Source organism: Chenopodium album, chromosome 23 (assembly GCF_948465745.1).
Source record: "Chenopodium album chromosome 23, dcCheAlbu1.1, whole genome shotgun sequence".
Classification (NCBI taxonomy): domain Eukaryota; kingdom Viridiplantae; phylum Streptophyta; class Magnoliopsida; order Caryophyllales; family Amaranthaceae; genus Chenopodium; species Chenopodium album.
In genome coordinates this window covers 7,831,513-7,975,691 of record NC_137856.1, presented here as the reverse complement: position 1 = coordinate 7,975,691, position 144,179 = coordinate 7,831,513, and the positions used below count along the sequence as shown (strand labels likewise).

The following is a 144,179-nucleotide window of genomic DNA, read 5'->3' as shown; positions in this document are numbered from 1 at the left end:
AAAGACTTCACATGTTGAGTTAGCATTAGTTTAGGGACTGCACTTCTTTTTTTCCAAAAGATTAGGGACCTCCTGTATGCTTACATGGACATTTTCAATTGCAAAAAAAAAAATGGTAGTTTAATTTTAGGTTAGGGGCTCTGCATTTAATTCTGAAGGATTGTAACAGCAAAAATAACCAAATTCCAAAATAGCTAAAAAAAACTATCGTTACACACAAAAGTGACTATATATATTGTTGCTAGTAGCCATTAAAACCATCAAAACAGTAAGCGAAAATTCTTCCAAAAGGGAAAAAAAAAAAAACCACAACAACTGCTGCAGTGAAGAAGGAAGCTCCTGCCAAGATACCTGCAATAAAATTAGTAATTAAGGTAATTAGGAGTTGATCAAAATTAGAAACTGAAAAGAGACAAGGGTTCAGGTGGCTATAAGTATGAATTTTGGGGTGTACTTCTTGTAATAGCAATAGTTTGGTGTTGGTATTTGTTTAAGAAAGTAGGCAAGTAATGTAATCATATGTAGTGAAAGTAAAACCAACAAGAGTATATAACTAAGGCCCTGTTCTTTTCACCTTAACAAAATAATATTAAGTAAAAATAATTTTAGTTCAGTAAAAAAAAGTTCAGTTCAGTAAAATTAATTTCAGTTCAGTAAAATTCAGTTTTCTTACAGAAGATTATAATGGAAAATCAGTAAAATAATTTCAGTTCTGTAAAAATAATTTAATTTCAGTAAAAATAATTCGAGTTCAATAAAATTAAGTTCAGTTCAGTAAAAAATAAGTTCAGTTCAATAAAAATAATTTCAGTTCAGCAAAATTAAGGTGTATCAAACAGGGCCTAAATCGAGATTAATTTCTAAGAAGTCAAGATCGATAGGCGTACCTTGAGCAGATGTAAGTTTCGCCATCTTCACTCTCTTCTGCTCCGAACATTCACCAAATTCCTATGGAGTAATTGAGTTTGAAGATGAAGTGTGGGTTTTTTTGGTAACCAGTACTATACTGCTCGTATATTATCATTATATATTTTTTTTCACACCTAAAATGATAGAAGGTCCCCTAAACTTACTCCTTCATTAATTAAATGCCAACTCATACCCACAAGATCCTTAAACTTGGATTAAATTTTATTTATTTTGCCACATGGGCATTGTAGTCCCTAAACTATGCTGACTCAACATTTTTTTTCACCGGAAAAGTCAGATAAGGGTGGCAGAGGGACTAATTTGCTTCATTAGAAAGATGAGGGACCAAAATGCTACAAATACTATAGTTGAGGGATCGTATTTATACTTAACTCCAACCTCCTTATCTAAGATTAATTAAATACGGAGTAAGTAAAGTTAGAAAAAACCAACATCGTTTTCGATGCTTGCGCCTTGCACGTTGTGGAAGTTTCAGATTTGCTTTCTATTTTTGAACTCTACGGAGTATAGGCTGCGCGGACTTGTATGCATAACCAATTTTAAAGTGATTGTTGCTACTAAAGCAAACGTAGCACTCTCCTCGATTAATAAGAGAAATTCCAATGGCAAGCTATAATTGTCAAATTAGCTTATCATGCCAATTAGGCCTTGTTCTTTTGAGCTTCTGGGTAGAACAGATTTCAGCTGAGCAGTGCAGGATACAGTAGAGCAGAGCAGACACTACTAGAAAACACCCTATTTCCGACGGAATATTTCCGTCGGTGAAGGCTTCAATTCCGTCGCAAATCATGTTTCCGACGGAATTCCGTCGTAATGTTTCGTCGGAAAAGCCTTCGTAGGAAATCAGCAAGTTTTCGACGAAAATTCCGTCAGAAACACATTTCCGACGAATTTTCCGACGGAATGTAAGTCCTTGCAAAAAAAATTGACTTTTGTTCTAGATCCGTCGCAAATCTGCGACGAACATAATCCGTCGTTGCTAAGTCTTTGCGACGGAAAATTTCGTCGGAAGATCAAGTATTTCCGACGGAATATTCAGTCGCACCAGGTGAAGTTTTGCGAGGGAATTTTATCTGTCGGAAATTTCCGACAGATTATTCCGTCGGAAATTTCCGACGAATTAATTTCCCTCGCAAAAATCCCCTTTTGCGACGGAATTGTAGTCCCATAATTCCGTCGCAAAATAAGTTTTCCGACGAACTTATTTTGCAAATGTCCGTCGGAAATTTGTGAAAACAACGCATCAATTTAGATTATTTTCTGCCATAAATTAATATTAGAAACCTATTCCTGCACCTAATTCCTGTTTACAAAATTTATCGAATATCGAAAATATTTTTATATATATTTCCACAAAAGCCGCAGTAAAACATAATAATATTCAGTTATTTCCAAAAGAGCGGAAACATAATCAAAAGCTATACAAATAAACTTTACATGTCCGTACTAAATGAGACTACATGTCCATACTACTATAAACAAAAGCTAGGCTACATAATGGTCGGGGTACCCTGACCTGCTCCTCCATTACCCGGGTCATCTCTGGGGTCTCGATGCTGAGGCTGAAAGGTAGAACATGAGTCGTTGCTAGAGAATCGACTCATAAACTCATCCCACCGCTCCTTGTTTTTCCTCTCTATTTCATCCACTTCACTTTGAATTCGGAGTTTCATCTCAATTTCCATTTCACTTCTGATTTCATCGCGAAGAGCCTGAACCCTATGCTTGAAATTAGGGACCAATTTCACCTACACACAGCCAATTATGGGCAAAAGGCTTTCTAGTTTGCCTATTCTCTACATTTCTAGGATTATGAACTCATTCTTTCTCAAATTACTTCACATTTACATAGTTGTAGGTGATCATGGCTTCAAATGACATTAAATGAGGTATTTGCTAAGTATAGGAGCCATTTTACTCAAAATAGAGCCAAATAAGGGCAAAAGGCTTTCTAGTTTTCCTATTCTCTACATTTCTAGGATTATGAACCCATTCTTTCTCAAATTACTTCACATTTACATAGTTATAGGTGATCATGGCTTCAAATGACATTAAATGAGGTATTTGCTAAGTATAGGAGCCATTTTACTCAAAATAGAGCCAAATAAGGGCAAAAGGCCTTCTAGTTTGCCTATTCTCTACATTTCTAGGATTATGAACCCATTCTTTCTCAAATTACTTCACATTTACATAGTTATAGGTGATCATGGCTTCAAATGACATTAAATGAGGTATTTGCTAAGTATAGGAGCCATTTTACTCAAAATAGAGCCAAATAAGGGCAAAAGGCCTTCTAGTTTGCCTATTCTCTACATTTCTAGGATTATGAACCCATTCTTTCTCAAATTACTTCACATTTACATAGTTATAGGTGATCATGGCTTCAAATGACATTAAATGAGGTATTTGCTAAGTATAGGAGCCATTTTACTCAAAATAGAGCCAAATAAGGGCAAAAGGCCTTCTAGTTTGCCTATTCTCTACATTTCTAGGATTATGAACTAATTCTTTCTCAAATTACTTCACATTTACATAGTTATAGGTGATCATGGCTTCAAATGACATTAAATGAGGTATTTTCGGACCGAGAACGAGCAACGAAAGGAACATGAATTGCCTTTTCATACACATCGACAGAGGCAAGTTATAAGGGGTCAAAATGACAGGCCAACAAGAATACTGTCCCCCAAACTTACCATGAGGAGCAAAACCATCTGTACACAAGCCAAGTCGAACATTACGAGGCTCATTGGCAAAATCTGGAAAGCAACTATCAAGATGTTTCCAAGCTTCAGTATCACTAGGGTGCGCCATCCTGCCTTGAACCCGAGGATTGTTCGAATGCCATGTCATTTCCTTCGCAACATTCTTGGTTGCATAGAGCCTTTGCAACCTGGGTGTGATCGGGAAATAAAATAGAACATTCAGAGGCACTAAGCTACCCTTAGAAGTCTTCTTGTATCGATCGCTACCACACACCCTACATGTGGTTAACAGCACATCATCCTTCCAAAACAGCATACATCCTTTCGGGCATGCATGAATCTTTTCATGAGGCAACTCCAACCCCTTCACAATATTTTTCACCTCATAGAATGTGTCTGCCATATGGTTGTTGCCAGGAATCGCTTCATTCACCAAAGAAGCAAACCCGTCAACACATCTGTGGGGAAAATTATACTCACACTTAAGACTAGTAATTCTAGCAGCCATCTCCAACACAGACATTGAACTCCCTTCGTATAATGATTGTTCGGAATTCTTCAACAAATCCAGAAATTGCTTAGCTTGTGCATTAGGCTCCTCCTCTTCAGAAACACTCGCCTCTTCCGAATGCCCTCGGTCTTCATCTTCATTATGACCAAAAGCATCGAAGACCATTTCACGATATTCATTCACCTCTCGTTCAGGAACTTCTGGAAACCCTTCCCCATGACACATCCACTCATAGTAATTAGGAACAAAACCGTTCCGGTACAAATGAAGTTTAACCGTTTCCGAGTCCCAAAGCTTTTTGTTCTTACATTTAAAACATGGACACCTAACTTCATTGGGGTTGCTACTTTCGGGAAGATCTTCCACGTATTTAAGGAATTCATCTACCCCTTTCACAAAGGCCGGATTAACAGATTGTCCAACTTTCCTTTCATACATCCAGCTTCGTTCAGTTCGTTTCATGATTACAACTTCTACACAACTCACCCAAATGTTTAATCACATTAGTCACAAAATGTGTTGAATATTCATTACCCATCAAAGTGTCATGGGAATGCAAATAATATGTTATTCTCCTTTAAATTAACTACAATCACTAGGCGAAAAAAAGAGTTGGCCACCGGTTCAAAACCCCCCTTTGCCACCGGTGGCCAGTGGGGGGGTGGCAAAACCTAGGATAAAAGGCCACCGGTTCAAAACCGGTGGCAAAATCTAGTATTGCCACCGGTTAACCGGTGGCAAAAAACAATTCCCGCTTTATTTTTTTTTTGTATTAAATATAAATGCCACCGGTTAACCGGTGGCAATGTACATGTTATATAATTTTTTTTTTTTTTTTTTTTTTTTTTTGCTTTTTTCAAAAAGAAATATAATAGAACAATTAAATCAAAAAAGAATTAGAACATCAAAATACAAATCAAACAATATCGATGAATGTAATCGAAAATTTATAATATATAATAAAAAAAAATTACAATATAGATCGACCAATAAAATCGATCAGTATTTCCTAAAAAAAAATAAACTGAACAATTACAACATATAAAAAAATTACAACATAAATAAAAAAAAAATACTACAACATCAAAATTCTAGCTTGTATCTTGATTCTTCGGCTTGATTCTTCAATTTTAGATCTAAATCAATATACCTGATCCAAAAAAAAAAAAAAATCGATTAAAATAATTAAGATGCGAAAAAAAAAAACAAAAACCAAGAACAACTGCATGTACCCTTTATAATCGAATAAAATCAAATCCAGAAAAAAAAAACCAAAAAAATTAAAAACAAAAACCCAAGAACAAAAAAAACAAACCAGAAATTAAAAATAAAAAAAACCCAGAAAATCAAATCAATTCAAAATCGAAAAAAACCCAGAAATTAAAATCGATTCAAAATCGAAAAAAACCCAGAAATTAAAATCGATTCAAAATCAAATCGATTCAAAATAAAAAAAAAAACCCAGAAATTAAAAAAAAAAAAAAAAAACGAATCAAAATCAATTAAACCCATCAATTCCTAATAATATTACAACAATCAAACCCAAAAAAATCAAGACATTTAACAAAAATAATTAAACCCATAAACCCTAACCTTGAATAATTAAACCCAAAAATAATTAAACCCAAAAATAATTAAACCCATAAACCCTAACCTTGAATAATCAAGACATGCATGCACTGAGCGAGGCGGCCGTGGTGGCGGTAGGTGAGACGAGACAACGGAGAGGAGAGGGAAGGAGAGACGAGGGTGAGGAGAGAGAAGGAGAGACGAGGGTGAGGAGAGAGAAGGAGAGACGAGGGAGAGGAGAGGAGAGAGAAGGAGAGACGAGTGAGTTCGGAGTAGTGGTGTGTGGTGGTGGTGGTGGTGGTGAGACGTGAGGAGAGTGAGTTCGGAGGAGAGAGAAGGAGAGGAGAGAGAAGGAGGAGAGGGGATAGTGAAGGAGAGAGGCTGAGGGAGAGAGAAATTAGGGTTAGGGGTTTATAAAGGGGGGGTTTGTTTTTTTTTTTTATTCTTTTTTTAACTAAGCCCGGTTTTTTTTTTTAAAACTCATTATTGCCACCGGTGGCCTTTCCAATTTTTGCCACGGGTTTGGTTGAACCGGTGGCAATTGTTCTTTGCCTCATCCCGCCACTTAATTAAGCCACCGGTTTTCAAAAACCGGTGGCCAATGAGCGTTGCCTTTTTCAATTTTTCTACTAGTGAATAAACTAAATGGCAATTAATATTTTTTTATCAAAAGAAACTAAACTAATGCTTATTATAAACCAAATAAACTAACATACATAATTAAATAAGCTTTTTAATAAAGTAACATATTATTTTTTCCAAAGTAAACTTAACTATGACAAAATGTTAACATTATAAATTAACATATATCAAACTTAATTTAACTAAGTTAACATTTTTTTCATAATAAACAAAGCTAATGCCCATTTTTAACCAAATAACCTAACATACATAATTAAAATAAACTAAACTAGCAAAAATGTTAACATTATAAATAATTAACATGTATAATTAAACTAGATTTAACTAAGTTAATAACCATTTTCAAAATAAACAAAACTAATGCCTATTTTTAACCAAATAAACTAATCTAACATATTTCTATATACAATTAAATTTATACATTCACTAACATGTCATTAAACTCTAGATCTACCCTTTTTATTAACAATTACACCAAAATAAACCACACTTACAACAAATAAATTTAATTGACTAATGTTAACATTATAAATAATTAACATTATAAATAATTAACATGTAATGTGAGATTCAATTAATTAAATTGTTTAACATAATAAAAAAAACAAAAAAAAAAATAATAATAGAGAAGCTTACCTAAGGTGCGATGGCAGAGAAGCTTCAGCGGGCGATGGCGGAGGCAGAGAAGCCTCAGGGGACGGTGGCGGTGGCGGTGGCTGGAGAAGCCTCGGGGTTAGGTTGTTCGAAAATTATAAAAAAAAAAAACCAATTGCGGCACTTACCTGAGGTGCGAACCGACGGTGGATGAAGGGGAGGAAAACAAGGCGTCAGGCGGAGGCTGGAGATAGTTAGGGTTAGGATCTTCAAAAATTAAAAAAAAAAACAAATTTCGGCACTTACCTGAGGTGCGCACCGACGAAGGAGGAAGGGGAGAAAAATAGACCGTGGTGGCGGTGGCGGTGGCGGTGGCAGTGGCTGGAGAAAAATCGAGTTAGGGTGAAAATTAAAAACAAAAAAAAAAAATACGAGAAAAGGACGGCACTTACCTGAGGGCGCACCGACGGCGGACGGACGGGAGAAAAGGACGCGGTGGCGGTGGCGGTCCTTTTCTCTTTCTCCCTTCTCTTCCCCTTTCTTTCTCTCTCTTCTCTTCCCCTTTCTTTCTCTCTCTTCCCTTCTGTTCTGTTGGTAAAGCACGGGTGAACAAATTTTGGTGTTTAATAATTTCCAACGGAATTAAATTTCCTCGGAAATTTTGAATTGCGACGGAAAATTCCGTCGGAAACCAATTTCCTACGGAATTTTCCGTCGGAATTCAAACTTTCCGAGGAAATTTAATTCCATCGGAAAATGTACGACGGATTTTCCGACGAAATTTTTCGAGGAAGACATTTCCGTCGTAAATTTCCAACCTTCCGACGGAATTTATGGTCCGTCGGAGGGATTCCGTCGGAAATAAGGTGTTTTCTAGTAGTGAGAGCAGGGCTAAGCTTTCACACAATGCAGAGCAGAACAGATCAGAGCAGGAAAGGGAAGAACAGAGCAGATTTCAGCAGAGCAGAGCAGCTCTAAAAGACAGGGTCTAAGGATTGCAAAGTTATTCTTCCTTATAGCTAATTAATACCATAATGGTTAAGTTACATGTCATTTAGTTTTTTCAACTATATTTTTAAAATAATTAATACTTTGTTTTATATTAGAGAAAATTAATTTCTAAGCTAATTATCTTAATTATTGAATTATCCTCCAATGGTTTGGCTATTAGCTTAAAAATTATTAATATATTGCAAGCTACTCCTCAAAAGCAACCACCGGAGTTGCTCTAATGTTCTATTTTGAATTTTGATGTAATTTCTTCAATTTTTAAAAAAGATTGTTGCTACTCTAAGTAACAAAACCATACGTAAACCATAAAAATTCAATTCAAATATTGACTCACGTGAACACAATAGTTTAGCATGACCCAAATTTTAAACTAGACTCGAACCGACGACCCGACCTCATTGAATTCAATCCGAACATCCAAATTGATACCTCTAGTTTTTTTTTTTTTTTTTTTTTTTTTTTTTTTTTTTTTTTTTTGGAAAACGATACCTCTAGTTTTTACCCCCTCCATATTTTATTACTTGCTCCAGTTTTATTTTGCGGCCGTATTTTGTTACTTACTCCATTACCCTTTTTGGAAACTTTTAACAATATTATATTATTTTTTTCCTTACTGTTTCCCTCATATTATATTTTAACATTTTTCATATACATTTTCCTCCCCGTTTATATTTACTTGCTTTTAAAGATTTTTTAAACACATACCTTGAATCTTGTCAGAACGGTAATTTGCGGACGGCAAGAGGCGGGTGGGTTGGAGGTGTTGAATCCATCTTGAGAGAATAGGAGAAGAATTGAGAAGACAAAAGGGAGGTGAGAAGAGAGAGAAGACTGAGAGGATGGAGGGGGAAGGGGGAGATGAGAAGAGCGAGAAAGAAATGATGGAAAATGTGAGGAGAGAAGAATGGGCGGTGGCTGTTGGCGGCTGGGAAAGGAGGGATGATTAGGGTTACGATTTTTTAGTTTAAATTTTTAAGGATAGTTTTCGACGGATTTTTTTGCTAAAAATCCATCAGAAATTAAATTTTCGATGGAATTTATATTTGTCGAAAAATACATATTTTTGATAGATTTAATTCCGTCGAATATTTTCGAGGGTTTTGTTGGAAATCATGTATTTTTCGATGGATTTAATTTTGTCGGAAATTAATAAGGGATATTCCCATCAAAAATCCGATACCGATGGAATGAACTTTATTTCTTATGGATTCATGGTCCGTCGAAAATATTCGTCGAACTTATCTCTCAGAAATTTGATAAAGTCGTCGGAACTTTCAAATCCATCATATTTTACATATATTCCGTCGAATCTAAGCCTTCGTAAAAAACTAGCCTTGCTTTGACCGATGTAGTATTATATTTTAGTCAATTAAATTTGCTAAACTTTTTGACAGTCAAAGTGTAATACTTAAAAAAAAACGGGGAAAGTATCTTAAGCTCTATTTGCATTTTCAAACTCTTAGTTTTACGCTCAAATATCATACAGTTATTTACCACATCGTTACGCTACATATCTATTACATATTATTAAAGGAGAAATTGAAAAGGACACTTGACAGCATTGCGCTTAAAATATTATTCTTATTATAAAAAAAACGATTATATCTAAATTAGAACATTATTATGTTTTACATAAAATTTAAACTAAACTTTCTAAAATATTAAATTGTTCATTATAATTTATTTTTTTTTTAAACAAGTCTAATGGACACTAAATTTCATTAATTAAAGTCATACGACATCTACAATTGATAAGTAACGATAATGAAAACAGATTTAACAAAATCAAACAAAAATTAATCGGAGAAGTGCTAAGAACTACATAGATATAACAATTCAACATATTCTCGGTTTGTTGTCTCATACAACTTTTGGAGTGGATCCGTTGACGCTTCAATATTTTGTGAGAAAGAAATTTCTTGTGATGATTTTGCAACCCGAATTCAAGGAATAATCAATCGTAGCCTCGTAAAATTGGAGACCCTATCAAACGCAAATAACACCTTGTCTTTCAAAGGAGTACAAAAAACCTTTTCTTTCGAAGGAGATCGAAAAAACCTTGTCTTTCGAAGGAGATAAACCCTTTCTTTCGAAGGAGACATTATTATAAATTATAAAAATTCTAGCGTAGTCGTCAACTACGGACGACTACGGATGACTACGGTCGACTACGATAAGATATTAAATCTCAACCGTTAATTTATTATTTGTCTAATCCCAGTCGTCCAATTTGACACCTCAAAAATACAGTCATCAAGTCTTGTTTGGATAAAAAAAATTTGTTCAAACGCATATTTTTTTTTTTCTTTTATAAAATTGAGTAAAAAGATAAATATTTTATCCTCAACCTATATTATAATCAACCTTAAATAACCTTCAAATGATTTTCAACATCATGTTCAACCTATGTCATCTAAAACCATCATTGCCTGTTCTTCTATTCATTATAATTTAATCCTGGTTCTATTTAAATAAATTAAATTATTATATTTAATTTATTTCACAGATTATAATCAATTTATTTATTAGTATTATCGTTTAAAAATCACTTATTATATATTATGATTTCGTGTTAACATTTGATCAATCATATGATTTCGAGATTAATACGTCATTGTTGAATGTTAAGACTTAATTTTCTATTTTATATTTATTTAATGATTTTGAGATTAAGTTCTAAATTAGTTGTATTATTTTGTGTTTAAATTTGATTATTAGTTGTATAAATTCATGAGCATTTTCTGCCATTGTTGAATATTGAAGCTATGAGCATGATTAAGGTTGATTGTTGAAGATAAATAAAAGTTAAACAATTTTTTTTTTAAGAGAAATAAAATGAGATTTTTAACTAAAACTAACAGATGTGTATCCGTGATTTTAGCTAATTCTAAACAAGCTTAAAATAAAATCTTAATATGAAGAAGGAATCTTTTGTATATAAATATAATGTCATCCTACAAATATGTTAATTAAACATTTGTTTAATATTTTTATTAAAAATAAATAATTTTCATCAACAATAAAAAAAATGAGGGGGGGGGGGGGGGGCGTACAGGACCACAAGTACAAGATTTTTTTTTTTTTTTTTTTTTTTTTTTTTTTTTTGCATATGTATAATTTTTTTTGACGGGATTGTTATAACTATACAAGACTACCTAGTACGCCAGTAGGCTATTACTCACTCTGTCCCTTTATTTTTGCCCTATTGCCATTTTTAGGATCAAACTTTAATCATAAATTATCGTTAATGCCCATTTACACCATTTATGACGACATCATTTCCCTTAACCCACGTTTAACTTTTGATTAACCAATTAAACAAACTAAAAAATAAATAAATAAAATACCCCCTAACCCATGTTTCCCAAATATAATTTAGGTATACCCAAATTGGGAAACATTATTGTATGTTCGTGATTTATGTTTTAGATAAGGATCTAAAATTGGTCTTTCAATTTTAACAAGAGTCGTGATAAGCTAATAACACCTTGGTTAGGGCCTGTTCACTTCAGCTTAATTTCAATTCAGCTCCAATTAATTCAGTTAAGTTAAGTTCAGCTCCTAATTTCCTTTTCACAAAAATTATTCATTTCAGCTCTATTCAGTTCAGCTCCAATCAAGTTCAACTCAATTTAGTAAATGTGAACAGACCCTTAGATGGAGTGCCAATAAACCTATTCAAGAGTACTAAAATCAAATGTATTTATTTATTTGAAATAACCTTAAACTTCTGTATTTTAAAAAATAAAAATTTGAACCACTTCGTTTTAAGTATGCCCAAATATAACTTAGGTATACCCAATGGGAAACATTTTATACACCGACACCGTAATCAATATCTAGGTCAAGTCTTATCTTTGTCGATCATTCTAATTAACTAAAAAAAATTGTTTGGATATGCCCAAAATTAAGTTTTGGATATGCCCAAAATAAAATTTTGGGCCTGCCCAAAATTAGATTGGGGATATCAAAAAGCGAAATTTATGTATGTATGCTTTATTGGGGTTGAGAGTTTTTTTCTATGCCAGAGAATCCTTCGTTGTGAATAATAGCACTAACAATATAATCGAAATTGCTAAAATTCTTGCATGTATGAATTTCGATAGTTATCTTTCGATTAAATTATTAAAAACAAACTAATCTTTAGCGTTTTTATTTTGCGACTCTATCTAATCAATGACTCTATTACATCATGGTCCTTGTTTAGATTAAGAAACCCCCTTATCTTAAATTTATTTAGGAATCAAGAAAACATATACTTGAATGTATGTAGTACACTATTAGGTATGTAACAAAGAACACAACTAGGCAGTCCCGAACGACTACTATTAGTCCATAAATACAACGTTAAAGATATGTTTGCTTTTGTCGGAGGACTATTATTGAAGTTCATATACACGCAAGAATCCTACCAATTTTGTCTTAAAGATAGTTCTATTGTTTGTAAAAGATAAACCTTTCGTAGAAAAAAACTCACAACCCCTAAAGCACACATTAAGCTTGCTTTTAGGTATCCCCCAATTTAATTTTGTGTGTACCTAAAATTCGAATCTCATTAATCAGGATGATTGACAAAGATAAGACATGGTTAAAATAGATACTTGAATGTACGTTGTACGTAACAATATTGAACACAACTATGCGGTCCCAAATGACTACTAGTTAGTCCCAAAATAAAACGCTAAATATCAGTTTGCCTTTAATCGAAGGATGATTATCAAAATTCATACACACAAGAATCCTAGGAAATTCGATTATAATTAGTCCTATTGCTCCCCACAAAGGATTCACTACTAGAAATAGGCTTAATTCCGACGGATTGGTTCCGACGGACACCTAATTCCGTCGGAAACATAGGAAATTCCGACGGATTTTTATTCCGTCGGACATTTACGACGGATTTTAAAGATCCGTCGGATTTCCGTCGGAAATTTCCGACGGATTTCAATTCCGTCGGAATATATAAGCTTTCCGACGGAAAATTCCGTCGGAAATGTAATTTTCCGACGGAATTGAAATCCGTCGGAAATTTCTGACGGAATATTCCGTCGGAATATATTTTAAAAAAAAAAAAACACAAACCCTAAAATCAGCCCCCTTTTATTTCACCCTTAGCCGTTTTGTTTTCACTTCCCCCTTTTCATTCTCTCTCCTTTCTTTTGCTGCTTCTCTCTCTACAATGGCTTCCTCTAATTCTCCCCCTTCTTTCTCACTCACGAGCTCACCTTCACCTTCTTCTCCCTCCTCCACCTTCACCTTCTTCTCTCTCCCCTTTCGTCACCTCCGTTCGCCTTCTCTCCGAAAATGGCCAGTCGTATTTTTGATTTTATACGGTTTTTAAGGTTAAATTCGACAATCAAAACTCTAGATCTAGAGTTTTGATTGTCGAATTAAGCCTTATTAACCAAAATTTGGTGAAATTCGAAGCTAATTTCATAATTAAAGGTATGCTTTGATGTTTTTAATGTTCTTTCTTTTGTTTGTTTTTTTTTTTTTTTTGGTGGTTCGATCTGGTGGCTCGTTGGTGGTTCTGGTGGCTCGTTGGTGGTGGGTGCCGCCAACGCTAAGGGTTAGGGCTAGGGTTTGGGTGGTGAGAGAAGGTTCGTTTAGGTTTGGGTCAGGTGTTTGGGTGTTTTAGGTCGGGTATGGGTTTTGGGGGTTTGGATCTGGGTTTGGGTCTGGGTAAGTCGGGTCTGGGTTAGGGGTTTGGGTGTGGGTAAGTCGGGTCTGGGTTAGGGGTTTGGGTGTGGGTTTGTGGTGTGGGTTAATTTAGTGGGTGGCGATGGTGGTGGGTTGTAGTGGCGGTGGTGGCGGGTTCTAGGGGCGGTGGTGGCAGAAGGTTGGTTTGGTTGGGGTTCTAGGGGCGGTGGTGGCAGAAGGTTGGTTTGGTTGGGGTTCTAGGGGCGGTGGTGGCAGAAGGTTGGTTTGGTTGGGGTTCTAGGGGCGGTGGTGGCAGAAGGTTAATTTAGTGGGTGGTTGGAGGTGGTGATACGCCGTGCCGGTGGTGGCACGGCGTATTTTTTTTAATTTCCCGAAAATTGTTTCCGACGGAATTTCCGTCGGAAATTTCCGACGGAATTGCGCAGGTACCAGAAACTGTCTTCCGACAAAAAATTCCGTCGGAAACTCCGTCGGAAAAGTGTTTCCGACGGAATTTTCGTCGGAAAAGGTGGTTTTTCCTACAAAGGCTTTTCCGACAACCTTTTCCGACGGAATTCCGTCGGAAACACCTTTTCCGACGGATTTCAAGGTGTTTGCAACGGAATTTTTCCGTCGGAAATGGGCCTTTTTCTAGTAGTGATTACTCATGCGTAGAAAACAACTCTCAACCCCTACAGAGCATGCATACATAAATTTCGCTTTTAGATTTCCCTACTTTAATTTTACGCGTACCCAAAAGTTGATATTATATGTTAATCAGAAGGATTGACTAAGATAGGACTTGATTAAAACATGATTCACCGGGAATATACAAATAAAATGTTTTCTAATTTGGGTATACCTAAGTTATATTTTTAGGCATACCTAAAACAAAGTGGTTCAGTTCCTCTTTTTACAAATACAAGATATTATGATAATTACGTACGTCGGTTTTTAGCACTCTCGGCCTCTCAGGGTTCAAGTCTTGTTACAAGTATTTATAGTTGTCAAATCTTATACATGTTGTGGAGGTAACATGACATCTTAATGTTTAAAGGTGTGACACGAGGTACATATTGCTGACATGCCATATTATAGTGCTTAAAAAAGTGACATGTGACACATATTTTGTTTTAGGAACGCTTTTTAATATAAACTAAAGTATAATTAAAATTAATATATTGTTTAATACAAAGTCTTTTTCCAAGTCTTATGCATTCCGAAACTTGTAAATTTAAGTTAAAAAATGCATGAGGTATAATCTGTATTATTATTGCCCAATGTCTTAAGTCGTCGAGAACTTCTTTTTTTTTTTTTTTTGAAAGATAAGTCGTCGAGAACTTCTAGATCTGCTTCAACAATGCAACCACCTCCTTCTCTAGCTAATGCCCTAAGTGAAGAAAAAGAGAAAGGAAGGAAGCCATTTTATTATTATTATTATTATTATTATTATTATTATTATTATTATTATTATTATTATTATTATTATTATTATTATTATTATTATTATTATTATTATTATTATTATTATTATTATTATTATTCATTTTATATATTCCCATTTACTATTCATACTTCCTCCGTTCTTTATTACTTGACCCGCTTTGACTTTTACATTATTCACCACCTCTCCTTTGACTGTCTTTTGTGAATAATATGTAAGGAAAAATATATTCATAAATGATCTTTTTGGATTCGTCTCAATAAGTACTATCATAATATATAACTTTTATAATTTTTACTTATGGAGAATTTAAATTATTGATCGTTAAAGTTTTGCATTGGCAAACATGACAAAAGAAACAGGTCAAGTAAAAAAGAACAGAGGAAGTATACTATGAAGTGGTAAGTTAAAAATGGGTTTCTATATATTTTAACTTGTTACATAGGAGAGAGAAGTCATTTATAAACATTGGTATTATTATATATAGAGATTTGTGTGAGCTATGTGGTGACGTAAGAAGTGATAAAAGTGAAAATTTTGTATCGTAATAAAAGGAATACAAGGTAAGAGGGAAGATAAATAAAATGAACATAGCAAAACGGATTAAAAGAAGATGAAATAGAATGGAGGGAGTTATATGTAATCCCGATTAAGAATATTTGATGGTTATTACAGTCAAATAAGGCAGTCCCAATCAAGTATTATAGAGTCCCAATAAAAAATAATTGAAGGTTATTTAAATCAATTAGGCAGTCCTAATTAAGCATTATAGAGTCCCAATAAAAAATAATTGAAGGTTATTACAATCAAATTACGCAAGCCTAATTAAGTATTACAGAGTCCAATAAAAAAAATACACATCTACTTTTACGCTTTTATAAAATATAATACAACAACCGTCTAATTTTTTTACAGGTTTACATGATGTATTTGTATATCTTAATATATGTGAAATTGGTAAAAATAAAATTAAAAAAAAGATAAAAAAAAAAAAGAAGACCAAATATATATATATATATAACTTTATATTTTTAAATTAAAATGTTAAATATACAAATTTATTGGCAAAAAAAAAAAATCTTTTTAATATGTTATACGAGTAATATTGTTAGTAAAAAATAATTAGAATAGTGTTAGTCAAATAAATCACCATATAATGTTGAGATATTTTAACAAATCATTTTTGGCAAAGATAATTAAGATATGTTTGCTATTGAAAAAAAAAAGAATTAAAGATATATATATTTTTTTTTGAGGGAATTTTAAAGATATATTTAGTAAAATATATCACCATTATTTAAGGAAAATAACTTCTACATCTGTTTTGTAAAGAGCATTAAAAAAAAAAAAAAAAAAAATTGTATGTATTTCATTGTTGATCATGCACAAATTTATAGTAATACAATTGTACCGATCAAGAGCTACAAATTAGGAGAATAAAGTCAAAGATATAATTAAAGGAATGTGTTTGATATTTATTGAAATCAATCACTGAAGTTAAAAAAAATGATTGATATGCTAGAAGGAAAAGATTGACTTGGTTAAGTCAATCCTTATCATGTTTCATTTCTTTCCGTTTCCGTTTTTTTCACAAAAAAAAATTAAATTTTTTTTTTTTTTTTTTTTTTTTTTCACTGTCGTTAATTTTTTACCACAAATTTACTGAGATATTCAAACATCATCAATGGTGATAAAAAAATTAAAAATCGAAAACATCTCTTTAGATCACAAAACCAATATACATATGAATTAATAGCAAATAATTAATTTGATATAATATCATTTTAAATGGATGTATAATTGCTAAATATTCAACTTAAAATGATCTTTCAAAATATCAAAGCTTATCAATGGAGATACAATACGTTAATGCATATATACTATATGGTTTGGTAATTTTTGACCCATAATTGTGATAAAACATTAATCTTATTGATATGATATATAATTTGGTTATTTTTTGATGTGTATTGGATTAATAATGAAGATTGGAGGTTGAAGGTGAAGTGCTCCATTAAAAAATCAAAGATGCAGTGCGCCATTGAAGATGGATGAAGCTATTAAAATGGAGATGAAGCTTTTAAAATGGGATGAAAATGTACATATTTTTTTTAAAATTTATTTTGGACGGCTTACTTCAATTTTATAATGTTGAATGTTTGTTTATAATTATAATAGTATAATTCGAAAAAAAAAAAATTACCCTATAAAAGTAATAAATCAAACAACACTTAGATGACTCGTCGCTGACTAGACGCTGACTTGCCATGACTTAAATGATGTGTAATATAGATTTTTTTAATTTTTTAAAAATGTAATATTTGAAGGCTAAGATTAAGTTATAAACAATATCAACGGTTCAGATTCAGTCTCTTATTGTAGTTGACCATAGTCGTCTGTAGTCGTCCGTAGTCGACAACTACGCTAGAATCATCGTATAAATTAAGAATTAAGAAACTTAAAAGAAACAACAATTGAGGCTTTCCACCGGTGAAATCCGATGGAAGCCCTTTTAAATTTACAATGGAGGCTAAAGTTTAGGAGAGAGAAAGGAGGCTAGCAACTCTATTTTCATTATAACTAGATGAAGCCCGTGCGATGCACAATGTGTTTATTTTTTAAAAAATATTTTTTTTTTGTATTTATGTGCTAAAATTTGTTACATATTTAGATAAAATTCGTAATATTAAAAGATAATATATAATATTTAAATAATTTAAATAATTTAAACTTAAAAAATCTCCTTTATCAATTTTGCTTACAAGACATTTGAATTATTTAATTCTAAAAGAAAATAATAATCTCTTATTTAATTGGCTACAACAAAAATTTAAAATCCTACATAGCATTCTAAGAAAATTAAACCCTACGTGGCTCTTCTAAAATTTGGGAAAAACTCCCCTTTATATATATATATATACTAGTTTTGTACCCGTGCAGTGTGATGCTCTGGTTATTTATTGAATTTTAAGATAAATTTTTAAAATGTTTCATTGATACAAAATTAGTATGGAATTGATGTGTTTTTGTGTATGTTGCAGACATGTAATGACTAATAATAATATTGGTGAAAATGTTCAATTAAATATATTTTTTTAAAAAAAGCAAAGTAAGCATGAAATATAAGAAAATTCTAAAAATTAGCAAAAATAAATTAAATAAAAAATTGTTCTAAGCCCAATGGGTTGACCCGAACCCAAAACCTTTAGCTAAGGTTGAATATTTCTTGACCCGTAACTTGAAAGGACCCTGTCCGAAATGACTCGTGACCCAACTTGATTGACAGATCTACACACAGTAATAAAATTATATTAGATTGTGAAGTATATTAGTTTAATTGATTAGAATATATTATAAATGGATGTGGTACATATTGAACTACTTCATTCACTCCAAAAAATATTATGATAACTTATGAGAGTTATAATCTAATTATATTTTTGAATAAAATTATAATTCAATTTGTACATATGAAATATTGGTACTTTATCGAAAATAAAACTATAAAATAACAATTTTATCCTAAAATCCTATCCATATTTGATTGAAAATAGAATTCTAAACTAACTTTTTTATCCTACAAATTGAATTCTATATAACTCTATCTTACGTGGCGCGACACTTGGCGAAAAGTTAGAATGTCAAGTGTCGTTGTCTCATCACCTGGCTAAAAGTTTAGCTTTATATATTAGTTATATGATATTAGATTATTATATGTGGTTATTTTTTAATATACTTCATACTCATGTATTGTACGGGAATTAACCTAATCGTTCTTACTAGACAAAAATACTAGTTTTAGAATTAAAAAGTATATGATATTAGATTATTAAATGTGGTTATTTTTTGAATATACTTCATACTCATGTATTGTACGGGAATTAACCTAATCGTTCTTACTAGAAAAAAATACTAGTTTTAGAATTAAAAAGTGGGATTTTAATTAGGAATTAGTGTGTTAAGCTTTATGTTATAAAATATAGGCTTAGATCTTGGGTGATATATAAAAGCCCAGTTTTATTTTGTAATTAGATTAAGTCTCGTGCCATGCACGTACGGTTATTTCACTAAATTTAATCAATAAAAGAAACAAATTTGTATTAAAAATAGCATAGATTAAATACATCTATGTATAACATATTTATTATCTTCTTATTTGCATATAAAATAAAATGAAAGATGAAATATAACGAAAGAGTCAGTTAGACAAATGAGTATATTAAAACTACACCTACATGTTAGACCATATGGGTGTTTTAAAAATTCAATGATAAATAAGTATAAAATTTTCTTTTTATTAATTAAAAAAGTATTTTAAATTGTGTATTACGCTTAATGGGCAGGATGGAAAACCCCGTTTTGATATTTAGTCAATTTTTTCCCTAAATTATGATACTATATGAAAGTATTGGAGATACAAATACAAAGAATTTAATCAAATTATCTTATATGATTACATGTATTGATAAATTAACTAGGTTAGAACCCGTGCGATGCATTGTATAAAACCTTTTTTTTAATTTGTACATTTTACAAATAAATTGCTATTATATATGAAAACAAATTAGAATTACGTATATATTGTAATTTTAAAATTTTTATTTTCATCAAAATTATGATACAATATCTGTTCAACGTTGTCTAATTCATAGTTCAATATTGGAGGTCATTTATTAGTGTGCTATTTAAAATTGTTTCAATTTCCTACGATAAATTGATAGGTTTAAGTTTTAGCTTTCAATATTTAAATATATGTAATGTTGAAAGAAAAAAAAAAAAAGATGACATCATCATTGCATTTAGGCGGAATTTTTTTTATTGAGAAAGCGACACGTGGGCAATGGTGACGTCATCAACTTCTAGTTTAGTAATAGTTAATAGAAGTGTTTATGATGTTATGCTATGTTGCTAAAATCCCTTCATATTTTTATTAGGCTATTCGTATCAGTAATTTGTGTAGTGCAAATCAATTATTTAATAGATTCATCATTTTAAGTTATATCAAACATTTGAATGAAAATAATTATAAAGTATCAAAGATTTGTCATACATAGTAATTATATTTATGAAAAACGAAGTAATAACTAAAAGGAATATATTTACTATAAAAGATACGTATAAAATATTTGAAATAATAATATTATGATAGGTATATAATACTAAACTTTTCAAAGATTACCAAAAACAAAAGAGATTTTTTGGAGGGAAAAAACTACACCAGGAATTGACACATGTCATTCTTAGTGTCTATTTTAGTATTATACTAGTTTAGTACCGTACCGTGCGTTGCACGATGGTGATAAATAATAAATAATTCATAATTCTTTTATACCTTTTGTTGTTCATAAATTTTAAAATGACTTGGCTCGCTTTTTTATTAATAAAAAAAAGTTTGTTTTATGGAGTATATATATACATATACACACATATATATAATAACATTTACATAATCCTTATTTTTTTTTATAAAATTGTTATTATCTAATGCTACATCTTAATATTTACTATGCCACAAAAAATGTACTAAATTGATGGTTAGACAAATTATATTTAATGTTGCATTCTTATATGTTTAGAGTGAAAGCTAAAGAAACAATATCTATATCTTTTAAATATTGTTTTGTTGGGAATATCCAAAAGTAGTATGGTGTATACAACAATTTTGATGCCAAAATCAAGTTTCCAATTTTTATTTTCATACCTACTTGGTCCTAGTTTATAGCAAATAAAATGAAAGAGCAAAGTAAAAATATTTTTAAAATGATGACATCATACGTGAATTTAGAGGGAAAATTTTTAATAAAAATTTGACACTTTAGAGGATTAATGACATCAACATTTCTGTTTTAGTAATATTTAACTAGTTTTTTGCCCGAGCAGCGCTCGGATATTCAAAAGGAAAAAAAATACAAACGGTACGAAATATCTATTTGTATTTATCAAATCAGCATAGATTAAATACATTGATGTAGAGTACTCATCTCTAATTTTAGTTTGCTATCATGTTATGAATTTGAAATTGAGTGAAAATAATCCTTTTTTTTAGTAGAAAACGAATAGTACATAGATTCAAGGGAATATATATATTGAATTTTAAAGATTAACGATTAAATTATTTATTTATTTAAGTTGTTATTATTGTTCTATTTTTTTAGGTTGTTTATTAGGTTGTATATTCTTTTTCTTTTAATTTTTTAAATTATTATTAGCTATCTTATTTTGAAAAAAAAAAAGAAAAAAAAAAAAGATTTTTGGCGGGAAATTTTTTAATGTGAACGAGACATGTGTACTTTGGGGATAATGCTGGTGATTATTTTAGTATATAACTAGATTAGTACTGTGCGTTGCACGGTGATGATAAGTAATTTTTCCTAATTTATATTATATGAAATAAGTAATTTATAAACTTTAATCATGACTATATGTTTTTCATTTAACGGTATTTTACATTTTTATTGTTCTTTTCTTATGCCCTGTTCTCTTCACCTTACAAAAATAATATTCAGTAAAAATAATTTCAGTTCCGTAAAATTAATTTCAGTTCAGTAAAAATAATTTCAGTTCAGTAAAAATAAGTTCAGTTCAGTAAAATTCAGTTTTCTTAAAGAAGAATTATAATAGAAAATCAGTAAAAAAATAATTTCAATTCAGTAAAAATAATTTAAGTTCAGTAAAAATAATTTCAGTTCAGTAAAATTAATTTCAGTTCAGTAAAAATAAGTTCAGTTCAGTAAAAATAATTTCAGTTCAGCAAAATTAAGGTGAATCAAATAGGGTCTTACTCTTAATTTGTTTATTCCATAATGAAATTAAAAAAAAATCAATGATGACATCTACCAATACTATATACTAAAGTAATCACCAAAAATATTCTAGAATTACACGTGTCACGTTTACAATAAAAAATTTCTCTCCAAAAACTTTTTAATATTTTTTTAATTATTTTCCTTAGAAAATAAAAGGATAATTGATGAAAAAAATAAACAACCTTTTTCAAAAAAAAAAAAAATTAATATATAGCCTAAGTAATAGAACATTAACAACAAATTTAAATAAATAAAATATTAAAATTATACACGTACAATCTATAAACGAATACAAACTTATAATAATATATAAATATAATGTTATTCCTGTGAATATCCGAGCGTTGCTCGGGCAAAGAACTAGTAAATAAACTAAAACAACAACCGCTGACATCATCACTTTTTAAAATTGTACACATGTCAAGTTGTTTTTAAAATTTTTCCCGCCTAAATCAATAGCTGACTTCATATTTTTATTTATTTTTTTACCTTAAATTATAATAACATTTTTGTAAAACAATTATTTTTATTATTATATTGTATTATATTATACTCCATATTTTGTATTATGAATTTATGAGTGACTATCTGGCTTCAAAATATAATTACTCTCGGTTATAGGGTACCCCGTAATGCATAGTTTGCTTAAGTTTTTACTCTTCTTCAAAATTAAGATCTAAATATCATTGCAAATGGCAATTAATAATTATCTTTCTATAATTTATCTCATATGAGGGACATATATAAAATAAGGGTAATGATATATATATATATATATATATATATATATATATATATATATATATATATATATATATATATATATATATATATATATATATATATATATAAAACACCCTTAAGGATATATATAAGCATTAAATATACCCTTGAAAATTGTATAAAATTATGAATTTATGACAAAAATACGCACAAATCAATGTAATTAGTGCGTTTTTGTCATGATTTATGAAATTTAAACAATTTTTTAGAGTATATTATTTAATGCTTATATATAGCTCTTAGGGCTAAGTAATTATGTATAACATCTTCCATAAAATATAGGAATATTTGACAATTACCACCTTCTGTTATGTCCATTTTAGCAATTACCACCTTCTATTTTTTTTTTTTTTTGAAAATTACCACCTACTATTTTCAAAAACATCAAAGGTAACCACCTTCTTGCCTCCCAACTACCATGTGACGTCATTTTGGGCTCATTCTTTCCCTTTCCTCCCTATTTCCCTCATATTTCTCCTTCCTTACTCGATTCTCATCCCCCCCCCTCACTTTTTTCCCCCTAACAATCAAAAACACTTCAATTCACTCCTCCAAATCCAAATTGACGAACAATTATTGGTGGTTTGGGGGAAAAAAGTGAAAGGGGATATGAGAATCCAAATAGGAATGAGAAATGTGAGAGAAATAGGGAGGGATAGGAAAGAATGAGCCCAAAATGACGTCACCTGGTAGTTGGGGGGCAAGAAGGTGGTAACTTTTGATTTTTTTGAAAATAGAAGGTGGTAATTTTCAAAAAGAAAAAATAGAATGTGGTAATTGCTAAAATGGACATAACAGAAGGTGGTAATTGTCAAAATTACCTAAAATATACTTCCTCCGTTTTCTTTTACTTGCAACATACCTTTTAAGCACGCAGTTTTAGGAGATAATTAGTGAGGGTAAACGGGCGATTTTATCAATATAATTTTTACCCGAAAATTAGAATAGGGTTCGTTAAGTGTTATTTGTAAAAATTATAATGAAAAATTTGTCCGTTTTCGTTACATAAATCCGACCTCAAAACACGTGTCACAAGGCTGTGTTGCAAGTAAAAGAAAACGGAGGAAGTATATTTATTTCAATGAATTTTTTTTATGTCGTGCATTGCACGGAGCTTATCTAATTATACATTAAATAGGCGGGAAAATGTTTAATGAGGAAGCGACACATGAGATAAGGAGGGGGCTAATGATGTAAGCAACGTTTTATTTTAGTACTAGTATTTGGGCCCGGGCGATGCCCCGACTCATTAAATTTTTTCCTGTAAATAATATGTTATATACATTAATATTTGTCTCAAAAGGTAACATGAAATATTCTATAACTTAGTGGTAAGATGCTCAACTTTAGAAATAGAGATTGTATGTTCAAATCTTGAGGAGAACACTTTTTTTTATTTATAATTGCATGACATGCAATGGAAAATATACGGAAGGTAGAGCCACGTGGCGTTAAGAGGGTGACATGGCATAATAAGAAGTTGAGTAGATGATGTGGCGTAATGTAGGGGGCTACGTGGCACATAGACTTTCTTAGGAACGCCTTTTAATATATTAGTATAGATTAGTTAATAGGATATTGATGATAGATATTGACACTCCGTAGGTTATATTACTTATGTAAGAACCCTAATTATGTTCTAAACTTTTTTCAGCTTATGTTCTAATTTTTTTTCAACTTATGTTCTAAACTTTTTCCTATATTCGAAAAATTTTCTTACTTATGTTCCAAAATTTTTCTAATGTTCTAAATTGGATTTTAGATTATGTTCTGAATTTGTTCCTATGTTCTAAATTATTTTTTTCAGCTTATGTTCTAAATTTTTTTTTCTATGTTCTAAATTATTTTTTCAGCTTATGTTCTAATTAAAGTTTTTCCTATTTTCTAAATTTTTTCTACTTATGTTCCAAAAATTTTTAATGTTCTAAATTGTTTTTAGATTATGTTCTAAATTTGTTCATATGTTCTAAATTATTTTTTTCAGCTTATGTTCTAAATTTTTTTTTTCTATGTTCTAAATTATTTTTTCAGCTTATGTTCTAAAGTTTTTCCTATATTCTAAATTTTTTCTACTTATGTTCCAAAAATTTTTTATGTTCTAAATTGTTTTTAGATTATGTTCTAAATTTGTTCCTATGTTCTAAATTATTTTTTCAGCTCATGTTCTAAATATTTTGTATGTTCTAAATTATTTTTTTCAGATTATGTTATTAATTTTAACCTATGCTACGACAATTATTTTTTTCAACTTATGTTCTAAATTATTTTTCTTATGTTCTAACCTTTTTGGTTGTTTATGTTCTAAATTTTTGCTATTTTTTAAATTATTTTTCTTATGTTCTAAAATTTTCTGCTTATGTTCTAAATTTTTTCTACTTATGTTCTAAAATTTTTTACTATGTTCTAAATTTTTTTTTTCTATGTTCTAAATATGAAATTATCAAAATTACAGAAATGCCATTACTAAAAGATCATTTTAGATGGTTAGATCAAAACTAATAAAGGGTTGAAATTGGTTCTTATATAAGTTTGAGTTCTTATATAGAGGAGGGTTCTTACATGAGCCTTCCTCTATATATGTATATAACATGAGCCTTCCTCTATATATGTATATATATATATATATATATATATATATATATATATATATATATATATATATATATATATATACATATATATATATAATATATATATATATATATACATATATATATAAGAACCCTCCTCTATATAAGAACTCAAACTTATATAAGAACCAATTTCAACCCTTTATTAGTTTTGATCTAACCATCTAAAATGATCTTTTAGTAATGGTATTTCTGTAAATTTTGAAGAGTTTATATTTAGAACATATAAAAAATTTTAGAACATAGGAAAAATTTTAGAACATAAGCTGAAAAAATTTAGAACATAAGCAGAAAAAAAAGTTAGAACATAGAAAAAAAATTTACAATATAAGCCAAAAATTTAGAACATAAGTAAACAAAAATTTAGAACATAAGAAAAATAATTTAGAACATAAGTTGAAAACAAAATTTGATTTATTTTCATGTTTTACTATTAAGTTATTATGGTTTACTTTCGAAAGTTTTTTTTTTATAAAAATAACCTATGTAGGAATCGAACCTACATTCTCTATGCATTTGCATAGTGCTCTACCAATTGAAGTAATAGGCTTTAGCTTCTTCTTCTTTTTTTTTTTTTTATTTTTTATTTTTTTATTTTTTTTTAACTTACTTACTTACACCTTTTTATATGTTCTAAATTATTTTCCTACCATCCAAACTTTTTCATCCATTACTTTAAATTTTTCTGTCTATGCTCCGAATTTTTTTTTGTATATTTCTGAAAAATTTCACCCCTATGTTCTTAATTTTTTCTATCTATAATCTTAAAATTTCCACTTCTAAATTTTTTTATCCTATGTTCTAAATTTTTTTCCTATGCTCTAAATTTTTTCACCCTATGTTCTAAAATTTTTCACCTTATGTTCTAAAATTTTCATCCTATGTTCTAAACTTTTTTCCTATGTTCTAAATTTTTTCACCCTATATTCTAAACTTTTTTCCTATGCTTCTAAACTTTTTTCCTGTGTTCTAAATTTTTTCACCCTATGTTCTAAACTTTTTCCCTATATACTAAAATTTTCACCCTATGTTCTAATTTTTTTTTCTAAACTTTTTCCTTATGTTCTAAATTTTATTTCCTAAGTACTAAATTTTTTCGTCCTATGTTCTAAACTTTTATCCTATGTTCTAAATTTTTCTCTCATGTTCTAAACTATGTTTCCTATGTCCTAAACCATTTCTTATGTTCTAAATTTTTCTGTTTATGTTCCAAAGTCGTATGTTCTAATTTCTTTTGTTTTTTCTTATGTTCTAACTTTTTTTATCCTATGCTCTAACTTTTTTCTTCTTATATTCTAAAATTTTCTATCTATGTTCTAAATATCTCCTTTTTTTTTTCAGCTTATGCTCTAAATTTTTTCTACCATTGTTCTAAGATTTTTTTTTCTACATTCTAATTTTCCATCCTATTCTTCCCATGTTCTAAAGTGCATCTAATCTAATTAAATCAAAAATCAAAATATATTAATCAACATTCCACTACAGTTATTAAAATTCCCATGCTAGTACTTGAAATTAGCAATAATATACAAACATCAACTATGATAGTTGAGGAAGGCATCCAACCAAAGCTTACATGTCGTTCGATTAGGTTCAATGTGTTAAATTTGAGCCATTTCATCAACCAACCAGAAGCAAGCATAGTAACACAATTCCAACTTTTGAAGCTTCTTTTTATTACCCAGATATTTCAAACCGAATTCTATCACAATAACCATTCTAACAAAATAGCAAACATTAGCCTACACACAATCCAATTAAAGGCATGTCAAGCAAACTTCTATTATCTTATTCATTCTAACCTTGCAATAATTCGAACTATATATACGTTGTACAAAAAATTAGCCAAAAATCGCCTAAAAATCATCAAATTCTTGGAAAACTTTGGAGTATAAGTTAGAACATAAAGCATAAAACTTACAAAATTGGTTCAAAATTGTCTATATGTAAAGACCAAAAAATTTAGCAATATTTAAATGAAAATAAGCAAATATATACGTAAAATTGAATAGGTTGAACAACTACTCCAAACACAAATCCCTAACATTAAATTAACAATAAAAATGATAAATTCAATAACACAAATAACCAATATGTATAATTCAGATTTAGACCAACTCAATGACGAAATTTAAGGTGAAAAAAACAAATTCTAAAACATCAAATAATTTATTGAATAATTGAACACAAACAACAAATATATTGAATTGGAACAACGAAAATAACAAATTCAAACAAAACATGAACAAAAGCAATGAACATCCAAAGAATTAAAAAAACGAACTCGATCAAATCTGACGAATTGCATCAATCTAGGTCTTTGCGAAAAAAATGTAGTCAAACCGCTCAATTATACTTGTTAATCTTAACAGTGATCGTTGATTTTGACCTCAAATTTGGGTAAAGTATTGAATTAAAGCTTGTATTTGGTCGTTAATGGTGGTATTGTAAAGAGTTTTTGGGTTTTAGGAGAGAGAAAGTGCAGTGAATGTGTAGGAAGTATTCATGGGTAAGAAGAGAATGTTCTAATTTTTTGGGTTTGCTGGTTTAGTAATAGAGGTGGCGGTTTCATATTTACAAAACTGCCATTACTTCTCCTCTTTTAATCTGATCCGTTCAAATCAATCTAATCCTACGATTGAGAATGGTTCTTATATAACTAGGGTTCTTATATATGAAGGGTTCTTACCGGATCCCTCCCCTACATATATATATGTATATGTATATATATATATATATATATATATATATATATATATATATATATATATATATATATATATATATATATAATTTTTCTTTTTTGAAGAATTGTATTACTTGTATTTATATTATATATTTATATACGTAGTATAACTCACATTATATACTAATACAAGTCAAGGAGAAATAGAATATAGGCATTAGGCAACAAGCCAACAAGCAAACAATGTTTTGACTATGAGGTAACCTGAAAGTCTAAAGTCTAAACACGTGTATGGATTGCGGAGAAAATTGTAGCCCACAAAGAACGCGGAATACCGTTTTACGAATAGTACGAAAATCTATTTTTTATGCTTCAATCGTCTGATTCGTTTGCAGGCTTATTTAATTTTAACATTTTACTACTCCGTAGTATATTACCGATTCACCGTACGCGCTGGGCGTTTGGTTAGAGTGTCGTCGTGAATTGGAGGCTGACACTGGACTAATCTGGGTTAGATGTGTCAATTCGGATAACCGGATGAAGTTTGGGTCGGGATTGTTCGGATCGGATATGTTCGGATCAAAATTATCTTTTTAACTCGGATCGGGTCAAATTCGGGTCATGGTCTATCAAGTCTGGTCGGATATGGGTCGAGTCAACTCCAGATCGGTTCACTTTCGGTTCGGGTAAATTTGGATCGGGTTTCAAACGGGTTTAACCGGATAACTTCGGGTCGGAAGAATTTGGGCCGGGTTGATTTCGGTTCGGATGAATTCGATTTGGTCAAGTTCGGTTTGATTAAGATAAGGTTGATCAGTTGATTCATTAAATGGTCAGTTTCGATTCAATTCCTTTTTGTGTTTGACTGGATTTTGGTCGAGCAGACCAAATTCATATTCAAATAAGGTTATTTTTAATTTAGAGATATTATTGAGTTTTTACCTCATTATTGGTTCAATATGATTATTAATTACGAAGCACGAAGTTTTAGTTTTCTCATTAGATCAAGTTATGTATAATAATTATCTTAAAGGAAAATTGAGATTGAATAATTATCGATAACTTATCATACCTATATAAGTGAAACCGAGCTAGTGATATATTGACGACTAATAGTTACATATGGTGATATATACAAAAAAAAAAAAAAAAGTCAATTTTTTAAGGTTATTACAAGGTTACAACTCTTCGTCGATTGTACAATCTTACGAGGTTATGAGTTCTGTACTATAATTTAATTTATTACTAATTCAATTTGTATAAGATATTTGTTAGAGTTGTTAGAATTACTTTATTACTAATTCAATTTTTATATTAAAAACTTGACATTATACATATTGATAGTTAATTGTTACTATGTACATTCTTTTATTTGAGCATAAATTATTGCATATGTATGTAATGTGTATATAATCGTACGATGTATAATGTCTATAATTCTAGGATAATGCACAGTTGTAGAGGAAGTAGTAATGAAGGATTATTATGTATTTGTAAATACATAACAATGATTAAAATATTCTAAAAACACATGGTAGAGAGAATAAAAAGGAGAGAGATAGGAAGAGAGAGCTCTTTATGTGGACCCCGCCTACTTTTTGGTCTAATTGTCTCACGTGATGGGTTTGTAATAAACTTAAGACTCTAGACTATTTCTTGGTAGTAAAAAGTTAAATTATTAATTATTTGTAAATATATAGTATAAGAACTTGAATAAAAAGTCAATAATCAAGTATGGTCAGGTTAAATTCGGATTGGGCAAAAATCAAATCGAGTTAAAATCGGGTCGAATTAATATCAGTTCGGGTCAAAATAGATCAGATCTGATCGGTTATTTGTCGGGTCAATTTCAGATCGGATTGAGCTCAGGTCGGGTCAAATCGGTTCGGTTTGATTTCAGGTCGGGTCAAATCGGATTCAGGTTGAGTTCAGGTCGGATCAAATCGGTGCTGGGTTAAGTTCAGATCGGTTCAAGTTCAGATTCGGGTTGAGTTCAGTTCGGTTACAGATCGGGTTTGGGTCTTGAATTTTTCAGATCAAATTGGATCAGTTACAGTTCGAAACGGATAATTTTTTTCGGGTCGGTTCAGGTTGACACCTCTAATCCGGGTTCGGGAGGGTGCGCTGGGTCACGGGCTGGGTTGGAGAGAATAATGGATGTGTCAAGGTTGAGGGTCTATTCTCTTTAGCTTCATTTCATTTCAGTTCAGTTCCTAATTTCCTTCTCTCATAACACAATCACTACTAGATACAGTCAAATTAGGACGGAAATTTTCCGCCAGAAACACCCTGTTTTCCGGAAAACCTGTTTTCGACGGAATTTCCATCGAAACTAGTTGTCGCAATATAGTTTGTTGGAAAAACGCACTTTTCCGTTGGAAATTCCGTCAATACCACTTTTCTGACGGAAATCAGTCCGTCTGAAAAGGTTTTTGGGCCTGGGAAAGTACGTCGAAAAATTCCAACGCACTGTATTCCGCCGGAAAATACCGACGAAAATTCCGTCGAAAAAATGCTTAAGAAAAACAAAAAAGAAAAGCCTGCCCCCACCATCAGTCCCACTACACCAGCCCAGCTAACCCGTACCACAACCGCACAACACCAACCCCACACCAGCCCACCTAACCCGTACCACCGCCGCATAGCACTCGCTCACCGAAGCCTCCACCAGAACCCTAAAAGATCAGACTCTCCACCTAACCCAAGCCCACCCAGACCAAACCTCCTAGATCTACAACCCTAACCCTTACAAATTCGGACGAACCCCCCAAACTAAGGAAACCACCCCACCACCCACCTAAAAACCACCACTGTGGCCACCGAAAACCATCGTCACACCAAAAATTAACAAAAAAATTTAAAGAAAAAAACATTAAAATCCTTAACCATTACCCACAAAATCCAAAATCCTTAACCTTGAAATTGGGTTTAAGAGGCTAAATTCGACCATAAAACTCAATTTGACCGAAACCCTTTGTTTTAAGCATGAAAAGAGAGAGAAAGGGCGAAAAAGATGAAAATTGTTGTTGATGTTGATTATGGTGTTGTTGATGTCGGTATTGCTGGTGTTGTTCGTTGTTGATGTCGGTGGTTAGTGTTGGCGGTTGTAGAAACTCATTTGTGTCTCCCCAAAACCAAACCCAGTGATGAATACCTTTCACGTCGAATCATAATCGAATGAAGTGAAAGTGTGAAAAGTCTAGTGATGCGGTTAGTTTTATTAAAATCCTTCTTTCTGTTTTCGAAAACCCACTCTATTTTATGAAAATAGCCAATCCAGTTTAATTTGGTCCATGATAAGGGTCCAATAATAGTTTAGTTGGATGGGGCTTGAAAAAAACTTTCCAACGATATATTATAAGCCCAATTCCGACGAATAATGAGGAAGTTATGGCCAAAATTCTAAACTGGGCCCAAACCGGATTTTACCTTCGACCCAATGATCATGTGGAGGGTGCAAAGGTTTAATCCTATTCCTAAACTAATTAGGATTGATTAGAATCTTCTATAAGTTTCTAAAATATCTTAATTATCCTTTTTTGAAAAGATAGGATTAAGGAATTTGATTTAAATATAAAACTTTCATTTTTTTTATAAAAACTTTCCTTTTTTAAAGTCCTAATTAGTTTCGAATTTAAACATGTTCAAAGACAGTCAGATATTATTTTTATGCCACATATTTTTTATGAAAATTTTATATGGTTGGATAGATCTTGAAATTATCTTTCCAATGATATATTATAATATTAATTCCGAGCTATAACGAAAAAGATATGAAAGGAATACGAAACTCTATCCAAAACTGACACCGTCCTACTATTTCGGTCATATCTTTTTATATACAAAATATTTTAATCTGATTTTGATTGGGTTAGAAAGTAGACTTCAAGAACTTTCCAACGACATATTATATGTCTCATTTGGACTTTCTGGATCAAAATATATGATAAAAACAAAATTTGCAAAAACTGCTGTCTACGAGTTTTATTTCGATTCGAATTTGGATTCTTTTCTTAATTCTTCGACCCTCTTTTTTTCTATAAATAGAGGTCATATCTCCCCTTTTTCAATCATCCACAGCCATCAACTCTCATCAAGTCTTACTTGATTTCTTCTCTCTCTTTCTAAACCAACCTCTTTTAAACACAATACCGTATTCGCAAGACTTAGAAACATCTAGCCAAGTTTGAAGTTGCCTTCGCCCTAGACGTGCAAGGTTGCTAGTTTCTGAGGATTTAGTCCAAATCTAGTTTAAACTTTATTTAACTTTATTCTCTAATAATTCTTTGATTTAATTCTTTATTATTTCATTGAAGTTTACTAACGCGTGTATTTTGTTATTAGAAAGAGGTACGAGGCATCAAATTATGTAATCTTATTGCTTTATTCTTGTAGAAAGCATGCTTATATTATTTTAATTCCTAGTATCATGTTAGGATGTTATTTATTGATTTCTAGAATCATGTTTAGGGTGCCTTTTATAGTTTCTAATATCATATTAGTACCATGTTAGGTTTAAAGCTTTGATCTTTATTGTTTAGTGACATGCTAGGATTTGTTATTAATCTTGTTAGTATCATGTCTAAGATCTTGCTATTATTATTAAGCTTTTATTATTAACATGAATTTCATTATTATTATGATTATGATTATGTTGCTTGATATTATTTATATGTATTATTATTGCTTGATCACAACCTTTTATGCATGTTTAAAGGGAATTTGTACTTGAGATCACGCTTAATAAGATAATTAATAATTTGGTTTAGGCTAATATGATTTTAATTCAAGTGATCGCCAATAATAGTTTTATTTGTGCATTAATATTCAACCAACATAGCTAAACAGGTTTAGGGTTAATTTAATGATTGCATGTTAGTCAAAAAGCGCACATGAATACGAGTAAAATAAAGTATAGGCCTATTTTATAGGGCGAGTCCTTTCTTTTGTAGATTGGATTCATACCCTCATCCCCGAACCCTATTTGGTTCAAGAGCTTATGGAGTTGACGATCTCATGGATCGTTAAGGGGTGTAACCTTCACCTCGTGATTGGTTTACAAGTTCTTAAAACTTGATGGCGACTCTTTTGCTCTCTTTTCTTTCCCTTTGGACGCCACCATACTTAAGTGTATGATCACAGTGGGGTTCAAGTTTGGGGTTATAGTGCTAAAAATATTCCCTACAGCGGTGGTGGTGGGAGATTTGAGGTGGTCGAAAGAGGGGAAAGTAGAGTAGAGGAGAGAAGGAGCAGGAGAACGAAAGAGAAAGAAGAAGAGAACGAGAGAGAAAGAAGAAGGAGAACGAGATAGAGAATGACCAGGAGATTCAGAGAGAGCAGGAGTGAGAACGAAGAACGCAAGAGAAGGAGAAGAGAGAGAAGAGGAAAGACAAAGAGAAGGAGACAGAGGGAGAAGAGGCGGAAATAGAATATGGGTGTTAGGGTTTCTAGGGGTTTATGGTTTTTTTTTTAAAAAAAATTATATTCCGACGGACTAAAAATCCGTCGGAAAAAGTAATTTTCTACGGAAATATTCGTCGGAACACACATATATTTCGATAAATTTTTATTCCGTCGAAAATTTCCGACGGATTTAATTTGTAGAATTCGTTGGATTTATCCGACGGAATTAAAATCCGTTGAAAATTTTGATTTTGTCGACGGAATATTGTGTCTGTTGGAAGTAGTCCGTCGCTATTTCCCTGTTTTCTAGTAGTGAATTTATTTTTGTTCACTTTAGTTCAGTTCAGCTCCAATCAGTTCAATTCAGCTTAGTTTAGTAAAGACCCTGAATTTCGTAGGCTAGGTGGGTTGCAGACTTGCAAGTGGGTTGTGGGTAGGTCAAGCTGGATTGGATGGGTCAAGGCAAGTTCATTAATTAGTGGGTTTGGATAGTGGGTCAACTGGGTCAGGGGGTTCAATAAGTTTAGTGTTTTTTTTATGCAAATAAATTTAGTTGGTCATGTGGGTCAGCTAGGTGAGTAGGTTGGGTAGGTCATATCCTAGTTTTTAAGCGTTTTTTATTTTGTTTTTTTTTTGGAAAAAAAATTTGATATTAATATTCCCAATTTTGCTCCATTTTCTTTTAGTAATCTCAACTTTGGATCATTTTGGAATAATTTTATCTTTGGGGTCTATTTTCTTTCTTCAATCCCAAACTTGTCAACAAAAGTCAATGCCCTCCTATATCAGATTACTTGACACGTGTCAAACCCTGATTGGACCAAAAATATTTTTTCTTATAAAAATACAAAAACCACCAGTCCCTTCCCTTCCCCATCGACCCACCTTAACCTCTACCCCCAATGCCCAGCCCGCCGCCCCCTCCCTTTCCGGCACGCCGGCTCTCTGGCATCTGTTTACATCGTCAATATCATTAGGCAACCGCAACAATTGCAATAAAAGAATTCCACAACATAAAATTCCATATTTGTCATCTTCGTCGGTCAATTTCCCCGTCTTCGATGCCGCCTTAGCAACCGCAAGACTAACTACTTGAACCTCAACAACCTCACCCTCAATCACCTCAGCGTATTCCTTGATTCTCACCCCAATAGCACGACGGAACGCTTTGACATCTCAAGTGAAAAGATTTAATATATAGTAACATGATAGCAACTTTAGGGGTTTACGATTGTGAGGGAGGCCGGAATAGGAGAGAAGGAGGGAGGTGGGGTGGATGGTTGCATCACCAGCGTGGGGGGGGGGGGGAGGAAGGAAATGGACGCATGAGAAGAAAGGAGTGACTGAGGTTGGCTGGTGTCAAGCGATGGGTGGCCAATTGATTAGGGGGTGGGGGTTGGCTTGGTAGTTTTTATGTCTTGTTCTACGTATCCTTATATCACAAGTAAAAAAAATCAAAACTTATATAACTTTTATTTTGTACTTGTTTTGGATTTTTTTTTCTGGAGGGGGAGGGGGGCGAGCTGAGTGGGCTTGAGTATCTTTATGACACAAAAAATTATTTTGTTATTAATTATCATTTGAAAATAATAAGTTGTCTACGTATTTTAAAGGAATCATAATCTACTTACTTCCTTATTTTCTCCAATTACGTCTTTAATACCTACGACGAAAGGCCAAATGATATTAGGAATCGCGTAGTTGTATTTGCATTGTAACATGTCGGGCCGGGTTGCTACAAAAAAAATTTTGACATTTATTTATGGTATTACAATCATAATAAAAAAAATTTAATCGATAAAAACCTGTATCAGACGGGGGAGGTCAACTTCTAGATCCAGTAGCTCGCCCATTACGTTTAACATGCTCGAAAAACAAAATATGTCGGAATATACATTTTTAAAAGTATAATCCCCAAATTTCTTTAAACACTAAGAATACCCTATTTCTCTCTCTGCCTCTTCCCATCTTCTTTCTCTCTTAGGTCTTCTCCTCTTTCTCTCTTTGCTTTTCTATTTCTCTATCTTCCTCTTCTCCTTATCGTTCTCTCACCTCCTTCTGCCTGTTTCCCGAAAAAGTATGGCGGAAAAATAATCGTCCGAAATTTCCGACGAAATTTTCCGGGCTGGAAATCTCTTCCGATGACTTAATACCGTTGGAAATTTCGTCAAAAAAGTGTTTCCATAAAATGTCAAATTTCCTACAAAAGTTTTTACGACAGAATTGTCGACAAATTTCCATCATAAACCTATTTTCGACAGAATTTTTCCGTCGGAAAACAACTATTTTCTAGTAGTCCCCCATAGGTAGACGTAGAACACACCCACAAAGTCGATGGACAACCACACTCAACCCCCGCATCCCCGTCATCTCACCAAGAACAATAGACAAACAATAGTGGGATTGTAGGAGTTTATAGGTACTATTATGCGGAACACATGAATCATATTTATAAAGCACCTAATCCGGAGATCATTGCATATCACATAAAGAACAAGTAATTATATCTTTGAAGCGTGATTCCACGTACGATCGAGCAAGAACAATGGGAAGCATGATTCCTTTACTTGGTCCACGGGCACAAGTTAAATCCCCTCTAATGTTAGTTAGTCGTGATTGAACGCTTTAATCAACCTTCAACGGAGAAGAGAGACACGAACTAACTATGAACCACCACGACGAACACCGTGAGCCAACACGAGGGGGCGCCGAACGTACGGATGTGAGGGGAGAGGGGAGAGGGTTTTGGGACTTGGTTGCTTGTTTCACAATTTACTATATATAAGTTCATTGATATATTCAACCCTAGGCATGGATCTTATTAGATCATATCTCTAAATAAGAGTTCATGCCAAGCCCAAACACCTTATCTTAAACAAACTACTCTAGCCCGGCCAACTCTCTACATGGTATGTCATAATCTCATGAGACCCATTAAATATGGGCCTCTTACTTGTATAACCCAATACCCTTGTTGTGTGACCTCATAGGATCCATTCTATTGGGCTTTGATCTATTTAACTAGACCAAAGATCATTTGTCATATCTAGCACCAAACAATGACGACCCAAAAGAACGAACTTATTATCTCCATAACAGTGATCCATAATATATCTAATAATTGCACTTATCAAAGACATAATTCCTTCAGGCAGGGGTATGGGAGGTAGACCTTGCTGAAGCAGCTGCTATTCGATATGGCTTGCAGGTGGCTAGAAGATTGGGGTACAACAATGTGTGGATTGAAAGTGATTCTCTCAATGTCACTAAAAGATCAATAGCAATGCAACATGCCGCTCTTCTCTCTACTTGTTGATTGATGATATTTATAAGCTTTTATTGTCTTTTGATAGTTTTGTAGTTTCGCATGTGAAACGTGTAGGGAATACGGTGGCTCATTTGATCGCTAGATGGGATACTCGTGAAAACAATAAATTAGTTTGTATGGGTTTTTTTTCCCCAAAGTATTTTAACTTTGGTGGAAAGTGATTTAATATAAAGGCCTGTTCTCATTGACTGAACTCAGCTGAACTGAACTCAACTGAAATTAATATTTTATAAGAGAAGGAAATTAGGAGCTGAATTGAACTGAACTGAATTTCAATGTAAGAGAACAGGCCCTAAGTCCGCCCTAACGTTTCCTAAAAAAAAAAAAAAAAAAAAAAAAAAAACGTTACTTGAGATCCCCATTGAAACGGCTTCTGAGTTTTCTCTTCTCCATTGAAGCAGCTTCTGTCTGAGGTACGATTTTTTTTGTTTGTAATCATCAATTGTCAATTTCCCAATCTAGGGTTTAATTTCACCCTATAGTTGATTTAATTTCCTTTGAACTCAATTTAGGGTTCTTCTTTGATGGATTGTTAAACTATTATTTATAATTACCGAATTTATGAACTGTTATAACGATTGATTTTATTGCTAGAGTTTTGCTATTTGCAAATTACAATTTACGTTAATATACTTCAATTTTACATGATTTTTTCTACCCTAATTTGATAATATAGTCATATTTGGTTGCTAATGTACTGCATTATCGAAGCCTAATCGAACATAGTCGAATTTATTTGAGGGTAATCGAGCCCGAGCCAAGTTTGAGGCTTGTCGAGTTCGAGCCGAGCCTACGCCTGTATAGGCTCAGCTAGAAGGTTTAGTATCCGTAATGAACCCTGGTCCCTAGGCGGGTGCGCCCGTGGATGCAGATGTTTTCCAACTCTTTTGCCATAGTTTAAAATTCAGGAATTTTGCTATAACAAGTTGTTTGTAGTTTTTATTTATCCTAATTGAGGGGATTATATGGTGATATATTGAATGTGATATGTAGAGGGATGGAGGAACAATTCATATTGAGAGTCCCGCCTTCCATTGCTGAACGAATCGAACAACTTTTGAATGAAGATCCTTCTTCCTCTGAGGATAAGTCGTTGGATTTGTCTTTCACAGGTGCGATCATACACATCCTCTCTGACATACTTTTATAAATGTTATGTGTAGGGCTAACTATGGTCTGGCAAAGGTTTATGATGATATATAAATTAAAAGGAGAACTAATGAAGATGTATTGTATTGATACTTACTGCATCATACACATCTTGTTCAGACCATACCACTTGTGCGTTGTTTTAATATCAGCCTCTCTTTTTAGAATTCTATGGAAATCCTATATAATGCCCTTCAAAACTCTGATATCTGGATGTCATTCTTACTTCTTGGTTAATGCTCTCCGAAACTTATCGTTGGTCCTACATCTTTCAGAGGATGGAAGGAGTGGTACTTTTATGATTGGAGATGAACGATTTCCTGCATCTCTGCTGGATCTCCCATGTGTCACTGAGTCGTACAAAACTTATGATGATAGCGTGCTGATCAAAACTGCGGACATTGGTCAAGTAAAGTTAATTTAGTGAACACCATGTTTTTTAGCTGAGTATGTGATTTTCATCCAATTTTGACCATTGCTGCTGGATCAGATGATCTTGGTGAGAGAAGGGAATGACAATCCGCCTGATACTGTGGAGTATAGACATGGCCTTACCCCTCCAATGAGGGATGCTCGACGTCGGAGATTTCGTAGAGAGCCAGATCTAAATGTAAGCTACTTCCTGACTTTTCATTTGTTAACCCTTTTGCATCAGCCTTTGGGTTAACTAATGTGGGTATGATTAAGTTGGAGAGGCTTTGTCTTTTCCCCATCATTACTAATCAGCTAGATTATTGGATTGGTCTTCACTGGATGTAAGTCTCAGGTTTATACTTTGTTTTGCAGCCAGAGGTTGTTCAGCGTGTGGAGAATGATCTTTGCAACATTATGCGAAGCAGAGATATCCTTTTTTTACATCATAAATCTCATGTGGTAACACAGCTTTTTCTACAAGTATTTTTTATTAGAGGACTGTGAATCTTGCCTGTTTAGCTAGGAGTGAATGATCCAATTGTGGATACTTTCACTAATGTTTTCTATTTTATTGTCTCTGGGGTTGCCAACATGTCATTTGCTCATTTCTGCACGGGGTACACATACTTTTATTTGGACTTCTTGCGTAGTGTTCTCTAGTTGAGAAGTGATGTTTACTTTGGATTAAATACATTTGCATGTTGCTCATTTTCTAGGTTGTACTCACTATTTGAACATCTACCAGTGAGGGGTGATTGATTAAATAGGAATGGAATTTTTCACTTGGGTAACTTAGTCTCCGTGGTTTGTAACTTCCCAGTAAGTGCTGTGTTACACTATAGTTGCCAACTTGCCATGGTCATTTGTGAACACTTTCACAATCCTCCATTATTCTCCCTCTTTGTTGCATGACCCTTCTTATATTTCTAACTATTCGATAAAAGGTTTTGAAGGTCAAATCTGTTAGTTGGAGGTAGAAGGGTAATGGTTTTGAGATTGTTTCCCTTCATTAACCAAGTCCTGGATTTCAGATATACTGACATACTGTGCGTCTGTGCTGTGATCCATCAATTAGCTGTATTGTTGTTTTACCTTGACTGTAGTAAACGTCCTGAAGCATCTGTCCAGGATGAAGATGCTGATGAAAATGTACGCAATGCTAGCAAGAAACCTGCTCCTACTCCTCAAACCAAGCCTGATACACCAGATCCTGCTAACAATGCTGGCGAGGCTGAAGGAAGTGACTCGGATGAGTCTGATGAGTCGAGTTAGTGAAAATCTTCGTAAGTTGCAAGCTTGCAGGTTCTTAGATTGTTTGGCACTTTGGCTACTCTCCCGCCCACCAAATATTTAGATTTTCTGTACTGTTGTATATACTCAGTATACTGTAAGTTATAAGTGAGCCAAATGTATGTTCATGATTCTCTCTATCTATTGTATGGATATTATGGCTAAATTTCAGTTTTTAATATTTTTATAATTCTTCCCCCAAAAAAAAAAAAAAAAAAAAAATTCCATAATATTTCTGATTTACATTTTACTTGGGTCGATTTGTGCATATATGGGATTGAAAAGCTGGATTTCGCTGTAGATAGTTTACCCTGCTGACACATCGAAGAAGAGAGCACACGTTGACATCAATCAATAACAGGTAAGGGAGAATTTCTCGGACTTTGGTAATGTTTCCCTCATGTAAGAGAGGGAGACATAAAGAGAGAACGTCCAGTTTGTTGTCAACTTTTAAAGTTTGGGGGTTACATCTATCATCTATGTTCGTGAGCCAATCTGTAGTCAATTATTTTTTTTCGTTGTTGTTGTTAAGTATTCCTTCCGTCCCTTATTTTTTTCCCCGTGGCAACTTTTATAATTTTGACCATTAATTCTTATTAATAAGTGAAATATATTCATGTGAGATCTTGTTAGAATTATCTCATAGTATTTTGTTTTATTTTTATTTTTTTGAAACCTAGTATATTTTATTAATATCAAGTTTTTATAATTTTACGCATATAGAAATTGAGATATATTAGTTTAAACATGTGTCTTAGAGATCGTAAAAAGTCAAATGGGGCAAAAAATAAGGGGACAGGGATTCACTTTCTTGCAATTCACTGACCTAAACCACATAGCATCATTCCGTCTAGCATTGGTCTTGGTCTTCATTTTCTTTTGATAAACAAGAGCAAAGATCCACCTTCTGCTGAACACACCTTGTATATCTTCTAATGATCCAATCTTGTCGTTAATTACATAATTATTCTTTAATTGGCAGCTCTAATCCCCAACCAGCTACAAAAATTAGCCATTGACACTAAAAGAACAGAAGAGATTACTCATCAGCAAGAGCACACAACAAAAAGGAACTGTATATCTCTAGTTTCATCCAGGCAATAAAAGGATGTTTGGGAATGTTATATACTCCGTCTGTTCCAAACCCAAGTACACCATGGGACTTTAAAAACCTTTGTGCAACCCTTTATTGCCCGTTTTTAGGGCCTATTCACATTTCACCCTGCCTATATTATACGTATACAATATCTATCCCTAATACTGTATAGTGTATATAACATCACTTGATCCAAATCCATGGTCACCTCACTTGACTGTCACACGTTCACACCCCGATACTGTATATAACATTAAAGATCAAAGATAGATAATGCGGAAAAGCATAAAACTTGTCAAAGAATAAATTACACCACAGTTTAACAGAGGGGGAAAAAAATGAAAATTCCAGGTACTTATTTAAAATTGCCAAATTAAAAATTAATAAAAGTGATTCTTATAGTACATGCAGTCTGTATGTGGCTTGCTGGTGTTGCAGCACCTTATTCATAGTATCATATTTGCTATCTATACACCATACACCGGCTTCCCTTCATCTGAAAGCGAGCTAAAGTTGTTCTCTCATTAGTCAATAAATTAACTATACGTATAAATTGTACACAAAAAGCTGAACAAAATCCAATAATCTTGGTAATTTTATAGAGTTTGCCGCACAGTAACACATAACATCCAGCATACCAAGTATACTTAACAAGCAACCATATTCGGAATCCAATTAACTCTTAGCTCTTACACAAGGTATAGAGCAACAAATCTTATATTCACAAAACGCATCTACACAATTTTGTGGTTAGGCAAGACAGCATTGTACAGATGCCTTGATGAAAAGATAGTATCTAATTGTCCCCCTGCCTCAACATGCGCAAGATGGTAAGGAACAAGTTCAGGATGTCAAGGTAGAGTGTAACAGATGCCCAAATGTACTCGTCATAAGTGAATCGTTTAATCAAGTTATCAGTGTCATAAACGATGTAACCTGAGAAGACTATGGCACTAAGTCCACCATAGATGGCAGTAGATGTAGACCCAAATGGGAAGAATGCCTACAAAGACATGGAAAGTTGCATAACCATTAGCCAAGTATAAAGCCTAACAAATTAAATCTGTCCTCTGTAATATACAACAAGCAATACCTGGAGAAGTCCAGCAAAAACGATGCCAACAAGGCTTGCAAACAAGACAGGTCCCAGGAAGCTGAAATCCTTGCCCCTTTTAGCAGCCCAGAAGGTGTAACCAGTTAGGGAACAAACAACAGCAGCCGTCAAAACCAACGCTTGAATCACAATTCTTCCTGCATGTGTCCCATAAGCATCAGTCAAAACACTCAGTCACATAAAACAGAAACTAATGAAAGTCACACATACCTTCAGTATTTGCACACGCTACTCCAATAGTAAGACTCAAGCAAACAGTAAACAGTCCAAGGAATATAAAGTTCTGAGGATGCTTTTGCTGGTAATGATATAGCGGCCACAACACTGCACAAAACCACAAAAGATAATGGTGAAAAATATAAATTTACCAAATAGTAATTGATGGTTTTGATCATAGTTTACAGCAAAACATTCAAAGCTCAAAATCCAAACAAATTGACATGCTAACCGGAAGAAAAAAAAAAAAGTCTGTATACTTTTTAAGAAGAGTCCCGCAATAGGTAATACGAAGTACATATCTTATATTATCTCTAGAGCAAACAAAATAAAGACAGGAGCTGGAGAAGGCATAAGAAGTATTATTATGCTCTAGATACTCTCACTTCGCACTGTGAGAGGGGAGGGGGGAGGGAATCATCAAATCATGCCTCTGCAGAAGCATAGGCGCATAGCAACAGAAGACAGTCAAATATGCAATGCAAAGAACATTTAAAAACCAGGATGACAACTGATAGACAATGAATGACAACTGATAGAACACAACTAAAAGACTACAATGAAATCTAGTCAGCAAAACAGAGACAGAGTAAAACCCATTACACACACTTGAAGACAAATGTAAACAAAATATTCACCATACAAGTAATAAAAGCAAATACCAGTGGGCACACCTCAAATTCAAAATAAGTGCAACAAACAAATCCTACTCAGCTCTGCCAAAACAGAAGTAATCTACGGTCCTAGACCTTCTAGTGTTCCCTGAACAATAAGCAAAAAAACATGCTTCATAGAAGTATGTATTTCCGTTACTCTACTTAAACAACTAATCTTTATGTTTCAAAAGGATACTTCAGTGATGATTATTGGTTAAACGAGCAAGCTATAAAATCCTGTCTACATGAGATAGCTTAAGCAGACCGAGTACCCTCTTCTCTAAAATTGAGATAAAGAATATCATCCTTGTAACTATGACAAATAAAGGGGATCTAACATAGCTGTGGACCTTGAATCAGAGAACTTGACCTGTAGGTCATCTCTCTCCAAAAGGACTTGTAGAAAAAGAAAAATGGACGGATATAAAAAATCTGTTTCAAATAGCACTTCCACCTCCTCCCATATCAGATTATCAAGTAGCTGTTGTTAGGTTATTGAAGCATACAAAAAGTTCACTTTATTTTAAAGATTGGCGAAATATGAGTAATCTGTTTCAATCAGCGCCCAAATACTCATTCTATTTTATGACATACTGCCAGCCTTATGGCCCTCTCACCTTCCTGGTTCAAGGATTCATCGAACATTTTAATGAAGTCTTCCAATTCATTAACCAATGCCTCATACTTCAGGTCATCTCTTTCTTCCTGATACCCACCCCTACCCATGCTGATATTATACCTATACAGTATTGAGTATTGACATTCTAATCTGTCTAGATAGACAAAATTCCTAAATCTAACATACAAAGAGTCTGTCCCTTATCGCCTCTTTCTTCCTGATACACACCTTAATCAATAATCATAATGAAATTTAACTCCCTATTGAAATCCCTAATCAAATCTACCAAGACAAACATAAATTTTAAAGATTTCAAAAACTGCACTACACCCACCTAATCCCAATTTCATCTCTACATCTCCAATTCAACACCAATTAAAACAATCAACAATTTCGTTAACAGCAATTTCATCACAGATTCCAATCCTTCCACTCAATCAACAATCAATCAAATAACCCAATTTAAACTAATAATCAAATAACCCAAATCAAACTAATAATCAAATAACCCAATTCAAACTAATAACCAAATATCCCAAATCAAACTAATTATCAAATTACCCAAATCAAACTAATAATCAAATCCAACAAATCAGCATACAAACAACACAAAATCAAAACACCCAAATAAAAAAAATCAATCAAATCTTACAAGAAACCCCAGAAAGAAGACTTACAGACAAAGGGCATGAAAGTGAAGAAGAGAAGAACAGCAGAATTCCCACGAAGAGTTTCATTGATGGGAGGATAGAGGACGGTGAGAAGAGAAACAAGAGTAGTCAAGACGAGCTGAGCAGAAAGGATGCCGTAAACCTTGCGAATGAAACCCCAACGCAATTGAGTTTCGCCATATCCTAAACCTGGGTAAAGGGTTCCTTCTTCGATGTCACCCTTAACTTCTAAGCCTGAATACATTTTTTATTTTTTCCCAAATTTCTCTTCAGATCTCTGTTTCTGGCTAATTCTCTTCCCAGCACGGTGCTGTAAATAGCACATGGAAAAAATACGAAGTTAATGCATTTGTGGGGCCCGGATGTATTTCAAGTAGTATCTTTATACGAAGTTAATGTATTTGGGTATTGTCAACTCCGTTGTATCAACAGTGTTCCGTTGAAGACTATAATCACGAAATGAAAGGCTAATTCAACACATTCTGCGCTCTTCCTCGCATTCATCAATGTCTTCTTCTTTTGCAATCTTCTCCCTGTTCAGTCTTGTCGTCGGACCTCAATTGTGATGAACAATTCCTAGCTTCCCAAATCAGGTATGTTTTATCAATTTAATCGTGAGTTGGTATTTGTTTGGGGAATTTTAATCTTGATAAGCACTTTTTTTCTTGACATTTAGGGTTACAAATCTAATTTTGGCGTTTGAAGGTGAAGTGGAGACATTGATTGCTTGAGCTGAAGCTGATTTTTGGGTCAATTTTGTTCGAGTATGCGTGGTGAATCTGCGATTGTATGATTGGCTCAGTCGATTAAGGTTGTTGAATCTTTGATTTGTTAGTCCCATTAAATGAGTGTTTGTTGCTAAATTGTTGCTATATTAGTGTTTTCTTGCCAATTTGTTTGTTTTTTTTGTAAAAGTTTTGAAGCTTACATAATTGATATTAGTGTTTTCTTGCCAATTTGTTTGTGCTCTTGCCAATTTGTTTGTTGTTGTACTGGTTTGGTTATGTTGTTGTAGAAATGTGTATTTTTGTTTGGGATAATGTTTGAAATTCATTTTTATGTTGTAGTTATTGATCTGATTTTGGGTAGCGATCGAATAATGTGATTTGTGAGTTAGTGTAGTTAGATTTCTAATTTATTTGGTTAATTATCTGTTTATTTGGAAATGCTTGCTTGTATTTGTGGAATATGCCTGTGTATGTGTTAATTTGCCTTGAAATATAGGTGTAAATGTCAGGAGAAGTTGAGGGTTGTTTGTTGGGTGAAAAAGGAGTGGATGAGGAAGATGAGTTGCTGTTTATTGGTGATGATGAGGAAGTGGGTGAAGATGAAGCTGAAATGGCTGTGGATTATGTAGAGGAGGAGGGGAGTGGGGAAAATGGAGGATATTGCACTCCAGATGAGAAGGAGTGCAAGTCTATGGTGAACATGGACTGTGTAACCGTGGAAGCTCCTCAGGTCGGTATGATTTTCGATACCTGGCAAGAAGCAGATTTGTATTACAATGCGTATGGCAAGCAGCAAGGGTTTGGGGTTGTGCTTGCACAAAGTGCCTATAAAGTTGTGGGAGGAGTTAAGGTTAAGCGTGCAACAACGTGGAAATGCGATTGTTACGGTAAACCAGATATTAGGAGGAAAGTTGGCGGGAAAAGATTGGCAAGGGAGTTAGAAGGGGAGCCCGTAGCAACGAAGAAGAGCAAAAAATGTGGGTGTCTTGCGAAGGTATATGCTGGTTTGCTGGAGAATGGGAAATGGGAGTTGAAGAAGGTGGAGTTGGAGCATACGAACCATAATCCAACCCCGTCAAAGGCGTTGCTAGTTCCAAAGTATAGAATGGCAGAATTGGAGAGGATGCCGCATGTTAGGAAAAGGTTAAAATTTGCTGATGATGTTGGGATTAGCACTTCAACTATGCATAACCTTATGGCTAGTGAGAGGAATGGCCTACAGAATATGCGTTTCACTAAGAAGGATTTACATAATTTAAGGTCGAGGGAGAAGAAGCTGAAATTTAAAGATGGTGATGCGAATGCGATGATGAAGTACTTTGAAATGATGCAGACTAACAACAAGAATTTCTTTCACATGCAGCGGTTGGATAAGCACGGTGTTCTTCAAGATGTTTTGTGGCTCGATGCTAGAAGCCGAGCTGCTTATGAAGATTTTGGGGATGTTGTTTGTTTTGATACGACATTTCTGTTGAATAAATATGATTTGCCCTTTGCAAATTTTGTTGGTGTTAATCATCACGGTCAGACTATCTTGCTTGGTTGTGCTCTAATTTCCCGTGAAAACACTGAAACCTTCAAGTTAGGTGATCTCTTACTTTGTTTTAATTTTGCATTTCGTAACTGTGTTTCCTTTCAGCATCATTATTGAGATAGAGATAATATAATAATACTATAGAAGACAGAACCACACCCCAAAAGATGATTATTCATATCGTTTCTGTTTTCATATTTTTTAGATGATTCTTCATTTACTAATTCATGACACTGACCATAGAATGACAGATGAGATTGCATCATCCACCACACTTTGACTATCAAAATTGTATAACAAAGTTTCATAAACCATAGAGCATATTTGATGTAGGTTTAAATTGAATCAAATCAGAGTTTGTTTTGATATAGTTTGATATAGGGTTAAATGAATCTCCTACTTTTCATCTTATTATTTACAATGGAGCACAGAAACTATTACATCTATAACCCCTGTAGTTCTAGTATTATAGAATTATTGCATCATTTTCTCAATAAAAGGACCTAAATCACAGTTTCAAAACATTTCCCTTTTATAATATCCTATTCAAGTCAAATGCTGGTGTTCCTTTACTTAGCTTGTATGATGGTTGTAAATTTTGACAGAGATTCTTCTTTTGTTTTGTTGTGTACTACATGTTAGGTGGGTGTTTTCTACTTGGATTGCTGCTGTAGGGGGGACCCCTCCGATGGCTATCTTGACTGATCAAGATCCAGCCATGCACAAGGCGTTAAAGGAGGTTATGCCACAGACACGGCATAGATGGTGCATCTGGCATATCACTGAAAAATTTGGCAGCAAGTTAGGCAAGTGTAAAGGGTATTCTGAGTTCAAAGATGAGCTGAAGAATATCATTTACGATAGTTTAAGTATGCAAGAGTTCGAATTGAGGTGGACGGAGTTTATAGCTACGCATAAGTTAGAGAGTAACTTGTGGTTGGCTGTTTTGTATTCGGAGAGGGAGATGTGGATTCCGGCAGCAATGAAGCACATGTTTTGGGCTGGAATGAAGACCACTCATAGGTCGGAGAGCATCCATAATTTTTTCGATGAGTTTTTTGATAAGCACACTGGTCTATGTGACTTTGCTGAGAGATATATTAGGGCTATGGAACACCGCATTGATGCAGAACGGTTGGCTGATGGGAATTCTGCGATGTATCTTCGTACCCTACTTACTGATTTTAAGATAGAAGAGACATTTAGGAATGTGTATACGGATGCGAAATTCGTGGAGGTGCAGCGGGAGTGTAAGAGGTTGATGTACTGTAATTGCAGCAGCATCAAGGAGATTGAAGAGGGGTTGTATGAGCAACTTATCAAAGACAGAGTGTATATTTACAGTGACATTGACAAGAAGGAGAAACCGATTAATCGGTGGCGAGTCTACCGAGTATTATACAACAGCAAAACACAAGAAGTTGAATGTGAATGCAGGTTGTTTCAGTGCAATGGTATTCTTTGCAGGCACTGTATTAATGCCCTTGAGTCCCAACAAATCCCTGATGTTCCGAAGAAATACACTCTGGATAGATGGCGGAAAGATATTTACCGCAAGCATACTAGAGTACAAGTCGCGTACCATGACCTGTCTAAGACCGAGGAAGTGCTTAGGTATGATAAAATGATGGTTGCATTTGAGCCAATCTCATGTCTTGCAAGTGAGAATGATGAGGCATTGAAACTGGTTCTTGATGGGCTTCAACATTTAGAAATGCAGATTAAGAAGGTAGTGAAACCAGCTCCGCCTATGAGCAGTGTTGGTGAGGCCATGACTAACAGCACGCCACATGGTGTAAACAAGGCACCTCAATTATGTACTCCTTCCTCTGTTGGCAGGAGTATTGTTGTAGGTGCACACTTAGCCAACAGTGGTGAAGATGATCATGCAGGAGTGAGTTTAGAGCTACCAGTTGATGGGGGCATCAAGGATCCGCCAACAAACCGGGGGCCTGGTTGTGTCAGGGCTACAAGGTTTATGACGACGTACGAGGAAGTTTGTCGTCAAAAGGAGGAAAAAAGAAAGAAATTTGCAGAGAAACAACGGCGAAAGGAGCGAGCCAAAAAAAAGCAGGAAGATGCATCTTGTGACGATCACGAGATGATTGATACCGGTGTGGCAAGGCAGATTGACTTTGATCACAGCTTAAGTCAAAGTTTGCAGGTATGGTTCTGACGTATGGTTCAAGAGTTTCGCTTAGCCTCACGAGAAAGAATTCCTTGTGTTTGCTGTTCAAGTATATGTTATTTATAAATTTGATGTATTTTATTTAACGGAAATTTCACCATATACCACTGAGTTTAAGCATAATTCACCGTATACCACTAAAAACTTTCTAATACACCATATACCACTCAGTTACTGTATATTAACACAAAATGCCCTTTTTGCTAACTGCCGTTAGTCTGCCGTTTGGGGGACTTTACCATTATGCCCTTATTCATCTAACTGGCGCCATTGATAGGGTTGACTCCCCTAAACATAATTTTTGTTGTTTGAAAAAATTGACCCCCCATTTCCCCTTTCTGTTGAAGCGTCTCTCTGTTCTTCTATATTAAAATCGAACCCCAAAATCAATCAAAAAGCTTCAAACTTTCATCGATCCAAGGTCGACGTTGCCAGTAGGATTTCAATTTGGGGCTTGTGATTGTAAAAAGAATGAACTTGGTGAATTTTGAGAGAGAGGAAGCTGTTCTTGACTAAATTTTGGTCGTAATTCGCACCTGGGCTCGATCAAGCTTTCTGAAGGTAAAATTATCCTTTTCAATTTGTTTTTCGAGGCCTGATTTTGCTGTTTTTTTGCGAAATTGAGTTAGGGTTAGGGTTTGTTAGACATTGATTATGTGAGTGTGGTTGTTATGTTATTATGTGCGAATGATGTGTTGCATGCGATTTTTTTGGAGTGTGTTGTTAAGTATGATGTGTTTTATGCAAATTGTTTGGTGTGTGTTGTTAATTTTTGTTGTGTATTATTCATGAATAGGATGAGTGCACTTTGGCTGTTAGTTCGTTCGCCAGGTGGTAGTTTTGATGTTAGGGTAGATGATACTGATAAGACGAATTTGATGGAGTTATTTGAGTATATGTTTGAGGATTCAGTGAAGCAGAATGTTTTCCTCCCTAAGTTCTTCACTTTGTTTGTGAGTAAACCTAGAACTAATCGTAAGCTAGAGTTAGTGGATGATGGGGCAATGTTGAAAATGTGGGAGTGGAATGAAGGGAAGGATGAAATAGAAGTGTTCATAGAAGAGACACAAAACCCATCTGCTGTATTTCAGTCTGCAGAAGCTAGTTGGGCTAGAACTTTGAAGATTAGGGCTGACCAAATTAGGCAGAAGGAGGAAGAGAGAAGGAGAAATGCAGAGGCTGAAGAAGTTGAGGAGGAGCTTAATGCTCAAGGACCATATACTGTTGCTGTAGAGGTCCCTGTTGTGAATGCAGAAGATGATGTGCTTGAATATGTGAGGGTATTCCACACTACAGCAGCTGATGAGTCATTTCCAGGAGATTCTCAGCCTCAACCTTCACAAAATGAACCATGTCAACCCTCAAATGAAAAAAATAAGACACCATCACCACCCAAAAAAAATCCTAGAAGGAAAAAAGTAACTCCAAGGAAGAAAAAAACCCAACCTTCACGATCTACTCAACCAACTCACCCTCCATCTCCACCACCAAATGTTTCTCAAGAGCACCCTTCTCCACCACCAACACCAACACACCATGCTTCCCCAAATAACCCACACATGCATAAATCACCACCCCCACCCAGGCAACCTACACCACCCCCACCCAGGCAACCTACACCACCTCCCCCACCCTCACCCAGGCAACCTACACCACCCCCACCATCACCACCTCAACCAAATACAACTGCATCAAGGCAACCAACCCAAACTAGGGGTGCTTCTAGTTCTGCAGGAAAGCCTAAAGAACAAACAAGGGTTAAACCAGCTGAATGGAGGGTGCCTAGAAGCACAGCAAAGAAGTATGGTGTTGAGGTTGGGAAAAACAAAAGAGGAGGGAGGGAAATCCATACTAGGAGCAAAAATCCTATGCCTGTTCAAGAAACTGACAGTCAGTCTGATCCATGGCCCTCTGATGATAGTGATGATGATGACTATGAATTTTCTGAAGATGAGGGTGATATGGAGATGGACTTGAACCTTGATGATGACTACATTGTGGAAGAGGATGACCTAGCTGATAACATACCAGAGAAGACATTTGAAGATTACCTAGATGGATCTCATGCTCTGGACAAGATGTACAGAAATGGCAAGGTTTGGGCTAACTTACCATTTGGGTCAATTCAGCTAGAACCTTGGTTAATCTTTGAAAACAAAACACAATTTCATGAGGTATTCAGAGATTTTTGCATACAAGAAGGCTTTGCAGTGTCAGTTGACTATGCTGATAATCACAGATACACAGCTAGGTGTCTGATCAGTGACTGCAATTGGAGGATTCATGCAGAAGTTCTTGTTGATAAGGTGAGCTGGGCAATTAAGAAGCTAGAAGGTGAACAAAGAACTTGTGGGAGGCTAGAAGAGAACCCCATGGTCTCTTCTGCATGGCTCTGTAGACAGTTGAGGCAAGACTTAGAGGCAAACCCAGAGACTCCAGTTGAATCATTACAAAGAATGTGCTTGGAAAGGTTTAGGATCCAAGTGAAGCTGAGATTGTTTTATAAAGTGAAGTGTTTAGCCAGGGAGCAAATTCATGGTGGTTTTGCAGAGTCTTATGCAATTTTACCAAAATATGCAGAGATGATTAAAGCCACAAATCCTGGCTCATATGCTCTGATCACATGAACTGACAATGGGGTTGCTGGTACCAAATTCAAGGCATGTTTCTTCTCTTTTGCAGCTCAGGTGAGAGGTTTCTTGAGTGGTTGCAGACCCATTATAGGGATAGATGGTGCACATCTAAGTGGGTACTACAAAGGAATTATGCTCACTGCAGTAGGCATTGATGGTTACAATGAAATTTTTGTAATAGCTTATGGATTGGTGGATACAGAGAGCATAGACAGCTGGTCTTATTTCTTCAGAAATCTAAGGCACTTATTTGCCCAGAATGGTTGCCAGAAGGAAGACTGGACTTTTATAAGTGACAGAATGAGGGTTAGTGTCTTGCTTTTTTTTTTATAATTCAACTTTGCTTCTCTTTTGTGAATGACCACTAACCAAGTGTTTAATCTTCCCTGAAGGGAGTTGAACCAGCCCTTTTTGAAGTGTTCCCAAGGGCAACAAGGAGAGTTTGCTGTCAGCATCTGTACTCAAATTGCAAGACTGCTCGGTGGAGTGGGACAGAGTTCCATAAGCTATTTTGGATTGCAGCCAATGCCTATAATGAGTATGTGTATGACAAAGCAATGTCAAAGATAAAGAAGTATGATGCAGCAGCATTTGAGTACCTGACAACTATTGAAGAACAATGGACTAGGCACAAGTTTGACAGAGTTGTTTGTTGTGATCATAACACAACAAACTTTGTTGAGTCATTCAACTCAGTTACAAAGGATAACAGAGACATGCCTGTGTTGACTTTACTGGAAGGTATTAGCTGACACTTTATTTCATGAATTCAGTTAGTACTTTATTTCTTCTACTGATGTTTGTGCTGTGTTTGTTTTTTTTTTTTTTTTCAAAAACTGAACCAGCTGTCAGGAATTGGTGCATGAAAAGAATGGGTTCCAGGTTTGACAAAGCAATTGACATGGACCCTAATGAGCTGACAGACCATGCTAAAGGGGTTTTGGAGACAAGAAGTGAAGAGTCAAGGTTGTGCCATGTAACAGCAGCTGGTGGGAGAGAGTTTGAAGTCAGGGATGGCCATGTCAAGTTCCCTGTCACACTCCAGAATATGACATGTGGGTGTGGGAAATGGCAGGGATCAGGGATACCATGCAGGCATGGTCTTAGGGTCATCTACAGCCAGAGACTACAGCCAACAGATTTTGTGTCACCATATTACAAGGGGGCTGCATATAAGATGACTTATGGAGACCATATCCATCCTATGGCTGATCCTACTCATTGGCCTACATTTGATGTACCTGCAATCTTACCACCAACTGTCAAAAGAACTGCAGGCAGACCAGCTAAGCAGAGAAGAAGAGCCCCTCATGAAGCAAGGAAAGGAAAGAGGCACAAGAACAACAAATGCAGTGTTTGCAAGGAATTGGGACACAATGCCTTAACCTGTAAGGCAAGGAAGGAAGCCGCAAAAAAGGCACAAGATGCAGCAACCTCTTCACAGCAAGCCAAAGGAAGGGGGAGGAAGAGAAAGGCTGACAGTCAGCAACCTTGAAGCTGCCATGCATGATGTGTCAACTTTTTTGGGGGATAATTTTCTGTCTCTGGTTTTTTGCTCAACAAACTGTTAAGTACTTGGTTGTTTTTTATGGATTACTATTTGACCTTAAGTGTAAATGCACAATTATGTGGCCAAAATTTTTTGGAACGATAATGCACTTTGATTACAATAATCATTTCAAGGCTACATATAACTAATGCACTTTGTTTACATTAATCATTTCAAGGCTACAAATACAATAATCAAAAACATAAGTACTCCTATTTTTATTGCTAGATCAACTATCTTTTGCTGCCTTACTACTCTTCGCTTGAGGTCCTTCAACTCTTGCTTCAACAAGCTGTCATCTCCATAGTATTGGGTGTATATCCCTCCCCTACTTTGATTTTCATAACCCGATTGGACATTTTGCTCGACATTGCCCTTGCACCATCTAAATGTGTCACACACATCACACTTATAGTACAACCGTTGCGGATTTTTTGCCGATTCCGAACTCCGTATTGCAAACTTCCTAACACAACAACACGCTTTGTTAGGCACTCTTACGAACGAAGAATCAAAACCGGACGACGATGATCTCGAGTGTGTGGACATCTTTGCAAATGTGTTTAGAAGAGTGACTTGAAACAAGAATCCCTCACGCCAAGCTTTTATATAAACAAAGTAGCCGTTATCAATGTGCAACGGCTATTTTTTTTCAAAAAAAGTTACCGTTATAAAAAATGGTATACTGTGAATTAACCTTAAACTACATGGTATATGGTAAAATTACTTATAAATTAATGGTATATGGTGAATTTGGAAAATCCCCCAAACGGCAGACTAACGGCAGTTAGCAAAAAGGGCATTTTGTGTTAATATACAGTAACTGAGTGGTATATGGTGTATTAGAAAGTTTTTAGTGGTATACGGTGAATTATGCTTAAACTCAGTGGTATATGGTGAAATTTCCGTTTATTTAATTATATATATTTGTTTTCTTCCATGTTTCCATGGTGTACTCCATGTGTTTTGAATTACAACGTTGATGGTTTCTTATGCATGTACGATTAAGTGTTTTCCATTTTTGAACCTAATGATGCATTTTCATTTCATGAACTTGATCAGTGTAGTGAAGATACCGTGGGGAACCAGTTTTTTCTCGGACAAGATGGCGTAGCCTTTGAGTGTGGTGATCTTTCAGAGCAGTGTTGCAATGATGGGGTGATGCTCCAGGATGATTTTATTGTTAGAAATGGTGTACAATGGGGTTAACTAAGTTGTATATCTCAATTCATTTGGTTGTACTCCATTATTTGTTCTCTGATTGAGTACTGTAGTATATGATAATGGCAGGTTGAGATAATATCACTTGCTTAAGCAATGTGATGGCAGATTTAATTGTTTGTGAAGTTAGGCGACTGGATATTTGTCTACCATTGAATGAAGTGATTTACATTCTTTGACATTAGTTATAGTTGCAAGATGTAAACCAAAAGAACGACACGCTTCTACAATTGAAGTTGTTTTCTCTCGAGACTTCAAGCTAACTTATTGAAAATCGATATATGGTTAAAGCAATTCATAATGGTTAAAGCAATTCATAGTGTAGAATACAGTTACCAGGTTGATGCCACGCGGCTGCAAATCGGCCAAGCCGGTATATGGGCCTCGGCCCAAGGTTATCAAACTCCAATGACTCTGGGCCAAAAACTTGATCAATGGAACTCCATTTTACCATGTTGGCCCATTTGACTTTGGCCCTACTTGACTAACCTTGTTGAAATGGACAATGATCTACAATTTGGGCCTATAATCTTGATTCGGTCCAATTCCTAATAGTATGTTTATTTGTGTATATCAAATTCCTAACCTTGTTGAAATTAGGAAAAGGCCTTGTGTTTGCATTATTGTGAATATTAATATTCATTAGACGTTTCACTTTATTAAACGAAATATAATTAACATTAAAATAAATAATACTTGACCACTTTAGCTTTGGAATTATGATTCGGTTGCATTCCCCGGGCTAAGTTGGATATGATATAACATTGTGTGTAGTAGAACATACTACTCCACTTAGGAATACAAACATAGTAATACAAACATAATTGTTCGGAAACTGGAGTTTATGGAAATCCGCAACATAAAAAATATTACAAATGACAAATAAAAACATAGTTCATAACCAAGACTTAAAGTTAAACAACCCAACATAATAACAACAATGACATGGCAGCAGCTTCATAACATGGCAGTAGTCTCCGACCAGGACCCTCATTCGCCATTCGCACCCGTAGATGTCCCAGCTCCATCTTCACCTTGCCCCTTAACCTACATTATATACATCATACATCAAAAAAATGTATTAGTTATGGTGATGTACAAATAAAATACTCCTAATCAACTATCAAATTGATATTATGAGTACAATTTAAAGCTGGGTTTGAGACTCACTTTCAGAGATCCTACCCCGAGCAACTCGCATGTGCCTCCAGAGTTGAACATAGTTTCACAATCAACTTGACAAGCATCCCATAAGACAATGACACCCCCTGCGGAACCAAGACCAGGCAGACAAGCCTCTTGGTAGTTTGTTTTCAGAATTTTAGCATAAAATCGGGTCCAATTCCGAAGGGTAGCACGAGTCTCAAGGAGTATTATAAGTCCGGGATTGTGCTTAGCAACTACGGTTTGAAAATTTTCAACAAATGATGGTCTACATACATCACGGACATTCCACACTACAATAGGTGTTCCTATTGGCAAGCTTTGGGTATTTGGTTCAACGGTGGGAGTAAGTCTTAGGCCATAATAGCGAGAAGCAGGAGCTTCTGGAATTAGGTGGCTAGTTACAATAGCAAAATCAATCGTGGTGAAAAGGCCATGCACATGATAAACAGCAAGGGAATCAGTTCTACAACCTATTTTGGCTTCGGTTAGGGTTGGTTGAGACAAACGATAAATAGGACAATTGAGGTCCAAAACAGGCAGTGGATCAACCACATTGACTAAGAAGGTTGGAACAACCTTTGATACAGTGTTCAATTCAGAGTAATCGAAACATGCAAGCTTATCATTCAACCTAAAGGAAGGATCAATAATACCGTACATATCGTAGTAGTTCGGTAGGTGAGCTGGTCGCATCGTACCATCCTCTGTTATCATTTGTAGAGGATCATAACAGTCAGGCCAAGGTGCCTCCGGGTTCCTTATCAAAGCCCGTATGTCGTCATCGTCGAGAAATTGAACTCCATACGGTTCCTTTTTAAGGATACCATATACAAACCCATTGAAATCCATCTCACTCTTTTTTGTTGTGTTTGGTACCATCAAAATCAACTCAGATGGTGCATCTTGTGGTTTACACCCACTAGGATACCTTGGCTTTTTGAGAGAGTAGCGATTTGCCATTAGTGGTTAGAAGGCTAAGAGGTAAAGGCAAGAAGAAGAGGGGAATGTCAATTGTTATGTTGCAAAGTGAGAATATATATGGACAACGTGTGGCAGTATTTATAGTATTAAAACTAGTCAATTTAGTTAGTGTTGATAGTATTACTGATGGTAAACTACGTACACTAGTCTTACCCCATTTTAAAACTATTATTCCTTAAAACGTTTTAATGCCATAAAATCCAACTATGATGGCTAAAGTTATCAAAATGACAAAATAATCACATGTAAAAGCAGCAAAAAAAGTGTTGTTTTTTTTTAAAATGTGAAAAGACCAATCAAGAGGTTGAAATATAAAAAATGACATTATTTTTTTAAGAAAAGACTATTATAGTATTTAATTCAACAAATAAAAAGATAAAACAATAAAGAACTTACTACAAGCACTACTACGTAATACAATTACAAAAAACAAAGTTATCAAAATGACAAAATAATCACATGTAAAAACGGCAAAAAAAGTGTTGTTTTTTTTAAAAAAATGTGAAAAGACCAATCAATAGGTTGAAATATGAAAAATGACATAATTTTTTAACAAATGACTATAAAAATATTTAATTCAACAAATAAAACCATAAAACATTAAAGAGCTTACTACAAACACTACTACGTAATACAAAATTAAAGACACTAGGTACATTTTTATGAAACGAAAGTATTTGCAACCATAATTTACTAGTTAGATACTTCAAACAATTACATAAAGACACAAAATAGGAGATGATAACAATATAATAACTTGTCATGCGGGTGAATTCAACAGTAAGATACATTTATTGTTGTATTCAATAAATTTTGAAACGGCATAACATTAATAGCTTTAGTCAAAGAATAAAGTTTACATAAGATCGTAATATCACACATACTAGAAGACTACAACATGGACTTAACGAATTGTCGTGGTTTAAAATATTTAATTGAGTTCCGTTTCTATCCTAATTAAGGGTTTAGTTCTTATGGAAATCATTACCTAAGGTTGAGTAATTCATCTAAAAATGTTATTACTGGTAAACCATAAAGTCATTTTGAGGTCGAACAACCCTCCTATAGTTTGAATCATGACTACTATTGAATTGGTACATTATATTACTGTCATATTTGCTATCAATTAAGTTTCCACCAAAACATAATGTGTTCTTACAATATATTGGTACTTCCTGCCTCGTAAATGACAATTAAACAATCAGCTTATGACATCTGACGTGACGAAGTGACTTGGCATGGAAATGATTCTCTAAAAAGACGCGTTGGTACAACTTTCAACACGCATTTCATATTTACTCATAAGCAATATTTATACTGTTATATGCAATATTTATACTGTCATAAGCAATATTTATACTATCATTCCTTTCAAAAAAAATACTGTTTTCAATGAAATGTGTTCCGCCCTCAATACGGGGAACATGCTATACGCGAGGATGACACACACGAATCTTAACTGACCAAAACGCAGCGACAAGACAACACAATGAAAAAGAAAGATTTTTTTCTCAAAGAATTATTATTTTAAACGTAAATTATAATAAAAATTATTTACAAGTCATTTGCATCATACAATTTGTCATACACTTTACTTAATCTGTCATTTAAGGACTATGTGATTTTAATTTGTCTTTCAGGAGATTCTTGACAACAACAACTACTGTCATTTGAAAGATATTTTACAAATATTCTTATATTTATACTATCATTCAAACAGATATTTAACATGTGTGAAATATAAAAGTATTTAGTATTATAGTTATATTGTCATTTTACTGAATCATATAATCATATGTTGTAAATTAGTGATTATTTTTCTACATTATTTTAAAATAAACAACACGGTGATAATGTTTTAAGTGACATCTCCTGTTTATTATCCTGTCATCCGTTGCTATATATATATATATATATATATATATATATATATATATATATATATATATATATATATATATATATATATATATGTATATGTTTATTATTTATGCAATTATTAGCCTTACCAATTCAACTTAGGGGGCGTTTGGTTCACGAAATATAGGTATGAGGTATGAGTTTAGAATGACTAAAACCCATACCATATGTTTGGTTGACAAAAATATGAATTTCAAACCCATACCTCAAACCCATGAGGTATGGGGTTTAGAAACCTTGGGGGGGAGGTGGGTTTGGCTCATTCCATTCCCTTAGGTATCAAATAAAAGGAGAGAATAGTGAGATATTCCATTCCAGAATTACACCAAACACATGGTATTAAGTATCAAGTTCCAACCCGATACCACCTTAACCCTATTCCTGATTCCAACCCCATACCACTTTGTGAACCAAACGCCCCCCTATTATAATTCGTAACATGGCTGAGGTGATAGTATTCCTCCTTATACGTAGTATTTGATTATGTTTATATTGTGTTCCTATGATTTTCCTTAACTTATTCATATATTGGTTTATTATAAATTGTGTTTTATAATATTGCATGCAGGTTTATAATTCCTTGCCTAACTTCGACGTAGAGTACGTTGACAACAACAATGAACGTGTGGTATTAAACATTTTTTATCCATTTTTCTTAATCTATGCCAACATTTTTCTTAACGTTAATCTTTATTTAAATGGCATATTGGTTTATTTACATAGTTTCCAAAAGTGATCAATTCAATATGTTTGCTCAACAGAGGGTTCCTAATCAGTTTCGAGGCTTGTTGACCGATATGGGCTGTATCGCACGTGTTCATAGGGGTCTAGACACAACCCAATCGTGGGAAGTTTTCCTAATGTTTGTAGAACATGATGAGTCCAATATGATTCCTTTCCTCGAGCGCGGTTGGAAAGATTTTGTTAGCGACAATGACATCCAGAATGATGACCGGGTCTCACTGTATTATGGTTTTAATGGTAAGTTTTTTTGCCGTATCTTTAGAGGCGGTGTTGACATCACTGGCTATGATGAAATTCCAAATCCGAATCCCGGCAACAACAGTGTTTGGAGGACTCAGGCAGTGCAATTTGAGCTAAGGAAACAAACAACCCGGAGGAGGTTGACCAGGTTGATGAACGAAGCTGGCCAGAATTCATTCGGTGTCACGCTCACAAGGGCTTACATTGATGGGGGTGTGATGGTAAATACACTTCTGAACAACGTAAACTAAATACAACTTTAGTTGAAATAAGTTTATTTTTGGCCAATACTCGTTTTGTATATTTGCAGAATGTTCCTGTGAAATTTGCAAGAGAGAATTTTGTCGGTTTGGCTGAAATGAACCTAATCACTATGACCTACAAGAATAAGAGTTGGGATGCCGAGCTTCATGTCGTGAAATGTAACGTTAAAGGGGAGCTCAAGATTGTGATGGCGAAAATTACTAATGGTCCGCGTGCAATGTATAAGGCAATGAAACTTTTTCCAGGCCAAGGTGTGTTTGTCAAATACGATTACAACACCCCTTATGCTTTTGCTGTCCAATTTATGTAAGAAACAACAAAGTAGTAGAGTTCACTTGTTGTGATGATCGGCTATGTGGGCAAAGTATTACACGGCTTTATGTATGTCAACTTCGGTTACCAATTAGTAGCAGTTTAGAACACCTATGTAATCGAATAAAGTTTGTTGATGTGCTTTTTGTGTTGTATGGCCTTTCTTATTAAGTACTTAATGAATTTTGTATGTTTTATGAATTTTGTATGTTTTATGATGAATAATATGTTGTCATTTATGTATTTATATATGTCCACTACACTAAATAAAAGTTTTATTTTTAAGGTGATTTATGTATTTAGTCAATGGACAAATTTTTGTTATCATTAGATATATTTAAACTGTCACATATGATCGAACAATCTAAAAGCCCTTTTGATTAAAGTATGTAATCAAGTATTTAATTTAAGTTGGTAATAACTATAATTATACTGTCATTTAAGACCATAAAATAAAGACAAAATATATCAACACTAAATTCCCCGCTTTAAAAAGTTGGGTGTTTTTTTAAAAAAAATTGAAGTTCCCTGCTAAGAAAAAGCCTGTTTTTCAGTTTGGCGGCAAAACGAAACTCTAACTTTTAATTGAACACCCCACCCACAACAATGGACAGTACACTATAAAATCCCCTCAAACGAACCTACCCACTCACTCGAATTCCTCCATAATGGACTACCCCATTCAATCTTCTTCAACCACAATTGATAATCCCCTTAAAAAATGCACCTTTCTTTTTTACTCACCTCCTTCTTCACGGCCAAAATCAAATCCCGAACCGGAACTAGACCAAATAACCGAAAGAATTAAAAACGGACCTGAAGTTATACAAGCGGAAATGGGATATCTTGCTTTAAAGGACAGAAATAGAAGTCTCATGTTTAGTCACCAACTTGCTGTGATTGCTCGGAGTGGAAATAATGTGTCCGACATTCAATTTCACCCCGAGTATCCTTTTTTGAAACCCTTTAAAATTAAAAACCCCCTTAAATTTCGCAAAGAGTCATATTGTATGTTATTTTACATGCTTGATTTGTACGCTATTAGCTTTTCTATTCAATTATCTGCGTTGAAATACTATGTTTATAAATGTTACTATCTTGAGCATAGATTTAGGTACTTGTCTGCATTTCTACATATGTTCAAGAGCCTTGAAGAATGGGAAAGTGAATTAGACGATCTACAAGGAAGATACGGTGTTAGTGCTTGGGCTTTAGTGACTTTTAGGAGGGAATTTTCAACATTGCACTTGAATGTTGCAAAAGGGAAAGCAGAAGGAGATGAACAAGGAGATGGAGAACAGAAGCAGGTTGATGATGGAGAAGAGGAGAAAAAAAAAACCAAAGGGGATTGTGAATTGGGTACTGTAGGCGTCGTTTGAAGTGCGCCTACGTAAAAAGCATGATGTGAATATGCTTGGCACTCATAGGAAGTGGGAATTGACATATACGATTAGGGACACAATTAGGGACAAGGAAAGTAGGGAGCCGCCAACAAGTTTTTAAGGAACTTGTAAACCGTTCACAGATCATAAAAGGCAACCACGAAAAGGGACAACGATAGGCAACAACGATTGACCCGTGAAGGTTACACCCCATTCATAATCCATGAGATTACTAACTCCATATGGTTCGGAACCACGAAAGGAGGATCGGGGATGATGGTACGAAGTGAGTCATGGAGTCACATTCGCCCGTATTGGCCTCTACTCGATTCTTATATTGAAAAGCATTCCTGTGATCTCAAAGGCATACAAACAAAATTCAAATTCGCTCCAAACTATTATTATGCTAAATTGGTTTAATATTAATGCAACACGTAATTCTAATTATTAGTGATCACTTCAATTAAACAACAAGATTAAAAAGGAACCTAAACCGGTTGTCCAAATTATCTTATTAGGCGTGATTTTCAATTACATATTCCCTTTAAACATGCAATATGGTGATCATAAATAATAATAGAACAAACATTAATATTGGAAGCAATTCAACAATAGTAGTGTTAGTCAAATCAAATAATAATAATCCTAATCATGATAATAGCAACAAGAAATAATAATAAGAGTAATTAAGTGATTAATTACTCACTTTCCGCGATTTCTTGAAATTGCTACATCATGAATAAACTGTTAGTAACTTCAATAAAAATAAATCAAATGGAAATTAAATTAAATAAAAGGTTGAGTTGATTTGGTCCAAACCCTCAGTTAATTCTACCTTTCACGCCTTGGTTTAAGTGTAGAACTTCGGGTATTGTATGGACTCCTTAGAGTGCTTAAGGAAGGTATTTTGAAAGAGAGAAGGGTAGGCTAGTGTTTAGGCTAGAGCATAGAAGAGAAAATGAGAGATTATTTGATGCCCCGTACATCAGAAAGGAGGGGTTATTTATAGGAAAAAAGTGTTGAGGGAACACACGGAACCCTAAAATGACAGAAACCCTAAACAGTTTCCCGTGACACGGCAAACTGTACCGTGACACGGTAAACTCCACCGTCAGACGGGAGAGAATCCCGTGACACGGTGCCCTTTTGAGTGACGCGGGATACTTTTAAACAAACGGGGGAAGAAAAAGCGTTAGGGTTTACACAGAAAAGACATGAACTGTACCCGTGTCACATCAGGTTTCCCGTGACACGGGATTTCCTACCGTCAGACGGGAGAGAATCCCGTGACGCGGGAATTCCTGCCGTGGCGCGGGACAGTTTTTTGTCATTTTTCCGTCTAAATTCATTTTTAACCCTAATTTCATTCGGCTTTTAAATGCCGATTGATAATTTCGGGCCATTTTCAGATTTATTAAAAATGGGCTAAAATAATTAAAAAGAAATAAATAAAAGCTATGGGCCAAAAATACATAATAAAAAAGGTTTTGGGCTGGAATTAAAACTATGCTTTTTACTAAACACCAAGACTGATCCATGGACTATTCAGAAATACGAATTTAATTAAATATGATTTTTAAGCACTCTCGGGATTAAATACTGAACCCGATCTATAATGGCGGTGAAAGGTTGTTCATCATCGGGTTTCGTTTTGGGGAGACATTTTTAGGTGTCTACAGGTACGTTTTGGGGATGAAGACTTTTGCAAGTTGTTCAACCAAAATGAGCAGGAGTATAAAGAATTCATACTCTACATGTGCAATTTGAATAATATAGACCCGACAATTGCAAATGGAATTTTAAGTAATTTACCTATAAGAGTAATTGATTACCCCCAAGCTTATATTGAGAATGTTCAAGATGCTTTTGAAAATTTGGCGATGAAGTTGTTAGATCGTGGATGGGGTAGCTCGGATTCCGAACGTGAATCTGATGAGTACAAGAACTATGACAGTGATGAGGAGTGGTAATTAGGAGTGAATTAGTGTTTTCTCCTAATTTAAGTTTTATATGTTGTATCTTGTTTTCCTCTACATTAAGTTTTTATTCGGTAAATTTGTCCCGATGCATGTTTTGCACTAGCTAATTCAATCTAATTCAATCTACTGATAGTACTCTTTAATAAATATGATTTAACTAAAATTGTTATATGTAAGTAGTTTTACGATTGTTATATGACAAGGTTTAAGAATAGTCTTAAAATATAGATTATGTGACAAAGGGTACTTTTACGATTTAAAATTGTCTAATACGCGTAACCAAATTATACTAGTGTAGGGAATATTTCAAGCATTATGATAACCCCAAACTTGAACCCCACTGTGATCATACACTAAAGTACGGTGGCGTTCCAAAGGGAAAGACAAAGAGCTAAAACGAGTCGCCAACAAGTTTTAAGGAACTTGTACCCAAAAGACAATCCAAAGGACCGTCAAATACTCCATAAGGTCTTGAACCAAACAGGGTCCGGGGATGAGCGTACGAATCCAATCTACAAAAGAAAGGACCCGCCCTATAAAATAGGCCTCTACTTTGTTCTGCTCGTATCCATGCGCGCTTTTCGAATAACATACAAACATTATATTAAACCTATCCTGTTTATCTATGTTGGTTGAGTATTAATGCACAAATAAGACTATTATTGGCGATCACTTGAGTTAAAATCACATTAGCCTAAACCAAATTATTAATTATCTTATTAAGCGTGATTTCAAGTACAAATTCCCTTTAAACCTGCATAAAAGGCGTGATCAAGCAATAACAAAATATAATATATCAAGCAACATAAGGATAAACAATATTAAATAATAATGATCATAGCATGATAAGGCATACTAAAGCTTGATAATAATAGCAAGATCCTAGGCATGATACTAACAAGATTAATAACAAATCCTAGCATGTCACTATGCAATAAAGATCGAAGCTTTAAACCTAACATGGTACTAACATGATATTAGAAAGAGTAAAGACATCCTAAACATGATTCTAGAAAGCATAAAATAACATCCTAACATGATACTAGGAATTAAACAATAATAAACATGCTTTCTACATTGAAAGAGAGTAATAAGATTACATACTTTGAAGCCTCGTACTTCTTTCTAATAACAAAATACACAAGTTAGTAAACTTCAATGAAAATAATAAAGAACAATTAAAGAATTAAATTAAAATCAAATTAAATAAAGTTTAGACTAGATTTGGACCAAACCCTCAGAAATTATCAACCTTGCACGTCTAGGGTGAAGGCAACTTCGAACTTGGCTAGATGACTCTAAGTCTAATGTATGCGGAATATTGTAAAACTAGAAAAGAGAGAAAGAAAGCATAAAGTGCTCAAGAGAGAAAAGAGAGAATTGATGATTGTAGATAATTGATGATTCTGAAAACAGGGAATCCGGACACTATTTATAATGAAAATAATCCGGAAAAACACGGAATTTGATAAGGAATAAAACTCCACGCTGTCGCCAAGACTGGACTCTGTCGCGACGCGACAATGTCTGTCGCGAGGCGACAGGGTCTGTCGTGCGGCGACAGACTTGTCGTCTGGCGACAGCCTGTATAAGCGCGTTTTTATCTTTACACGGAATCCGATCTTTAATCAACTTGATCTACGGAATCCGTACAGAAGATGAAATATGTTTTTAAGATAATAAAATAATATTTTATTCCAGATAAAAACCTTTAAAGATAATTAATTATTAATCATATCAATATTAGAACTAAGAAGAACTTTCTAGAAACTTCTAGAAAACTATAATTAATCCTAATAGCTTTAGGAATAATAATTAACATTGGGCCCTCCTCTAGATCATTGGGCCGTATTAAAATAGAACTCCGGGCCCAGTTTAGTATTTTGGCCATAACTTCCTCATTATTCATCGGAATTGGGCTTATAATATATCGTTGGAAAGGTCTTTTAAAACTCCATCCAACTACACTATTATTGGACCCTTATCATGGACCAAAATAAACTGAAATGGACGTTTTCAAATAAATAAAGCCATTTTCAAAAACAGAGAGAAAAGAAATTAATTAAAACTAAACCGCGACACTTGACTTTCGAATCACTTTCAACTAATTCGATTATAACACGACGCACAAGGCATTCATCACTGGGTTTGGTTTTGGGGAGACACAAATGGGTGTCTACAACTAGTATTTGTTTTAAACTTTAAATGTTAAGTCGCCCATTAATACTGACACGCCACTTATCTACTTTTTATGGTCATTGTTCTAGAACACTATAGAAGGTTGAATGTTAATGATAGTATTAATTGACCTCCCCACCAACCATTGAAAAACTAAAAAACTCTAAAAAAAACTCTAATGTTAACCGTAACTCCCTCACTCTCCACTAGTATCCTCCTCTAGTATAAATATAGGTGAGTTGAAGTACTTTTCACAACATTACCTCTTCATTTTTTTCCCCTTCTACTACAACTCATATTCATCAACTTCACCTCATATTCATCTACAAAAAAGCGTACCCATGGATGATGATGATCCGTGGGCTAGTGATTCTGACGATTCACTAGACTTGACAGACGAACCTAATGAAGATGTGGTGATACAAGCACAGCCACCAACATTAAAGTGTGATTTACTAATCAAGGGAGGTCATGTCGATGATGGTGGCCAAGGAATGGTGATGAGTGTGGACAACCGTTTCCACAGCATTTACTATGAGTACGCCAAACAAGTTGGTGTGAGGCCTAAGGACTTGCGTTTGTACTGGAGGGATCGTCTGCTCGGCCCTGATGAAACTCCTTTCCAAGTTGGGATGTACAGGCGTGAAATTGTGCTAGCCTATGATAAGGTAAGCGGTGCAAGCGTTTACATTTCATGTCTTGTGTTTTATGTCTAACGATTAAACTTTAAATATGCTCTAGTCTTATATTTTATTTCTCTGTTGAAGCACGGGAATCCTCTAGCAGTTGAACCCCCAAATAACGTTCCAACCCAGAATGAGAAGTACATCACCATATGTACTGTTTCCTCGGGTGGCCGTGAAACCAATCGGTTTGTGATGAAAAATGGGACTAAAGTGAAAGACGTATATGTCAGATGGGGACTCAAGCACAATGTTGACGAGCAGCGTGTACGATTGTGGTACAATGGAGAAGACCTGAACGACCAAAAAACAATTGCAGAAGAGGGACTCGTAGATGGTGCAGTTGTGTGGGCTCACATTGAACCGGAAGGGTTTAAAAGAGGAGACCACATCGCATTTAACCCAGATTTCTATGACTGATCAAGTTCAATGTAGAAGGTGATGGTTTTCAAGGAAGGAGGTGATGGACTGATGGTGTTCAAATTTGTAACTTTTTGGTATCTATGATAGTATAGTAAGTCGTATATAGCCTATCCTAACCAAGTGATGTCTAATGCATAAGTTCTATTTTGGGAGTTTTTTGGATCTAAAAATATGAACTTAAGTAGTTTATAATGTTAGTAATGTTGGTAGTCATGGATATTAGTAGTTTATAACTTAAGGATGATGTAATGTTGTTCATGGTTATGTAATATATGAAAAGGTTGATTTAGGTGGATAAAAAAAATGATATTAAGTAATTTTTCTACTTTTACTAGTGAATCTAGATTTTAATGATGAGGTAATAGACGAAAATATCATAAGGTTAGATTAATATAATGTAATTTTACTAGTGACTCTTTATAATGTAAAGAAGATTAGATTAATAAGATATTATATAGATAACGAAATTTACAAAATGGGAGGAACTTAAAGCCATACTACGATAAAATCTTGGGCATAATGTATGATATGAACTTGTAAATTATGATGTAAATGAAGAAGTTAGGAGAGATGAATCTGATGATGTAAATGATGATGCTTTTATTAGGCATAATGATGACCACAAGTTGCAAAGACATATGATATGACTTTGTCATTTATTAGGCATATGTCAACTAATACCAAGTGAGCTAGATAATCCCAAAAATTACATTTTATATAAAAATCCATGACCAAAATTATGAACATTTGGTAATTAATAATGTTAAGATGTGAAATTTGGATTAGTATAAGACATAGTATCATGCAGACTTAATTATTAAACTGATGATGATTCTAATGGTAATATATAAATTATAAATTGTTAAAATTAAAAATAGGATGGAAATGTATATATTTTTTCTACTGATTTTATATCGAAATAACTCAAACTCAAATATCTAAGAGTCTTATTGTTTGGATGATAGTATTTCATGCCAAGACCAAGAATAGTAAGAATAGTAAAGTAAGATTGGGCCGAACACTAAGCTCGTATACTTGAAAACACCAATTTTCAACGGTAAGCCCATTTACTTATTGGATCACGTAGCCCAAAGTGACACACCGGAATCGAAAACCCTAAAACTTTTAAACTCAATAAAATTCACCGCCAGTATGGCTATATAAGCGTTAAAAATATGGTAAACCGCAGTGACCACATGTAATTAACCAAAATCATTGCTTGAGCATGGCTTGAGCAACAAGTATCATACTACCAAAATTACGAGTATAGCTTGTCAGCCTTAGTAAGCAAAAATTGTGAGCAAAGATATGATTTGCTTACTAAGGATGACAAAAAATCGCATACACTAATTTTCATATGTTTAGTTAAAAAAAATCAAAAGCGATGCAAAATATTCACTTGCAAAAAAATGGGGGAACGACCTTTACAGAACGAGGGGCTTGATAATGTCCAAGACAGCTTCACGTGATTCGTTGAATTCGGAAAGGAGATCTTCGCAAAGGACCCAAGACCTCTCCAGCAACATGTCTTCAACCTTTAACACCACGTTGCAATCAATTTAGAATGATAAAACAAATTTGTAATGATTTCACTGAGTGTATTAGGACTACTATTGCCATAATTACAATAAAAAAACTTACGCGAGGCATAATTTTAAGGAATTTGTGAGCATTCCGTTTGACCGCTATTATCATGTGCACTCCACAGCTATGTCTGTTAGACAAGTGAATTATGTCAATATTTCAAACATAAAGATAATATATATCATTAATTAAATCTGAGACAGTGATATGAAACATCATACATATCTCCTTGTTGCTCCATTTCTAGTGATGACCTTCGCCAACCCGTAGCGGTTCCAGTTTGCCAACTAGGGTCCATGCCCTGAAATACTAGATCCATTGCAACAGCCTGCAAATATTAAGATGTTTGGATATAATTTCATGTAAAAAAATTGCAATGTAAGTACATATCAAATCACCATCAAAGATAAATGCTTCACCAGTTGATGAACCTCTAGACACCTAGTGTCACATGCATTTTTTGTTTCTAAGGAATCGATTACAATAACCTCTTCCCTATTCATTGAAAATGCAACACACCACCAATGGCCATCTCGGCATATTGGAACAAAAACCTAGATAGTAGAAACCAAGAGAAGCACTTCAATATCACGCAACCAAACATCTAAAACATAACTTTTACAGCCTTGGTGTTATCTAAATAATTTTACCACATTGACTCTACTAGTGGGGGTTTCCATCATATGTTAGCAATAAGCTTTGATAGTCCTTTGGATTTTCTGAACCACTCCATTAGCGTTCAGTACCATAGTCTGCAGGACAAATCAAAAAAATTAGAAAAAAATAACACACAATCCAACTTATAGGACAATATCCTGTTGGGTTATGCGACTTACTCCAAACGAAGGATCTAGCATGAAACGCTTGCTTTTGCCTGCAAATTGCTTATCCCACACCTTTTCATATATTTTGCTGGCAACCCTCACATACTACATTACGTACAACCATAGCAATTGTCAAAATAAGACAAACATTAGTAGGTTTACAGCTTTAAGCTAACAATGTAAAAAGTTACAGATGTCATAGCTAAAAATTTAAATCGTTACTTTTAAGAAACAATACTTTTAAGAGATTCCCTGGTGCAAAATAGTGGAAAATTCTCTACTTGAATCTGATAGCTACCCACAGAAGTGAAAAGGGCATTTATCAATATATGAACCACAACTTGTAATTGACAAAGATATGACTGTAAGAGGTCATAGCTAAGAAAGTTGTGTGAACTTTAGAGTCACTAGGACTTCTTGAATAGCAGGGTGATAAGAAAACTAGCAGATCTCCAATAGAGATAAGAAACAACTCTCCCTAGTGACAACCAGTAAACATGCCCATCCTAGCTCTTAGTTTCTTACATGGAGATTCAAAGTAACTACATTACACGTACCAAGCAAGCAGGTGTAACTGTCGAGTCCCAAGAATGTGACAGCAATACGCAATAGGGGGGGAGGGGAGCACAACTGGAACATTATAATGTGTTTTTCTTGGGATTTAATTGTACAAAAATTTTAACATAATAATTATGTAGACAATCCCTTATTATTTAAAAAATGGTATACTTGTATAAAGTTGAGATTGGAAATTTAATAATTGAAATAATTTAAAAAAACTACACATTCCCTTGGATTGTAAGAGAATTATTCAAGAAGATAGTATAAGTTACCTTATCGCAAACCTCTCCCACACAGCTAGCTAGCATTCCACATAAATTCAACTTCACCATATGCCCATTAATGCTTAGCATCGTTGGCTCATTACTAAAACCAAAAAATAGTAAATAAGCATAAAATAAAATTCATTTGGAGTCTTGAAAAAAGGCTAAAATAGTAGTAATAGTAGTTTACTAGGGACTCACTCCGAGCTCCGTAGTCGTCCGGAAGAATTATCCATGACATACTAGAGTAATGGTTCCCGGAACCTACGAATATACTTTGGCCTCCAGTGTGTTACATAATCAATTGGCAATGTTTGAACCCCAACCATCTTCCTTTGCCTCCTACTACGCTCAGTTTTCCTTCTCAACATCTCCTTCTGTGCAGCGGTTCGGAGCTTTATCGGGGTCACCGGTACATCTTCGCTTTCGAAGGTAGTCTCATGGACCCTGCCATCATCTTCACTGTCATTCCCCTGATCAGTCCGATTCGCCTCCTTGTATTAAACAATAAAGATTCCTTAGTCAAGGCAAGGTGGAAGGACAATGAAATCCAACACTAGGTATTTTACATAATTGGTTAAGGACATCTCTACTCCAGTATGTACAGTAAGACGGCATCATTAGCAACTTAGAAGGCACAAATACACAAGCGTTTTAATGTGATCTTTTTAATAAGAGATCCATGGACATCATATTAATGTGATTAATGTAACAAGAAAAAATAATTGGCATAGAGCGATAAGAGATTGCAAGAATTACCTCCATCATTACCCCGTCATTTACATTCACAGTCTCATTTTCTTTCTCCTTCTCATTTTCTTTCCCCGTCTCATTTTCTTTCTCCTTATCAAGCTCATTCTCCTTCGTTTCATTTTTCTCCTTCTCATATTCCTTGTCCTCATGTGTCTCTTCCACAACCTCTTTGTCCTTCTCCTCATTTTTGCCCTCAGAGTCCTTCTTCTCATTTTTCTCTTCCTCATTCTCTTTCTGCTCCTTCGCTTCATTTTTCTCCATCTCATTACCCTTCTCCACATTGTTGTCTTGCTGATTCTCCATTCCATTACCCTTCTCTAACTCCTTTTCTTTGTCTCTCTCATTATCCTTCTCCTCCACAGTCAATCTCTCCTTCATCCCTCCCTTGTCCTTAGACAAACCATCCCCTCCCTGTTCCCTACCCCCAACCTGCTCCACCACACAAATGGGGGGGCTGAACATATTATCAAACACACCGCTATCAGCAAAGTTTGAGCACTGATTACCCATAGTATACTTAGGGCCGTTGATTGGATTGTCAATCAATATGTACTCATGATTGGGGGCAGATGCATCTCGATTATATGGAGTTGATTGAGTAATAGTCCACACTAAATCAGCAACATCTACGTCGTCTGACTGTGGCAAAATCTCTTCGCTCTCAGGGAAAAATTCCTTATCAACTGAACCAGAATTGAACTCCTTCTCGACAATCCCCACCTCAACAACATTCCCCGCATCATTAATCGGGGACTTCAAACCAACTGCCTGTACTGAGGCTGAATTCTGCGCATTGTCCACCGGAGCCAAATTATCCATGACTTGTGGATTGGCTGCATATGATCAACATCACACAATCAGATTGCTTCGGGTAAAAATCATACTTATGTAAACAACTAAATATGCAACAGATGTAGGAGAAGCTGTAACAACCTTCTCCACAACCTTCTCCACAATGTGGAGCACGACCAAATGGCCGATCGGTGGTTGCCATTCTTCTCCTCTTCACAGCTTTGGAATTAGAATCCACTTCCTCTTCCACCGCTTCAGCATCCAATTCAACATTCAACACGCTCTTCAAAGCATTTAGAACCTAAGTAAACAGATTAATACATCACAAAATTAGATTATCATCAACAAACAAAATTCAATCACAAATAGTAAACAGTTATGAAGAAATACAAACCTCTACACAATCTTTTGATCTTTTACTCCTACAAGGCAAGATGTCTCCTGCCTTTAATGGGTGATCACGCCCATAATTCACATTTACACACTAGCAAAAAAAACAAAACAAATGGTTAGTCAAAGATAATAGTAATTAAAACATAGGTGTGTATTTATATTAAGTATGCAAACACTCACACCAAGGGCTCCGTAATCACCACTATCAAACTGATCAGCAGATGAAGCCTTGTTCATCTCCTGCCTCGACCACACTTTGATCCTCGGAAACTCACCCCATTTAAGGGGTGATCGATTAAGCCGGTCCAAATAAAACACCTACACATTTTGATATCCTGTTATTAAAAAACACTCACTGATTGATATTAGCATCATATCTGTCATTGCAATTTGAATTATACTTACCGCCAAGAACAAGGTACAACCACCACTACTAGCATTAAAATTAAGATCATCACCATAAAATCTTTTGCAAAACTGGCCTAGAGCTTTCATTAGCTCATCAAAAACAAACTCACACCAATTATACATTGGAGCATTGTCTGCCACTGATACACCATGAAGAAATTGCTTCTTCATACGATGGCATGTCGATGAACAGAGAACACTCAAAACATACATTAACAACACCTTCTTGAACTCATCTTCATCCACACAAGGACCTTCCAGATATTGCACAAGTGTCTTCCTAGTTATGCCTCTAGTCCCGCACGTTGCTTTTGTGCTATATGTGTTCCAGAGTCTATCCTCCAACTCCTGGTTCACCGCCTTCCTCGGCACTGCTTTAGGACCATATGGAAGGCCCAACACCCAATGGACCTGTATTGGGTCCAATGGTAATACCTGTCCATCCACAGACAACATGCATTTCCTACTCACATCCACCCTTGTACAGAGCCAGAAGGCCAACTGTCGTGGTAGCCCTTTGAGATAAAACAAGCCACCAAAACCCATTCCTCTAACGAGACGCTGCTTGCTTTCATCAAAACTGCATAATATCCTACCCAATGTCTCCACGGGACAGTTGACATTCATTGCCTGCAATCAAAAAAATAAAAAATAAATGTTTAAAAACAAGCCTATATGTGCTCTATGCTCTGTATATAATCTTCTCTACAGCCTAAGTTTACAGTAGAACATATAAGAAAAATCACTTATGAAAATAATCATTTATGAAAATGAGGGCAATTAGCTGAGAAAAAAATAAGCTCAGTAAAACAAAATTAATAGCTTAAATAATTTAAATAAAATGAGAGGGAGAGAAAGAGAAAGGGAAGGAACACATAAGAAGTAGAGCAACTAGCTTAGGATGTAGCTTAGTGATGAAATGATATAACAGCTTAGCTAATTACTTTTTCTTAAGCTAATTCCTTAAGAAACAATCACTTGACAGAGAGAAAGAGAGAAAGAGAGAGAGATAAATAGGGAAGGAACACATAAGGACCACTTAAGACATAGCATTACAAAAAAAGGACTACTTAACAAATATCACTTAATAAATTGTGAGAAATTAGCTTACACTAAAAGTGTAACTAATTAAAGACCACTTAAGAAAAAACAATTAAGAAGAAAGATCAATCGATTAAGAAGAAAGATCACTCATTTAAGAAAAGGAAGATAATCACTTAAGAAAAGGAAGATAATCACTTAAGAATATCAACAGACCACTTAAGAAAATGATAATTACGAAAATTAAGCAATAATCTTATAGAGAGAGAGAGACCACTGAGGAAAAACCATTTAAGAAATTTAAATAAGTGGAATTAGCTTAGGAAGCCACCTAATACAGTTACTAGAATGCTAGAAAGAAAGAAAGGCCACTTAAGAAGAAAACAATTAATCATAAAAATCTCTCGAGAAGGAAAAAAAATCGAGGCAATTACTTTAGGTGAGAAACTTAGGGCAATTACCTTACGAGAGGAAAAGAAAGAAACCATTAATAAGCGAGACCACTTACGAAAGAAAAGAAAGAAAGAAAGAAAACTCAAGAAAGGTAATTATAAAAACATAGTTTTGGATAAAATTTAGAACAATTAGCTTAGGAGAGAAAGAAACCATGAATGAGAGAAACAAGTTAAGAATATTCCATACACATTAGTTCAGGAAAAAAGAGGTGTTTACTCTTAATCAATTTGACAAAAATAGGCTACTAGTACACAAGAGCAGATAATATGAGGTGTTTACTCTTAAACAATTTGACAAAAATAAGCTACTAAACAAGAGCAGATAAAATGAGGTTTTAACTCTTAATCAATTTGACAAAAAATGGCTAGTAGTAAACAAGAGTAGTAAACAAGAGTAGATAATATGTGGTGTTTACTCTAAATCAATTTGACAAAAACAGGCTAGTAAACAAGATTGATGGAAAGACTTAAAATCCAAGACACAACTAAGATACCATTTAAACAGAAAATTGATGAAACAGACCAGTCAAAGCATACATAACAAAGTTATGCAAGAACTAGCATTTTGATACTATTCCTTATTCTCAAAACAAAGCAAGGGATTGGATTTGATACCTTTTTCTTGTTCTTAAAAGATGCAATGACAACCCCAGCCTCCTTCACCATTCCTCCTAAGGTTTTGGAATTGTCCTGCACCAGAGAAAAAAATGAATACCCCACAACTATAGGAAATAGGATGACTGCATTCATATAGACAAACCAACTCACCACAAACACCTTCGGATCTATCTTCCTTTTCCTTCTAGCTTTGCGTTGTGCCTTCCTAACCTGAATATCAACACATATACATCATCCCACATCCAACATACATGTTATCAAGCCTTACCTCAGATTACAATTCCTACTAACTACAAATTTAACTCTTACCTCATCACCACTGCTGTAACATTGACTAACATCTTCACTACACACAGCACTATATTGCATAACTGGATCAACTTCTGGTTCAGGTTCATACTCATAATCAGATTCTCCCAAAGTCCCACTTGACGATGCTCCAGAATATGCTTCACTACAGGATTCTGATGCTGATGCATACTCAATCACTTTTTTGCGACCTTTCCCTCCTTTCCCTCCTTTCCCTGTACCTCCTTTACCAGCTTTACCACTATCCTTCATGGCCTTCACTACACCTGAATAACACAGGACTAACCCACTTCATATAATGCCCCTCAACAATCACAGTTCACAATCAAATTATACCTTTCAATTCACTATGAAAATTCATGAATAATTCAATCAAATATTCAATCATATATTCAGTCAATAAACCATCAAATAATCAATTTGCAACTACAGACTTCACATTTAACCACATACAAATCAACCACAGTTCACAATCAAATTAAAACTTTCAATTCAATATGCAAATTCATAAATTATTCAATCAAATATTCATTCAATAAACCATCAAATAATCAATTTGCAACTACACACTTCACAATTTACCAAATACAAATCATCTTCGAAACAGCATTCTATTACCAAGTTGCACAAATCAACAACAGCACTTCAAAAAATTATCAACATGCAGCTACTCAAAGCAGTAAACAACAACACAAAATCAAATCACCATTTATTTCACTAATAATTTAGTTCTCATACTAAATATCACAATCATGCATAATTTGATTTACTTCAATAACCAATTTCGCAAAATCGCAAACCCTAATTTTAAAATTATTTCAAAATTACTTCTTAATTCAGAATTACATTACCAATTACATTACTGATTAATATCAACTATAGCCCTTAAACCAAAATTCGCTAATAATTCAATGTACTATTCAAACCATGTCAAAAAATCGCACAATAAAACCCTAAGGTATAACTACTACAAACTGTAACTTACCTCGTCCTTTCATGGGAAAATGGAGAAGCTACCCTGATGAATATGCCTCCTCTCGCGTTCGAAAATGGTGAAGAATCGTGAAGAATAAGCCTCTGCACACAAGCGGGAAAAATTGAGGAAAGTTGGTGATGACGAAACGGAGAGTGGAATTCAAACGGGTATTGTGGTGTTATATATTCGTATATCTGTACATATGAGGTATAATATTACACTCATTAAACGTGAAAACCCCAAAATGCCCCCGTGCTATTTACAGCACGGTGCAGGGCTGAGACTTACTCTCTGTTTCTTCTCACTTTTGATCGAGTAAGTCTCAGCCCTGCACCGTGCTGTAAATAGCACGGGGGCATTTTGGGGTTTTCACGTTTAATGAGTGTATTATTATACCTCATATGTACAGATATACGAATATAAAACACCACAACATACTCGTTTGAATTCCACTCTCCGTTTCGTCATCACCAACTTTCCTCAATTTTTCCCGCTTGTGTGCAGAGGCTTATTCTTCACGATTCTTCACCATTTTCGAACGCGAGAGGAGGCATATTCATCAGGGTAGCTTCTCCATTTTCCCATGAAAGGACGAGGTAAGTTACAGTTGGTAGTAGTTATACCTTAGGGTTTTATTGTGCGATTTTTCGACATGGTTTGAATAGTAGATTGAATTATTAGCGAATTTTGGTTTAAGGGCTATAGTTGATATTAATCAGTAATGTAATTGTTAATGTAATTCTGAATTAAGAAGTAATTTTGAAATAATTTTGAAATTAGGGTTTGCGATTTTGCGAAATTGGTTATTGAAGTAAATCAAATTATGCATGATTGTGATATTTAGTATGAGAACTAACTTATTAGTGAAATAAATGGTGATTTGATTTTGTGTTGTTGTTTACTGCTTTGAGTAGCTGCATGTTGATAATTTTTTGAAGTGCTGTTGTTGATTTTGTGCAACTTGGTAATAGAATGCTGTTTCGAAGATGATTTGTATTTGGTAAATTGTGAAGTGTGTAGTTGCAAATTGATTATTTGATGGTTTATTGACTGAATATTTGATTGAATAATTTATGAATTTGCATATTGAATTGAAAGTTTTAATTTGATTGTGAACTGTGGTTGATTTGTATGTGGTTAAATGTGAAGTCTGTAGTTGCAAATTGATTATTTGATGGTTTATTGACTGAATATATGATTGAATATTTGATTGAATTATTCATGAATTTTCATAGTGAATTGAAAGGTATAATTTGATTGTGAACTGTGATTGTTGAGGGGCATTATATGAAGTGGGTTAGTCCTGTGTTATTCAGGTGTAGTAAAGGCCATGAAGGATAGTGGTAAAGCTGGTAAAGGAGGTACAGGGAAAGGAGGGAAAGGTCGCAAAAAAGTGATTGAGTATGCATCAGCATCAGAATCCTGTAGTGAAGCATATTCTGGAGCATCGTCAAGTGGGACTTTGGGAGAATCTGATTATGAGTATGAACCTGAACCAGAAGTTGATCCAGTTATGCAATATAGTGCTGTGTGTAGTGATGATGTTAGTCAATGTTACAGCAGTGGTGATGAGGTAAGAGTTAAATTTGTAGTTAGTAGGAATTGTAATCTGAGGTAAGGCTTGGTAACATGTATGTTGGATGTGGGATGATGTATATGTGTTGATATTCAGGTTAGGAAGGCACAACGCAAAGCTAGAAGGAAAAGGAAGATAGATCTGAAGGTGTTTGTGGTGCGTTGGTTTGTCTATATGAATGCAGTCATCCTATTTCCTATAGTTGTGGGGTATTCATTTTTTTCTCTGGTGCAGGACAATTCCAAAACCTTAGGAGGAATGGTGAAGGAGGCTGGGGTTGTCATTGCATCTTTTAAGAACAAGAAAAAGGTATCAAATCCAATCCCTTGCGTTGTTTTGAGAATAAGGAATAGTATCAAAATGCTAGTTCTTGCATAACTTTGTTATGTATGCTTTGACTGGTCTGTTTCATCAATTTTCTGTTTGAATGGTATCTTAGTTGTGTCTTGGATTTTAAGTCTTTCCATCAATCTTGTTTACTAGCCTGTTTTTGTCAAATTGATTTAGAGTAAACACCACATATTATCTACTCTTGTTTACTACTAGCCATTTTTTGTCAAATTGATTAAGAGTTAAAACCTCATTTTATCTGCTCTTGTTCAGTAGCTTATTTTTGTCAAATTGTTTAAGAGTAAACACCTCATATTATCTGCTCTTGTGTACTAGTAGCCTATTTTTGTCAAATTGATTAAGAGTAAACACCTCTTTTTTCCTGAACTAATGTGTATGGAATATTCTTAACTTGTTTCTCTCATTCATGGTTTCTTTCTCTCCTAAGCTAATTGTTCTAAATTTTATCCAAAACTATGTTTTTATAATTACCTTAGTTATCTTTCTTTCTTTCTTGAGTTTTCTTTCGTAAGTGGTTTATTTTTGAAATAGCAAGCTTTATACGTGAAAGATAAAAACATCTTTTTGTATTGGATGACTTATCTAACTTTTCTAGTAAGGAGAAAGATCCAACTAAATCAGCACTTCTGTCGAAGATGCTACATAGGTCATCATTTGAATATAGAGTTAAGGGTTAGGAAATCCCCTTTATCTAGACATATGAAGATGGTGGGGTTGTGCTAAAAGAAAGAAACTAGGTTAAATCACATGTTGTAACAACTTACAAAATTGGTCTTATGATATTAAGGTGGTATTACATAGATGCTTTTCCTTATATAACATATATATGATATAAATGTAGACGTGAAAAAAATCAAGCTAGACCCAGCCTTTGTATAAAATCTAATGCAAAAGCCCACAAATAATGTTAGGCTTATTAGAAAAATTAAATAAAGTAGGCTTTCGAGCTTTTTTAGGCCAAGCTCAAGTTTTGAACTCAAAATACATTTTAAGGCTTGCCTAAACCCAAACTTTTTTTAGGTTATGTTGAGCTGGATTAGGCTAGTGAGTTGTACCATTGATGATCACCTCTATGTAAAATTCATACCATGGTATGAAATTTTGGCAAAATATTTCTATTGTGCATGCACCAATGGTATAAAATTATACCATGTCATAATGAAACTTTTTCATAAGATAGTAATACCATGCCTCGAGATGGGAGGTTAGAAGTAGTTGTTTAGATCTCCAACTATCAGGCGTGAGATCAGGAGTTAAATCTCCTCAATTCAATCTTTCAGTGATAGATCATAGAACTTCAAAGCAACAGGAAACAAATAGCGGTCTATCGCACTCGCCTTTCCCAAAGGCAAGTGCCATAAACCTACAGAAAGTTTGTCTGCCCCTTGCTCGCTTTCCCTGCCTTTTTCTTTAGTCTGGGAAAGGAGCGGGAGCAAAAACAAGCAAAGTTTCGTGAAAAAAAGAACAACAAATAAGACTTCCTCGACTTATTGAGACAAAACAAATTGCTAATTTCCTAAAACATCACTCCTACGACGCACCTTCTCCTTACCATTTTAAATTCTATATACTAATCCATGCAAAATATACTAGTGTATTTTACTTTCAATAGTCATAAACTCTAGCTAGATTTTGTGATTTTATGCTAAGGAGTAAGGATGTCATAAGTTCTATAAGAATAATTGGTAAAAATTATTTCCAACTTTGGGTCATTCCTATAGATGTCACGTAAAAATAATTCATGCGTTGAAGCTTTCCTATCATTAATAAGAAAAAAAAATAGTGTGATTTGATGCTAAGGATATCATGAAGAAGCACTTAGCTTAGAAAAATACTTCAATTCCTTTGTCATTGTTTGTTTGACTCATTGACATAATATACTTTATTAAGGTTTACCTAAAGCAAATTTGCAAGTCATTGAGGTATCTTTCTCTTACTCACTTTTATGAGTATTTGTTTGATTCACTTTTGGATAATTATTAAGTTGGCATTTAAAAATGAAAGTAAAAATTCTTACAAAATTCAACTTCTTAGAAAACATGAGAATTTAATTACCTAACTTTTTATTCAATACCGTAGTTTTTTGTAAGAGGAATGTCGGTAATGTTAACAAAACATGTCATGGTCATTTCCAAGGAATTGTGCAAGCCAAGTAACTTTTGATGACATAATAGTTATTCTCATAAGAAGCAAACAAGCACAAAGGATATACAACTTATTATATAGTTAACAACTAACAACATAAGATAATAGGGTGATCTTTAATTACCAACCAAACATATTTAGATAGTTTTTAAAAACTTGTCCAAAATAATTTAAGTCAATCAAATTCAAATTGAGAAAGTAACACATATGTTTAGATAGACTACCGGTGGTTTTTCGTTCACTAGGAATGTATTGATCATCGGCTATGTTTAGTTCACTTTAATTTAACGACTTTACTCCCTTCATTTTTTTCAAGTGCATTGTTTTTACTATTACGGAATTTTAAGAGAAAGAGCTGAACGAATTAATATATTGTATAAGTGAGGTTTGTTGAAAAAAAAAGAGATTTTTTTTTTTGGTGCAAATGAAGGCATAGCCCTTTATTCAAAGCAAACAGAAAATTAAATTACAAACCGGGAAGTAGTGACTCCTAAACTATCCTCCCGAAGAGATAGTATAGTTATAATTTATTAATCCCAAAAATGTCCCTATTTTTTGTCCATTTGGATTTTCACAGTTTTCATAATGTGTCTTAAAACTAATACTTATACAACTGTATTATCTTTATATCCATGCAGGTAAAAATTATAAAAACGTATTAATTATATACGAAGTATATAATAAGATGAATTCCTCACCGATCGCACATCAATGTTATGTCTTATAAACCAATGATAATTGATTAACGGTCATGTTCACTCCACCTTAAAAATAGTAACATTCTGAAGAAAAAAAACGAGTACTATATATATATATATATATATATATATATATATATATATATATATATATTCTCGAGTTTTAGAGAGCCACGTAGGATCTAATGTTCTCGGCGCGCCATGTAGATTATAAATCTTAGTAGTAGCCAATTAAATAAGAGATTACTAATTTCTTTTAGAATTAAGTAATTCAAATGCCACGTAAGCAAAATTAGCGAGTAAGATTTTTAAGTTCAAATTGATTAAATACTAAATACTACCTCCGTTAATGATTATCTGCAACTTTGGAATATTTTATATCTCACAAATAATACCTCAAAGTTGCAGATAATTATTAACAGACGTAGTATTATCTTTTATATCAGGAACTTTATCTAAATATATAATAAATTTTAGCTCATAAATACAAAAAAAAAAAAAAAAAAAAAAAAATTCAAATAAACCGTGCATTGCATGGGCTTCATCTAGTTTAGTAAAAAAAAAAAAAAATTTAATAGGGCCTATATGGAGAGCGGAAACGAAAAATAATAATTTATTATCTCAGAAAAATAAATTTAATTTTCCTTAACAGATTTATTTGCTACCAGTATTTTATATTGTTTTTTTTTTTTTTTTGGAACAAAGTATTTTATATTGTTAAATACTCCGCATTTTTAATCTCGTAATAGAAAATTTATACTTCATGTCACTCCCTCACCACCTCTAAGATCCTCAACCTCATTACCGTAGTCAAATTGCTTTTGATGTTTGTGTGCTTAGCTAGGTGTTTGGTTGTTTTTAATTTCGTTTTGTAGCTCTCTTAGGTTGTAATTTGTTCTTCAGTTATGAAGTTTCCATTGTTAAACAAATAAAATAAAAAAAGATTTACTTTAAAAATTGCAATGTCATTAAATTTTCAAGTATATTTTAATAAATCATGCAACTCATTAAACCCCGGAGAGTTGTCTGACCAAAATGCGCGTTTATCCTAAACTCAGAAAAATTAGAATAAAATATCATCAATTTCTCATTCTTTTCGAGGTAAGGTTATCCACGATTACTTATATCATCAAGGTTTTTTTTTTTTTTTTTTTTTGGATCTATCCACCTAATTCATCAAGTACAGTCTCTGGATTTGTTATAATGTTAAATAATAGAGCTCAGAGCTCACAATACTTGTTATGCTCACGTTTTCCAGAAATTAACAAAAAAAAAAAAAAAAAAAAATATCATCCTACTTTATCAACAAAAGACATCTTCATTGATTTAAAAAATCGAAGACATCCATAGTTCATAGGATGTTCAATATTTGCACATGCCGAAATCTTGAAAAGAGATTTATATATTTTCCAAGATATACTAAATGTGCATTTCTAATACTGTAATGCATAACAGAAGAAATCCATAAAACAAAATAAAAAGTTAACAAACATTTAGAAAACAAAAATCAAGAACAAGCAGCAAAAATAAAAAATTAAGACTATGAAAATTATACTACAAATTATGTTAATACTCAAGAGATAATTTTCTCATCTTTAAGAATTGAGTGAGAGGACAAAGAAAAGGATAAATTTATAGAGGGAAGAAGTGGGTGGATTAGGTTAGGAAAGGAGATCTGTTTTATTAGCTGGGCCGCACTGAAACTTGTTGCCCAAATTTGGACTTTGGATTATTTAATTTAATTTTCTGCCTGATTTGTATGGTAATAATCCTTCCATGTGGCATTTACTGTGCTGTCTACGTTTCTTTTATAGGAGGAAGTATAAAGGGAGTGTTGTGAGACATAGTAAAGTGTCTCACAACTATTAAAAAAATAAAAAGGTACAATGAAGAGAGAGAAATGAGGAGAGAGATAGGGAGAGTGAAAAAGGTAGTGTGGGCCCCACTTCACGTGCAAAACAGACAAAAATCTAACAGGTTCACTACCACTGAGACTATATTTTGTTCCACTGAAACTCTAGTTGAATATTTTTGAGTACCACTGAGACTACATTTTATACCATTGAGAGTGTATTTTGTACCACTGAAATTCCAATGGTATGATTTAACATCTCAATGAGACATCTCTAAAATAACGTCTGAAATGCCTATATTAACCTTGCGAGACATAATTACATTGTCTCACAACCCTCCGTTTGGAACACCTCCTTTTATAGCGTGTTACGTGTCTCTAACATACGTGCTTTCGGTTTTTTTACTCCGTAATCGAGTACTGCCTTCGTATTTTTCTTGACACAAACTTTTAGTAGTAAATAAAACGGATGTTCAGTAAATTACTGAATATCCGTTATAGAGTGACAATAAATTGTGTAAAAGTTACACTAAAATGCACAAAAGTTACCCTGACATATAAAAGAATTATTTATGCTTCATTGATAAATTTGACAAAAGTGACCTTAAATTTGACAAATGTGACACTAAATCTGACAAAAGTGTATCCGATGTACAGTAAATTACTGAAAATCGGGTGTGTACAAAAGTTTTCCTATTTTTTGAAGTGCCAAATATTTTTGCGGAAATTTTATCAAGAACTATCAATTAAAGCGGGTGTTTTTGATAACAACTACTCCCTCCGAATCTAAATTACATTCCTCTTTCTTTTTTTAAAAGAAATACCATAAAGTTGTAAAAAATTTAAGTAGCACTACCATTCTAATAATTCTAACTACTACATGTAAATTTTATTTTTACATTTACCTCATGAAATAATCATCTAAATTGACTATATTACCCTTCATAAAGGTTAAAAGTGGTAAAAAGTGAGACCCAAATGTCGGAGATTCTAGCCAAAATTGTTAAAATAGTTTTGCTACTTAAACTTTTTACAACTTTGTGATAGTTCTTTTAAAATTTTTTTAATAGGTAGTTGTTTTCAAAACACGTGCTTTAATTGGCAGTTGTTGACAAAATTATGTATTTTTGGCATATAATTTTAAATAAAAGAATAAAATAATGTATAAATGGTATAGTTAGGACATTTTTATTTTTGAAAAGGTAATAGAGATAATTACAAATGAGGACCGGAATAATGTGAAAGGGATAAAATATCATAAAATGATAGTAAGATAATAAATAAATAAATAAATAAATAAAGTGAGAGAAATAGTATATAATGTGAGTGGGGTTTCCATTTTTAGTAATGAGACGCTTAAAAGAAAACAGTCGTATAAGAAAGTGGGACACTTTAAAAATCGAAGGGAGTAAGTGTCTGTTTTCTTCAGCTTAATTTCAGTTCAATTTAGTTCATTTTAGCTCATTTCAATTCAGTTTCAAATTTCTTTCACTCATAAACAGTTCAGTTCAATTCAGTTCAGCAAATCAGATTAGGCCCTAACCTTATATCCTCCGTTTTTTGTAAGTGTAATGTTTTTCCAGGAATAACAATTTAATATTACTCACACCTGTTTCATAATAATCGCAACACTTTTTTTCATCTGTAACGTAATATTTGAGATATTTCTTTATTTAGTAAGGATCCACGAGACCACGAGACTATAATTTTTCTTATATAAATTACTAATATTAAATGAATTGACTTTAGTGGCTAGTGGAAAAAGTCAAAATGTTTCACTTAATAGGGAAAAAGTATATTATTTTTCCCTATCTTCATGAAGTCAAATATTATTAACTAAAATCATTTTTGTTGATCTTAAATTAAATAATTATAGTTCAAATAAAGTTTGAATTATTTAAAATGATTACAATTTATATTTTCTGATTTGCTTTATTCAATTAAAACACTTCCTATAATGGAAATACTAGCATAAGTATAAATTATAAAAAATTAATATTTGAAATCTGTATATTAAGACAGATCTAACAATTTCACACATGAATGGTGCAAAAGTGAATTAAAGTAAAACAAAGTGAGTACTAGTTCACATGGTATCTGCTCATACCTTACTCACATTTTTTATTAATTGTTTTTCTTCTTACATACCCCTTAATTTTACATAGACTATACAATTATTATCACTTTTTTTTAATCATTTTTTAAATTTCTTAAAAAACCTCTTACACATTCTTTTTTACAAATTCACATCACCACATAAAAACTTCATGCTCATCCAAGATTTTGGTGGAATGAAATTATTTTTACTTAAGTGAACCAAGGCATAACCAGATACTAGAAGTGATCAACATTGGCCCCGTCGAATGTAAGGCGAATTTAGGCAAGCCTAAAAACGCATTTGTAGTATAAAAAAACACGAACCCGATCGGAAAAGCTCGTTATTATTTTTACGGATTCGAACATAAGATGTGATGTTAAGACCCAACCCGGCCCGATTTTTTGATGACCTCTACCGGACACCCTCCCCGATAATCAGTGGTAACCTATAAGAAAGTCGACCCAAATAAGCTCCAGCCCTCCGTCCAAACAAAAATAGAAATGGAGCACAACTTGAATGGCGGAGAAGAAGAGCTTCCTCAGCTTCAATGGAGGAAAGAGACTGTAACAAGGGTTTTCACCATCGTCAGCTCCAAGCTTCCTCAGCGCGACCTCATCTCTCTCTTACTCGTTAGCCCTTGGCTGTATCGCACTCTCGCCTCTAATCCTTCTCTCTGGCAGGTAATCTTTTTGTCCTCAAATTTTATCAACCAAAGACTTGTTTTTGATCAATTTGCAGTGAATTTTGTTGTTTATGTGATTGAATTTACTTCTGCAGGTTCTTGATTTTCATGAGATGAACTATGCCGGAAATCGGCTCGTAGCTGCTCTTTCTCTGGTTAGTTTTATTGCTTGATTTCGTGCAATTTCAGTTCAATTTACATTAAGTTATTAGTTACTATTATTGTAATTTTGTTTGAATTTAAAACTGTAAATTTGAGTATTGTTGTTTGTTACTGGGTGTGAAGCTGCTCTCTTTTTTCAGTATTTGTTCCAGTTTCTGTGATTTGCAGTTCAGTTTTGCATTTGATTCAATTGATATGATTGAGAATTTGCATGAATTTAAAATTGCGGAGTTGAGTATTGTTGTGTGTTATTGGGTGTGATCTTTATCTGCTCTTTCTCTGATCATGACATTTGCTTGATTTTCCGCGATTCAAGTTCAATTTTAAATTCAATTTGATTGCGAATTTGTATGAATTTAAGAACTGCAAATTTGAGTATTGTTGTGTTATTGAGTTTGATTGTCGTGTGATATTTGCCGCCCCCTTTCGCTGGTTAGTTAATTTGATCAATATGTTCATTTTTTCACTCAATTTAATGCGGTGTTTGCTATTTTTTATGATCTTAGAAAACTGCAATTTTTAGTACTGTTGTGTGTTACTGAAATTCTGTTGTGAAGTTGGATAATTGATTAGCTGATGCTGAAATTAATTGTTGTAGCCTAGGTATAAGGATGTGAAGCAAATAAACCTTGAATTTGCACAAGATCTTGAAGACAAGCATCTTGAGCTCCTCAAAAATAAGGTGAGAGCTGAATTTGATTGTTCCATGTATTTTTTTATTGTTTAGAAGTTCGGTAGGTTTTGTTAACCCTAATAAATAGCTTGAGTGCTTTCCATCTAGTATTATACTACCTCTGTTAATTATTATGTGCAACTTTGAATATTTTATATCTCACAAATAATACCCCAAAGTTGCACATAATAATTAACGTAGGTAGTAATGCAAATGACTATCAAAGCATTTCACAAGCTTTTTAAGAGCAAATACACCTAAGGAGGGAAGGAAGGTGGTTAATGGTATTATATTTTGGTTTACACTTTACAGTGATGTTTTGGCAACACCTTTTTCAACCAATATAGGATGATTATTCCCGAATATGAATGGTTACCCTTGTACCATGGACAGTACCAAAAGTAACTATGGAAATGTTTGTAGCTCTTATTATGTAGTGAATCTGAATTTCTGAAGAGCTTAGCTATTAAGACACAAGAATATATATAGCTTTAAGTTGATCTTATGTTGCATAGCATGTTGGACTAGGAATCTGTAACCAAATAATTTATATTCCATGTTTAGGGCATGCTGGATTCTCTTTACTGATTAAGAAAGTTAAAGTTCAAGGGGAAAACTTTACTCAAGGAACTATTTAGAGTATAATTTCTCATAATTTTAGTTTAGCAATATGATTCCTTGGGTAATATAAAAGTTTCTAAAAAATTTGGGATCTAAAGGAGAAAGAGGAGGATAAGAGAGAGAAACTCCAAAGTTGGCATAATATGACTCCATGTGATTGTATATATCTCCCTACCACCAAAGACTTGAAACCCACCATCCTTAATCATTCATGTTGATGGCGGTGATCTTTTCGGCAATCAAAATGAGGTGGTGGTAATAGGAAACATATGATGGTGGAGTTGTGGAGGTTGGTTGGGAAGAGAGAGAGAAATGGAGGAAGAAAGACATGGATAGAGAATGGGAGTAATTGGGTTACCTTCATTTTTAAGGTAATGCATTACACCCCTTAAAACTTACTCCATTCCAGGCATCTAAAACCACCAGATTATTTACTCTTTTAAATTTCTACCCCAATTACTGACAATCCGAACATGCCTGCAGGCGATTAACTAATTGGATAATGGTTTCGCTACTTTTGAGTAGTTTGATTAGTTTAATATTCATATTTTGATTAGTACTCTAAGGCCATGTTTAGTTCACCTTATTATTACTTATTACAAAACAATAAGTTCAGATTAGATCGAAAAAAAAATCAGATTAGATAAGAAAAATAAGTTTTAACACACTTTATTGTTTTATGTTCGATTTTTTATCGCTAAATAATTTCGTAATGACAAAAATTATGAAAATATAATATTAATAAAATACATATTATTACGAATCTAACAAGACTCCACTTGATGTATTATCAGACAAATAGGTTAGATCATACTAGATAAGACCAGACCAGATTACATCAGATAGATAAGAAAAAATATGATGAATTTAAACAAGCTCTAAGGCTATATTGTTTTCACCTCAAAAATTTATAAGTTTTGGAAAGAGAAATTTAGATAAGTTCCAATCGTTTCAGATCAGTTTCACTTTTTAACAAAGGTTTACTCAGTTCAATATACGACTACAAAAATCTCTAATAAGTTCAAATTGATTCGAAGAAGTTTATAATAAGTTCAAATAAGTGCATATCAATTGACAAAATCATTGAGGATGCATTTATTTTTTTAGGTAAAACTAGTTAGTGTTTTAGGTGATAAATGTATAATCATGTCTGCTGTTTGAAATAGTTGAGCACTTGAACGTTAGCTTCAAATAGCAACTGTAAAATAGTACTAGAATGCAACCAAAAGCTCTAGTTACCAGTCTTACCACACGTCGTATGGCTAATATATTGGCCTAACTGCCTCAGTTTTGAAGTGAATCTGTCTAAATTTATACTGGTAAATATGCTTCTTTCTTGTGGTGCCAAGTGTAGCTGAAAAGGCCAAGGGTCAGGTTGTTGTTGTTGTTGCCGTGTCTGTGGTTTATCTTATTTTTATTTATTATTAAAATTTAAGTTTTTAAATACTGCATCATATGTGCTCTGCTTCAACTTTATCTGTTGTGACATAATTTCATGACTGGGCAGTGCTCCAGCTCTCTTCAGAATTTAGAGATACTGAACTTAAACGGATGCCAGAAGATATCTGATCAAGGAGTTGAAGCCATTACTAGTGCATGTTCAAACATGAGAGTCTTTTCAATATATTGGAATGTGAGGTATGTATCTAATGTATTCACAACCAATTTAAGTTACTAACTGGAATACTATGTATATCCTAGCTGATAATTGTAATTGCTTATTCTAGGGTAACGGATGTAGGCACACAGCATCTAGTACGGAATTGCAAACACATTATCGATTTGAATTTCAGTGGTTGTAAGGTATATATTCACCTTATACTCGACTACTCGAGTCTTGTTTATCATGACATAATGTTACTTAATTTGGTAGCCCCTACAAAATGCTAACAGAAATAGACAAATTAATACATGAAACGGTGCATTTTGGCTATTACAAACTAGGTAGCGAATTGTATTATCATCCCAATCTTTTACAATTGTATTAGTGAATTGACAGTGCACAAGATATGTCCTGTTTTCATTGTATCAATGAGTTGCCTATCTTGCAAGATTTATATATGTATAACTTTTTGTTTCTAGGTATTACACATAGATTTATCTTTAGTAATCTTGATTTTTGCATTTAATTTGTGTAGACAATATATCCTCATTTAGTCCAACAAAGCAGTGAAGTAGACTTTTTCTCCAATCCAAATATTTTTACATTCATTCAGCTTAGCTCATCAATGAGCATTTCAAGGATTTAAATAGAGAATTAGAGACGCAACCCCTTTGCAATGATATCTAGGTTACACCTCTTACAACCACTGAAAGTGTGACAATTAGCCTTATAATTTTCTACAACCTTTCCTTAGTAACAGATAAGAATCACAATAGACTGTCTTTTTGACTTTCAAAGCAAAAATAGAAGCCAGAAGATGAGGTTTAATTTCTTGTGAATGGACGACCCCCAACGCAATCAGTACCACAGAAAGCAGTGAGTTGAGCATTGGACTAACAAGCAGGACTTGATTAGGTAATTTAGAGAGATACCACAAAACACTTTTAGCCGATTGGAAGTGAACCGCAGAGCCTGCCGAGCACATGTACTCTATTAGCTATACCAGGCCATGTCATTGCTAATTAAACGAGTTTCCCAATATAGGGATCATGATGAGAAAGAAGCTCACCTTTGCTTGTAATTCTTCGAGTCCTACGATTAGTTATCCCATATTCTTGTAGTAATTCCATTACTAATTTCTTTTGTGAAATGATAATCTATTGTTCCTAGCAAATATCTTTCGTGTGAAATAACTCAAGTTTTTCTATAAAAAATGGTAATAGGACTCATAGTTTAAGCGCCTCTCATGTATTATGGTATAGACACATAAACCATGCTTCCTGAAATACACGCTTAATCCTTGTGCCATGATCCAGGTGCATAAACCATGCGTTTGTACCAACTTTTTGACTAATAAAAAAACATAGAAAAATTTACTTTCCGTGCTTATGACCTTATGTCGAAGGATTTTATTCCCTGCCAATCCTTTCAAAATTTTGCGTACCGTCATTGCCACATTGATATTGGAATAGTATGAACTAGAAAGTTTGACTGGTTTGTCTTGTCTAAAATATGTCGGAAGTAGGTGCGAGTGGTTGTTTTATGGGTATTAGTGGTGGCATTGGCAAGAAGGTTGCACGGATATGCCAATCTTCCGCCGTCTCCCATACCGGGGACGTATTGGGGACGGGTACGACCCGGATATGTCCCCATGGAGGACCCTTGAAAAGTGGTACGCAGAGATATTTTGGGACGACTGGGAGCAGCTCTGGGTATGTTTCGGGGACGGATTTGCTTCTTTTCTGACGTATTTAAATATTAAAAAACCCCAAATTTCAGATTTCAATTTCTCAAGAGCCCTAAAAATATCTCAAGAACCCTAAAAATTGAAGAAGCTAACTATAGAGTGCGACCCATGATTCCTTGGAATCGACTATCGGCAACCACCTACGACGAACACCAATGTCCGGAAACCGACGACCGGACATTGGTGTATTAGTAAGAGTTCTTCTCTACCATCAGCTCTTACTCTCGGCCTTTCTCTCTTCCTCTTTTCTTTCTTTTTTTATACGATTATCAGATACGAGTACAAAGTACTCTACTTCGTATTACTGTATTAGTAAGTTTTTTTATTTTTAGTTTTTTTAACTTTTTGTTTTGATTTACTGTAGCTGTAGCCTGTAGTCAGTAGGTGGTTTTTTTTTTTTACCCCTATTTCTTTTAATTTGTCATATATGGAATAATTTTTTTAAAAAAAAAACATTTTATGGATTAATATTTTAATAAATTTTTTTGTCGTACCTGTCTTTTGGAACTTTGATTTTTCCGTATCCCTTCTCCGTACCCGTACCCGTTTTTGTACCCGTATCCGTTTCCGTGCAACGTAGTTGGCAAGTAAGAGTAGGAGGGGAGGAGAGTGGAAGGAGTGAACGAAGTACATGAAAAGTAATCCAAGGGTGTGGTTATTGTACTTATAGTCTATGTTAAATTGGAATTTGGGTTCTTCATTTCATGCAAGTTGGATTTCTTGATTGTTTCTCTACTTTTAGAAGTACTATACTATGTTATTTTACTCGAACTCTTCACCTTAAATACCAATTTGGACCCTTGACACTCAGACATGGGTAGAACATTTCGACACTTCTTTTTAGGAAAAAATCATGGTTTTTTTTTTTTTCACAGAATAGACAGTTTGGACACCTGTACTCGTGTCTAACATTACACCCGAGTCCAAGTAACATCGATTATTTGTATCAAACTCCATATTTTTTTTATTGGTATCTTGACTCTGAATGATTATATGAATACCTATGTAACTATATGCGTTTCCCTTTTCCTTTTTTTATCGTCGAATTTGACATTTGCTATATTTGTGTATATCAATCCTTGTAAAGTTAATCATAAACTACCCAGATTTGCATTCGGGGTCTGGCGTTGCAGAGGTCTAAAAATTTGACGATCCAAAACCGGGGATGGTTATATGGAGCCTAATCCGGAATTGGACTTGTACATTGGACCCGATTGTTAATCAGTTCGGATCTGGATCCTGCAAAGCCGACCCAAATCCAAATTGTTACCATTCCCACATGCTTCTGACTAGTTAGCTGTTGGTCAAAACTTAAGATATGAAATTTGTGCTGGGGTTGCTGCTCAGTGACTAAATTTGTGCTTCTGTTAACTTTTCCTTTCCCATTTCTGATGGATAATTCAATAATGTGATCCAGAATATCTCTGACAAAAGTATGCAACTTGTTGCTGATGCTTATCAAAAACTCGAGTCATTGAACATTACAAGGTAATTGTAATATGGGCATTGCAAGAATCAGACTAATAAAGGGTGTATTGGCTGTAATTCTGGTGATGTGTCTAATTCCCATGTTACTGCCTATGAAAATAGGTGCATCAAGCTGAGTGATAGTGGCTTGCAGTACATATTGCGCAGTTGTTCCTCTCTTAAGAGCCTCAATTTGTATGCCTTGTCTAGGTAATAGATGATTTCATATCTGACTATTCTTTCAATCCTATTAATGCCTAATGCTATGTCATACTGACAAATTTGTTAATTTTATTCAGCTTTACTGATGAAGTTTACATGAGTATGTCATTTCTTACTCAACTCAGGTTCTTAGATCTTTGTGGAGCTCAGGTAGAAACATTTTCTTTACGATAAGACAGTTGTTGAAACTCTAGTCTTATAGGTTTTTGGTGTTGTAGAATCTGTCTGATCAAGGATTAATGTGCATTGCCAAATGCAATTATTTGGTCTACCTTAATCTATCTTGGTAAGAAAAGCTAAAGGCCTTTAAAGATATTTGCTATATAAAATGAAGTTGCAAATACATATCACCTTGCGATCTTTGCCTTCAACAGGTGTGTGCGTGTCACTGATGCTGGAGTCATTGCCCTAGCGGAAGGATGCTCCTACCTTGAGCTAATTAGGTAATGGTTCCATAATTTGAAATCATTTAGTGACCACTTTTTAGGCGTTGTAGCTCTTCAATCTTTGTATCTCAGAATCTAAAACTGTGAACTCTTGTTTGCAACTTGTTCCCCCCCCCCCCCCCCCCCCCCCTGCTTTCCCAATTGAGGGTGGAGGAGAGAGATTCAACTGTAAATTGATAACGAAAATTTGACCTACATTCTCTTTTTACAAGATGTCCAAAAATCTCCAGCTGGCCAGGAAGGTCTTATTTTTCCTGGAATATGGTTGATTCTCTAAAACCCTGGACCTAAAATTTTAGTCATCAATACAAGAAGTTTGAGTGGAATTCTAGGGCTTTCACTCCTTGGATAGAGGCAATTGTAAGTTTTGTAACAGATATTTTCACAAATGATCAACCTTTTTTTTAAAAGATATTTTGTCCTAAGATAAGAACATAAAGAGGGAAAGGGTTCCTTTAGAAGCTTATGGAGGGTAACTGTTAGGTTATACCTTTCGTAAGTATAAATACTTTTATGTCTTGAAATATGTTATATTCGTACTCTATATCTGAATCCAGGTTTAAATCCCCGTGAAATTGTAATAAAGTCCAACTTTAGTTTTTGAGCCAGGTATTTCGTTGTATACAATCTAATAAAAAAAAAAAAAAAATACTCTGTACGCAATTTCGTATTAAAGAAAGGGGAATGTCAAATGGTCAAAGGACTCAAAGCAATGGCTGATTATCATTATAATCTTTTAAAATTTACGTAACTTTTTTAATACTTCCTCAGTTTCTATTTAGTTGATGCGTTCAATTTAGGCACATATATTAAGGTTAGGAGAGAGAATGATAAAGCAAGTGGGGTACACTAGTAAATGCAGGGTATAAAACTTATTCATAAAGGAAGTGTGTCAACTGAAAATAGACTTCCTAAAAAGGAATACGTGTCAACTAAGGTTTAATATCTAATTGTTAGTTGTTTGCTACTTAGCCACTAAAAAAAATAAAAATCAGCCTGATACTTAGCCTCACTTTTTTCTTGAAGAGAATCATCAAGTCATCGTCATCTTCATCTAGATGTAAACAATTATCTATTCTATTTTATGGCTGCTGTCAGCTGTCCTAAATGGCTGGATTGAAGTTTTGTATTATGCCTATTGCAGTTGTCTATCAGACAATAATCTGCAAAACATCGTACATTATGGTTATTTAGAATGTGAATTCACTTGCCTGTCAGTAGTTTCTGCATTGATTTGTAAACCTTATTTATGGCATCAATCTGATGTTTCTGAAGTAAAACTACAGCTTGTTTGGAATTCTTGGGGTGACTGATCAGAGCCTCGAAGCACTCTCAAGATCATGTTCGAGTACGCTCAAAACACTTGATGTGAACGGGTGCATTAACATTAAGGTACGTGTGTATTCTACAACTCTCACTTACATTTTGGAGTGAATGGGTGCATTAACATTTAAGTTGTGTTTATTCTAAAAGACTTAAACTCTCGTTAACATTTGGGCTGTCAATATGTCAAGTACATTATGGGACTAAAAAACCAAGTCTTGTCTTGTTTGTGTAGCACTGTAGCATATCTTTGACATCAACTTTTCTTGCTTTTCTGAAAGATCATTGCATTAATCTACCTTTTTTTTAATATTTGTAGAGAAGAACCCGTGAAGAATTGCTTCAGTTGTTCCCACTTTTAGAGTGTTTTAAAGTGCACAGCTAATGCAATGCTTGTTGGAGCATCCTAATATCAATCTGTGTCTGGACAGTTTCTGCTTACAGCTTATGAAAACGTGCTTACGATTACATTAGAGCACACTCCAACTGTTGGATGAATCACCCAGAGTGTTTATTGTAATGCAGCAGCTTTTTCCCAGAATACAATTGCGGGAAAAGAAATTTTACATTCCAATAGTGGTAGAACTCTTGAGTAGTTGCCATGATATGTTCAGTGAGTGATTTTATATCTTCATAATATGCAGTTTCACTAGGAAGTTGAAGTGCACATATTATGGGGTGCTAAAATCCTTTCCAAGTTTCCAGATATACACAAATTACAAAATCGAAACAAATCCAGAATCAATTGGAGTCTCCAATGAAGATGGAAGAGAAGCCTTCAGGTTCAACTTTTGGTTTTTCTCCCATAACATTGTTTCTAATTAGATGTAATTTTTTATTTTTTTTTTTTTGTTTTTTTGTTTTTTTTTTTTTTTTTTTTTTTTTTTTTTAAAGAAACTTCATATTCGATGTATTGTGTGTTGATAGGCAACTATTATTGCAGCAAGAACAATAGGCAAATTCTTGAATAAAAATGTATTAAGATGTTTGAATCTTTTTATACATCTTATCTATTTTAGTAAACTCCCAAAGTTTGAAAAGTTTGAAGGTCATTAAAGGGGAGTTTTTGAACAGTGTTGTAAGGCGCATAAAGGAAGTCTTGACAACGAGATAAAGAGGGTGTTTATCTGGTGTTTAAAGAGCCATGTAGGATATAATTTTCTTAATGCGACATGTCACATGTAGGATTATATAACAAAATTTAGCATATTAATACAAAAAAAAATTATTTAAAAAAAAAAAAATCAAACAAACTATGAATCACACGGGCTTCATCTAGTATTGAGTAAAATTATTGTGTGTAAAATAATACGGATTAGCTATTTGCTATTAGCGGTACCACTTTTTGTACTATATTTGCAAAACAGTACACCAGATAATAACTATTATTTTATATTATTATTAATGTTATGTTTCTTTTAAAAAATGTATAATGTATTAACAATTTCCTTTACAATCCAGATTAATAATGCCCTACCCCTTAAGAAAAAAAAGAAAGAAAAAAAAAATCGTCAGTATGTATATAAATATTTTATTTCCGAAATACTTGTAGTAATATTTTACTATCACACAATAGTAAATAGGGTATTTAAATGCATTATTATGTTGATACAATTAGAATTTTTAAATATTTAAACTAATTATATCAACATTTTTTTTGAAACCAATTATATCAACATAATAATGCATGAAAAGACCCTATTTACTATGGTGTGGTAGAACAAATTACTACAGTTCTATTAAAAAAAAAAAGAAAAAAAATTACCATTGTAAAGGAAATTGTTAACACAATATGTATGAAAAGAAAACAACAGAAAATTAATAAGGAAAATTTGTCAGAAACAACCTTTTAAAGTGTCCACTTTACTAAAAACAACCTTTTAAATTTTTTTTTGCAACTTCAGACCACATTATAAAATTTTTTTATCAAAGACAACCAAATGCTACTTTCCAACGTTGACTCTATTTTTCCCGATGTTGACCATTAGTGTGCAACGCACATGACCTCGTATATTGCTTAATACACCAATTTTCCCTCCAATTCACTCGTACAAAAAGAGGGATGAAAGAGAAGCAGGGGTTTTAATAGGAGTTAATTGGAGGGGAAAAGGGGTGTATTAAGCAATATAGGAGGTCACGTGACTCGCACACTCGTGGTCAACATCGGGAAAAATAGAGTCAACGCCGAAAAGTAACATTTGGTTGTCTTTGATAAAAAAATTTTATAATGTGGTCTGAAATTGCAAAAAAAAATTTTAAAGGTTGTTTTAAATAAAGTGGACACTTTAAAAAGTTGTTTCTGACAAATTTTCCAATTAATAACAATAATTATAGACGAAATATTCCTCGATATACTTTTCCGGTGATTGGTGTATTATTTTGCACATATAATATACTTCCTCCGTTTCTTTTTAGTTTACACTTTAGTTTACACGTTTCTTTAGCCACGTTTGCCAATGCACTTATTCAATCATTAATATCTTTAATTATCAATAAGCAAAAATTGTGAAAAGTTAATACTTTGAAAGTATATAATGTGACGAATCTAACAAGATCCTACATGACTATATTTTTCATCACATATAGAGCACAAAATACGGTCAAAGGGAGGTGCATGAATAGTGCTAAAGTCAAAACGTGTCAACTAAAAAGAAACGGAGGTAGTATAAGGTAGTACCGCTAAAAGCAAATAGTTGAGTTCGTATTATTTTGCACAAACCGTTGGATGAATAATCTATACTTCTATACATTTATATATTAAAAAGCATTCATAAAAACGTTTATGTGTCATGTGGCACCCTTGCCATGTAATCTTTCAATCATGAACATATTCTAATAAAAATGTGTATCATGAGATTCGAACTCATAACCACAAAAATATGCATCAGGTGTCTTACCATTGCATCCATATATTAATCATGCTTTTATACTCGCCTCATAAATATATAAATATATGGATTGGATGGAGATCTAAACATTTAATAACTGCAATTCTTTTTTTTTAAAAAAAAAAAAAATCAATCCTATTTTTTGCTAATTATGTTAATCGAGGTGATACATACACGCAAGAAAAACTAACTATTGTTATAAATTAATTTTAGTTATTTAATTATTTTGCTAATAATTATGTCTTTATTTTTCATTATATTATAAATTATAAACAAAGGACATGTTTATATAATTTTTTTTGACAGGAACACGTTTGTATGTTTAATCAATAGCTGTTCTATAAATAATTTATTCAAATATTTAATGAAAACTATTATTAAACAATTGTTTCAAAAAAAATTATATATTATAAACAATATAATGAATAAATAAATAATAAAGAACGAATCTATCTATTCAATTACAAATGTTCAAAAATAAAAACCCCAGAGCATCGCCTGGGCCACACACTAGTTTATTATGTAAAAGTTTGTGGGGACCATAAAAGTGAAAGCATGTTAGAGAGAGTAGTGGGGGACATGAAAGAGAGAAGTGATAAATTATTTGAGTTGGGTTTAAGGTAAGAGAGAGAAATAATTAAATTTAGTACAAAGTTATTATATATAAAAGTAATGCAAATTAAAAAAAAAATGGAGGGAATATTATTTAAGCCAATTTGTTATTATTATAAGACAACATGCTACCGCCATGTGTCACCGACTTCCATCTTTACTCCTTTCATTGAGTTCTTAATTTGTTTTTCACTGATATCTAATCTTCCAACTTTTATATATGACAAGTATATCGTGCCAAAACATATATATGACAAGTATATTTATTTTATTCAATTTATTGCGATAAAACAAGTATATTTCTTCTTCTTTTTTTTATTTATAGTTTATTTATATTGATATTCAAAAAATTTCTAAGCGTACTATAAGTAATATTTCTTATTTTTTATATACATTCGATTTATTTTTTTTTTATAGAAAAGTCATTGATCCGACATCTACAAATGAAATCTAAATCAACAAATACATAAAATAGAATCCTTAGATATTTTGCACTGTGGTACATTCCTTGCATACATTGCTGAGTATGTAGTCTTTTCGAAGAGACAGTCTAATAATTTGTTGTAGCCATAAGGATGATTATTATCTAATTCGGTTGAACGTATTTGAGAATTTGACAACCGCTGCGATCCCGAACAAATTATTACCAACAAACTGATAAAGGGCAAAATGATTACTTTTTTATAAGCCCTGACACATTTATAAACCCTAACGGAAAACAAACAACTATACTAAAAAAATAAACGACTCCACCATAGGGAGAAACTCCATAATAAGGAGGCGAGGGATTATTAACACTACTTATGTATTAAAACCTACTCCCTCCGTCCCAAATAAAACGACCCATTTGGCCAAAACTTTGTCCCAAAAAGAATGACCTATTTGCATTAAAACACCCACCAATTTGCTACAATATTAGTGCACAATTAGCTTCCCCATATAAAAAAAATCTGATTTTCCATGTTATCTTATTACTTTCTCAATCTATTTTTTTACAAACCCCATGTAAATTTATCTTTTCAATATAATTTTACTTCCTTTTACTTAACTTCCTTAATACCCGCGTAATCAATCCAAATGGGTCGTTCTTTTTGGGATGGAGGGAGTACTATTTCCGACGTATACTGAAAAAAATTATAAATCCTAGAAGAGAATAGCCATGAGATCAGAGAGGAGAATTTAATTCGTTTTAGAGGTGATGTATCCTAATAATTAGGATGAAACAATGAGCAATGCATAAAGTGTCAAAATATGAAATTCATAAACATATGTAGGCCATAAAAAATTAAAAATAGCAGGCATATCAATTGGAGATAGTATCTTTTTTTCTCTCTCTAGTTTTTAGAGAGAGATTGTTCCCTCTAGGGTTTTCCCTTGGGAGGGTTTTTTCCTAGCCTCTTTTGCTAGGGTTTTTTCTTTGTTTTTCCTTCAATCCTTCCCTACTTCTCTTCATCTCCTTCATTCTTGATTTTAATTTGTGAATTTTGTAGGGGCTTCCACTGGTTTTTACCGGTGGAAAGCCCCAATTTCTCTTTAATTGCTTTCAATAAAAAGATACCTCCTTAAGATGGTGTTCATGATAGGGATTTTTATTACTTGTTTATTGAAGAATGAAGATCGAAGGTTTCGCAATTTCTACCGGAGTTTAGAAGACCACGGAAGTATATTATTCATCTTAAAAATTATGCATTTGCAGCTCTTATGCCAAATTAGAGCGAACTCACAGATTGTATTGCTTCGGATGAAGTTTTTTGTTAAGGCTATTATCAATCGATTCTGCAATGTTATTTTTAGGGTTTTATATATTTTTGTTGGAATTTTAAATTTCTCAAAACTTGATTATAAGTGTCGTTTGGCTATTTTATAAATGAAATCTTTAATCTTCTCGTCAAAAAAAAAAAAAATAGCAGGCATATCGATGCTACTTGCCGAATGCTAGGTCATAAAAATGAAACATTCAAGGGACGATCTTAACCAAATGTTTATGGTGATAGTTAGAGCCCAAATTTTATTTTATACACTTTATGACGCTTCCTTATATAAAAGCTCAATGTATTTGAAGTGTGATGCGGTATGACTTTCTTATATCTATTGCTAAATTTTTCTTATTGAAAATGAGGGGTGGATGAGAATTGAACCCATAACTTTTTTGTCACGATGACTCCAATATCACATCAAAGGTCTAACCCAATCAAAAGTTAAAACTGATGATTGAAACCTCTGTATAGATTTGATACTTTATTATAAATAATGACAACAATTTTACAACATATAATCATTAAGAGACCTTGAATAATGATCAACAAAAAATATGCAAGGGGATAAAAGTATAATTATATACTCCCTCCGTCCTTTTATTAGAGACCCATTTCTAATATTTAAAAAGAGAAATGTGTCTCTAATTAAAGGACGGAGGGAGTAGTACTACTTGCACTATTATAGAATTGATGTTACGATTGAATAGATAAATCTTAATAACAAATAATAATACTCCCTCCGTCCTTTATTGATAGTTTCTTTTGATCAAATTTTAGTCCCATAATGTTCATCTCATTTGCTTTTTCCAACTAACATTATTTATTATTTTTTTTTTTTAATCAAAATTCCCTCCAATTTGCAATAGTATTTGTACAAATTTATCTTTTCCATGTAAATTTTGTTTTTGCATGTACTTTTATTACCCTTTCTCTCTACTTTTTTGCATACCCAATTTAAATTTTCCTTTTCAATATACTTTTACTACTTGCTATTTATGTTTATTAATTTTCGTGAAAATTGGAACGTTGGAAGCATATGTCAATGGAAGAGTCTACTTCATATATATATATATATATATATATATATATATATATATATATATATATATATATATATATATATATATATATATATATATATATATATATATATATTGACAAAAGCATACTGAAAAGACAGAAAAAGGAAAAAATAAACAACACTAAAGCTACTCATATTGGTCCTGCACTCATTTGCCAATTCATGTGCCTGTCGGACCTGATCCCTGCTAACCTTCCATATCATACCGCTCTGTAATTGTTCCCCTTGTTGGCGAAGTTCCTGGATAGTCCAGAAATACCTCATATCAGCACGTTGCGGATTCCGAATTAGGTTCACAACCTCGCTTGAGTCCGTGTAGACCCAAATTCTTCTGTAGCCTTTACCGATTGCCCATCGGATCCCTTCTAGATAAGCCATAAGCTCTGTAAATAGAGCTGAACTTGCCTTGCAAAAGCCACCCCCACCAGGCTCAAAATCCCTGCCCGGAAGAGCAAAAGCCCACCCAAAACCACCATTCCTCGACTATTTTTGCCACGACCCATCACACATGACTGTGACTTCCCTGTTGTTGTCAATATCGTTGGTTGGTTCTTCGACTGCGCCACCAAAACTTACCCTCTGGAAACCTGGCGGAGGTCCCCCATTGGCTTCCATCTCCTGTATCACACCTAGACTTCTCACATATGGCTTCAAAAAGATAGTTAAGTCGTTGTTGCCCTTCTCCAAATGACGATCAAGCGCCGGAATATGATCGATTTCATGTCTGAAAACTCTTCCATTTCTAGCTGTCCACAGGCCCCATAACATACTTATAAAGGTAGTGACACGGTCACTATCAATCCCATCCTCGTTATAAAACAGCAGGATATATCTCTGGATCCTACGTCGTAACGTAGTAGACCCATCATTTTCTGAGCTGATATGCAAAGAGAAATTGAGCCAAGCATACCTAGCCAGAGAGAAAAAACGAAAAAGGTGTTGCAAATCTTCCACATTGTCCTCACAAACCCCATAATTATCATCTACAGGTATCCCTCTACAAATTAAATTTGCTTTTACAGCTAACCCATTTAAAACCAGCTTCCATAGGAACATACTCCATTTAGGGGGAATCCTTAGCTTCCAAATAATAAGTTTGAAGAAGGTATCCTCCCTTATACCATTGGGCATCTCTCGATTCTGTTGACATAAGAACGCATAACCTGTCTTAACCGTATAGACCCCAGATTTGTGACCTTTCCAATACAAAAAGTCATCCTTGTTTGTCGAAGGAATCTCCAGTTCTAAAATCTGTCTTGCCGAATCCCATTCAAACTTTTGCCTAATTGCCCCAGCATCCCATCTTCTTTCATGGGAAATGGTCATTAAATCTTTAACCTTCCCTGCACCAACCCCACTAAGCACCTGGTTAGACTTAAGAACAGGTACCTCACCATTCATCCATCTCATACTGGCATAGTTTATCTTTTCACCATTTTCAACTTTCCAGGCAAACCCAGACACCAACTTGTTTTCCACATTATGGAGACCCTTTCTTCCCCAGGAAGAGTTAGCCCGTAACGCGCCCGAGACCCTTCCATCACACATTGTGCAAGCATGAACCGGTGAATAAGAACGAGCTATTAGAAGTTGAGGATTACATTGCATCCTAGCCACTTGTCTAAAGAGACGAGAATCATTCAAGTTCGCCATCGCCTGTATACCAAGACCTCCCATTCCCTTCGGGAGATGTAAGGTATCCTTTCCAATCCAATGCATACCCCTCTCTCCATTCTTAGCCCAAAAAAACCGCGTAATAAGAGAGTCAATTTTATTAACTATTGACCCTGGAAGCTTGAAACATTTCATAACATGAGAGGAGATGCGTATTAAAACTGAGTTGATCAAAATTAATTTTGTTGATTGAGACATCCTCAAACTGTCCCAACTCGTAATTTTCTGCACCACTTTATCCACTAAAAACTGAAAAGAGTCCTTTTTCTCACGAGCAAGATCAATTGGAGCCCCTAGATGGACCCCCAAGTTCTGAACCTGACCAAACTTTAGAATCCTCTTAAACTCCTCTGCTTTGTGCACTGGAACCAACTTGCTGAACTTCACAAAAGATTTGCCTATGTTTAAACGCTGACCTGAGATATCACCAAACCTGTCAATAATATTCATTAGGTTTTTACATGAGTCTTCCGTAACCTGAAAAAATATCATAGCATCGTCAGCAAAGAATAAATGAGAAATAGGGGGCGACCGCCTAGTAACTTTGAGACCCTTAATTTGAAAAAATATAGGAGACAGAGGATCCCCCTGTCGTAATCCACAGCCAGGCTTGAATAAATCTGAGACTTGCACATTGACCAAAGTCCTGTACGATACAGTAGACACACATTGAGAGATCCAATGCACCCATTTTGGCGGGAAACCATAAGCCTGTAAGGCTTTTAGAAGAAAAAGCCAGTTGACTCTATCGTACGCCTTTGACACATTAATCTTTATAGTCGCTTTATACGAGTCGCCTTTATTAGTATTAATGAAGTGAACCAATTCATGACTTGACAGAATATTATCCTCCATGTACCTTCCCGGTATAAAGGCATGCTGCGACTCCGAAATGAGGTTTTGAAGTAGGCTCTTCATTCTGTTCACCATGCACTTTGCTATGCATTTATAGACCGTATTGCATAAGCTAATGGGCCTAAAGTGAGCTGCAACCTCTGGGACTTCCACTTTCGGAATCATGACCAGTATCGAGGAATTAAATTCCTTTAATAAGTACCCTGTGTTAAAAAAGGATTGGACCACCGTAATCACTGTTGGCCCCACTGTCTCCCAGTGTCGTTGGAAAAATTCCGCTATAAAACCATCTGGTCCTGGAGACTTTGACTTATGGATGGAGAACATCGCCTTCCTTATCTCCTGACCCGAGAAAGGCTGAATTAACCGTATCCCCTCTGATTCCTCCATTCGGGGAATTTCCAGCTCCCGAAGGGCCAAATCAATCCTTTCACCTATCCCCTCTGGATCCTCGATAACAGGATGAAAAACCTCCAACAAAGAGGCCTTAATGAGTGACTGAATTTCCTTCTGTCCTGTTATCCAATCATCATTATTATCACGCAGAGTAAGAATTTCCCTTCTATTTTTCCTCTGTTTGACCCTATTGAACATCATGGAAGACGGCATATCACCACACTGTATCCATTTCTCTTTCATCCGCTGTTGCCAGTAACTAAAACCCAACTTGGCCCGATCTAAGGTTTCATTCACCAAAGTCACAAAATTCGAGCCATGTTGAATCGTGCTAATATTAGCACTATTGGCAGCCAAAACTAGAGAGTTTTCTCTCCAATTAACACCCCACATTTTCTTATAATGTAACCACCACCGCTGCAACTTATCCCTCAGCCACCTCATCCGCCGCGCAAATCGGTGCATGTCTGAACCCTCCCATGGCATATCAAAGGCTTCCTGAATCATAAGAATTACTTCTGGTAAGGAAAGACACCATGTTTCTAATTGGTAGGGTCTATTTGATCGAATGATCGTCGAAGTTGTATCATACAAAATAGCAGCGTGGTCAGAAGCCATGATTGGCTCACGAGACACTCTCTCCTCCGGGAAATCTTGAAACCATTCCTGTGTAGTATATGCTCTATCCAGTCTCTCCATGATTAGTTGATCCCCTTGCCGCTTATTTGACCATGTGTATCTAGGCCCTGAAAAAGGTACTTCCCAAAGCTCGTTTTGTAAACGCCGATCTACAAAATCATCCACACCCTTTATCCATAGAGACCCCCCAAGTTTATCACTTAGACTCTCTATTTGGTTTAATATCCCCAATAATCAAACAATTAGGGGTCAAAGCAAGTAGTAGAGAAACATCATCCCAAACACTATTTCTATCTTCTACTTTAGACGCACCGTACAAAAACATAACGTTCCTACTACTTCCATTAGCTTCAACGAGCTTACAAAAGATAAAGTTTTGAGAGGATACAATACAAGTAACATCCCCTTGATACCACCCAAACAAGGCTAAACCCCCCTTACTACCATCCGAGTCCACCCCACAAGAAAAATTTGGGGAGAACTTAGCTACAAGACTACTAACATTACTAAAAGACATCTTTGTTTCCGACAAATAAATAAAAGTAGGAACTTTACTAGTAATCAACCACACTAAATAAGGGTAAGTAGGGGGTTAGTGGGTCATTTAGCCCCCTACAATTCCATGAGATGAACTTCATAAATCCATCGGGGGCTGATCCGGCGCAGCCGCCTCACCATCCGTAATCTCCATTGAATCAGCAAGTATCTGTTGAACCTCAAAGTCAAATTCATCCAAATCTTAAAAATTCTTGAAGTAACTTCATCCCCACTCCTCTGTTTCTTTGTTGGGCCCGACGAACTTGAGGAGCTAGTAGCAGCCCGTTTTTTCCCTACTCGACGAGTTAGAGAATCACTCGGACTCACACCCCACAAACAAGCAGTGTCGACATCTGATAAAGCCTTTGAACGGAACTCAAATACATTGTTCTTGTCTCGGTGCCAAATACTAAAGCCTCCCTTCTCAGCCCATCTATTGAGAGTTTTCAATCCCTTCTTCTCCACCCAGCCCAAATCATAAGAGCTTGCACGCACATTATCATCATCACACGATCTAAGTGGAGTGTCTTCTACCGTTCTCTGCCTTTTCTTTCCCCAATTATTCATGTCAGATTGAAGCTGGTTTATTAAATCATCCACCCCTGTCTGCGAAGCCGGCGAATTTGGGGGGTCAAACTCAGTGAATGGCAAATTCATAAATTCACTCCCAAAAGAATTTGGGCAATCAGGAACATAACGAGCCCTAGCTCCCTGATATGGCCTCCCAACTCGAGAATTAGTCAGGGATTGCACAAAACGCCTCCCTGCTTCAACAAAATTCAGATGGTTAAATTAGCATCCAAAAATTCATCAAAAGCTTGATTGTTTACCATAGGTAGAGGCTCCGGCAGCATTAAGGCGGTGATTCCGCCTGTATTTTCGCCGCTGTTATCCGCCGAGAACCCTTGCTCTGTGATATCTTGCAGCAGACTCGACCTCTGACCCTCCGGAGTTTCTGAATTTCGAGCCCAATTATTGATACCAAGTACCTGGAACAGAGTGCGCGGTGTTGCTTCCCCTTCTTCCCCTTCTGTCGCCGCCGCCGACGACTCCCCAACCTCGAAAGTCGAGGATCCGAACCTGGGTAAGGGTGGTGGGTTAAGATTCTCGAGGGGAGAGTATGTAATAAGAGCTGATTGGATCTCTTCGAAGCGCGCCATATGGTCTGAACCCGCGACTTTGAGATGTTTGGTTGGTTTGGTTCAAAGCAGGAAATTGAGCTTGGTTTGTGTTTGGAGATGGGTTCGAACCGAGTCCTAATTGGAGGGGTGAAGCAGGTGTGTTTAAATTTGGAATTGTGTAAGCAGCATAGGGGTCTTAGTGAAGTCCTAGCCTTCTTCCAGGCGACAATCGTAGCGCCGCACCACCAATCCGTGCTTCCCTAGCGTTCCCATCCTCCACCTCACTTCCACTAAAGCTATCCGAGCCCGAAAAATACACCGTATCGTCGCTGTTGTCCGAGTTAAAATCGGAGTTAGACGCTTCTTGAAACTGCTGTTGTTCTGCCAAAGGTATATCCTCGGGTTCCTCCAACCTTGTAAGGTTGACAACCATGTTTTTGTACCTATAAACATCAGACAATCCTTGCACATAATTAGTATAATAGGGATAATCTAAGGGTCTATGTAATACCCTTAGACCATCCCTTTCCACAGTCTCAAGACGTCGAGACAAACGCCTTGTGGATACATCAATTTTCAAACGACAATTAGTGGAGTTGTGTCCCACACACCCACATCTCTTACAAAAACGGAAGACCCCCTCATACCTGAAATACACCCAGATAACACGCCCATCTGAAAGCGGAACGTAGCAGCTTGGGATGAGAGGCGGTGATACATTAATCAGCAGCCTCGCCCTCAGTTCAACTCTCTCTGGAAGTCTGCCATTAGTGATTGGTTCTAACTGATCTAAGTAACCCAAATGACAAAAGATACGCCTTGCCCAAGCTTCAGTTAAAAACTGAAAAGGGAGGCCGTAAACTCGAACCCATAATCTCGAGGTTGAAAAGTTGATTTGTTGTGGAATGAGGTTGACATCATATCACCTTATATTAATAAGGCGGCCTTCAAAAGTTGTCGTATATTGTCGCACAAGTCCGTCCAAATCACCTTGATCGAGACACTCGAATATAAAAAAATTCCCAGTACGATGAACTCGGACATGTGCCCTTGTCACCCATCTTTGATTAATGATGTGCTGTACGTATGAAACCGGTGGTGGGTTGGGACCAATGAATACCCCAATAGCACATCTATTGAAGTTTAAAATACCTAGAGCATTAAAATTTTGAGGAGTGATAAGAAACCCCATTCTATGAGGTCTATTCTTATTTCCATTAGGAGGAGGATTATTATTCTCCATAAGTCAGAGAATATTCAGTGAGAAAGAAGAAGGAAACAAGAAGAAAACTAAAGATAAAGAGAAGAGATGAAGAGGTTGTGTAAGAAGAATGGAGTTATTACTCGATTTAAATAGCCAAGGTAATTGTCAGTGTTTGAAACAAACCAAGTGCATGGGGAACAAGTGTCTAAACATTAATGCTCCAACGGTTTCTTGCAAGGATTAAGAAGAGATTAAGTTTGCTGGGCTCAAGACAATTGAAGCGCACTCCCTTAATTCTATTGGCCAAATTAAAAGCTGCTAGAATGGGCAGGGATTTTATGGCAAGATATTTGGAGAAAACGAGTAGGAGATAGGCGTAGCATGCATTGGAATCTCGGAAAATCAAAAGGCAATCTCCTTTTGAAAGTGACAGAAGCAAAGAATTGGGATAGATTGAAGAGAAAACCAAGAACTAGGGTTAGGGTTTGAGAAAACCAAGAACTCCAAAGGGAGACTCACTTTAGTGAGAGAAACTCTCAAGTTTTAAAGAGAGAAAAATTTACAAGAGACTTTTAACCTACTTCAAATATATTGATATCAAAATAAGTGATTGGAGCAATACTATTTGTATAAATAGAACTAAAAATATTGGGATACTCACAAAAACTTTTGCCAGTAACGAATTACATACCAAAGTACACACGACAGTTTATTGGGTCTAATTTGAAAGAAAAATGGGGAGGAAGCACATCCAATTAGCATCATTTTTCTTCCTTGCCACAGGTATTAATTTCATTTATTTATTTACGGTAAGGATATGAGTTCTATCGTGTCAAAACCTCTCACAGGTTAACCCAATTCGGGTTAGCAAGCTAGACAATTTGGGAGCAAGGGAAAGAGTAAGGAAATCCCCCACCCAAATTGCCTCTAGTGGGATTTGGCCGTTTAATCTCACAACCTTTTGGTTTTGAGGTGACAAACATTACTACTAGACCAAGCTTTACTTAATATTACTTTTTATTTAATATGCTACATACACGTATATGAATGTGTACTGTATGTATTTTATGTTTATTTGTATGTGCTTGTAATATTGAATGCCTCATTTTGCAAGAAAAAACCTTTTAAAGCATTCTTTGTTATAAAAAACCACCACGATCACTTTTTTTTTGTTGAATGAGACCTGGGCCCTCTTTTCCGACAATGACTAACATTTTCAGGCGTTGAAACTGTTAGTCAATGCCGGAAAAGAGGGTTCAAGTTTCATTCAACAAAAAAAGTGATCGTGGTGGTTTTTTTTAACAAAGAATGCTTTAAAAGGTTTTTTCTTGCAAAATGAGACATTTAAAAGGTTTTTTCTTACAAATTTTCCATAAAAAACGGATATATTTCCTCTGTTTTTTTTACTTGACCTGTTTCTTTAATCACGCTTGCCAATGTAAAACTTTATCGATCAATAACTGTAATTCTCCATAAGTAAAAATTACAAAAGTTATATACTACCTCCGTTTCTTATTTCTTGCAACAAATGAATATTTTATATCTCACAAATAATACCCCTTTGTTGCGAGAAATAAGAAACAGAGGTAGTATTATGATAGTACTTATTGAGACGAATTCAAAAAGATCTCACATGAATATGTTTTTCCTTACATACTATTCACAAAAGACGGTTAAAAGAAGAGTGGTGAATAGTATAAAAGTCATAGCGGGTCAAGTAAAAAAGAACAGAGGAAGTAGTAATTAAACGAGTTATTACAAGTTTAGAGTACTAACGTTTCAGGAAAGTTGCACTTAAGGGACTAAGGTTTCATGAGTTGCAGTTTGGGTACTCAACTGAAACTTTACCTTCTACAACAGGTTAACAAATTTTTTAAAAATAAAGGGAAAAAAAAATTCTGACATAAAGTCAGAAGGTACTAACGTTTGGAATGGATTTATTTGTTAGCAATTAAAATATAGCCGTTAAAAATTGCAAAAAAGAACAGACTTCTATTTAAACTAACTTTACAATTGAATTTGATTTCTGCATCTATACAATTGAACTTGATTTCAGAATTGTGTATTAATGTTTGTTTTTGGGTTATGCTTTACAACAATTGGGTTAAATGTCATAATTTCGCACTTCGACATTTTCTGAGAAATGGGTAATTTATAGTTTGATTGTTAAAATAACACTTAATTAGTGAGGGTTAAAAAAAAACTTCATATTGTAATTGAATTGGGGATTTTTTTTAATAAAAATAATTTGATTAAACCAAGGCTTGTTTATGCTAATTACAGCATATATATGTGTATGATGCGAATGGGGATTTTTTCTTTAAAAAAAAAAAATTAATTTGATTAAACCATGGCTTGTTTATGCTAACTACAGCATAATTGATGTGTATGATATGAATTGCAGAGTGATATGACGTTCCATAGGCCTTCTCCTTCTCCTTCTCCTTCTCCTTCTCCTTACAGGATGCTCATGTAATTTTTATAATTGCTTCTTCTAATTTTATTTATTTATTTATTTATTTTTTTCCCAATAGATGCAAGGTGGAGAAGATAGCTATGGAGCTGAGTATACATGGATGGCTTGGCTAGATTGTATAGCCATTTTGTGATGGAACAAATTAAATGTATATGTATGAATGAAGCCACTCCTTTTAATTAATTTGCTTTGTTATTATTATGCACTTATACCATACTAGAGTTAATCAATTGCTATGATGATATGCTTATTAAGAGAGTGCTTATTGTGGCAGAATGGATGAATTAAGCATGTTTAGTTGTACATGAATTTAGGACAAGACATGAACTAATTTCCTGTAATTTTTGTAATTATTTATTTCTTCTGAATTTTTTTTTTTTAATCAATAGCTGCAAGGTATAATATTTTTGGAGAAGATGGCTATGGAGATGAGTATATATGGAAATTTTTTGGAGTTGTACCAGCTATAATATTTAAATGCTAGATTTCTTGAACAATGCCAAACGTTAGTCCCCTACTTTATTAATGTCAGAATTTTAATTTCCTTTTTTTTTTTGTTTGGTTAACCTGTTATAGAAGGTCACTTATGTGGTGAGTACCCTAACTGCAACTTGTGAAACGTTAGTCCCTTTTGTGCAACTTTTGGGAAACGTTAGTCCCTAAAACTTGTATTAACTCGTAATTAAACCATAAGGTTATGGTAAATTTATGACCGCCATATATTACATCTAACGGCTGAAATTATTTATACGCATTGTCATTAATCATCGTCTTATGATTTTTTATTTTTTATACGAGTAATTTTTTTCCATTATTACGCTGTCCCTTTCTCCTCCATTGAAGCGTACTCCGAGTTCTCCATTGAAGCAATTTCTGGGATTTCTCTTCTCTACTGAAGCAGTTTTGAGGTAAAATATATTCTCTTTTTTCTTTTTTAATCATTGAATATCAATTTAACAATCTAGGGTTCATCGTTAATTTAGTTCAGTACAGTCAATCTAGGGTTCTTCAAAAATAGGTTATTAAATTATTTATTATTAATAATAATTACTGGAGCTATGCAAGATATCAAGAATGATTTTGATGCTATAATCTAGATTTGCAATTTACGTTGATACGCTTAAGTTAGAAGAATTTCATGCGATTTTTCGAGCTTATTTTGATGATTGAGTCAAATTTGGTGGCTAATATATTATTTATAATCCTTCATAATTACGATGAAACTATGAAATTCGACCTTTTCTCCTCGGTCTTTGGAAGACTTTGGTTTATACCTTTAAAGTTGCACCCAACCTTTGTTTTATCAATATTGGTTCTACCAAGATGTTGCATTCTGTCACTCGGTTCGTTACCGGAATTGCATTGACTAACTAGTCCAAGACTCCAAGAAAAAACTTTGTATTTTAGGGGAAAATTCAAGTTATAAGGCTGAAATACAAACTACTAAAATAGAGGAAAACCGCTATTTTAAGTAGTGGTTTTAGGTGTAGGGTAAAAATGCTACTTGAAGTAGTGGTTTTCTCTTGTTTTTGAAGGCTAGTTTGTGTATCAGCCTTATTATCCGAGGGTCCCTCGCATTTTAGCTGTGTATAAGAAGGTTGAATTGAAAGCCTATATAATTTTGAGTGCTATGTAGAGTCAGTAGAGAAAAGGTTGTTGTAGAGTCTTCACTTTCATTGTTATGCTGTGAACTCTATATATCTGTTGAGCTATCTATTCCCTTATAGGTTATACATTATTGTAAATTGGTTCTATATTATGGGATTTTGAAGAACAATTATAATAGTTCATGAAGTACTTTTTAGATTGTGATTAAAGTCTGTCAATTCTATTCCATTTTATTGTTATTGCTCCTTTCAATTTGGTGAAAAATTCTAAATTATTAGGTGTTTCAGAAAATATGGAAATCGAAGAGGATGATAACTATGAGGAATACATCCCCGTTCATAAGCGAAGGGCTATGTTAAAAGAAAAAATACTTCAGAAGGGGAAAGCATCAAACACAAATGAGGTTGAATCTGAGAAAGAGAAGATCGAGGAGGCTAAGCCCAGTCTTCTAGTTAAAGCTACACAATTAAAGAAAGATGTTCCGGAGATCAGTGCCACTGAGCAAATTGTCCTACAAGAAAAGGAAATGATTGAGAATCTTTCAGACAAGAAATCCCTGATGTCGGTTCGTGAGCTGGCAAAAGGTATAACATACACAGAGCCTCTTTGGACTGGGTGGAAACCTCCCTTGGCCATAAGGAGGATGTCGAAGAAGCAGTGTGACACCATTCGAAAGCAATGGCATATTATTGTTGATGGTGATGACCCTCCGCCGCCTATCAAGACTTTTAAGGAGATGAGGTTTCCTGAACCTGTATTGGAGGAGTTAAAATCGAAGGGCATTTTTCAACCCACACCAATCCAAGTGCAAGGGCTTCCTGTTATTTTGTCTGGTAGAGACATGATTGGTATTGCATTTACTGGTTCAGGGAAGACATTGGTTTTTGTCTTGCCCCTCATTATGTTGGCCCTGCAGGAGGAGGAAATGATGCCTCTTGAACATGGAGAAGGCCCGTTTGGGCTTGTAGTTTGCCCTTCTAGGGAGCTCGCGAGGCAGACTTATGAGGTTGTGGAGCAGTTTCTGATTCCGCTTAAGAAGGCTGGATGGCCAGAACTGAGACCATTGCTGTGCATTGGAGGGGTGGATATGAAATCACAATTGGACGTTGTCAAGCTGGGTGTTCATATAGTTGTTGCCACTCCAGGGAGGCTCAAGGATATGCTTGCCAAGAAGAAAATGAATCTGGATAACTGCAGGTAAGATTTTGAATCTTTTAAAATTCCTGTATGAATATCCTCCTATGTTGTGTGTTATATACTTTCTGCAGAATGCCCACTTTCCTCTTTTCTCCCTTGAAGTGAAACATATAACCATCTTTGAAGAGATTCCTAAGATAATATCATGGTATGACAGTTGATCGTAATTTTGTTGTTTGGATTTAGGAGCAGAGCTGTGTAAGTAATTTGTCTTCCATCTTGTCATCCCCTCTGGCCCACTGGGGTCTCCGGGTTAAGTGTTAGGGTTCAACTGTTGGCTGAAATTGAAATTTACGCTTACAAATTGGAGCATGGTTTTTCAGGGTCTTGCATGTGTTGTAAGGGCAGGCTGAGACATCTCTAGTTGCTCTGTTGCTTGTAATTCTAGTGTTTTCTAAATTGCTGTCTGGATCAATGATCATGATTTGGTGTTTATGTTTAGATACTTTAAAATTTTAATATTTATGGGGTCCATGAAGGTTGTTTAAAACTTGTTAATGCAGGTTTTGTGTTTTCAACTCCCTCCTATTGTTTGTCATGTACATGCCCCAACACCCTTCCTGTTTCTAAGTCGCTCTTGAGGAAATCATTTTAATTTATGTGTAGAATTATGTAACAAATTGATGAATAATCAACTTGTAGGTGTTTTTTGTTCAAATTAAGTTATGGAGATGCTTAGATAGATAGGCATGTATTTCTTGTTCATATTTTCTGGTTTGTTCTGGGGGTTTCTGATTGATCGGTTCTTTTTTTCAATGGTTTTGGTAATTAGGCTCTAATAATTATGGAACAAGGTCATCCATGTACCTTGTGGGATTCAATCCTATCATTTATAATTTGGCTACATTTTCACTCATTTATTGTGGAGTAGAATTGAATCAAAAGGGCCATAAATGAAATTTTGAGTAGATAGCTGGAAGTATCTGAGATACATCATATTAAGACTCATGAAATTGAGTGATAGGCCATTGAATGTATGACTTACTTCCCAGTTCATAATTATTAAACCACGACTGTGAACTGGAGATGTTTTCATTTTTAGTATTTGCCTGTGTTCTGCATAAACATATTTGCTATAGTTAGAACTCAACACCATGAAATGAATTGATCAAGTCATCTCCTGACTTTCCCTTAGTTTTCCTGAAATCTTATAACCTATTTAACTTGTTATTGTAGCATTCGTTGGATCCTTACAGCCTCGGACAGTGTTCTGTTCATTTTAGTTTTCTCTTTTCTTATTAGCAAGAATCTCTCTCAGTAGTAGTTTTCACAAAACCAAAGACATTTAGAATCTTTTCCATATCTTCAGCCGTGTTTTAGTTTCTCAGATGTCTAGAATCTGGATGCTTAAGAGGCATCCTTATTTTAACTGTATACCATGTGATGATTCAATTTATCAAAATATATAGGCACAACTTAGAAGCTGAATAACACTCTAATTAGTTCCTCAAACGACATACTGTTTCCTCAACCCTTTGGTTGGTCCCGGATGAACGTAGAGGTGACAATCTGGTGGTTTTGTTTTTGTGTAGTGAAGGTGCTTTACATTTATGAGGTTACCAAGTCCTCTGTCGAGACCAACTAGAGATCTAATAATCCTTTTAGATGCAAAGATTTTAGCATGAACTTTCAAGGGAGAATGAGGAAGCTGATATTTATGGCGATTTGTTGGCACATCATAGAGGATATGCAGATCGTTTGGGTGAATAGATCTGTTGTGCCTGGCTCTTCTGTTTATTGTCTGAGGCTACTTCGTAGGTTTTGGACATGATATATGATTTCTTGATTTAGTTGCTAAAAGTGTGCTTGATTTTAGCTTGAGGTGAAATGTGATTATTTTGTCTTTTTGACAAATATTTTAGTTGGATTATTTTATTTGCTTGAGGGCACAATGATATTTCTTTCCTCCTGTATATGAAATACTCCCTTAGCACTCTTTCTAGAACTACTAATAATTACTTGTCAGAGGCTCAGGCAACACAAGGTAATTAGAAAACAATTCCCTCTCTAGTTGACTAAAAGTATTCTTTTCCATCAAGAGATCTATGGCTGTCAAACTAGCAGATTTTGGGGTGAGCAGAGGTTTAGGATAAAGTGGTGGGAAAGTTACCCCGGCGGAGGGGTAGGTAATGGTACAACTTTTAAAATTAGACCGTCTTCCCATGATAAGACCACCTTGTTGGTGGGTTGGGCCGAGAGGAGAGAGAAACTATAGGGTTGCACAAATGTTTCTTGGGTAATTGTTACCCTCATTTTGAGGGTAATAGATTACCCTCATGTAATAATTCCTCTCATTCCACTCTCAAAATTACCAGAATTTTTGCTCTACTTTTTCCTTCTTATACATTTCAATTCAGCCAAGCCATCAGTGTGAACCTTCCCTTTTTTAAATTTCATACTCAAGATGCAAGCATGTAATTTTTGTCTTACTATTGGTTTTTTTTTTTTTTTTTTAACCTTTCATCTTTTTGGTATTGTCTCTTTTTGAATAGGATAATGATAATATAACTGCTGCATAAAATTTATTAATGAGTAATGAGTCAAAGTGAATATCATAGAGCATATATTAGTCTGTGAGCAAAGAGGCTAAACCAAAATTCAGTCATTTACCATAAGGTGATTCTAAGCATTATCTTTGCTGGAGATCATGAGTAATTGTCACAAAATACAAATGGTTATATCACTGAATGAAAATGCCAATTACAAATCTTTCTTAGAGGGTGGGGGGGAAGGGATTGTTAAGATGGTTGCTTGTATGTTACTGGCCTGTTATGTCAACATAGAATCGATAGTTGTGTGAGTCATAGCTTGTCTCATGTGTTGTTGGTTATTGCTGGTTGCTAGTTACTTATCGACTTAACATGTTGGGTAGTGAGCCATGAACATGAATCTTCCTTTGGGTTACCCCAAACCCAAAATATTGGACTTTAGTATTTGACTTATGCTGTTGACATGGGTGTTGGAAGAAAGACATGATTCTTGTTTTTGGTGTGGTTGATTGCTGAAGGTGCAGATTATATGGAACATGGCCTTCCAACATATCTTTAACTACCTTAATTCTGAATGTGCGGCATGAGTTGATTGTCCTTTTGCTTTTATGACAGAACTATCCTCTATTAAGGCCCTAACAATTTTTTTTTCCTTAGATATTTATGCTTGGATGAGGCTGATCGACTGGTCGATTTAGGCTTTGAGGATGACATCAGAGAAGTCTTTGACCATTTTAAAGCCCAGAGGCAGACTGTCCTTTTCTCTGCCACTATGCCAACAAAGATCCAGAATTTTGCTAGAAGTGCATTGGTCAAGCCTATCGTTGTTAATGTCGGTAGGGCTGGGGCTGCCAATCTTGATGTCATTCAAGAAGTTGAGTATGTGAAGCAGGAGGCCAAAATTGTTTACCTCCTAGAGTGTTTGCAAAAGACACCGCCCCCAGTTCTTATATTTTGCGAAAATAAAGCTGATGTGGATGATATCCATGAGTATCTCCTTCTTAAAGGGGTTGAAGCAGTTGCCATCCATGGAGGTAAAGATCAAGAGGATAGAGAATACGCCATAAAATCTTTCAAAGCCGGAAATAAAGATGTCTTAGTTGCCACTGATGTTGCCTCAAAGGGGCTGGATTTTCCCGACATTCAGCATGTTATCAACTATGACATGCCTGCTGAGATTGAGAATTATGTCCATCGTATAGGTCGTACAGGAAGATGTGGGAAAACAGGAATTGCAACAACATTCATAAATAGAAACCAGAGTGAGACTACACTGCTTGATTTGAAGCATCTTCTGCAAGAAGCCAAGCAGAGAATACCACCAGTATTGGCTGAACTTGATGACCCAATGGATGAGTTAGAGGACCTCGTGGATGCAAGTGGAGTCCAAGGGTGTTCGTATTGTGGGGGGCTTGGTCACAGGATCCAAAATTGCCCAAAATTGGAACATCAGAAGACACAACAGCTTGTTAATTCAAGAAAGGATTATTTTGGTGGCGGTGGCTATCGAGGAGAAATCTGATGCTTTTTTTTAACATTTTGCTGTTTACTCTCCATTGGTATGCTTGAGGTCTTAAGTTCTTTATAATACATGTACGAAGCTCGATGTTTCACGATAGTTTAGGTTGTATAACAATATGAATATTACTTTTGAGGGATGAAGAGAGATAGATGATCCAAAATAGTTGATCTTAGATATTAACTAGATTCTGGCCTGTTAATGCTCCGTGTTATTGTATGAACAACAACTACAACTTTTCAAAAAAAAAAAAAAAAAAAAAAAAAAAAAAAAAAAAAAAAAAAAAAACAGTTAAATTGCATAATTGATTGTAAAGTCTTGTGTGTTTGAATTTGTTTCAATAATTTTTTTTATTTTTTGTTAGATTCAATATGACAGTTTTATTTTAGTGTATATGGTATATCTTCATAAATTGATAGGTATTAGGGGTGAGCGTAGCAGGGTACCCTGTAAAAATATCGGAACCTGTTGCAACAGGTTCCTAAGAATTGGGAACCGGAACCGCCGAACCGGAACCTGCAGGTTCCGGTTTCTAAACAGGGTACCCTGTTTTTCAAAGTAAGCTTAATTGTTACTTGATAATTGTGACAATTCTATATTTTTAAAAATGGATGTTCACAATAAAGCTTACAACTTTAGTAAACTGTTTCAAATATAACAAACCAACAGTCCAACACTAATTGTCTAGAATATTCAATATCATATAGGTTTCGGTTTCATGTATCCTATAGGGAACATGTACTAACAGGGTACCCTACAGGTTCTAGGTCCAAAATTTTACTACCCGGAACCGGAATCTGTTGCAACAGGTTCCTAATTTTATTACCCGGAACCGGAACCTGTTCAACAGGTTCCGGGTTTGGAACCTGCGGTTCCGAACAGGTTCCGGTTCCACATCAGGGTACCCTGAATTTTTGCTCACCCCTAATAGGTATCATATAGAAATATATTGATCCTGTTCTGGTGTAAGTTTTTAATGAATCCAATTGTAAAAATCTTACCAAGTAAATCTAGCCTTTCTCTGTAAAACATGTTAGGTGTCTTATTAACTAATTGTATTACAAATTCATAATTGGCTGTGCCAGTAATATACAAGTACAATTACCCCTCAAATAAAAAAAAATAAAAAACAAAAAATAAAAAAGTACAATGCTGAACATCAACAGAGAAACGTATATAAACATAACAGATTAACACTCATCTACAGATTGAATAGAAACGTCGAAAAGAAACGCATAAGAAAAAATGCGTGAAATATCATCATTTTACGCCATATATTCGGCTTTCTGCCATTGGAGCTGGAACTTGTGGGATCATTACCAATAGCATCAGCTGCAAGAAGCACCATAAGAGTCATATATTCAGCAAAAAATTTGAAGTTTAACACTTAAGTACATGTCAAATACTCCATAAATTTGTTACTACTTCTGTCCTTTAATAATAGTCTCATCTTGGAAGATAAATTGTTATTGTTAATTAAAGTTGAATAACAAAAATTACGGTAATGAGTATAATTTACTTTTTCTGTTTGGATAAATGATATACGTAGTTCTTAGGACTACAAATAGAATAAATAAACTTCCTAAAATAGAATAAATTTGAGAATTTATGACAAAATCACGCACAAATCAGTATAATTAATTTTTTTATTGTTATATTTCTTTCTTCCGCTCGTAGATAGCCTAAGGGTCATGTTTATCAATTTCTTGTTTATATGAATAAATAAACTTTCTACCATGGATAAATTTGAGAATTTATTACAAAATCACGTGTAAATTAGTGTAATTAATATTTTTTCTATCATTGTATTTCTTTTTTTTTTTTTCGGCTCATTTAGGCTATGTTTTTCATTTTCTTGTTTATAATTATAAACATGATGTTTCATACAATATCACTCTTTATTTAATGATAATGTTTATCACCTCCAGTAATATTGGCTGATTCAATGAAAATCCGAGCATCAGGAGATTTAGGGTTCAACTTAAGGAGACCTGCGTCAAAACAACAAACAAAGGTAAACGTAACGTAAGTAGTATGCGACGTCAGTATCAGGAATGAGCTTATAAACGGATATGAAGGATCACACGGAGTTCAAACATCTTGTTAGTGTTCTTCCATCGTTTACTTAATGTTCGAGTGAAAGAGAATATCTAAATTTCTCCGTACAAGTTTAAAATTGCGAATTAAAGTGTTGACTCACTTAGTAAGGTTCTTACCTTAGATCCTAAAGGTTTGAGGTTCGAATCCTATCAAGCTAGGTTACCTGGGGAGAAAGAATTCTCTTACCCTCCCCTTTACTCCTAAATATCTAGCCCACAAATATTGGATCAAAAATTGTGAGAGTAGGGATCTAATCAAGGTGTTCCTTACCAAAATAAATAAAAAAATAAAAAATTTAAAAAATAAAATAGGATTTGCAGAGGCCTTCCAAAGGGAGATTTGATAGGTACTTGTATATACATATCAAGGGGCATTTGAGACATTTTGCATGGAATTTACCCCATCTTTCTCCTCCTTTCTCTCACCCCCATGCGCTGGATTTAAGTGTACCACTGGGTGATTAATAGTATCACTAGATGATCAAAAAGTATCATTGAACATTCAGTGGTACTATATATTAATTCAATGGTACTGTATATTCATTTAGTGGTACTAACTACGCATAGAAATAATATCACTACATAGTCAATGATATTATATAAGCTTCCGGTGGTACATTTAAAAACTGGTCCCACTTGCCCATCTCTCTCCTCCTTTCTCTCACCCCCATGTGCTTTCAATACTTTTTAATATTTTAAGGTTTGATATGTATTTGCAAATACATATCAAACCTACATTAGTACTTCCTCGGATTTGCATACAAATGTATTGGCTTAAAAGCACCTTTGTACATACTATTCCGTAAAATCTGTTTTCATATACTCCGTATTAAAAATTCAATAAAGTGAAGCATGTAAATAATGCATAAATTCAAAATAATGCTAATAATCTAGAACAACATGTATAAAATGTATCAAAGAAACAATTCGAGTGAGATAAAATTTATGAATGAGCTGATGACTAAGCTGGTTACATACCTATGCAGTCCAAGGAACTAGAAACAGTATGACACATAGAAGGAAGCCTAAGAGCAAGAGTTCCATTGAGCTTAAGGCCGAGGCTAGGCTCATTTCGATCCTTAACAAGTATGCATAGACACTTTTTGGTCTGATTAAGCTTCTTGTACAACACCGTGCAACACTGCGAAGATGGTGTTTTGGCCTCGCCGGTTACATAGTTGAGGCAAGATGAAAGACTGATAAGTTGTTGTTGACATTCATCCTTATCCTTGCTGAAGTCCGAGCTCACAAAGACTAGCATTGTTGCTAGTAATAGCAACAAAAATGTAGCTTGATTAAGCTTCATCAAACTCATTTTCTTGAAATGTTTTAATTTCTTGATGTGTTTTAAATTTGGCCATAACATTAATATATAGACCTCTTTTTTGTTGAGTAATGAATGATTGTATGCCACAATTTTGTAGCTACTAAAAAAAACAGTTCTTATTACCTGGCAGAAAGCAATGGTGTTTTACAAATAGAAAATTACAAGTCTCACCCCTCAAGAAAAATTAACGTGAGATTTGGGAAATAAAAAGTCACCTTATAATGTGAAATGTCTTGTACAATTAGGTTTACCATAACACCTAAATCATATAAAGTTTTGTTTTTCCTTAAGCTTCTTATGTGGAAGCCTCGCATTTCATTGGTTATTTGTAATTACCGCTTACAAGCTAAATGGGGGGACAGGGACTTTTAAGGAATCGGTATTAGGGTCGGGTAACGTTGATGTTGCTAAATAATTCTATGTTCTACTCCCTCCATTCTAAAATTAAGTATTTATTTCTATTTCCATAGTCAAACTTTAAATTTTTTCCCCACATATTCTCATTAATATAATATGTAAAAAATTCGAAGTAGTATCGTAAGATATCGTAAAATACATCTCAATATGTAATTTTATAATATCAACTTTTTTTACTTTTATTTATATTTAATTAAAGATATTGATGAAGATGCATGTTGAGATCAAAGCGCATAAAATAAAATAGACACTTATTTTGAGGCGGAGAGAGTAATAGTTTATTGATAAATTAGTCTTTAGACATTTCAATTTTGGTGACAATAACTTGTTAAAAAAAATTACGTAGTACTCCTTACTTATATTTGTACTTTAGGATAACATAATCCAGTATGGACTTTCATTTAACTTTTTTTTTTTATATAATAGAAAAGGTAAATAAGAAGTTAGGATATTCTTTTCTCAAAACTATACCCTAACTTATTAGGAAATAATAATAATAATAATAAAATAAAAATAATAAAAAATTACTATCTATAAACGGATCAATATCCGTCTTCGATCCCCCGCAACAATGATTGGGAGGGGATTGGAACCTAACCACCCAGCACTGATCCCGAATCCGGATTAGCCCAAAAAGGTGAATCGGGTGTTATATATATATATATGTATATATATATATATACGTATGTATGTATATATATATATACGTATGTATGTATATATATATACGTATGTATGTATATATATACGGATCAATATCTTGATGAGTTTGCATAAAATGGCCCAAACGCAACATAGGCACGAATCAACTATGGATTTTCATGAGTTTACTTTAAATTGTGAGTGTCATAAAGTACCCAAAACGAATGCGTAAGACTTGGTTCCAAAGGGTTTGAGTTATCTCTTTTTCATATGAGGTTAAAGAAGTATCATAGCATCAAACTCAATAAGTGTTGCTAGTGATCACAATTCACAACGGAATTGGAACTGACAGTTCCGAAACCAAAATTGTATTCGACGAATCGACGGTTCCGATTACAGGTAACCGATTGCAAACTTGACGATTGTAATTTTCTGGTTCCCAATTGTTTTTGAACGTAAAAAAGTTAGATACCCGATTATCCAACAACTATACATTCTCTTTTAAAAAATACACATACGATGAATTCAAGGCATCAATTAATATGATAAGAACAAATTTAATTTAGTCAATATGATAAGAACAAATTTGATTTAATTGAACCCAGCTGAATTGTTTATGAGAGAAGGAAATGAAGAGTTGAACTGAATTGATTAGAGCTGAGCTAAGCTGAACTGAAATTAAGCTGAAGAGAACAAGCCCTAAATTATTATACCCAATTGCCCATACAAGCCAAAAACTAGATTAAGTTATTTTCGAGTATGAGTCATGTCTAATTTTGAAACCACTAATTAGATGGTGGAACCAAAAAGTCAATATATAAGCCAAAAGAAAAACAATGCATGGCCCCACGATTTTAACGACTCTATTAGACTAATACCTCTAATACATAAACCAACCTATCTACAAATGGGAAAGAATAAGAGAATCTCCACCCCCAAAAACCACAATTAGTAGGAATCAAATCTATGGTCATAAGGTAAAACTATTACCAACCACACCACGCATTACTTGGTAGATAGAACCATTAAAATCTCTAATAGAATCACTACTATCAAAACTTTCCCATGATACACATATTTTTTAAATAATACAAATCAAAAGGTAATGTTAAATATAATTGTGCAGCCTAAAGTACCAACGATCTTCTAATGGTGGTTATATCAGTCAAAAACTCAATACATACATAAATGAAAAAGAAAAAATTGGTACATATAGTATGTTTTAAGTAGGTAAATGATGTTATAAAGTTTTAAGTAAGGGTACTTTTGTAAATTCATTTAAAATAAGTTTTTAAAAATAACAAGATTTGGGAATGTTGCAAATAATAAGTAGCACCTATTTTTAGTAAATGTTGCAAATAGTATACAAATGACGGGAATAATCTAAGGAAAAATGAGAGATGAAGAACAAATGACCACTACCACTAGGACAATCAATTGTCCAAATAATGATAAAAAAGAGTTAAGTTACATGTAAATTATAGAGAAAGCAATCAACTACTACGAACTAGTTTCAAGTCAAATTCAGGAACACTAACGAAGACCAAACTTCAGCATCTTATAACTCATACTAATATCATAAAAGTATCCACAACGCATGGATTTCTCTTTGTTCATAGTATCCACAAGCTACAATTAATAACTTATCACACGTTAAACAGAGTACAAATTTATCACCATTACCGCAAAATGCAACACCCAAACAAAACATGACTGAATAGTCTTATTATTTAATCAACATCATCTACTATTCTACTCCATTTGAGTATTAGTACACCATTTGACATTACATCTACTCAAGTTCTAACTTAGAGAATAAACAAAAATTCAAATTCCAAAAGTATCTGTATGTTAAGACAGAATTGCAATTAATTAAATTAACAGCGCTGTAACCTGACTTGCAAACACTTGCAGAGATGTTCAACTAATTTATCTGCTAGTCTGCTGATGTACAACAGACGGGAACTACAAGAGCTGTAAAAAATAAATTGCAGGATGAAATTACATACACAGATCTTTTGAATGTCCAAAAACCATTTTCCACATTATAAGAACAGACATCCAAGGAACCCATTCCAAACATTGAACATGGCTATAATACGATGAATTCCGGCATACCATTGGCATCAATAGGGTTCCATAAAAAATGAAAAGGAAACAAAACAATTTGCTAATGCAACCAACACAAAGATCAATCTAAGAGAAAAATATTGTAAAAAAAGGAGGTATTTGCACCTTGAAAAGGACCTGGGATGACTATGATACTATATTTTGACAGAAGCAGATAATCAACTGTATCTTTGATATCTTGCTTTTGTACTAAGAAAAATGGGGGAAGACTATTACCCACTAAGAAAAATACAAGAAACCTACAGAAGTGAGCCCATCTGAATTGCAAACGCTACTGTATTGCAGTTGTAAAAACTTGACAGAGTAAAAAACATCACTACTCACATCGAGCCCACAGATAAGCTGTGATAATTTCTATTATAAAAAAGGAAAATTTGAATAGGATCATATTTTCTATGGGACAAGGAAACATGATACAGGGCAGATCATAGCCGGATCCCCCCTATGAGGTGATAATACCTGGGGAAGAACACACAGGCCTGATCCACCATTCTTAAAATGACTTCCAAAAAGATATATCCATCAACTCGTCAATTTTTTGTCAACATATCTTCTAGGCAGCCTGTTGATAGAAGAATATCCATTAGCAGACTTGAGCAGAAACAACTAATTTAACCAAACATATAAATAGTATAATCACATTTGCAAAGAATAATGCTTAGCTAAAATCGCCCAAAAATTCTTAAACCAAAATATGCAGTACATGGAGCTAATCCTGCAGGTACATAACAGGATACTTGCTCCTATTCATAACATCTAAACACTAAACTTCTATTCCTAAAAAATTAGAGCATTTTATTATGCATTAACCCAAAATTCCTAAAAAAAAAAAAAAAAAAAAAAAAAAAAGGAATAGTTGAAGTTTTATTTTTTGAAGGAGGGGGGGAGGAGAGGCAAATGTGTTACATACCCCTTGAGTGCTAACGCCGAATTCTTGATTTGCAACGAAATTCGGCTAAAAGTGCTATATGATCTGAAGACCACTCTGGAGAAGGAAGAGCTGTGTCCTTCCTTAAGCTATCCTCATCCAATAATTCAAGTAAGGATTCCACCGTCAAAGAGTCCGCTGAAACCACAAATTCAGTAAATATGGATTAGCTACTCTCAATGCAAATATCTAAACAAGGAGAAATAGCCCACAAAAACAGTACAATAAGCATCATTTACTACCTGTGTAGAATATGTAATCATGGGTCCCTATAAAATCTCTTGTGCAGTTCGTAAATAGGGGCTCGTTTGTTGAAGGATCCATTCTCCGCCTTTGCTGCTCTAAAGCTGGTCCCATCCCTCTTGCAAAGGATGAATATGCACTGACCTAGAAGTTGCAAGTTATAGCTATTTAAATAAAAGCCATGAACAATAGAAAAATTAAAAGCACAATGTTGGTGCTGAAATGTTACCAGTGGAAGCTGGTGTGCAAGCTTTGTATGAGGCCGCAATATTCCTAAAGGGTCCACGGCTAAATCGGGATGTAGTGGATCAACTTTACCCATTGCAAGAAGTGCATGAGGAGCACTGTAATGAAGGCAGATAATGTGTTTTCAATAAATCCTCGTAACATTTCAAATGATAGCAACATTCCGAACACACTACTATCAAGATAGCAGTATACAGACCTTGCAGGAGTTGAATTAAAGTCTCCACACACCAACATTGGAATATCAGCACTATTAGCAATCTTTTCCAACCCTTTCAATAAAGTATGAACCTGAAAACAATTTATTAAATATATTAAATGAAATAGTCAAAGGACGGAGACAAAGATACAGAACATTTGCTTCGCATACCTGCCACAGTTTGACATCCTTCAGTTCTTGATGCACATTTACATGTGTATTTGCCTGATCAAAAAGACAACACGAAAACAAGATGTTTAAAATTCTGCATGATTCAGATCATTTGATGTTTCTGGATCAAGACTAAACGACAAGAAAAATGAACAAGTTACAATTCCCCATAAGTCATATAAAGACCTCAAGAAAGTGACAAACGTGAGCAGTAAGAAAGGTTGTCGAGGGAGATTAAAAATAAGGCTCAGCTGTCCCAAAAGTAGTTATAATCTCTTTCTTCATCGGCATTATAAAGTCACAGCTTGCAAATTGAAAGGGAGATACACAAGCACGTTGATTTAATGGAGACAAACCTAAAGATTTTCTCAACGACTACTAGAAGGGTCTACAACCCTGTCCAAGTCCTCATGTAGCCTAATATTTCAATATTATCCGTACTCCCTTGTTCACAAAGAACAGGTATAACAGCCAGCTAATCAGGGAAGATGATATGATAGCATACATAAAATAAGTAGGCACCTACCTTGCAAGAGTTTGATTTATGCTGTTATCAGTCCAAGCAAATTAAATAATCAAATTGGTCAATCACATAAAGTTTCAAGAAATAAAGGCTTTATCAACGATATAAAGCATGAACTACAATAGAGATATTTAAATAGAGTTTGGAGTGTAAATAAGAACATCAGGCTTAACACCAAAAGTCACAAAATTGAAAATTTTCATAGTTGGTTGGAAGATTTAAATTTTTCCAAGGCTTACTAAACTTGAAGTGACCCTGCACAGCTTTAAAACTGTAATAGCCTTTATGCCCTCTGATCCCTCTTAATGCAAGAATTGGTCTCTGATAACAACCATCAATGGTAGTCCAAACAAATGCCTCTTATGATGAGTAATTAATAGTATGTATGCATGATTCCTAACATAAGAAATTGTTAAAAAAAGAATTAGGATTTTAAAAGTAATTGGTACTCACAACACAAAGAAGCTGTCGTTTTCCAGGGGTTGTATCAGCACCCTGTTGACTGAATTTGGCTTCCAAGACGGCGATTAGTGCAACATTATCCTGCAAATTAAATCACGAGAGATTTCAAGTCCAATCATAACATATATACAGGTTAAGCGAACACAAAACTAACATTTAAAATTGTATGTAATAACATATATTTCATACCAAGAAAACATTACACTGACCTTGACAAGTCGATTCAAAGCAGTTTTCTTCTGGGTAGTAGGAACTACAGCCTCTGTTAAAGACTGTGCGGCCTTGTTAAACTCGACCTATAAACAAAGCTAATATCCATCAGAACACAACAAATCTGAAACATTACGAAATTGTCAATAAAAAGAGAAAAACAGACCTCGTATTTTTTTACATGGGTAAATCTGTCTCTTCGGAAGAATGTGGCACAACCATCAACTGTATGCGTTACCTACAGAAAGCATCAAATTGAGGTTAGAAGAATAGAGGGCGTTAAAAGAAAAACAATTCAGAATATATACATTGTATACCTCTGAAGTTTTCCTCTTATATAGAGCATGGTAGCCATGCTTGTCAAGCTCAGGAGAGAAGAATTCTTCAAAATGATCATATTGAACCTGCAATGAAACAGCTGTAGCCATCATTAGCAAGCAAGAAATGTCTAATAAGCAAATCTAAGATGATAATAATGAGTATGCAGAGTCTCAAGGAACTGCGAGCATTTCAGGAAATCATTGCAATTCCTTCCAAACAAAACACTGACCAACATTTAAGAACTTAGATTATACTGTTCTCCAAATTAGTTTCTTTAAGCTAAAAAAAGGGTCTAATAATATAATTCCATACTTCCTTCTAACAAAAACTTTTTTTTGGAAGATACAATTTTTATTATACATTAAATTTAAAAATCAATCTCATAGTAAGCTATACCATTATGAACAATTGACAAACTAACAACTAAATGAAAAAAGACTTTTTAAGCTAGGAGCAAATATCTGTACCTCCTGAAGACATACAATGTCTGCACGATAGGTAACAATTTCTCGCAACAAATTTTGTCTGCGATAAGGCCAGGAAAGGGCCCACGAAGGACAGTAACTATATGTATCACTAGTGGCATATGCATCAGCTAATATATTGTACGAAACCACAGTAAAAGTCCCGGCAGATGCAATACGCCCATCAGGATCCAAATGTCCCATTACATCTGCACCACTAACGGAAATCATGCGACGAGGTGTCGGTGTAGGTGCAGGGATGACACGAGATGTAGTAAGCGTCATGGGATGTCCGACAGTTTGCTTTGTCTCAGAATCTACAACAACACATTCAAATTTCAAAACATGACCAATATCATCAGCGGATGGTGTGTAAGTCTTAGAACGTCCAACTTCAAACCATGTTTCACTGCCACTCCTCTGGGTAACAGCAACAGGATATAAAGGTGTGGAGCCATTGGTCAAGTTGGGGCTAGAAGCAGAAGGAGCCAAGCCGGCACTCAGAACTCCAGAACCTGAGCTACTTAAGCGTCCAAACATATCTTCCTCTTCACCCCCATTCTCATTCACAGCACTGGCAGCACGGTCATGCAAAACACGATGATGCTGCCAAGCATCTGAAAAGCACTTGGGAGAGCAATGGTAGCTTTTCGTCACAGGGATCTTGGCCTTGACACAGCCAATACACTGCAGAGTGGCTTGCTCGGTCGGATGCACACTACAAACAGCAACTTTTTTATCACTCTGTATACGATACCTGTTAACAGCACATAAATAGATCAGGAATGATGTAAGAGAATAACCCGATCAAATCAAACTGTCAAGACTGATTAATTACCACAACATCAACAATGATCCTTTATAGAACCATCTTGCATCAAAACAATATAAATAAAACAATCACAATTGGCACATGCTTCATTTGACAAAACAGTATTGCCTTAAAACTTAAAAAAGTTAAAATAACTGTAGTTTAGGCAGAGTCACGGCAAATCCTAACCAATTCACAAAAATCCATTTTGGATGCTGCTCAACATTTAGATCAACAAGACACCCACACATATGCGCAAAAAATCTGAACAGTTACGATCATTACTTGGTTCTTTATTGTCTGAAGAGCAGCATACCTTCTCACTTTTCATTGTTTAATATTTTTCTATTTGTATGTAATTAGGCTATCTAGCATTCTAGCCCCTTGAAGCACGACTACATTGTGGTTTTGGGACGAATAGGGGTGATTGCTATGTTTTTGCACTCTTGTTTTTGTAAGTAACAACTTGCTAAGAAAATCATGGAATTTGCACAAGATATTAATAACATAATAAATTGATGATCTGGTGATATTAAACTTGGTATCCTATCAGCTTTCAATTATAATTGATGTTTGTCGCCGTAAATCATTGTTAGTGCATTATGTACCATAACATACTATAGACACAATGCAAAGAAGACCTTGAGACACCTGTATTGGTTACAATGAAAGGGGAAACACAAACTAAAGCCACTAAGACCTAGGTTATACATTGGCCCTCCTTAAGTTGTTTTCTATGGAAAATGACTGTCCCACCAAAGATAATCAGTAGTATATTTCACTTTTCCCTCTCACAAGCAAACACAGATAAAAATAGGCCAAGAAATAGAGAACACATTACACAATCATCAACAACCAAGTTGATGAAAACCAAAGAACAAAAGATACCACATTAGGATGTAAACAAACTAAGACTTTTGGTACAAATTTCAAGCTTGAACATGAACATTATGATACTCATTCATGTATGCTCGTGAATAATTCAATAAGTTACCTTTGATAGAAATCTAGTTTATTTATGTACATGAACAAAATGCTGATTTTAACCAAGAATATATCTATTGCTGATTAGTTTCCATTATTACAAACAAATCACGTTCATACAAATTCGACTAGGATGATAAAAGGCATGCTCATTTATACACCCTTGTCCAATGTTCATGAAAACAGATTTCAACACAAATTTTACCATCATAAATATATAGCAAGTTATTTGACAGAAATGAGCATTCAAGAAAGAAGGGTAAAGTATATACAAAATTATTTTCTTACATTTGGTTTTACTTTTATGAATGAAATTCAAGAAGAAAAACAGAGAAAGAGAGGAAGTGGGTAAAGAAGCTGCTTTATGATGGTATCAGTTTCCACTGGGCAAAGCAAATCAATTTTTCTAAAGATAGCATAAAGCCAACATTATAGTACCAAAGGCCAACATTAAATTTGACCCAAGTTTTTTGTAGGTGCCAGGTGCCAAAATATATTCTTGTTTATAATACGTCTTTCCACAATTTATCCCCCCCCCCCTCTCTTTGATTCAGTTCAACAAATATGGGGTAGAGGTAATAGGCATAGTGTCAGGTAAGAAGTCCATACCGTCGGCAAAGTGTCAGGCATCTGACACAGATATTTTAAAGTCAAAAAAGGCCTCAAAACTATGCTATCAGCTATATCACCATTACCATAAGCTCCATCACAACCAGAGAGAGAAGACCGGAAAATTGAAAGAAACTAAAGAATTGTAAATACCAAGCTCTCTGCTCTTCTACACAATATAAGCCTAATACCCTTCAGCTTCATAAATAGTTGCATATAGGGAGAACTGGCAAACTGAATTTCACAAACTAGAATAAGGAGTTGTTTAGTTAAGACCAAGACATCTAAAAACAAATGTTTGATTCATTACAAAAAAAATTGACATCTGAAGGCTTCTTTATAGATACACATTATAGAAGAATCAACCAGCAAATTTTGTCCACGCTCAAGCTTGAATGAAATTGCAACTCAATTTATAAAAAATTAACAAATAATGGCAACAATCTAGCATGTAAATGACCAATGATCGACAGTGACAGACGTCAATTACACTTAATAGCTGATAGGATACCAAGTTCAAGATTGACAAATCGTCAATTTATGTGTTATTAATATCAAGGGAAAAATTCCATGATAACCTTAGCAAGTTTAGCAACAAATACTTGCTCATTTTAGAAAGAAAAAGAAAAAGAAAAGGCGAAAAACATATTCTAAAACAACAACAGAATTGCAATTCAACAAGGCAGATTGCCAAATTACATAACAATGCAAAGATAATAAACAAACCTGCATCAAACAACGGAAAAAAAAAAAAAAGAACATGAGAAGACATGTTTCTCTTTAAACAATACAGTACCGCTTAAACACGGTCATTCCTGCTTCAACAAAAAGCTCAAGAAACATTGAATAACAAACAAATGTACAAAATCTCGCCTCCATAAAATCAAAGTCATACAAGGAAAAAAAAAAAAAAAATCAAGCACTTCCAAAGGAAAAAAAATATCAAAACATTACAAAAATCATAGATAAAAAAAATCAAATTATTATTAAAACATCTCAATTAATACACAAACTAATTATATTATAATACAAACACAGTATTAAATCATAAATTATACAACTTACCACTTATATCTTAAGAACTGGCCGTCAATTGGAGCAGTCTCAGGAACATCATCGTTAATGACACTCTTGTCGGGTTTTCGAAGCAGAACATACGGCGAAAGCTCACAACCTACAATGGGAATGTCGGACGGGAGGTGCACTCTAACCACGCTCAGCATACTTCTTCTTCTTCACTTTCTATCAAATATGACTTAATTCTATCCAAAACAAATCTTCGAAACCCTAAATTTTTAACATTAATGGCTTCCAACCCAGGATATGGTAGGCGGAGACCAGGCGGATCCGCCATTTACTACACCTCAAAATTCGCCAGCCTCGATTAATTTTTCAATTAATCACGAAAGATTGAAACTTTACGCAAACCCTAAAATTCAATCAGCAAAAAAAATCCAAAAACAGTGAAAACACAGATTATTACAAGACAAAATTAGACAATTAATCGATGAAATTGCGATGAAAAAATTCAATCAATCAATCAATTATAGATCGATTGGTTGAAATAAGATCGAAATCTGAGGGAAAATTGAACTGGTTATGTTTGATTTTGAAGGGGAAAATAAAAAAAATGAGAGAGAAAGAGAGAGTTTTATAGAGAGAAAAGGGGGGATTTGGATAGTTAGGGTTTTACAGAGGAAGTAGAAGTCGCTCGAATTGTTTTTTTTGTTGGTCGTCTCTCCATTATAATAGGAATAGGAATATGATTTGGGGAATTTTGATTTTTTGAGAGAAAGAAAAAAATTTTGGAGAAGGGGGGAAAGCCAAAATGTTTAGAGGGACAACTTTGTCTCTTTAAATTTTTGGGTTTCTTTCATTTTTTTCATTTCAATCATTCCCTCCCTCTTCTTTATAGTACTTAAATAAGGGGGTACTAAATGCAGGATTAGTTTTTCCTAAATGCAGAATAAATTAATTTTTTTAAAAAGTTTTTATTCCAATTTTGCCCTTATTATAATTTGATCTTTTACACTCCCACCTATATAATCATCCGTACTGTTTAATTTACAAACATATTTCAACATCCTTTCATCCTATCTAATATTCAATAATATACAATCTCATGGACAATAACGAAGTGCACTACGATGATTTTTTTGAGGTATGAATATTATGTGCTGTAACTTTTTTTTTTCCGCAAAAAATTTAATTTATCGATGAACAATCAAACAAGTTAAAATTTTCATCTTGCACTGAACAACAACGATAAGAGTTTAGGGATCAACAATGACCCCGGAAATCATATCCGGGGGTCGACAATTACCCCCGGATATCATAGCCGGGGGTCGACAACAACCCCCGGAAATCATATTCGGGGGTCGACAATTACCCCCGGAAATCATAGCCGGGGGTCGACAACAACCCCCGGAAATCATAGCCGAGGGTCGACCATAAGCTTCGGATATGATTTCCGGGGGTTGACATTAACCTCCGAAATTGATTTCCGGGGATTGAGTATAACCCCCAGATATGATGTCCGGGGATCGACATAACCCCCTGAAAAAAATTCCGGGGGTCAACAATGTCCCCCGGATATGATTTCCGGGGGTTAACTATTCTCCCCGAGTTTGATTTTTAGGGCTTAATTATTAATATTATTATTATTATTATTATTATTATTATTATTATTTTTATTTTACTATTATTATTGTTATTATCATTAACTTTTGCACTTGTTTAAAAATTGTTTTTACTCTTAATCATTATTTTAATAGATGAGAATAATATTCTTCTAAGTGATGTTTAACTGAGATGATTTTTGTCAAAACTATGGACAGGGTTATCATTTTAAACCTGATGAGAACATTGAGAATTATCCTGATGTTGGCTATCTTTTTATGACGGACACATTATTTAATAATCGCCAAGAACTTTTAGAATGGGTGAAAGAAGTCGGCAAAAATAATGATATGTATTTTGCTATCAAAACTTCTCGTAGAGGGAATGGATTGGGAATTGGACGAGTTTATATTGGATGTGAAAGAAGTGGACCCTATAGGTATAATGTTCCTTCACCCGACAAAAAATTCAAACCTAGATACAACACTAGTACAAAAAGGAATTGTTGTCCCTTTGAACTTCTTGGAGCTGAGCAAGTTGGGGGTAAATGGAAATTATTAGTTGATGTGAATAAAAGTAAACATAACCACACGTTAGGTAAATATAAGCAATGGCATACATCGGCTGCAAAATTGAGTACAGAAGAATTTGAGAAGGTTGCTCATTTTAAACGAAGCAACATGAAGCCAAAACAAATGTTAAAACAAATACAATTAGAAAACCCCAAAAATGTAAGTGGAAGGAGACACATCGATAACGCATTACAAAAAATCAAAAGAAAACAAATGGGTGATTTATTTCCTATGCAATATTTTTTTAAGTTATTGAAGGACTATGGGTATCATCAATGGCATAGAAAAGAGGATGGGACTAACGCTGTTGGGGATGTCTTATTTGCACATCCCAAAGCAGTTGATCTGCTTCGATTGTTCCCTTATGTTATTATAATAGATGTAACGTATCGAACAAACATGTATGATGTGCCCTTGTTAGAGGTGATTGGAGTATCTTCAACGGGGCAAAACTTTCATGTTGCATTTGGTTTCATGAGAAATGAAAAAACTACAAGTTTCTTATGGGCGATGCAAAGGGTGAAAGAATTATTTGGCTCTGAGAATAACCCCGGAGTAGTTGTCACAGATAGAGAGTGGGCACTAATGAATGCTGTCGAACATGTATTTCCATCTTCTGCACATTTACTCTGCAAGAGGCATATCGCTAAAGACGTGGAGAGATATGTAACAGATGTAACGGGTAATAAAATATACGCAAAAGCTTTTTCAATTAGGTGGAAAAAAATAGTCGATTCTTTAACAGAAGAAGAATACAATGTGGCTGTTGCTGAAATGGTATGTGCATGGAGTCCTAATTTATCGACAGTAGTTGATTATGTTCACAAAATATGGCTAGATCCTTATAAAAAGAGATTCGTATCCGCTTGGACCAAAACAATTCTTCATTTTGGGGCTCGTACGACAAATAGGTAAATTTTATGATACAATTAGTTTATGATTATTATAATACTGCATATTTATATTTTACGATATAATTGTCATAATATATTTTTGTAGGGTGGAGAGCGCACACTCTCAAATGAAGAATTGGTTAGGAACGGCTACCGGAGCTTTTCATGTGATATTTCCAAGAATTCATGATTTAGTGGAGATGCAACTTAATGAAATCAAAGCTGAAATGGAAAAATCTCGTACAAAAAGTCTGCACATCACTAGATATCAGTTATTTAGTCGTCTTAAGTGTAAGGTATCTCATCATGCTATCTCGTTATTAAAAAACGAATACAATGATAGATGCAAGAAAATAGGTACAAATGCCGAGGCTTGTGGATGTGAAATGAGGAACAGTTATGGTTTACCGTGTGCCCATGAAATGTGTGAATTAATGAATACGTATACTCCAATTGATTTGTTAGATGTCCATATATTCTGGAAGACTTTGGACATGGAGGGACGGAATTTTCAGGAGAAAGAGGGTTTACGACAAACATCTTCACAACGAATAGACGAATTAGTAGCACTGATGAAACAATACCCTCCTGATCAACAATACTTTTTTGCAAATGCAATGTATAATATACTGTTTCCTGAATCTACCAATTTGAAGGAGCCAATACATCGTCCCCACAAAGGTCGTCCAAAACATAATCCAACAAAGAGGGATAAATCTGGTTGGGAGCATTCCGAGAAGAATGCTACTAAAGGTGAACATAACAACTTTATTGTCACGGTGTCAAACATATTTTTCTTTACTTCTAATTAGGGCTGGCAATCGGATCAGGTCGGGTCGGGTTCGTGTTCGGGTCAGTTGATTTCGGGTCAGCTACCCCCTGACCTGAACCTGATCCATTTAATATTTCGGGTTGAAAACCTCAACCTGAACCTGGTTTTTTCGGGTTCGGGTCAACCCGAAAATGACCTGATTTGACCCAAAACTTTTTTAAGGTCTTAAAAAAGGTTGATTTTATTTGGGTTGGGTCACCCAGCCAATCTGATTTTTATTCATTCAAAAGGTTTTTTTTTTGCAGTTCATTCAATTGCATTTTAAATTCTCAAGCAAAACAGCGATTCAAACCCAAACAAAATTGTCTAACTAAACTACTTAATAGATTACAAACCAAGTAGTCTACTTAACAAATTACAAATTGAATTTCAAAAGCTATAGTGATATAAATAAAATCTTCAATTCTCTTGATTATGCCCACCCTCCATAGTGGAATGAATCTTCTCCTCTCTAAAAGAAAGATGGATTTGAGTGGTCGCAACTCGCTGCCATTAAAAATAACACAAACAATAATTAAGAACAAAATTTCAGTATGTAAAACCGTATAAACACAACAACTATTAATATTAATTAGCATGATAAATTCGTATAAAAACATGCAAAACAACAATTAACAACAGAAATCATAACAAATCAACAACAATTTAACAGAAAATAACAACTATTATTAGCATATAAAACTATACTTTAGCATGACCAAATCGTATTTCTCATAAAACAAATACATATAAAACAAAAAATACCTTGGAATGATGAAGTAGATGTTGAGAAGAAGGTGAAGTGTTTAGCAGGAAACATAGATTGATGAAAATCCAAGGATTACAGAGGAATTTAGGGGTTGAAAAAGATTAGAGAGGAGTTTAGGGATTAAAGAGAGAGAAATTTTAAGAGGGGGGAAATTTTAAGAGAGAGAAATGGTGAGAAGCGGCTGAGTGAAGGAAATAAGAAAGGAGGAGTTTAGGGTTTTTGGTTTTATTAGGATGGCTCATTTCGATTTGGGCTGGGCTAAAGGTTTTCTGTGGGTTTTTTTTTTTTTTTGGTTATTTTTTTTTATAATGATCTGTTTTCGGGTTATATGGGTCAATTTCGGGTTAGGATTTCCAACCTTAACCTAACCCATTTAAATTTCAGGTCGGGTTCGTGTCGACCCATTTAAGTTTTCGGGTCGAAAACCTCAACCCTAACCCGCTATTTTCAGGTCGGGTTCGGGTCGTGTTTTCGGGTCGGGTCAGCTTTTGCCAGCCCTACTTCTAATGTATGTACTTATATGCAGGATCGAAGAAAAAACAGAATTCGAATAAAGATTCTAAACAAGATGCTGACAAAAAATCAAAAGGTATTTTTTTTTATTGTATAAATTTGATTAATTATGTATTGCATTATTAGTTATCTTATATATATATATAATTTATAATATATACAGAGCCGAAGAAGAAAAAGAGTGCAAAAGAAAGTCATACTGAACATGATTCAACTTCCCAAAATAAATCAAAAGGTACATTTTTAATGGTCTATATTTGATTAACTATGTATTGCATTATTTAGTTATCTCAAAAATAATTCTGATTTAATATGTTATATGAAGGGCAAAAGAAAACAACAAAGTCAACTAAATATTCATTTCCATGGCCTTGTCAATTACCCGAATTCATATTGCCTTATGTTGAAGGACATATAAATGTGCGTGGTGATGGACACTGTGGTTTTCGAGCAATTGCCACTTTTGAGTATGGTGACGAAAATAAATGGCTTGATGTGCGGCGTGATTTACAAGATGAGTTAACCAAGCATTATGAACATTATGAACATGTGGAGGGATCCATTGTTGTGCATGCGGTAATCTTAAATCCCATTCCTTGTTCTTTTGGGGTCGAAATGTCGGAAAATAAGCATATATCCAAGCCTAAAAAAAAAAAGTAATAGTATTTTATTAACATTACCAATTTTGATATTAAAATGTAAGGAAATTTTTTATTTAATAATACCTGAAGGAGCGTTAAACATCTAGCAATTTGAGCATTGTCAAATCTGGAAGCTACCCCTAATTGACGATACATATATGTCAAACAAGCAGCACCCCAAGCATAATCTTTAACCTTTTCCAAATCAACCAAGTATGGTAGAAGATGAGGACTAACACTAGTAGATGACCTGTCTACAAAAATAGTACACCCTAACAACCACAACAAGTATCCAATAGCTTTTGATGACGAATGCAATTTATTTGATGAACAACAACCTTGTATAAAGTTTAACCGCACGCTCCCCCTACGATATTCATTATCCACCTCAGATGTTGATATATTAAGAGTGGTTTTTAGATGCTCTTTTAATTGGTAAACTACGGATTTGCCAAAAACTGCTTGTTCGGTGATAGGAATACTTAAAATGTATGCAACATCATGTAGCGTTATTGTTAGCTCTCCGAAAGGTAGGTGAAATGAATTTGTTTCTGGATGCCACCTCTTCACAAAAGCAGATATTAACGGCATATTCAAATTAGAATGCATACAATCGGCCAGATGAAAAAGCTGACTAGGTATAATTAATGCCTTCACCTCCTTATTACGAAGTTTCCACTTTTGTAAACGATCACTTTGTTTGTGACCCTTCAATACATTTCGTTCCTATTCAAGTCACAAATAAAGTGTAAGAATTCAATATAAAATATGTATTTATCTCTTACCAATTAAAATGTTGAAATGTAGAGTGTGAAACAGATTAAATAAACACTATAAATTAAAAAAATAAACTAACTACTTAGACTTACCCGACCATGCCAAATATAATATGCAACGTGACCACGAAAACTCTTTAGCAATTCGGGATTTGTTGGGCCACCATCAATTGAATCTTGCAACTCACTATAGTCTTCAAGACAAACCTGTTTATCTCCCCCAAATCGCCCATGCACCTCAAAGTTACCTCGATAACTACTCATTCTTGAACCAAATTGTTGTTTTGACAATGGCTCCTCCTCCTCCTCCTCATCCTCATGCTCCTCCTCCTCCTCCTCCTCCCCATCCTCCTCCTCCCCATCCTCATGCTCCTCCTCCTCCTCCTCCTCCTCCTCCTCCTCATCCTCTTCCTCCTCCTCCTCCTCCTCCCCATCCTCCTCATCATCATCATTGGTTTGACTAGTATGAGCGGATTGTTGAATTGCTATTTCAAAAGAATCCAAATATTCTTGCTCCCCTTTATCTTGTGCAATGTATTCAGGTCTAAATTTAGGATTTTGTGTACCGATTGAGAGAAGTTTGTTGGTCTTAACACGCTTAGCCCTATTGGATACTGTAGGACGTAATCGTGAAATAGGAATATCCTCATTGATATTAGAACTCTCTTTTAACCTCTTACTTTTTGAACCTCTTCCTTTACAACTCTGTGACATCTACAAAAAAAAAAAATAAAAAAAAAAACAAATATAATAATTAAATAATTATAATGATAAAAAAAAGTTATAATAATTTGTAGTAATTATGCAAAAACAATACAAGTAATACATTATTTTTCATCTAACTTGATTTTCATTTAACTACTGTGAGTATTAACCAATACAAGCAAACACTTATAAAAAAATGTCCACAAGTTGATCAACGTTCTTAACTGTGATCAATACACTCTTCTATACCCAGATTCTAATTATATACGAAGTAAAAGGGAACAAGGGCATAACAATAGTTACAAGGGCTATATTGGTCCAATAAGCTTTCTTATCAATTTTGACAGCTAAGTGGATAATAAAGTTAACTTTGTTGGATGAAAACATCTCATGGTGCTCAAATCTTGGGATACAGAACATCCTTCAATAACAAGCTGGCAGACACTCTGAACATTTTTTTCACTAAGTCCAGAGCAGGAGCAATAATATGGATTCATGAGTAGCTTTGTGAGGGTAGGCAGTAAAGGAGTGTCAAGTTTGTAAGCTCGGGTTCTAGCTAGATGCGCTCAAATCTGCTGACTCCATTACTCAAATGCTATTGTATGGTACTATGGTATAGAGTCGGACAATCAACTTCTCCATGGGGAATGACAGGAGTGAAAGCTCCATCCAATAGTTAAATTTCACGGAATCACAATTTAGAAGTAAATAGATCAGTGCCAATCAGAAAGACAAGGTTAAGCCTAGTCTATTCCTACGGTATGAGATAGATTCACTGATACACTCTTCGTAGCAGCTGCCTAGCACGATGCCCGTTCTATCTAAAAACTACTACTTCTTCCCCACTACAATTAGCCTGATTATTTTCACTCTTTCTCCAGCAGCAACACACATAAAAATACAATGATAAAGGAATTAGACGTCAGCAATCACACACCGAATATGATTTTTGTAACAAATGATCAACTAAAATACCCATAACAAAGATTTTTGACCCATGGTATGATAATCTGGGCAAAATTCTTATAATTTACAATCCCAAATTCCCCAATTCTTTCAATAAATTTCAATGTATTAAACTAATTTCAATTGGGTTCTTCCAATATTAATAAAATCATTAATACCCAAATGAATATAAAAAATCAAGCCACTTCATATGAAAAATTACAAATCAGAAGAAATAGTCACAAGATCTTCAATTTGAGAACAATTGTACGGTCAAAAAAAATTCAAAATCAACAAATTTATCAATGAATTAAACAAAAAAACATACCTTAGAGCAGATAATTTATAAATGGTGAACAAGTTCTTTGTTTATGAGATTGAAATATTTTGAGGGATTAGGGAATCAAGAGGTAGAAATTGAGAACAAAATGAATTGAAGTGAGAAACTGGAAAAAAAGGGTTTTTGAGCGTGAAATAAACAAAGTGATTTTTCCATTCTTTTAATTTTGTAAAAGGGTATTTTAGTCTTTTTATCCTATTATTATCATTAATTTAATTCTGCATTTAGCTTATTTTGTACTGTATTTAGTACTTGCGAATTGTTCTTTTTTTAGGTCACAACACTCACAAGATGCTATGGGTCTAGTTTGTGAAAAAGGGATTTTAATAATAGAACTTAGATTATAAGTGGTTCCAATGGAAGTTGTCGTGTCGTTTATGGAAGTTTTATTTATGATATAGTCACTATTTAATTTGTTTATCTAACAGTTAATTGAGTTATAGACTGATCTGTCTTATTTACCATTTTATTCAACAGTTATATTATACGTGGAGTTTAGATACGGTCAGTATTTTAATTTAGATCCGGTTATGTTAGATGGTAACTTCAATTTTATTAATTACTTAACTCAGGAACAATTTATGGAGTAATAAATGAAAAACTCAATAGCTACTAAATTAAAGCTGGAAATTATAAAGTTATTTGAGATGAATGAAGAAATGAAGTATTTTTCTAGATTTATTGATTTGTTTATAATAATTCCAATGACTCATGGAGCCATGGGTCTTGTTTGGTAGATAGATATATAGTTGAAGCTAAAACTTAGTCATATACTCATATTAGCCAATTTGAATGACTGGTTATATAGTTGTTTGACTAGTTGATTTTACAAGCCTGATAAGCCATAAGTATCCCAACACTGACAAGATGCTAAAGGCCAGGTGTAGTTTGTGAAAATATTGTTTCATAATGGTAGGGGAGATTAAAATTAGTTTTGGACAACATTTAGATGGAAAGTGGCATGTATATAATATCATTATTGAAGTTATATAATGCATATAAATTATAAGTATTAAAATCTGAAATTAAAATAGACCAAATTATTGTTATTATTAATTTGTATAATAGTAATAATAACAAATTAATACAAATTTGTATTTTTCAACAATTTTATATCAAAACGTTTTGCGTGAGACTGGACTCACGTGAGTCCGGGCTCATTAATTAAAAAGGCGCGGGCCTGACCAACCCGACCAAAGCCCGCGCGCCATTTTATAAATTGTCTGAATTTTGTCGTTTTCATCATTTTAATCATTTTCAAAAAAATTCGAGCGCCGTAATTCACTGAAATTCAACCACTTCATTTCCCCAAATTTCATAAAACTCAAATCTGCAAAATTCATATAATTCAAATCTGCAAATTCCATAAAAACATGGAGAAATCAAACAATAGGATGATGATTGAAGGAGATTCTGATTCACCTATAGAATCAATTTCCAGCTCAATTACTGCTGAAAAAGGTACAATCTAATTCATAATTTTCATTGCATGTAATTTCAAATTTCATATAATATTGATTTCGATTTATAATTCGCATGATTTCAGATTGTATTATACCGATTTTGAAATATGAATTTCGACTTATAATTCGCATGCAAGCCAAATTGAATTTCAGATCGTATTAAATTTCAATTTAATATCAGATCGTATTTAAATTGGAGTTAATTTCTACTTATTATTTGCAATTAATGCCAATCGAATTTCAGATCGTAGTTAATTTCAACTTATAATTTGAAATCAGGCCTAATTTATTTTCAGATAGTCAGTTTACTATAGTATTCGATCGAATTCAATTTCAACTTATGATTTGCATGCAAAGCTATTTTTGATAATTTCATATTGAAATTCAAATATACTAACACTAATGATGAATGCAGCAGATAATGTTATTCTAGAAGAAAATATAAATGAAGAAAGAGATGATGCAGAAAGAGATGAAGATGCTGCAAGTATAATAGGTATACAGATAATTAAATGTTCTGTAAAAATATACTCTGTAATTTATTGATGTAATTGCAGATAATATAATTCCTGATTAATAAAACCTATTTCCTAAACAAAATTAGTAAAATAATCTAATTCCTAAAAATTTCAAAATATTTCTAACTGCATTTAAAAATCTAGTATCCCTGCCTGACTATTATTATTTTAAATGTGACTATGATTATTTTAAAACTGACTATCATTATTTAAAACCTGACGATCATTATTTATTTCCTGAATAATTTTATTTTAAACCTGACTATCATATATCTGAATATTATTAACCTAAACCTGACTATCAACATATATTTTCTGACAAGAACTATCTAATTCATGACTAATATATGATAATTTCTGAGTATTATAAATTTTAAAACATATAATTATTGTATTTTATATTTATATTACAATTCCTGACTATTATCATCTATTTTCAGACTAATATTATCTTAAACCTGACTAAGTTATAACACATGTGAATATTATTATCCTAAAACTGACTATCCATATCTATTTTCTGACAATAATTATCTAATTCCTGACTAATATATGCTAATTCGTGACTAATGTTATAAATCTTAAAACATTTATTTACTCTATTTAAATATTGCTATTATTATTCTTGAATATTATTATCTATTTTCTGACTAATCTTATCTTAAACCTGACGAGTTATAATGTATCAAAATATTATTATTTTTAAACTCAATATCCATATCTATTTTTTGACAAGAACTATCTAATTCCTGACTAACATAATGTAATTCCTGGGTATAATAAATTTTCAAACATTTAATTACTGACTATTATTATCTGTATCCTGACTAATTTTATCTTAAACCTGACTGAGTTAATTTTATTTCTGAATAATATATCATAATACCTGATCTATAAAATTTAATTCCTGTTTAAGATATGCTAATTCCTGAGTATAAGCTACTGATATCATCAACTAAAACAAAAAATAAAATAACATCAACCAAATTTCCAAAAATAAAATAACATCAACCAAACTTCCAAAAATAAAATACATAAACTAAATTTCCAAATTATATATTACTGAAATGTTATTTAATTATGATAAAGTACAAAACATTGAAAATAAGCTACAAAGATAATCTTCCTCAATTTTAATTCTTTTTGCCTCTCTGCATGGATGATTTGCCTCTTCTCTTTTTCTCTTTAATTTGCTGGCTTCTTCTTCAGCAAAAACAAAACGTAATCCATTTAGAAATTCAGCCCAGTCTTGCACCATGCCATTATGAAACCCATAACCCTTATGCCTCATAATGTCATATGCAACCCACCATTTATTTGAATTATGATTTCTTCTTACTGTTTCTAGAATCCAATATTTATAATACCATAATTCATTATAATATATACATGTACAGTTAATCATTGCCTGGGCTTTGAATGTGCACCTAGGGAAAATATGCATGCATAGTATTTCTTCAACAGCCATTGCTGGATGTGGATCTTCTAAGGCGTCAATTGGGTGTGGGATTTGATTAGCCATCTAAACAAAACAAAATGAAAACATAAATCATAACAAAACTCAATAAAACAACACTAACAAAGGTATAATCATAATACGAAAAAAATATACCTTTTGTAATAGCAGTAGTTAAATTCTTATAAGATTAATTAAAATTTCTAACTGAAGGAGTTTATATGGATTTTTTTTTGTTTTTCTGAATACAGTTTGTTGACAATATGGTTACTTATATATAATGTTAAGAATGTGAATAGATGCAGTGTTTTGGAAGAGGGAGAGTCATGCCTTTTCAATTATGTCTTTTCATTTATAATTAACCTCTTTTCTAGTAAATTCATTTCATTTTATTCAATTAATTTTATGTCTGGTAAATGATTTTACGTGTTTTTTGAAAAGGGAAGAGGGAAGGTCATGAGTTATTAAATTCTAATTTCCTGACTATATTTATCTTAAACCTGACCATATCATATATCCTGAGTAATATATTATCTATTTTCCTAACTAATATAACTTTATTCCTGAATATTATAATCTAATTTCTTATTCGAACAATATTTTGACAATTTTTTGTTACTGAAATTAGATAATTAAAATTATTTCAATTTAATTTCTGATTGAAACAATTTTATACCTGAAATTACATTTTAATTCCTGATATATTCTAATTTTCGTATATTTATCATTTAAGTCCTGAGTAATTTATTATGTATTTTCTTGACTAATATAACTTTATTCCTGACTATAATAATCTAATTTCTTATTCGAACAATTTTTTGATATTTTGACTATTTTTTGTTACTGAAATTAAATTAATATTATTCCTGATTGAAACAAGTTTATTCCTGAAGCATACAATTTAATTCCTGATATATTCAAATTAATTCCTGAATAAAATTTAAAATACCTGACGTACATATTTTATTTCCTGACCAAAGAAATCTTAAAGCTGACAAACTTAATCTTATTTCTGATTGAAACAATTTTATTCCTGAAATATATAATCTAATTCCTTATATATTTAAATTAATTACTAATCAAAATATTTTAATACCTGACATACAAAATTTAATTCCTGACAAAACAAAACTAATAAGTGACATAAATAATCTAATTCCTGAAAAAATAATCAACAACATATTATAATCAGATACAAATATTATTATTTCTGACTGATATTATCTATTTCCCGATTAAATATAAACCTAAACCTGACTGAGATTATTTATTTCCTGACTAGTATTTAGTAATTCCTGATTTAAATAATGACATTCCTGACTAAGACATGATAATTCTTAAGTATCATAAATTTAAAGAATATTTATTTACTGTGTATAATATTTTATTTCCTGACAAAAATAAATTATGATATTTTTCATATATACTTTTCTTGCAGATTATTACAAATATGACAAGGATGAAAACATAAGTAAATGTCTAGCAGGTTACACTATATCAGACTACAATGAGGGATTTGTTTTATACAAAGCTCATTCAAGGTCTGTTGGTTTCAGTGTTAGAAAATCAACAAAGAGAAGAGATAATAATGATAAATTGTATGAGTTTTATTTTAGGTGTTCTAAAGAAGGGCATACAAAGGGTAAAATGAAGATGACAGCTGAACAAAATTCAATGGAAATACCCATGTTGGGTAAAACTGATGAAAAAAAGAGAAAAGATAGGGAGGTAAATGAGACAAGAACTGGATGCAAAGCTCATATTCGTTTCAAGAAAACCAAAGAAGGAAGTTTCGAAGCTGTTACACATGATCTTTATGGAGCATAATCATGAATTGGTTATAGCATGCAGTTCGTTCAACGTCATCATCTAAGATCAGAAAGGCAAATATCAGCACCAATGGGTGAACTAATACAAAGCATGGTTGAAAGTGGTATCAAACCAATGGATGCTTACAATTATATCACCAATGAAGCTAGAGGAGAAGAATGTGTAGGTCATACTAAGAGAGACCACCTTAACTATGTATCAAGGGTGAAAATGAGTATGGTTGAAGGTGGAGACATGCAGAATGTATTGGATACCTTTCAAGAGAGAGCATATAATGATCCTTCATTCTTTTATAGACTGAAATTTGGAGAAGAAAACAATGTAGTGAGCTATTTTTGGCGTGATTCTCAAATGTTTGAAGATTTCAAAGCCTATGGTGATGTTTTAATCTTCGATACAACATACTGAACAAACAAATATGGGTTGATATGTGCACCATTTGTTGGTATAAACTGTCACTGGAGAACAACAATAATGTTTGGATGTGCATTCATAAGTGACGAAAAGACTGACACATTTGTTTGGCTTCTTAAAATTTTCAAAAAGTTGATGTGTGGAATCGAACCAAAATCATTCTTCACTGATCAGGATCTTGCAATGAGTAACGCCATACCAGAGGTAAGAATTTTATTCTTCATAATATATTGTTTCTGGATTAGAATAACTTAATAACTGATAAAAACAGATTAATACCTGACAGAAATTATATAATTCCTGATAAATATCTGTTTAATTCTTGACTTATGATATATATTTCATGTTCATAATTTAATGTAATATAATTCCTGATCAAAAATATATTAATTATGATAAAATAAAGGCAATACCTGACTAAGATATATTAATAAGTTCAAATTATTTAATATTGATTGACAGAATCTTATTCATGATAGTAAGATCCTTAATCCTTATATAAGTTTTCTAATACCTGATTGAAATTAAGTCCTTACTAATTCAAATTTATTTAATTTCATTTCAAGTTTAATTCTGAGCAAAATGTTATAATTAGTGAGTAAAATATTCTTATTCCTGATTGTGATAATTTATTTTATTTCTGAAATAAATATGGAATATATAACAAATTAATAAAATTCCTGACTAAAATAATATAATTCCTGACGAAAAATTATTAATACTAAAAAAAAAATAATCAATATATGAATAAAAACCAACAAAACCATATCATTTTAAACCATTACTAAATAAATATTTTGATAATAAAAACAGGAAATACAGAAACATAAACAAAAAAGCATATCATATTTTCCATATATTTTAATGATATTGATTGTGACTAGAAATTAACAGAAAAAAAAAGATAAAGAAAAAACCCTAAAATCATAATCTTCGATCTTGTTGTTCTTCCTCAGATATTGACCTTGTTTTTTCTTTTGATCTTCTTTTTGTTCTTTCTCTTCCTTCTTGTGTTGATCTTCTTCTTTCTGCTTTTTGTTCTGGGTTTCCTGCCCATATTTCTTGTGCTCTCTTTCTCTTGCTTAGTTCTTCGATTTTATTCTTTTCAACTTTTTCATAGAGCTTCATCAATCCATTCTTCACTCTATCTCTTCTATCCAACAAATCATTTAATTTTTTTTTCAAAGTTATCAATTGCATTTTCTTCTGGATCATTTGATGAGATAGAAGACTGAGAACTGTTTTGCATATTTGACAAATATTGAGGATCGTTTGATGAAGTAGAAGACTGAGAATTGTTTTGCATTTTTGAGGAATATTGCAAAAAAAGTTTGTTTTAGGAGAGAGAATATACCAAAGCACAAAAACATGCAAAATGTATGAGTAAATAATACTTTTA

The 144,179-nt window shown here is 33.9% G+C and overlaps 9 protein-coding genes and 1 pseudogene across 10 annotated transcripts in view; 5 read left to right on the top strand and 5 right to left on the bottom strand.

Moving 5' to 3' along the window:
* Positions 1-4,608, bottom strand: part of LOC145606963 (uncharacterized) — a 4,703-nt gene extending 95 nt beyond the window's left edge. The window contains exons 1-3 of the mRNA XM_081662773.1: positions 3,667-4,608; positions 2,447-2,678; positions 308-351 (exon numbers count right to left, since the gene is read on the bottom strand). Coding sequence (XP_081518899.1) covers positions 308-351; positions 2,447-2,678; positions 3,667-4,608 — 1,218 coding nt within the window. The remainder of the gene's footprint in view (positions 1-307; positions 352-2,446; positions 2,679-3,666) is intronic.
* Positions 4,609-37,013: 32,405 nt separating this feature from the next.
* On the top strand, positions 37,014-39,716 carry LOC145609208 (transcription initiation factor TFIID subunit 7-like). The gene is made up of 6 exons (XM_081664751.1): positions 37,014-37,095; positions 37,676-37,794; positions 38,107-38,240; positions 38,322-38,441; positions 38,618-38,672; positions 39,354-39,716. The coding sequence occupies exons 2-6, from the start codon at positions 37,680-37,682 to the stop codon at positions 39,515-39,517; spliced, it is 588 nt and encodes a 195-aa protein (XP_081520877.1). The 5' UTR covers positions 37,014-37,095; positions 37,676-37,679; the 3' UTR covers positions 39,518-39,716.
* A 1,483-nt stretch (positions 39,717-41,199) lies between these two features.
* Positions 41,200-75,323, bottom strand: LOC145608041 (BI1-like protein). Its single transcript, XM_081663646.1, has 5 exons — positions 75,310-75,323; positions 43,914-44,192; positions 41,956-42,069; positions 41,725-41,882; positions 41,200-41,634 (listed from the first exon to the last, which is right to left on the bottom strand). Exons 2-5 carry the CDS (start codon positions 44,149-44,151, stop codon positions 41,428-41,430), a joined length of 717 nt encoding a protein of 238 aa, XP_081519772.1. The 5' UTR covers positions 44,152-44,192; positions 75,310-75,323; the 3' UTR covers positions 41,200-41,427.
* Positions 50,992-52,485, top strand: LOC145606962 (uncharacterized). The gene is made up of 4 exons (XM_081662772.1): positions 50,992-51,017; positions 51,071-51,296; positions 51,383-51,731; positions 51,836-52,485. The coding sequence occupies exons 1-4, from the start codon at positions 50,992-50,994 to the stop codon at positions 52,483-52,485; spliced, it is 1,251 nt and encodes a 416-aa protein (XP_081518898.1).
* An 8,862-nt stretch (positions 75,324-84,185) lies between the features above and the next one.
* Positions 84,186-93,630, top strand: LOC145608058 (F-box protein At3g58530-like). Of its 2 annotated transcripts, none has more exons than XR_014105711.1 (12): positions 84,186-84,410; positions 84,508-84,567; positions 85,173-85,256; positions 87,376-87,506; positions 87,596-87,671; positions 90,636-90,706; positions 90,809-90,895; positions 90,985-91,057; positions 91,126-91,193; positions 91,282-91,350; positions 92,629-92,745; positions 92,996-93,630. XR_014105711.1 is itself a non-coding variant. In XM_081663661.1 (12 exons), the coding sequence occupies exons 1-12, from the start codon at positions 84,231-84,233 to the stop codon at positions 93,059-93,061; spliced, it is 1,071 nt and encodes a 356-aa protein (XP_081519787.1). In that variant the 5' UTR covers positions 84,186-84,230; the 3' UTR covers positions 93,062-93,626. The 2 variants fall into 2 exon arrangements, 1 of the variants encoding a protein (XP_081519787.1); XM_081663661.1 differs by having other exon boundaries at positions 92,640-92,745; positions 92,996-93,626.
* Positions 93,631-98,345: 4,715 nt separating this feature from the next.
* On the bottom strand, positions 98,346-104,275 carry LOC145606961 (uncharacterized). Its single transcript, XM_081662771.1, has 5 exons — positions 103,987-104,275; positions 103,254-103,879; positions 99,591-102,746; positions 99,207-99,497; positions 98,346-98,396 (listed from the first exon to the last, which is right to left on the bottom strand). Exons 1-5 carry the CDS (start codon positions 104,273-104,275, stop codon positions 98,346-98,348), a joined length of 4,413 nt encoding a protein of 1,470 aa, XP_081518897.1.
* A 5,518-nt stretch (positions 104,276-109,793) lies between these two features.
* On the top strand, positions 109,794-115,263 carry LOC145608051 (DEAD-box ATP-dependent RNA helicase 35-like). The gene is made up of 2 exons (XM_081663654.1): positions 109,794-110,721; positions 113,868-115,263. Exons 1-2 carry the CDS (start codon positions 109,817-109,819, stop codon positions 114,730-114,732), a joined length of 1,770 nt encoding a protein of 589 aa, XP_081519780.1. The 5' UTR covers positions 109,794-109,816; the 3' UTR covers positions 114,733-115,263.
* Positions 115,264-115,930: 667 nt separating this feature from the next.
* LOC145606960 (non-specific lipid transfer protein GPI-anchored 14 pseudogene) lies at positions 115,931-118,143 on the bottom strand (annotated as a pseudogene).
* A 3,268-nt stretch (positions 118,144-121,411) lies between these two features.
* On the bottom strand, positions 121,412-129,392 carry LOC145608637 (carbon catabolite repressor protein 4 homolog 1-like). Its single transcript, XM_081664248.1, has 12 exons — positions 128,581-129,392; positions 125,115-125,868; positions 124,644-124,730; positions 124,493-124,564; positions 124,326-124,412; positions 124,108-124,197; positions 123,132-123,185; positions 122,961-123,052; positions 122,745-122,859; positions 122,515-122,659; positions 122,255-122,410; positions 121,412-121,906 (listed from the first exon to the last, which is right to left on the bottom strand). The coding sequence occupies exons 1-11, from the start codon at positions 128,736-128,738 to the stop codon at positions 122,265-122,267; spliced, it is 1,800 nt and encodes a 599-aa protein (XP_081520374.1). The 5' UTR covers positions 128,739-129,392; the 3' UTR covers positions 121,412-121,906; positions 122,255-122,264.
* A 245-nt stretch (positions 129,393-129,637) lies between these two features.
* On the top strand, positions 129,638-134,352 carry LOC145606959 (PKS-NRPS hybrid synthetase cheA-like). Its single transcript, XM_081662770.1, has 5 exons — positions 129,638-129,676; positions 130,353-131,617; positions 131,706-132,352; positions 133,706-133,768; positions 134,018-134,352. Exons 1-5 carry the CDS (start codon positions 129,638-129,640, stop codon positions 134,350-134,352), a joined length of 2,349 nt encoding a protein of 782 aa, XP_081518896.1.
* The last annotated feature ends 9,827 nt before the right edge of the window (positions 134,353-144,179 follow it).

What these genes read in the sequence shown, in the direction of transcription:
- LOC145606959 (XM_081662770.1), top strand. Translation starts at nt 129,638, where the DNA reads ATGGACAATAACGAAGTGCACTACGATGATTTTTTTGAG. An exon ending in CGAGAAGAATGCTACTAAAG is followed by an intron (nt 132,353 to 133,705) that starts GTGAACATAACA and finishes ACTTATATGCAG; the next exon opens with GATCGAAGAAAAAACAGAAT. An exon ending in TGCTGACAAAAAATCAAAAG is followed by an intron (nt 133,769 to 134,017) that starts GTATTTTTTTTT and finishes TGTTATATGAAG; the next exon opens with GGCAAAAGAAAACAACAAAG.
- LOC145609208 (XM_081664751.1), top strand. Translation starts at nt 37,680, where the DNA reads ATGGAGGAACAATTCATATTGAGAGTCCCGCCTTCCATTGCTGAACGA. An exon ending in GTTGGATTTGTCTTTCACAG is followed by an intron (nt 37,795 to 38,106) that starts GTGCGATCATAC and finishes TACATCTTTCAG; the next exon opens with AGGATGGAAGGAGTGGTACT. An exon ending in GTAGAGAGCCAGATCTAAAT is followed by an intron (nt 38,442 to 38,617) that starts GTAAGCTACTTC and finishes TTTGTTTTGCAG; the next exon opens with CCAGAGGTTGTTCAGCGTGT.
- LOC145608051 (XM_081663654.1), top strand. Translation starts at nt 109,817, where the DNA reads ATGGAAATCGAAGAGGATGATAACTATGAGGAATACATCCCCGTTCAT. An exon ending in ATGAATCTGGATAACTGCAG is followed by an intron (nt 110,722 to 113,867) that starts GTAAGATTTTGA and finishes TTTTTTCCTTAG; the next exon opens with ATATTTATGCTTGGATGAGG.
- LOC145608041 (XM_081663646.1), bottom strand. Translation starts at nt 44,151, where the DNA reads ATGTATTCAGGCTTAGAAGTTAAGGGTGACATCGAAGAAGGAACCCTT. An exon ending in CACTTTCATGCCCTTTGTCT is followed by an intron (nt 42,070 to 43,913) that starts GTAAGTCTTCTT and finishes GGTTTTGTGCAG; the next exon opens with TGTTGTGGCCGCTATATCAT. An exon ending in AGCGTGTGCAAATACTGAAG is followed by an intron (nt 41,883 to 41,955) that starts GTATGTGTGACT and finishes GGACACATGCAG; the next exon opens with GAAGAATTGTGATTCAAGCG.
- LOC145606962 (XM_081662772.1), top strand. Translation starts at nt 50,992, where the DNA reads ATGGGGTTGCTGGTACCAAATTCAAG. An exon ending in TTATAAGTGACAGAATGAGG is followed by an intron (nt 51,297 to 51,382) that starts GTTAGTGTCTTG and finishes TCTTCCCTGAAG; the next exon opens with GGAGTTGAACCAGCCCTTTT. An exon ending in TGTGTTGACTTTACTGGAAG is followed by an intron (nt 51,732 to 51,835) that starts GTATTAGCTGAC and finishes AAACTGAACCAG; the next exon opens with CTGTCAGGAATTGGTGCATG.
- LOC145608637 (XM_081664248.1), bottom strand. Translation starts at nt 128,738, where the DNA reads ATGCTGAGCGTGGTTAGAGTGCACCTCCCGTCCGACATTCCCATTGTA. An exon ending in CAGTTCTTAAGATATAAGTG is followed by an intron (nt 125,869 to 128,580) that starts GTAAGTTGTATA and finishes TGCTGTTAACAG; the next exon opens with GTATCGTATACAGAGTGATA. An exon ending in CCCATGTAAAAAAATACGAG is followed by an intron (nt 124,413 to 124,492) that starts GTCTGTTTTTCT and finishes CTTTGTTTATAG; the next exon opens with GTCGAGTTTAACAAGGCCGC.
- LOC145608058 (XM_081663661.1), top strand. Translation starts at nt 84,231, where the DNA reads ATGGAGCACAACTTGAATGGCGGAGAAGAAGAGCTTCCTCAGCTTCAA. An exon ending in TAGATCTTTGTGGAGCTCAG is followed by an intron (nt 91,058 to 91,125) that starts GTAGAAACATTT and finishes TTGGTGTTGTAG; the next exon opens with AATCTGTCTGATCAAGGATT. An exon ending in ACGGGTGCATTAACATTAAG is followed by an intron (nt 92,746 to 92,995) that starts GTACGTGTGTAT and finishes TAATATTTGTAG; the next exon opens with AGAAGAACCCGTGAAGAATT.
- LOC145606961 (XM_081662771.1), bottom strand. Translation starts at nt 104,275, where the DNA reads ATGGCGCGCTTCGAAGAGATCCAATCAGCTCTTATTACATACTCTCCC. An exon ending in TTCAATGGAGATTACGGATG is followed by an intron (nt 102,747 to 103,253) that starts GTGAGGCGGCTG and finishes CTATGGATAAAG; the next exon opens with GGTGTGGATGATTTTGTAGA. An exon ending in AGAGCGGTATGATATGGAAG is followed by an intron (nt 98,397 to 99,206) that starts GTTAGCAGGGAT and finishes AAATCTATACAG; the next exon opens with AGGTTTCAATCATCAGTTTT.